Here is a 141899-nt window from a genome sequence, read left to right as displayed (position 1 = left end):
TACATTTCGTTGCAAAGCAGCTTAACAGAAAATAAATGTTTCAGATTTGTCAAAGTAATCTCCATATTGCAAAAATAGCTGATTATGTAGTTAGTCAGTGACATGTATTCAAAGAGAAATGATGAACTTGAATAACAGCAATGATTATATGTTATGAATAAAAATTCGTAATGAATTTGTAAAGTTGTAAGATCATAGTTAGACATTATAGATTAAGATATGTTTTTTTTTAAGATATGTATGTTTTAAGTTTCTCAGATGAATTGTAAATGCACACATTTTTATAATTGCATTATGAAATATCTGTCAGTATGTCAATGTCAGTATGATTTCTCAATGTTTTCTCATATGCTCACCAAGCATGCATTTATTTGATCACAAATTACATGTAAATTACTTTTTTCTATTTAAATTTTTTTTGTAGTCAATACTCCAGTGTGTTAAATATTAATTTCCATCACTATAATATACTGTAGGCTATAATTTGTAGATTGAGAAAACAAATACTCAATAATGATCGTTTAAAGGTGATTCATGGACTGTGACAGGTGTGTTGAGTTTCGTCTGGCTCTGGAAACATGATTCGTTTCGGTCCTCATGTCATCAATCTCTTTTAACTCTTCCCATATCAAAGTGTCTAAATAGCCAGTCTCTAAAAGTTTACAAAACAAAGACATGAGTTCACTTCAAGAAAGACAGCGCAGCTCAAATGCACCAAAAACACTAAAGATAACACAAACACCCATCAAAAATAACTGTCGTATAACGTTTCTCTTGTAAAAATGTCATTAAAAAGCGTCGCGTTGGGTTTGAGCGAGGAGATCCAGCTGGCGGAGCTGAGTGTCCGGGTAATGGTGATTTATGAGCGCTGTGGAAGGAATGTTTGAGGAACACATGTCTACGGCTCTGCTTCGGACCGCTGCTGTGTGACAGGTGCTGCATGCGAGAGGCAACACTTTCTGCTCATATCAACATTTCTCATTTGTGCTGATGAGTCAATAAAAAGAAGAAGCAAATGCTGTGGCTATTTATGTACATAAAAGATGACAGAAAGGTGATTGTATTCCATTGTTGTATATTTGTAGTATCTAAAAACATGTTATTGTTTCCGTTATTGTAACATGCTACCATTTATTCCTTTGCTAATAGTCCTTCTGTCTACAAGAGACAGTGAGAGAGCAAACAAAGCACAACACAACACTAGGCCCTGTCACTCTTATCAGGCGCTCAGGCCAAACACAATCAAAGAGATTCCTCTTTAGTCAAGGGCAAATAAATGTCATCACTCACGGCCACAAAGTATGAAAACCCTGTAAACGGTCTGTGGGATTTTCTGCACTTGAGCACACATCATTCCTATTACATACACATGCGTTCTGCTTCCATTCCCCGTGAGTTCCTCCACGCTGTGGGGAATTGTGAACCTGCGAGAGATTCGCTGTAAAACATTAAAAACAACCACAGCCCTAAATTCCAGGAGATGTTTGCTAACCCCATGCCTGTGTCTAAGAGGACTGTGGGGGCTCAGGGGGATGTGATGAATAGGCTGAAAGAGCATGATGAATGTGGCTGCTGGTGTGTGTCTGTGTGTGTGCATGTGTGTGTGGTGGGGGGGGGGGTGCGTGAGGACGGCCATCAGGGTTTGGGTACACATGAGGGTTAAGATGAAGCAGAGAGGAGAATCTCACACTGAACTGTGAGTGGAAAAAAGATAGAATGTAGCTGAGCGATGGAAAAACAGGAAGATAGAGGAGAGACAAGTGTGTGAGAAAAAAAAAAAACTGGAGAAACAGTCCTCAGGGAAAAGCGTATAATTTAGGATGGTAATCATTTTCAAACTTTGAATGAATTAGGATGATGAAAAGTTCATTTATTTAAAATACAAAAAACATAAATACTGGTTATTGCTCTGTGCAAACTTGATAGAATGGCTTCTCAAACATCAGTTTTTCACAATCCAGTCAGTTCCCAAATTGTAAAATCAAGCCTCATCTTTTTTTCTTACAGTATCCTGTTTCACTCTACAATTTTTGTCAGATCATGGTAGTAGAGTTATGTGGAGGTTTTACTGTAGTTTGATCTATAACATATGATATTTTATTCATTATGAAGAATAGAGTAACGGCTGCTAAAAATCAGCTTTGCCATCACAGAAATAAATTACTAGTAATAATAATATTTAATAATTGTGATGTTTATTTGTGTATTTTAGATCAAATAAATGCAGCCTTGGTGAATATTGGAAAATGCTTTCAAAAACATTAACAAATCTTAACCGCCCCAAACTTTTAATCTGTAATGCGTAGTACATATAATATGATAGAAAATCCTGAACAGTTTAGGCAGGGGATTTGGGTTACACAGCTGCTCTTTTTGTGAAATTCCTGCTAGTTACTCTTGGTCACAGCCTTTATTTTCTGTTACTGTCCAGATAAGGTAAAAACACTGCTGGGTTTTGTCTGCTTTATAGCCCCAGTTAACCTCTAACATTACTGTGCTCTCCATTTATGAACTTTTATATGCAATACACATTCTGTAGTTGTCTGTTCATGTTCATGTTGTATAAACCTTCCAGTGTCTGTCTTTTCTTATTCTGCAACCTCAACTTTGTTTTATTAGGCCTTTATATTTTATTTAATATTTTACTATGTATACTCCATTCCAGAATATTCTGTAATCTTGGATCTACGATTGTAGTTTAACTTCCAACTGTTCACTCACACATATCACAGGAGGCTTCAAATGATGTTCCTGTGGGGTTGGCTGCTGCTGCTGCTCGTTTGGCAGGAAGTCCCACTTCTTTATGTAGCGTGGCAGGAGGGTGCTTTTTAAGCTTGTTATAAGTTGGCAGCATGCAATAATAAATTCAGCAGCACTGCAGAACATCTTTGAAGGGTCGCCCTTAGATGCATGCTTTTAAGTTATATAGACAGCAGGTCGACAGGGGTGGGTTTGTCTTACGCAAACCCAGCAGATTTGGCACGTCACACTGGTTAGCACATGGAAAGTAAAGCTGGAAAATCTTTCTTTCTTTCTGTAAATGCAAACTATCAGTCAAACCTTTGGACACACCTTCTGATTTTTTATTATGACTATTTTCCACATTATAGAATAATAGTTAAGTCATCAAAACTATGAACAAACACAAATGGAAACATGGGAATGTTGTGACCAGATAAATAGATGAGTGGACAGACGAATAGATGGTAACCCATTTTCAGAGTTCGTGCTCTGCATTTAACCCATCCAAAGTACACACTCAGAGCAGTGAACACACACACACACACACACACACACCATGAGCACACCCTGAGCAGCGGACAGCCCTTTATGCCCGTGGCACCCGGCGAGCGGTTGGGGGTTCGGTGCCTTGCTCAGGGGCACCTCAGTCAAGATATTGCCGGCCCAAGACTCAAACCCACAACCTTAGGGTTAGAAGTCAAACTCTCTAACCATTAGGCCACAAATTATTGAGTGGACCAACGAATGGATTGATAGATAGACAGACAGACAGACAGACAGACAGACAGACAGACAGACAGACAGACAGACAGACAGACCGACAGACAGACAGACAGATAGATAGGAGACTAGCCGTGTTTACAGTTTTCACAGATGGGGTTTAGACAGTGTGAGGTTAAGTGAGATAAATGACTCAGTTCCTCTGTTGCTCCACCTGGGAAAAGCAACAGCAATGTAAAAATGCTCAAACAAAGTCTGTCACTTCCCACCCAGCCACTGGAGAAAGCTATTTTATCATTGTTATCCCTTCAACATCCAAACGTTTTCTACATCTGGAGTAAACCGTTTTCTGAAAGCGTTCACACAGCCGTTTTCCCTCTCAACGTCAACACTTGAGCGCGTGATCTTTCCGGTAGGAAACACTGCCGCCGTGTGGTGAAACTTCAAATGATAATATTCCTTGTGCCAATACCAAAAGTCAATCTGAGTAGCTGTCACCATACAGAAGCTAGAAGAAGTTATTTAAAAATGGGTGTGCTAATAGTTTATAATTGCACTTTTTCCACAGACAGACCCAACAGGATGACCCAAGTCAGAATATCACAGCAAACAACCCCATATCCCCATACAACGCCACACTTAAAACTGATTTTAAACAAAATTATTTATATACTCCAGTTTTGAAGAATAAAGTTGTTTACAATTTACGAACATAGCTTACATTTATTTACAAGTCTTTCGGCTGAATATAAATGTATAGGCTTTGTGTTTACATACTACAGTCTTCCTATTTTTCATTCACATTAATTATTGATGAAGAACAACATACAAACAAAAACCTTTCATAGTACAAAAATCAATAATTTAAGGTATTTTTCATTATTTTCATGATTATATTCACGAAATAAAAGATACAATGAAACGGCAGCTCCTACTCTCAGTTAAATTCAACTTTTTATCCAATAAAATATTATATTTTTTATAATTAATTTCAAAGTCTAAATAATCAAAGCAAAATAAATGTAAAAATGCTTTTATATATTATTTAATAAATACAAGGTTTAAATAAAAAATATTTAGGTCTAGGCTAAAAATCTGTGATTTTGCTTTTTTATTATTGATCAGTAACAAAATACAAACTAGACAATGATAGTACATAAATTTTATATTTTAAAATATAGAGAATAATTATATTATATTTTTCTATACAATATAAAAATAAGAGAAACAAATCATTTTCGTATTATTTATATATTGGAATCAATAAACCAGACCAAATCAGATAACAAATTGTTAAAATATTACATTTATTATATGATATGCAATTTAATAAAAAAAAAACGATCGTGTTCAAAATAAAATAAAATAAAAGTAATAACGTCACTGATTTTTGCATATTCATTGCCCAAAGCGGAAGTTTCATTGTGATGTCACGTCTACGTATTCCACGTCACGGAAGTCACAGCGATGATGAACCATTTGTCGGTACACGATCCAAAGCCGAGCTGAGAACTTGGGGTTATTGGTGTCGTAATGTTGCAGTACTCTACAGGGGACAGACTCAGGACTGTCTTGGTCTAAAAGAGAGCCGAAACCTCTCGAAAGCGGAGGCGCTGAGTCGCTGGGCGAGCCTGCTGTTTTGCAGGCTATAGCTCGCTAGTTTAGCATCCAGCTGCCTTGACGACCAGCTGAGTAACTGATCTCGAGACAGCCATCGAGGCAGCTCGCGGTTATTTCATTTTACTGTCGCCTTGTATTGCGTAGCCATGGCAACTCGGCGACTGACCGATGCCTTCTTATTAATGCGGAACAATGCAATCCAAAACCGGCAGATTTTGGCTGAGCAAGTGAGTACATACGACCCCCGTCGTACTCTGAATACACGTAGCAATGCTGCGGTGAGTCTAATGTTCATTGTCTGAATTGATTGTTTTCGCGTGTGTGTGATTCTACACTAGCTAGACGACAGCTAGCTAGTGGTGTTTGTTGATGTCAGTCGGCCCAGTCGGTTGTCCAACAAACCTCTGACGTTACTGTTTTGTTTGCCGTGTGAGGAGTTGGCAGGTCTGTGCGAACCGGCTAGCTGTTCATCAAACTCTTCTCATACAGTCGCATTTTAATGTACTTCACATGGAATGGCAATGAAATTACTACGATACAAGTTTGATGTTCGTGCTAGTTTGGCCAACGTTTAGATCATTGATTTAGCAGTGCTGGACGTTTTGACCCTAAAATATGACGGGCCCCTTTCTGAAATATGAAGGCAGCTGTATATTTTCGTTCATGAAGATCCATTTGTACTGTAAAATTAAGGAGGCATATTATACTATAACAAAAGTTCATTGGCTTTTTTGTCAATGTGGCCAAAATAAGTAATGAAAATATAAGCTATAATGATTTTAGTTATGGAAATAATAGCTGTTCGATGTATGAACTTGAAGAGAAACATTTACATATTTTTGTATTTGTGATTTATTTCAAATATGAATATCAGAATAATATAACACAGACGATAAGTAGTGATTCATCCAGGATAAATAATAACTTTAGGTCTTTAGAAAACAAAATGAAACCATAATGTCAAAATCAGTATACACTACTGTTCAAGGTTTTTTTTTTATTTTTTTTTATTATTATTATTATTTTTTTATTATTATGTTAACCAAGGCGGCATTTATTTGAATTGGAAAAAATACAGTAAAAAATGAATATTGTGGAATACTACTTGGATTTAAAATAACTGCTTTTTTTTACTTCAATGTCATCAGATCCTCCAGATACTATATTTTTTTCTTTTAAAAAATTTTCATATGCTAATTTGCTGCTCCAACAACATGTCTTAATATTACCTGAATGTCTGATTTTGCAGGATTCTTTGATGAATGCAGAGTTCAAAAGAACAACATTTATTTGAAATAGAAATATTTTGTAAAACTTTACTATCGCTTTTCATCTGTTAAATGTATCCTTGCTTAATAAAATTATTCATTTATTTTTCAGAAATTGTATTTTACCCTAGACCTTGAACAGTAGTGTAGGTTAGCTTTTTTCCTGAATTATGATCATGCAAAAATAGTTTAAATTAAATATTTATATATTAAGGATATTTTGGCTTAGTTAACAAGGTTTATGGAAGTTCCAAATTATAATGGAATTTTTAAATCATAATTTATGCCTTTTATGTATCACTTTTCATTAAATGCCTCTAAGCTGTTGTAATACCTTATTTTTATGCATTTAGAAACATAATAATGTAGTGTGGTGCTTTATCGCAAAATTTTCCTAAAATATTTGTGTGAGACTCTTTGATTCTCTACATACTTTTGCTCTAGTTATGTTTTTACGTTTTAAAACGAGACTCCAGACGAAGACAGTGTGTTTTGTCTCCCAATCTTCCATAGATCTTTCCTACAGATAAGCTATGCATCACATTTTTTGTTCTCTTTGATGCTGGTGGTTACTAGCACGGATGTCATTCTGATCCTATATCAATCATATATCATGCCTGCTTGTGTTTTGTCTGGTGTAGTGACTCCATTCTTTACCATCTGCTTGCATGTTTTATGTTTTTCCCTGCATGTACTTGTGGTCTAGCTAAGCACTTCTTGCTCTGCCTTGCAAAATCCTGACAGGATCTTCTGCTGTGCATTGCTCAGATCTGAAGTAATCATGCCAGTGTGCTGCTTTGGGTTAAAAATAGGGTTCTTCATCTAGCTTAATCTTTTATTGCATTTTATAAATTCAGTGACATCGCAAAGTGCTTTGTTTTTCCAAACCAAAAATCTTATTTAGTGAATGTATGAATCAGTAGCACAGTCATGCATTAGGATTAAGATGTTGGAGTTACTGGGCTGGAATGGACAAATCTTAGGTACCTTGCAACATAATGCCAAAAAACATATACACATGTATATTTTGCATATATATGAATTAATCTTCAGTTGAGAACACTTTGCATTTATTGGTTTTTGTTCCTGATTTGTCCAGTTCTGTCCATGTCCTGCTGTCAGTCTTTTTGATGCTGATCTCTGCTTTTTGTCTTGGGCTCTTCTGCTCTCACTCCTCGTGTTCCTCCCCTTCTCTTCTATCTCTCCTCTAATTGGATGGGACATCGCTGGGCTCTTCTTATCACATTAGGAGTTTGATGAGGTAACCTTGATGTTTTAGCATCCCTTTACTAAGCCCCGCCCCTTTGGTTGCTGTTGCTAGCTCACATGTGCTTTAAAGAATGTCTCTCTGGAATTGATTAATGTTAATTTACAACCAACTAAAACAGTTATGTCTCTTTATTTAGGAATGAGTGCAAAACGTATTTTTAGTCACAGCATGGACTTTTTCCTGATTTGACAGTGTGTATCCTTTCTTCCTGATTTACAGTTTTAAGTGACCCAACAGCATTCTATAGATTTTTTTTTTCTGTACAATTGCTTTCAAAAACATAAAAAACACACCTTCCATAGACTTGCATTAAAATAGAGCTTGTCTGATAAAATGATGGAACAATAGAAGGATAATGTAGGGTTGGTCACTGCCATTTTTAAGGTGGGGCTTAGTAAAAGATAAGTTTCTGCAAAATTTGAACACTGTTGTTTTTTACACTGATTGCTAATTTTTCATTAAATATTTTTCTCCAATAATTCTTTCAGCTACCAATAATAATCTCTCATAAAGATACATTTGCTATATTTGAATTAGTTTCACATATTTATCAATAAAAATTATATTTCCCCTCAATTCTTTCTCTGTCTGCTAGTTGGCTGATGACCGTATGGCCCTGGTTTCGGGGATCAGTTTGGATCCAGAGGCTGCTATCGGTGTCACGAAGAGACTCCCGCCTAAATGGGTGGAGGGCGTGGATGAGGTAATTATTAGATCTTTGTTTTAAGTGATCTGTGACATTTAAAGGCATGTTCCAGTGGCAAAACAGGTTAAGCTCTACTGGCAGCATCTGTGGCATGCTATGAATAACCAGAGGAACCATTTAGACTCGCCCCTTAGTGTGTTAAAACATTTAACATTTAACATTTAATTGAAGTGAACAAGACATTTATTATATTACAGATGATTTCTGCTTCAAACTAATGTTTGTTTGTTTTTGTTTTTTATCAAAGAATCCTGAAAAAATGTGTAGGAACATGCTTCTTGAGAGGCAAATCAGCATATTAGTATAATTTCTTATTAGTATAAATATTAGTATAAATTATTATCAGTTATTTAAAATTGTCATTTATTTTTCAATATTTTTTTTCACAATATATATTTTTTATTTACTGTAAGTGCAGACTTACTAAACATAAAATACTTTTTTCCCAAAATATAAAAAATTCGTACCAACTTTAAATGTTGGTGAATATTAATTATTGCTTGCATAAAAAAGTGGTCATAAACTATTTTATGTTTAATGTTTATCCACAGTATTTGTTTTGAACCTAAATATAGATATTTGACATTGGCTATATAGTCTTTGCTCAAATAAGACTTCTATCCATAGTCAACAGAGTGAACAGTGATGTCCTTGTTCCCACAGATTCAGTATGAAATCACACGTATTCGTCAGAAGATGAAGGAACTGGCCAGTCTGCATGACAAACACATGAACCGGCCCACGCTGGATGACAGCAGTGAAGAGGAGCACGCCATCGAGATCACTACACAGGAAATTACACAGGTATAATAACACACGCAGAAATCCTGTTTTATTACAGTCCCATCTGTTTTAACTAAAGAGGTTGAAGTGGACAGACAGAAAAACTACAGCAATTAATCCAGAGCACACATCATAAAACGGAACAATTTGTTGTGAGCCTGCATATGTGTGTGTAGATGTTTCACAGGTGCCAGCGGGCCGTGACGGGGCTCCAGACTCAGAGCCGTCATTGTACAGAGCAAGAAAACAGGCTGCTGACCAATGTGGTCTCCTCACTGGCCCAGAGCCTTCAAGAACTGTCCCTCAACTTCAGACACACACAGTCAAGCTACCTGAAACGTAAGTGTATGCAAACACAAGATTTATGTTAATCAACATAAGAACAGTAGCTTGTACCTCATGCGGTGTATTTTTGACACTTTTTTGATACATCTTACTTTTGTTTATAGGTATGAAAAACCGAGAAGAAAGATCCAAGCACTTTTTTGACTCTGGTCCTCTTGTGGAAGAAGATGAAGATATTGCGCTATATGACAGAGTGAGACTGTTTTACAAACACTCGTGTTTTTTAGTATATATACTACATACATGTCTCCATATTGGTAACTGTATGTGACCCTGGACCACAAAACCAGCCTTAAGTGTACATTTTTCGAAATTGAGATTTAAAATCTGAAAATCTGGAATCTGAGAAAATCTAAATACTGAGGAAATCGCCTTTAAAGTTTTCTTAATTAATTCTTAACTATGCATATTACTAAACAGAAATTAAGTTTTGATATATTTTTACAGTAGGAAATTTACAGAATATCTTAATAGAACATGATCTTTACTTAATATCCTAATGATTTTTGGTATTAAAAAAATCGATCATTTTGACCCATATACAATGTTTTTTTGGCTATTGTAAAAAATATACCCGAGTGAAATAGGACTGGTTTCAACCAATCGCTGTTGCTTTAAATTACTGACATTGTTGGAAGCACATTAGAGATAAACCGTTGAGTTTTACCGTTTTTGAATTCATTCAGCCGATTTCCAGGTATGGCGGTAGCACTTTTAGCTGTATCTTAGCATAGATCCTTTAATCTGATTAGACCATTAGCATCCAGCTCAAAAATGACCAAAGAGTTTGCCGTACCATGGGTGCAGTGATATTCCCTAATATCACTGTGCCTGCTGCATCCATGGTACGGCAGCTGTAGGATGTATTTACTGGATATATGTATTTACAGATGTATTTAGGATAAAATACATGTTAAAGTATAGACCCTAAATATAAAACGACCGCTTATTTTCAGATTAATTTCCAGGAAGGGCATTGTCTTATATTCGGGTCAATACGGTAATAGCATTTTATTTTCAGTACATGGTTGACAACTGACTCTCTGACTCTTTCAGGGGTTTACAGAGGATCAACTAGTGCTGGTTCAGGAAAACACTGTGCTGGTCGAAGAGCGAGAGAGAGAAATTCGACAAATTGTTCAGTCCATCTCTGACCTTAATGAGATATTTCGCGATCTTGCTGGAATGGTTGTTGAGCAGGTCAGTGTGCTTCTTAATGGGAAATATACAGTTGCAATCAAAATTATTCAACCTCTCAGAGACTGCAGTTCTTTACAAGTACAAGCTTTTCTGAAGATGCAGGATAAAATAAAAATTCTGTGTATAACAGTTCACTGGCATATTAAAAGCGATATTGTCAATATATAATGAAATATTTTTGAGTTATAAGATTTTTTTATAATACTGCTATGTCATAGTTATTCAAGATCTATTCAACATTGCTGTTTTTAAATCACTTATTTGCAGTCAGCCTCAAAACACAATTAAGCCTTTAGAAACTCTATTAAAAACAGAATTAGCTTGAGCTGTTACACATACAGTTAGCCTGTGCATGTGTTGAAGTTGAGTAGCAAAAATGTCATCAGAGATCTCACAAAAGCTAAAGAGAATAAATATTGTGTTACTTTAGAAAGGCTAAGGCTATATGTTGAAAGTTCCTAGAGACACAGCTCTCAGCCTTATTTCTTTGCTTAAAGTGTGTTTTACCAGAAAAGCTTTGAGGGTGTTGAAGAAAAAGCACAATATTATAAAATGTTTAATCGGAGCAACTGAGAAAAACCTGCAGTGTACAGCCAAAGATTTGCAAGATGACCCGATGAAAGTAGGAAAACCATTTCAATGCAGTGTGTAAGAAGAACACTAGACAAGTATGGCCTTCACGTTGAGACATCGTGCAGAATACCACTCTTGATCAAGAAGAACAAAAGGCCAATTTGTACTTGATGAAATTCATATGTGTAGACCTGTGAAGCTCTGGAGGAATGTTTTATGGAGTGATGTGACCAAACTGGACCCATTGATCAGCGGTATGTGTGCTGCAAAATAGGCAAAGCTCATAAGCAGAAGAACACCATCTCCATCATCAAACTTGGAGGTGGATCAGTCCTGTTATGGGGTTTCTTTACTGTAGAAGGAAGTGGAAATCATGACTGTATGAAGGACATAATGGATTAATTGAAGTATCAGGCCATGTTGACAAGAATTGCGATGACTTTGGTGCAAAGACTGAAGCTGATGATCAATGGACTTTCCTGCAGGACAGTCATCCCAAAGTACAGTACACATCCAAATCTACTACTGCTTGGTTCAGAGATCAATCATAGAATGTTCTTGAGTGACCTGTTGAGTCTCCAGGCTTAATTCTCATTGTGAATATCTGGTTGAATTTGAAGAAAGCAGTGGCAATGTGAAAACCAAAGATTATCAGTGATCTGGAAGCCTTTTCATGCGAGGAATGGGCCAAGACTGAAGTAGAGAGGTGACAGAAGCTTCTAAACACTTACAGACAGCGTTTATTGGTGATTTTAAAGAATAAAAGATTCTGCACAAAGGGGGTTGAATAATTTTGAACATGAATGTTTAGAGCCAATTAGAATTTTATCATGATTCATCAATGTTCCCTTCTCAGAATCACTCAAAAGTCTATTAACAAACTTTCTCCAATACTTTACTGATGCCTTTGTTGAACTGAATTCATAAAATGTTGTTCTCCGCAGCAGTATGTCTTGCAGGTCAAGGGGGTTGAATAATTTTGATTGCAAATGAAAAAATTGATAGCTTGAATGCACTGTAAGTCGCTTTGGATAAAAGCGTCTGCTAAAAAAAGGCATAATATGTGTATACACACACACACACACACACACACACACACACACAGCAGGTCCTGTCCTAAAAACTGTACTATTTCAGATTCTTCATGTGTAATTTTATTTAAACTGATTTATTTTAAATTATATAGGAATTAAAAATTCAAAATGAATAATAAAACAAGGATTATAAATAAATTAGGTTCCTACACAAAATGAATATTATGCTTTGAGGCAGTTGCATAAATATGCAAAATATGCATTGTTAATGTCAATGTAAATTGAATGCAGGGCACAGTCCTCGACAGAATTGACTTCAATGTGGAGCAAGCTTGTGTCAAAACAGATGAGGGGCTGCAGCAGCTGCAGAAGGTGAGGCTCTTATCAAGCCTGATGATGTGTTCAGCAACATGTCAAGGGTTGTAACTGATTACATTTACTTTGTCAGTCATTTATGGTGTAATATAAATGTACGTACAATATCCACATGATACTTTAAAAATAATATCACATAATAGAGATGGAATGCACACTCAACTTTTCTCTTTACTTTCTTAGGCTGAACAGTACCAGAAGAAAAACCGCAAGATGCTGGTCATTTTAATTCTCTTTGTCATAGTTGTTGTTCTAATACTTGTTCTGTTCGGGACAAAGTTTAGGTGAATCATTCCATGTCCTCTAGGAGGGATCTACCTGTATGTATGAGAGAAATTGATGTGTGCTTGAGTGGGTATGCATGCTAACTTTCAACACCATTGTTCGAGTGTGGAAAATTTGGAAGGTGCTTGCTTTTTAAAATGCTACACAACAAAGTAAAACAAATAAGGACGCCCCTTCTGGTCCCCGAGCGCAGTGTCTGGAGATGTTCATGTTTAATTCTGTAGTGAAGAGGCAGTTTTAGTACTTGGGTTTCTTTAAGAGGCCCATTTGTCTAAATTTTTCCCGCACAGTAATCAGGAGCGTGGATGCAGTATGCATACCATGCTCATCTCAACTGCGCTTGTCATCTCATTTGAAGAGTAAAAAGGAGGATAAAAGATGTTATCCTTGAAAGATGATCATATCAGCTTGGGTGAACTAAAAAAAGAAAAGAATGTAAAAAGAATTTCCAGAACATATTTCATCCCAAAATTTGAAGTTGACCTAAAAGCCTTGTTAATATTTTTCTTCTTTTTTTTTTTTTTTCAAATCTCATTACAGTTATGCAGAATTAAATTATTTTAAATCAAAAAGCACAGTTGCAGTATTACAGTATTTGTTTACTGTATAACAGTGGGACATATCTAATGGGAATCACCATCACAGACTTGGGTGGGGGGGGGCTTAATGGTTGTAAAAAATAATAATAATTTCATGATGCATATATTTTGAATATTGGGTTCAATATCACCTGAATGTTTTCAAAGATTCACCCACGTTCTTGGGTTTAATCAACATCAGTTGTGAGCATCTTCAGTGCTTTTGAATCAGACCTTGCTTGCAGGTTAGGATGTGTTTGCTCAATGCAAACCCAAGATGACATCATAAACTCGTGTTTTCCTGTAATTTAATCTGAAAATGTTCGTGTGTGTGTGTGTGTGTGTGTGTGTGTGTGTGTGTGAGAGAGAGAGTGTATATCATTGGGATTATGACATTAGTTCCTCTGCCCACGCCAGCAGAGGTGTTTTATGCACCATCATGTGTTTGTCTTCGTTTTAATGGCAGTGTTGTCATTACATCAGTATCATTTCAGTCAGTGATTTATTCAGTGTAAAGCAGGAGTGAGTCATCAAGATTTTTGCTTTACTCTGTTCTTTGCCTTAAATTGTGAACATTTGTGTGCTGAACTTGGATGTTTTTAAAGCTTTTTCTGTCCATGTTTCATTGGCTGGTGTTGTCACTACCGTATCGTTCAGTCTGACCTTTGAACTTAAACTGAACTTTGACCTTCAGTCTCAGACTGAAGTTCAGTTGGGTCTGCTGACTGTAAAACTACTGTTCCCTGCACAAGATGAAATTATTTATTTAAGATGCAAATATGTGTACAGAGTTAATGAAGTTCTATTGGTAGTCAAGAGTCTTTTTTTTCCCGTTGTATATTGTAACGATTTACTTTTTTCTGTCCTTTCAAAAATCAATTCCTGTTGGCTTTTGTGAAGGTTAATTGTATCACTACTGTATAATGGGGTTAAATCATGAAGTCGATTGTGTTATTTTATAAATACAGAGACCTTTTATTCTTATGTAATTTTAGAAGGTTTGAAAAAAGTATAACTGCACATTCAAGACTTAAATCCATTTCAAGTGATTTACTCCCTGGTTTTGGCTTGAAACCCAGTGAATATAATATTTTTCAGCCTTTATGGTACTATTGTATGCTATCTAAACCTTCTGTAAACGCTGAACATGTTTTTAAAGAAATTAAAACATATATATATATATAAGTTATGAAAAATGTATGTAGTACTGTGTCAGGACTTTAAGCTCAACTGAAACAATAACTCTAACTAAATCTCACTATTTTCTGCTTAACCCTATAAAGCTGACTGTATATATGTATTTCTAAAGCCTCTAAATTACCAGCATGGTCAAAACTTTACTAAAAATCCTGTTGTACACCATCTAAAACATGCCTGTGTAATCAACTCTCACTGATTTACATTACAAGCTATTGTAATTTCATTTTACATTTTGGCCATGTAAATAACATCAGCTGAACACAGTTGCATATTTTTGCTTAGTTCAGGGCTCTCACATCATACTGAGCCATAAATGTCTGGTATATATCAAACATGACACAGAGAGGAAAAAAAACATATTTCGTCTAAACGTTCAATAATTTTTTTTTTGATTTTTTTCGGACTATGGTTTCAAGGGTTAAACTGTATTTGGTCATAATTAAATAGGTGTTAATGCTACTATGTGATAAAACGTGATGTGATGCTTTGATACTGAATTATTACCATATTCAGATACCACTGCAACTCCAAGATACTTCAAGTAATGTTATTATTAAAGAAATACTCTCTGCCGTTTTATAAGCCATTCCTCGTTCGAAAACCTGAAGTAAACTATCTAGATTTAAATAAATAAATAGCGCGGTCAGCACAAGGGCTCGCGAGACGGGCAGGAGAAGCGGAAGGTCAAAGTGCATCTTCCCTCATTCTGAAGAGACTCGTTCTCGGGGAAGATGGCGAACGTTCTGCTGGAGTTCAAGGCGTCTGCCGCGGACTCAGAGCCGCAGAACCGACCGGTCCTCATCGTCGGCCAGCTCGCTTACCTGCAACAGATCAACTGGACCCAGGTGAAAGGAAAACTGCAGCCGGTGGTCACCAAAGAGGTAAGTAATGTTAAATGAAAAGTAACTGAGCTTGTAAACACATATTGAGGTTAGCTTACCGGCTAAAGTTAAAGAGCAATCTGCCGCTTCGGACTGGTGTGTAACAGACCGCTAAATCTGCACTTAAGGAAACCTCAAGATAACAAAAAACTAGTTAACGATATATATTATTGTAATTCTAATCTAGACGAACCGTTACAAATTTCAATAAAACGACACTTTTCACAGTCATCATTTCTTTTCTCTAACAAAAAGTAAAATGTTATTCTTTTAGATATCATAACATTATGGCATTTTGCACGTAGGTTACCTTTTGTAAGATTTTTTAAGTCGGCCACATCATGTTTTTTGGTTAAAGAAAACACTTAGTCAAGTAAAAATGTATCATCAGATTTCCTTTATAGACTTAGCTGTTATTGCATTTATGATCAGCATGTTATTTTACCTAATAATGTATATTAGGTTTCAGGTACACTGGCAAACAATAGAGCATGGTAGTATAATTTTATTAGCATTTTCGTTTATGTGTGCTGTGTCTTTTTTTGCTTTCAGATATGGCAGGCAGCATTGGCCTCTCTGAATCCCAACCCTACAGATAGCTGTCCGCTGTATTTGAGTTTTGCAGCCGTGGGGGCTCTTCCTTCACGAGTCAGTCGTCACAACAGCCCATCATCTGCACACTTCCTCACCCGCCTCGTCCGAACCTGCCTGCCCGCCGGCAACAACCGATGCATTGTGGTCAGTCTCATTTCACACTTCATTATTAATATGCTTAAAACTCTTATTTTATGCAAATTGACCACAAAACTATATCAGCAGTTTCAGACTGCATTGGTCTCAGTAGTTTATCTTCATTTCCCTTTTCTGTTTCTCATAATTTCCATATGACAGATACAATCTCTGGATCTCTGTCACTCTCATATAAATATCAGTTTTTTTTTTAAATCGTATCTGGCTATTTTCTTTATCTTCTTGTTACACTTTTTTTTTTTTTTTTTGGTAAAAGACAGATTTTTGATTGTAACTGTAATTCATATGTTATTATGTATTTAAATGATTTCTAAAGGAACAGGACAGGCTGCTGAAAATTCAGCATTCCCATCAAATTAATAAATGGCTTTTTAAAAGTTATTTGAATAGAAATAATTTATTTAAAATTGTAATAATATGACTTGTTTTTAAAATAATATTATTTATCCAAATATATATATATATATATATATACATATACATTTATCATTTAAGAAAAATGTAAAGTGAATATATATATATATATATATATATATATATATATATATATATATATATATATATAAATTGTGTAATTTCATGACTTACAGGTCTGTCTTCTAAGTCTGATACCACGGTCTGATTACAGAAATTAATTTCATGGCTCAGTAAAAAAAAAAAAAAAGTTTCTAGGACTGCTATTTACGATGGAATGAAATGGTGAACATTAAAATACAGCCACAACACTTTAAATGTAAAAATTATATAAATGTGTAGTTTTTTTGTATTCTATTTCTATTTATTTGATTAAGCTCAACTTGAACCATTCCTTCACATTTGACATCAGCTAAAATTGTGGGTTTGTTTGGTTTTCCAGATGGTGTGTGAGCGCTCTGATGTGTTTGCATCAGCATGTGCCATTGCCCGAGCTTTCCCGCTATTCACCCGCCGTTCAGCTTCTTCTCGCAGGACAGAGAAGAAGCACGTCACTGTGGAATTTGTGACTGTGGGTCAGGACAACGGCCCACTTGAGGTCTCCACACTAGAGGTAAAGCATTCAAGTGTTCAGAGTTACCTTCCTGTTGCTCAGATCAAATTACTAAATAATTTGTGATTATGCATTTATATTACATCCATTTGAATGTGCAAGTGGTTGTTTCCAGTGTCTTGCCAGCGCAGCGGATGGAGTTCGTCTGGCTGCTCGAATTGTGGACACTCCATGCAGTGAAATGAATACTGATGACTTCCTGGAGGCAAGCATTTCTACACAGAGTTTCTGTGAAACAGTATTATTATATATGTATTTATTAATATTTTGATTTCAGTTTTCATTTTATTGTAAGTTTTATTCTGCATTTTTTCTGTGTTTTTGTCACTTTTATTATATTTTTTGAACACATTTAAGCTTAACAGAAATCTTTATTTCAGTTTTAGTAATTTTTGTACTTGAATTTATTTTATTTTAGTTTGCACTGCAGGTTTTAAGATTCAGATAGAGATTCCTTTTATGTCATTTTTATGCTCCACATTTAATGAAATTGTGTTACACAAATTCCCCAGTCAATAATCCAGTGCAAAATTATAAAAGAAATACCTAATAGGAATACTAATGAAGTTAAAGTAGAATAAAAAGGGCAGTGTCTTGAGTGCAAATTATATTTTTAGAAAAGAAGACACCAATGAAATGATGGAGCTGGGCAGTGTGACGTAATTGAAAAAAAATGTTAATATGAGCCTGAAAGGAGAGAGATAAATTGAAAATAACACCTAGATTTTTAACAGTAGATTATGATATAATAAGAGTACCATCTATTTCACAAGAAAAAACATTCCTAATGACTAGTTTAAAAAAACAAAAAACAGCCAATCTTTTATTTTATGTACACAAACAGAGATTTTGTCAACTTGATTCGATAGAGCGGTCCTGTTTTCAGAGTCATTAGCATATAAATGGTAATTAAAGACGTGTTGGTACAGGTTTTGATGCAGGGGTAGTGTGTAAATAATTAATAGTAGTGGGCCAAGAATGGATCCCTGGGGGACACCTTGCTTCAGATGGGCAGTAGGAAATCGCAAATCCTTTAGTTTTTGTTAACTCCAACAACACTGCTGTGCGAATTGCATGCTGAAATTGGTTTTCCGCTCGTAATACATTGTAATCTTCTGCAGGAAATAAAGGCAGTGGGGAATGAATTAAGTATCACTCCAACTATAATTCGAGGAGAGGAACTGAAACAAAAGGGTTTTGGAGGTAATCCGAAGTTTTTTCTTTTAAAACGTCAGCAGATTGCAACATTCTCTGATCCGTTATGAAAAAGATGGGCTTGCATTTTCATCACAAGATGATTTCAGAACTGCTTGGTGCTTCTTCTTTCAGATGAAGTTTTTCTGGCATGTAAAGACAAATCATGCATGCTGTTTTAAGCTTGAAATGAATGCGTTTTGTTTTGCATGACACCAGATGACTGTTATCTCTGTGCATATGTTCATGTGTGCAAAATCACTTACTCTCTAGGTATCTATGGAGTTGGTAAAGCTGCCCAGCATCCTCCTGCATTGGCTGTGCTCAGCCACACTCCCTCAGGAGCTACACAGACCATCGCCTGGGTGGGCAAAGGCATTGTGTATGACACCGGTGGTCTCAGCATCAAGGGCAAAGTAAATACTGTGCCTTACTGTCTGCCTAGTGCATTAAAAGATGGACAGAGTGTTCAGTAATAGTGTTTTTGTTTTTGTACGTTTGCATGTTTTTTTTCCCTGGTCTTAATATTAAATTAAATATTATGCAATGTTGTTGGCTGCTGCTAGAGGCACATAAATGACACCCTTCACCTTAAAACACCACATTTGACAGCTTATTTGTTATTTGTACAATTTATTTTTCTCCCCTTTATAGACCACAATGCCAGGAATGAAGAGAGACTGTGGAGGAGCCGCAGCCATTTTAGGAGCTTTTAAAGCTGCTGTTAAACAGGTACTGATTCTTTTGATATAACAGATCACTGACTGCTAAACTTATCTACATTAAAGGTCCTAACCCCGGTCTCAGGTGGTCTGATCACAAGTAGGCAGCCAAGACGGCTTGCACTTTACACTTGGTATTAATGTGTCTGCAGTCACCATTTATTATTTTGTTTATGAGAGGGTGTCTCATTTCACATCTAAGTGTGTGTGTGTGATGTTAGTATACCAAATGTGTTCAGTGAAGACTTGTATACACTAGTGCTCAAAAGTTTGGGGTCGGATTTTGCTTTTTAATGAAATATCTTTTAGTGCTATCCAATGCTGCATTTATTTGATAAAAAACAATTTTGAGTAGTTTGCAATTTAAAATATGTATTTTCTATTATATATATTTTTAAATAACTTATTCCTTTGATCAAAACTTATTCCATTCTCAACATCATTTTTCTTGTTCATATTATCCTTCAGAAATCATATTTGTATTTTTTTATTTTAATGCATGTAGGAAGTTTGACATTGCCTTCTGTTGCATGTCTCAGGGCTTTAAGGACAATCTTCATGCAGTTTTCTGCCTGGCTGAGAACTCCGTGGGACCTACAGCCACTCGACCAGATGATATACACACTCTCTACTCTGGAAAGTAAGTTTTGGCATCCCAGTGAAAACATCTTCCATGTGTCCTAACCAGCGATGCAGTTGCATGTAACTGATTTCTGTGGTTCTTCAGAACTGTGGAGATAAACAACACGGATGCTGAAGGGAGGCTGGTGCTCTCTGATGGTGTTGTATATGCGAACAAAGATCTCTCTGCAGACATCATACTGGACATGGCCACGCTGACCGGTGCTCAGGTGCGTTGATGTTGACACATTCTTGTGTGAGGATCTTCTGAATGCACTTGATTGCTCCTCTTATTAGTAAAAAGGTGATAATTCTAGATTCAGTTTCAGTGCAGTCATTCCATCTTTTTTTGTGTACAAGTCTTTACAGATTTTGAGTGAGAACAAGATATTGTATACTGATATATTCAAGGAAGGATTTCTGGGCCAGATTTCATTTCAAGCGAAGCATAAAAAGAGAATCCAGTGTCAGATGATATCACGAGGAATTGGCGAAATTCCAGAACCAAACCAGTTCCCTGTTAATCGGCAAACCTGAATCGCTGTTTTTTTACTGCTTTATGGCTGTTGCACTTTGAATTTTGGCAAAACCCAGTTATATTTATATCCTGAATGGCCACTCAATTCCTTGGGGGGGGGGGGATGATGCTGAAAATTCAACTTTGTCATCACAAGAATAAATGATGTTTTAAAATATATATACTTTTTAAATCTTAATAAGATAATTGTTTTTAAATCCAGTTCCCAGTCAATAAAATGATGTCCCATACTACTCAAACATCCCATCTCTTGTGTTTTCTGTTTGCCGCTGCAGGGAATCTCCACGGGGAAGTATCACGCTGCGGTGATGACCAACAGTGAGCAGTGGGAAGCCGCTTGTGTGAGAGCGGGCCGCAGCAGTGGAGACCTGGCACATCCTCTGGTCTACTGCCCTGAGCTTCACTTCAGTGAATTCACCTCCGCTGTGGCTGACATGAAGAACTCTGTGGCGGTGAGGAAACGGGGAAGAGATGGGTGTGAAGTGAAAGGGGAGCCTTTTTTTTCCCCACAAATGTTCACTATAGTGATGGAAGTTACCGGAATGGTGCACCATATAGTTCATAATAATTGTTTACCGTTAGGACATAAGGGACTTTTTAGCTTTTATCTTGTTTTTTTGTTTCATTTTGTTTTGCTTTTTACTTTTTTGTCTTTTACATTCGTTTTTATTTATTTTTTTACTTTTTAGTTTTTACTTTTGTATTTTTTTTTTTTTTTTGTTACCATTTTATTAAAAAAATACATTAACTTTTTATTTTATTTTACCCTTTATTTTAATTAAGTATTACTTCGTTTTATTTGATCCTTCCTTTTACTTGTTGGTTTTATCTTACTTTTTATAAATGTTTTACTCTATACTTTTTATGTTGAATATTTTATTTATTTTACTTGTTTTATTGTAACTTTTATCTATTTTATTGCTGTGTGAATTGGAATTTTCAGACACACTTTGAAAATCAACTTAAGACACATTTCAATTATTTTGAATACTAATTTGATTTGAGTCAACATTGGTGCATATTTTGTTTGACTGCAGGACCGTGAGAATGCACAGAGCTCCTGTGCTGGCCTCTTCATTGGCTCTCATCTGGGTTTTGATTGGCCAGGCATTTGGGTACATGTGGACATCGCTTCACCAGTCCACGCTGTGAGTATAGGCTATAGTAAAATGAACTGAAATTATGCATGTTAACCCAAGAACCTTTTATAATTCAGTGTGGATTGTGCACAGGGGGAGCGAGCCACTGGTTTCGGTGTGGCTATGCTCTTGGCTCTGTTCGGCCAGGCATCTGAGGATGCTTTGCTCAACTCTGTGTCCCCTTTGGGTGCCGCCACAGCCAAAACTGCCTCTGAAGACCAGATGGAGAGAGACTGCAAGAGGAGAAGGCTTGTCTAAGATGATTTCCAACTGTTCTTGATCTTCAAAACTATTAAATATCAGTCACGCCTTGTACATGTTCTTTCACAAAGGTTGTATCCATTAGACACACACACCCCTTGCTTTACCCTGTCCTGTACTGACCACCTCAGATAACCTCCCTCAGTAAAGCTTTTACACATAGTAATGAATTTAATGAAAAGTGCAACAATGTCTCGATGTTTCGTAATGTACATGTGAATATCTTTCAGTTTGGCATAGGGAATGTTGCAGGAACAGCAAGGGGCTTGAATTATCTGTCAGCAAATACTGCACTGGGGTCTTCAACATCTTTTCAATCAGAAAGTGATTAAAATGCAATCATTTGATTTTCATTTTGAACGTAAATGATGACACGATACCGATGTTAGTGATGATTTTGACTCTAAATGTGTGCTGGCGATATTAAATTTGATGCCAATTTTGTAAGTGTGGCAAATGAAGAAAATGGAAATGTGAATGACAAAAAACAAGTAAATAGTCAAAAAAAAAAGCATTTGTTCAAATTTATTTTCTCTGCTATATGTCTGCAAATACTCAAAATCTACAGATTGTGACATCATCAACATTTCAATGCAAAGGGCAATAACATCACAATCAATTTCTCACCACCAATTAAACTTTAAAATTAACATTAAAACAGTTTCTCTGTAATCATTAGAGATTATTTGGAAATAGGTAATGCATTCATTTTCCCCAGTAAACATTAATCTTAAGGTTTAATCTAAAAACAAAATAGAAAATGAACATTAAATTATATATTTACATTTAGTCATTTAGCAGAATTTAATAAAGGTATGTGTATATAAATATAAATTTGAATTGACATTTTAATGACAATTATAGATAGGTGTGTGTGTACATAAGTATTAACTGTTTTATTTTATTTTTAAGTATTTAGACATCCTGGTAATCTTTGTTTAGACTTTAGTCTTTATACTGATTTTATCTGAAGTCATGAATAATACAGTAATGGGAAGTTATGATTTTCTATGATTGGAGTCAGTCATTAAATTTTCTTTTTCTGACTTGTGAACTGAATAGAAAGCCATAATCCGGGGGTGAATAAAACTCGGATTCTTCCACAGGTTCCACTTTAACAGGAAGCTCATCTTCAGACTTGATCTCAGTCTTCTGAGGAACATCTTCCATCTTTACAATGACGTTCTTGTGAATTGTAATCTGCATGGGTGGCAGTGCAATTAAGCTCTTAATAATGTCCTTTGGTGATGCAGTGGGATTGACTGTGAGTGCCGACCTTATGACCTCGTCTTCAATCTTTGCCTTCATAACATTTCCTGTTTCTGGTTTAATATCCAGGTGACCACTAAAGTTCATCACGATGGCAGTGCTTTTGTAATGTGTGTTGCATGAGATACAATATAGAGTTGGGCTTGACAGTGTCACACTCTTCATTTGGTGTTTACGAGGACAAATTAAGACATTTTTAATGTTTGCACCAAGGATATCACATCTGATAGTTTCTGTCGGCACTTGAACAGCAGCAGCTGTACCTTGAGATGGGATGCTGACGATCTGTGTGTCTTTGATAGTTGATGGGGATGTCACTTGAACAGCAGCCGCTGTACCTTGAGATGGGATGCTGACGATCTGTGTGTCTTTGGTAGTTGATGGGGATGTCACTTGAACAGCAGCAGCTGTACCTTGAGATGGGATGCTGACGATCTGTGTATCTATGGTAGTTGATAGGGATGTCTTTCCCCTGATCTCTCTCACAGAGACGTCTGTGATGCTGTACCATTCACCCACAGTCATGCTGTGCTCACGCCAGACTGTTAGCCTCATGCAGTCTGTGGTATCTGCTACAGTATATTCAGTTTTTGGAAGACTCTGTCCATCCCATACAACACCGATTCCCCTGCGCAGCTCCTGGATAATCTTTGCATTGATGTTCACCTGTGCAATATACAGAAAACAAACAGATGTAGGGGGCTCAGTGACCTGACACTTGGCTTGGTTATTAAAAGAAAAAAAAACATTAAAATGACAAAAATTACTTGAATACACCCCTCCATTTTTTTTCTTAATTTAATTTCTTATTTTACTCAAGTTTTTTTTTTGGGGGGGGGGGGGGGGTTGTTAAAAATATCCGGATATTGTAAAAATAATAATTAAATTAAAGAAAATTAAATGATGGTAAATACAAAAACATTTTTTACAATCTTTTATAATTGTGTCTTTAAATAATCAGTAAAGTGGTTCGGAATTGGTTATATTTATAAATGGAAAACACGAGTAACAAAAGTAATATAACATGCAGGAATCTATTAATTTATTGTTTATTTGTTTGTGATTAAAATAAAATAGGAAATGATATCCTATAGATAGTTTTATTTTATACTAACTTAGTGAAATATGAATTTATTTTAATTATTTTAATACAGGTGGTTTGACAACATCATGTGAGATGTACTGTAGGTTTCATCGTCCTGGAATTTGTTTCTTTTATAAAACTGCCAGATAGCATTTTGTGAAAGTATTTATTATAAACGACCTACCCTCTTTGGTTTTGTATGCAGTTTAAGGAGTTCAGACAATTGCACAGCTTGTGGTCCAGCAGAAAAGCTGCTGTTAAATGCTCCTCCGAGGTCACGGACGCAGGACATTTTCGAGCTGTGGGTGTAGAAGATGTCCATGCTTCTGCTGGACTCCACTGACGACGGTAAAACCACGTCATCTAGTGTAACTAAACTCCTGCGCAAAAGATTTGAGAGTTTAGACACAGAGGTTAACAGGATAACTGTTCGAATAATTCTGCTGTGTTGTGTAGTATAGAATATCTCTTAATAAACCATTTAAAAACTTTAGAAAAATAAGATGCCTTTATATTTGTGAGAGAAGCAAAACTCACCGTGTTTTTTCAGCGTTGTGGAAGTGCATGTGATCTTCAGGTCTGAAGACCACAACTTTACTATTTCCACCTTCATGTTGAAGAACGGCATCAAAATGATTGTCTTTTACGGGGCTCACGTCGCACAGAAAGCCCTTGACCTGTTTCCTTAGTTTTTTGGCTGGACTTTGTTCTGCCATGTCTGATCACATGTATATAGCAGCTGTTAACGTCCTTTTTTCAAGTTAAAGGTGCCATAGAATGCATAGATATAATATTTAAAATTGTTCTCTGATGTCGCCAGAGTGTGTATACGAAGTATTACCTCAAAACACCCCACAGATCATTTTTTGTAGCTTGTTGAAATTGCCACTTTTATGGTATGAGCCAAAACGCTCTGTTTAAGTGTATGTCCCCTTTAAATGAGAATGAGCTGCTGCTCCCCAACAATCCCCAGCTGCAGAACCGCAGCACTCTTTACGTCACAGCAGTCTCGACAGCAGCGGGCATGGAGATGGGTCTGACCTCTTGGGTCAAGCAGGATGTGTGGTGAGCAAAAGTTATCTTACTAAGCATAGCGCCACGTAGTGTTTTGGATCATTTCAAAGTTTTAATCTACGTTGACATCAAGTCAGCATTTTTTATTATAATTTTATAATTGTATAACGATTAAATCAGATGATGGATAAATAAAGTAGCTGATCAAAAACATGATGAGATATATAAGGCTTTCATAAAACAAAGCTACTATTACAAATGATGTGTTGTCATATTCTTATTGCACTATATATATATATATATATATATATATATATATATATATATATATATATATATATATATATATATAGTGTGTGAGTGTATATAAATAAATAAAAATATAATAATATATTTTATTATATTTTATATTAAAGGAAATATTAAGCAAAATGTCCTGGGCTGGCTATTTTTTCCAGGGGGCAAGGAACTCGACCGGAAGTTGAAGTCGGCTGCGTGCTGCCATCTTGTAGCAGAACTTCACTTGCGTTAGCATTCCCATTGACTCCCATTCATTTTGGCGTCACTTTGACAGCGAATAACTTTACATCTAAAGCGTTTAAAGACTCCGTTTGTCCATTATTTATTTCTAAAGATACACGACAATGTATAAAGGGCTCCATTACCTTATATGTTACATTATGGCCCCGTATAAACAGTTTTTGTAAAAAATAGGCTAACGATTGCGTTATAACCACTCGTCTCTCTGTCGCATTACCGTACAGACAGGAGGAGAAGCTCGAGGGCAATTAATTAATATGGCGTACTGGCGTTACGTTTTAAAATACTATACAAAATAATTAATCAGAATACTTACTCCTGCTCACTCACGACAAAGAACTCCCCGCTCAAGCTCGCCGTCTCCGCAAGATTAACGATGGCAGTTTCCACGCACAGCCACTTAGAAGATTTACATCTGTCAGACAGGTTGCTGACGTCGTCAAGCTTCGTTTGAGTCTGTGCGTCAGAAACGGAAGTGCTAAAAAACGCTAAAAATGGGCTTCACTTGTCTCAATTGAGTTCCAATGGGGTCGCTGTGTCCATTTCTTTTACTGTCTATGATTTTTTTCCCATTAATTTCTGGTAAATATCTCCATGTTCTGTGGGAAAAAGTAATCAAGGGATTCACATGAGGATGAGTAACTAAAGACACATTTTTGTGAAGCTTGCGTTTTCATGAGGAACCAAAGAACATCACCAGCTCTAGCTTATCATGAATTACAGGGTTTTTTAACTAGAAAAATACAAAAATGTGCATATGTATGTCATATGACGTTTGCCTATCACCTGACTGTCATGTGCAGTTATGACTAAAAGATGTTTTCCTGATCTCTACGAGTTTGTACGTGTTTGAGATCAGCCACCTTAACATATTAGTGAACTTGCCACTTCCTCTTACTGTAACTTTACCAACATTTTCCACAAATAGTGTTAGATGATCTATAACAGTATTATTACATATGATATTAATCTACAGTAGCATAAGTAGTAGGTAGTTTTAGAGGCATCTAATTCCTTGACTAATACACACTTTTAATGGCTCTTTGGCGCTGACATTGTTCCTCCAGCAACTACAGCAAGAAAACAGTAATGGTGGACCGCAGCTTCTCACCCAGGCCTGTGTATATGCTAATAGGACAAAGAGCGTCACAAATAGATGGGACTTTCACCAATTCTGATGTCATAGTAGTGAGGCCAAACAACTGTGTTCAAACACCTTATAAAAATGATTTTTTCATTCTATGGCACCTTTAAATTGGAGAAGCTGACACATGAACATACAGCAAACAATATCTCATCTGACCAGATCATCATACAATGTTCAAATTGTTAGATCAAGCACAATTGGAAAATAAATCTCTTTCTACATTCTAGTCCTTACCAAAGATTATAAACTGTTCCCTTTAAATGGTGCTTATTCAAAGGGTACGTCAAGCTGTTTATCACTGTCACTGGACCCACGAACCCGCCTGCAAACACACTGATAACAACTGACTCAAAACAACTCTGCATTTAGAAACATATATTTCATATATTTTCAACATATATTTAATAGTGATTCTATATTGTACTTACTTCAATATTTTTGAACCAGTATTGTTACTGTTAACTAAAACGATATGTTTGTTTTTTCCGTTAATTAAGCTGAAATTTATATATATATATATATATATATATATATATATATATATATATATATATATATATATATATATATATATTCTTGTTTTTCATATTCCTTGCCTCATTATCCGATTTTGCATTATTCATTAAGGCTAATCATTTTGACTCACAAACACACTCAGAGACATGGACACACACACACACACACACACACGTCACACTCTAGTGTATATTTTAGATATTTAAGTTTTGGTTACAAAAAAAATAATAAAAATAATAATAAATAAAAAATTATTTTATTAAACACTGACTTTTTGTGACAAAACGCCCTATACTGTCGCACTCTATAGAGTAATTTGTCACAATGGGAAATTACTGTTTACTCAGAACTGTTTACGAGAAGTTATGAAGTTGGGCTTTTCTTTTTGTTTGAAACAACTTCCGTGTGTGACAACTAGCCCCCGTATCGCGTAGTACTGTCAATTATTGGGCATTTTGTGGGCAGAAAGCGTCCGACAAACACAACATATTTTTAATACCCAATAATAGAGTTAGTTTCGATTTCTTCTCCACGCCTTCGTGCAGACACGAGGAATAAAACCGCAGTGCAGAGTCAGACTGGTGTAATGATCATATGACCGAGACCGAGCTCCTGAGATTCAACATGGCTCGCGTGCTGCTCTTTTATCTGTTTACTCTGTCGGGTGTTTTCGCCGGACGGTATTTTAATGAGAATGAGCCCTGCTACAGACCCCAGCCAAGGAGAAACCTACAAGGAGTTAAGTATGTCAAACTATCATTTTTCTAACCTTCATAAAACTCAAATTATACATAAAGATTTGTATGTCTAAGTTACCTGAGTAGCGCATGGAATGCGTCTCTAGGGCCGTGTCTCAAATCTCAACGACAACAGTTTTGAGAATCAGACGTTTTTCCCAAGTCAGGCGAGTTATACACTTTATTGAGCCTAAAAACTGACTAGGTAGCTACATCTGGGTTTTACTAGTGAGTTTTAATATGTTAACTTTTAACTTTCTTCTTACTCTTTTAAAAAAACGTAACAGATAAAATAAATCAGGTAGTGGTTCTTTTTTCCTTCTGGGTTTGTAAATTTGTTAGCAAAAATACGTGTTAATGTCATGCTGAGAAATATGAAAAAAAATATATTTTGAAGTTATTTCCTGTTCTTTTCTGTATGCTAATATATTTCCTTTTATTTTCTTGTAAACCTTATTTACAGTTAGTTCATTTAAGAGCTTAATAACGTTCTAATGATATTTTAATTATTATTCTTATTCTTATTATAATTATTCTGGCTCATATGGGATATGTGTGGAATAACACTGTTAACTATTTTTGTTGCATAAAATATGTGAATTTTCTGCTTTGAACTGATCTGCCAAAATGTGCAGTATTGACCACAGCATACTGTATCCCACAATCCAATGCACTCAAATTGACTTTCAATTTCCAGTGTAATGCATGACTCATTTTCCCCATTATTTGGTCATCTCATCTTAATTTTTTGGCTCCGTTGTCGCCCAGTCTATTGCAGGCGACTCACGTCATGGCAATTCGGCACATGAAATTATTAAGAGAAAGACACAGCAGAGTGGTGAAAAGGTAGCCATCATGAGACCGTTTGACACCTGCTTTATTTATGATTATAAATGTCATGCCCTCAAGGTTCATTTCCCATTTTTGGTTGTTAACTGAAGAACAGATGGCCTGTGCATGGGTTATTTGCTGGAGTTTCCTTCATGGCCTCTTGCTGCTTGCTGTGAATGCCTTTTCAGTGTTATTGTGATTAGCGAAGAGAGAGCTGGATTTGTGGCTTGATGGAACAACTTTTTCTTGTGTTCTTCAGGACTGGACCACGTCCTTATGAATATATGAATTTAAAAGTGCTCCCCAAAGCATGGGACTGGAGAAACATTGACGGCGTCAACTTCGTCAGCACCACACGCAACCAACACATACCACAATACTGCGGCTCCTGCTGGGCACATGGAAGTACTAGCGCTATGGCAGGTGAAGGAAAATATTGTTAAAAATGTAAAGCAGGTCAACCAATCCTTTTTTTTTATTTTCGGTGTGTGTGTGTGTGTATCACAAAAGGAAATATTAAGCAAAATTTCCTGGGCTGGCTGGTTTTTCCCATTAATTTCTGGAAAATATCTCCATGTTCTGTGGGGAAAAGTAATCAAGGGATTCACATGAGGATGAGTAACTTAAGACACATTTTTGTGAAGCTTGCATTTTCATGAGGAACCAAAGAACATCACCAGCCCTAGCTTCTCATGACTTACAGGGTTGTTAAGTTACAAAAAAGCAACAGTGTGCATGTGTATGCCATATAACGTTTGCCTACCACCTGACTGTCATCTGATGTGCAGTTATGACTTAAAGGTGTTTTCCTGATCTCTACGAGTTTGTACGTGTTTGAGATCAACCCCCTTAACATATTAGTGAACTTGCCACTTCCTCTTACTTTAACACAAATAGTGTGAAAAAAATGTCTATGTTAGATGATCTATAACAGTATTATTACATATGATATTAATCTACAGTACCATAAGTAGTTTTAAATGCATCTAATTCATTTGGACCTTGTTGTATCTAACAATAAAAATAATTTAATTTTCATAATTGAGAAACTCATTTTTTATTTTTATTTAAATTGGAATAAAATAAAAAACACTCTCATTTTTTTTATTTGACTTCTTGGCCTCATTATTCAATATTTTCTCATAGCGAAGCACATCTTTTTTACTGACCCTTTGTTGTAAAAGAAAAATAAAAATGTTCCTCTTTTCTTGTCAGCGTATGTCAATTTTTTTTTTTACTTGTAGATCGTATAAACATCAAGCGGAAAGCAGCATGGCCATCTAGCTATCTCTCTGTCCAGAACGTGATTGACTGTGGCGACGCAGGCTCCTGTCATGGCGGAGATCATTCTGGTGTGTGGGAATATGCACACAGTAAAGGCATTCCTGATGAAACCTGCAACAATTATCAAGCCAAAGATCAGGGTAAAAAGTTGTTTGCTATGACTTCTGGTAGTTTCCTCATTGGACATTTGTATATCATTAGTTTGTATTTCTGTTTTTTCAGAATGTAACACCTTTAATCAGTGTGGAACCTGCACAACCTTTGGTGTGTGTAATGTAGTAAAGAACTTCACTCTCTGGAAAGTCGGAGACTATGGCTCAGTCAGTGGGCTGGACAAGATGAAAGCTGAGATCTATTCTGGAGGACCCATCAGGTATGCAAGATTTTGTGGTATGCAAATGGTTGTGCATAACCAGTATTTCTCGATTTTTGACCCTTTTGCCTTTGCCTTTGCAGTTGTGGGATCATGGCAACAGACAAGCTGGATGCGTACACTGGTGGTGTGTACACTGAATTTGTACAGGATCCCTATATAAACCACATTGTATCTGTAGCCGGTTGGGGCGTTGATGAGAATGGAGTGGAGTACTGGGTCGTCCGTAATTCTTGGGGAGAGCCATGGGTAAGCAGAGCCTGACAGCTGGGCTAGAGTGTTCCTATGAACAAATGAGGATGAATGTTTTTTTTGCTCTTTCGTTATACAGGGAGAGAAAGGCTGGCTCAGAATAGTCACCAGCGCATACAAGGGCGGCAGTGGGAGCCAGTATAACCTGGCCATCGAAGAGGACTGCATGTATGGAGACCCCATTCTACCCAAAAACTACCTGTAGATAGCTGTGATGTTCTTCACAGACAAAAGAGCCTTAGATTTGCCAAACATGATTATTTTGATGATGCCTAAGATCAGTTACAGAGGTTTTGTTTGAATCGTTTTTAATCTCAGGAATGTTTTAGAGAAATTGTACAGATTTGTTTCTACAATTCTGCATTTGTAGGCCTCCTTTTTATTGGTTTTCTACACTACCTAATGAGCAGAAAGGGATAATTTTTTATGCACATTTTTAGGATGTTTTAAATGGACCGAACTCAGGCCAAATGGTCATCTATTGACCTTGTGTGCTGAAAAGGTTTTAGGTTTTAGGGTTTGCCATGTTGTATTAAAAGCAAAATTACATAGTTTGCCATTTCTTATTTTTTGCTTTTAATGCACCAGTTAAACCCTGTCAACATGAAGCCATGGATCAGTTTAATCGATGCGTTCAAACATGTTTTCAAACACACTCTTTAATAAAAGTCTTATCAAGTTCTACTTCTTGTCATTTTATTGTGGTAAATTGTTATAATTTAGTTTAAACTGGAGTTTAACAGTCTAAACTGTGTCTTTGTGATCAGTTGTATTCAGTTCTATCAGCCAATCAATGTTAACAAATTCTTTGAATCTTTGATTTAAAGACTACATCAAATGATAAACTCATGTTGCAATTGCCCGTGGTCACTTTTTTAGTTGTTAGTTTGGAAATATTTTGAAGAATTATATACAGCAGTAAATATGCCTCTTAATGCAACAGCATTGTATTAAATTGGCATCTACTTTTATTGAAGACTAAAACTTCCAAAGAAACATGTCTCCAGTATACCTCGACAAATATATTGTGACCTTAGAAAGGATGACACTATAGACTTAGTACAACCTTGTTTAATAAAAATGATAACAATATACAAAAGAGCAAAACCAACGTCTTACATACATAATTTCAAGGCAAAATAGAGGCTCTGAAATCTTATGACCTCAAAAACACACTTTGAAAGTTCAACACTCATGTCAGTATTTTCGTTGGAAAGGTCAACAGAACAGTATTTACACTAAAATTGGCTGTCCGTTCACGAAGAGTGCTGCAGTCCTATGGTCGTTCCACTTCTCAAACGTCCGACTAATTTCGATGGTTAGTTCATCATAATGAAGTTGGATTTGCAGTGAGCTATAATGTAAAATTGGAGATTAATGACCAAGTGTTACATAATTCTGAGTTGCATTTGCATGCCCCACAAGTCATGGTTCCTCTAGATAAAATGATGCCCCTTTTAGAGATACTATGAGAAACGAACATCATAAATGATCAATCTCGTCAAGCATATTTTCATTAAAAAAACAACAACTCACCAATGAACTCAGCTACAGGGTCATGTTCTCCCTCAGTGCGGATTGTTCCCGCTATGCTGTCATTTTCTAGGATGGGTAAAAACAGCTGGACAAAGTCTGAGGTATATGGAGGCGTTATCACGTCTAGAACCTGTCCGAAATGAAACAAACTTCAGACTAGATACTGATGTCAGTCATCTATGAAGAAACTGTGCCACTCAAATCAATCAAAGCTCAAAACTAAGACATAAGCCTCACCTCTGTAACAAAGTATCTGATGAGTGAAATATCTGTGTTGAGCTTCTCAAGACATCTGCGGATGTAGCCGACCACTGGAAGAACATAACCTCGACTCAATAGGTGAACCATACGATCCAGTAATGTCTTCTTAAGCTCCATCTGAAAAAAATAGAATAGTAACTTGAATACTGGAGGAGCAAATAAAAATGCACTGTTTCTACCATTTTTGCAGTCTTACAAACCTGCTCCATGACATCAAGCTGCGAGTGCTCTGTCTCAAACAGTTTGATGAGCAACTGTAACACCTGCGGATGGAGAAGCTGATGGCATGTGCTGATCTGAGACATAAAGACAAATGTTAATGCTTAAAAGATGGTGAATTACGATTTTCATAATAATGGTTTGGGTAGTGACCCGTTCGTACTCTGTTGGTATTGTTGGAGTATATTTAATTTACCTCATCCAGTAGTGCTAGATGGACAGGAGTGTGGTCCGTCTGTAGCTGGAAGTAACGAGGCTCAGACACGGTCCAGTCGACCCACTTCAGCACTCCCATCGCTACCACTGGAAACCTGCAATACAAATCCAGAAACACCAAATGTACAATCTTACAAGACACCACCATTAAAAAACTCAGTAAGGTTTTTAAAAACAATTTAACTTGTATTCAGCAAGGATGCATTAAATTGATCAAAAGCCATTTATAATTGAAAAGATTTCAAAATAAATGCTGTTCTTTTGAACTTTCTACTAAATAAAAAGAATCCATAAAAAAATACAGAAATCTGTTTGTTCATACCTTATGCACTGGTATAATGTGCTGAGTTCTGCTACTAGCTCAGTAGCTCCCTTGTTCTCATTGCAGCAGAGATTATGAACTGTCTCGATGGCCTTTGAGGTCGACTTCAGCTCATCTTTATTTATATTCACACGCTTGTTCTGGAAATAATTAATATTTTATATAATTCTTTAAAACATTTCTCGTTAGAATAACATACTAAGAAATATGAATTTTTTTTATTACATGATGTGTTAAGTGTGTATTCAATCCGCACCTTTTTCCATGTTTCCACAACACTAGCAGCATACGCTAAAATGTGGATATATTTGTGCTTGTGGTCCTGGTTGATTTTAGCTCCAGGTTTAAATAGTGACTGCATGAACAGATCCAAAAAGGCAGGAACTCGGATCTACATGGAGAAAGAAACAGTTGAATATTTCACCCAAAAATGAAACTTTACACACTCTCAGGTCATCCAAGATGTAGATGGGTTTGATTCTTCATCAGAACAGATTTGGTGAAATGTCGCATTACATCACTTGCTCACCAAGTGAATGGGTGCCATCAGAATGAGAGTCCAAACAGCTGATCAAAACCCTCACAATAATCCACACAACTACATCATTTAACATCTGAAGCAAAAAGCTGCGTCCGCAATATTGCTTTCTCCAGTAAAAAGTAATCTTGTCTGAATCAGGGGAGAAATATGCCCAGATTTCTTACAAACATCTTACAGATGTTCATTGGTGGTCTGGAGACTTGTGGATTTTTTTATCAGTACTTTGTACTCTCACTCTGGCGGCACCCATTTACTGCAGAGGACCAATTGATGAGCAAGTGATGTAATACTACATTACTCCAAATCTGTTCCCATGAAGAAATAAACTCTGTATCTCTTGGACAGCCTGAAGGTGATTTTTGGGTGAACTATTTATTTTTAAGCTAAAAACAAAACATAAAAAAATGCAGTTGATTTATGTGCATTTTCATAACTTAAACATAAATACACAATGGGTTAGGAGTATTAATCATTTATTCTATGCATTTCACTTTTAAATTAGCTTGTTTCCTGATCTAGCTCTCTAAAAAACCTGCAGTTGTATACTACAAATATTATTATTTTGTGATAAAATTACTTATGCTTCTTTATTATAAATTGCTTTGGATTAAATTGCTGGCTAAATGCATACATGTAAAGAAGATTCTGACCAGTTCTACAGGAGGTGGATCCATGCTGCTGAACATCTTGAACAGGACTGTGATGTCTGCTGGGTTCAGAGCCCCTTTGGACAGCATGGCACCAAGAGCCTGGCATGCGCGTGGATATGCAGCAGCTGTGCCCAGCGCTAATGTGATCTGACTGGCATCATGCCCCCTTAACACATCAAACAAATAAATAACATAGTTATTATTAATCATCAGATCAATAAGGTGGATGAAACAACCTGGGGTTACACAAAAGCACCTCTCATGGGCATATTTCTGTACTTCCTGTCCAATTCGCCGCATTGCTGAGCCGCCCTGCTCCTCTTGAGCGAGGATGGACATCATGGCTTGAGCAAACAAGTATGTGTGCTCTCCGTGACACACCATCTTCTACTCAAAACACACACAAGAATGAGATCTGATTATAAAAACACAATCATAAACAAATACAGCGACCTCAAAAAGATGCTCACAGCAAACTCGGGCAGATTTTTCTCCAGGTTCTGTTCCCCTCCATCCAGCAGTGTGGCGAGAGATGTTCGTAGGACTCTGGAGAAAACCTCCAACTGTTGACAGGCCGTGGACACGCTTGTGATCTCTCCTTGATATCCTGCATCTGAAATCAACTACAGACAACATACACGATCAAGGAACATTTTTACCACAACATTTACTCATTTCAGCAATATGACCATCTTTGAATCACTTCAGCCCAATTTTTGTTACCTTGACAGTGAAGTTGAGCATCAGGCAGTCTGGATGAGCCTCAGCTAGTTTGTAGAACAGATCTCTCCATGTTGTGTGTGCTATCATCTGCTCCAGCCATGCTGGTGTCTGAATAGAGAAGAACATTCAGCTCATTAGCCTGAATAAGAAAGTCAAGCTGTAAGCAGCAAAACAATTCTTCTTCTGTATTATGGCGGTTATTATGAAGATTATTATGAAGTGTAATGGATTATCGAAAAACAGAAAAAATACGAAACAGGATTTTACACATAGACGTGTCAAGACCTAAAACATGCATTTACACAATAGATTAGGTGACTTTAATTTCAGAATCAGAATTGGCTTTATTTGCCAGGTGTGCGCAAACACACAAGGACTTTTTTTTAGGTGCTCCTGGTACATACAAAAATACATGCATACATACACACCTGACATGAGAACAAGAACTTAAAATAAAGTTAAGAAGAATTGGCAATAAATAATGTGAATGAATCTGGAACAGTATACAGGTACAGTATACAGGCTGGTCATATAATTAGAATATCATCAAAAAGTTGATTTATTTCACTAATTCCATTCAAAAAGTGAAACTTGTAAATTATATTCACTCATTACATACATGCTGTTATATTTCAAATGTTTATTTCTTTTCATTTTGATGATTATAAATGACAACTAAGGAAAATCCCAAATTCAGTATCTCAGAAAATTTGAATATTGTGAAAAGGTTCAATACTGAAGACATCTGGTGCCACACTCTAAACAGCTAATTAACTTAAAACACCTGCAAAGGCCTTTAAATGGTCTCTCAGTCTAGTTCTGTAGGCTACACAATCATGGGAAAGACTGCTGACTTAACAGTTGTCCAAAAGACGACCATTGACACCTTTCACAAGCAGGCCAAGAGATAAAAGAGTATTTGTTCCCAAAATACTCCTTCCGGTTTGTCACAAGTTTCGGAAAGTTTTTTTTGAGTATGGCTCTGTGTGACGTTAGATGGAGCGGAATTTCCTTTTATGGGTCCTTAGGGCACTTCTGCCGGAAGAGCGCGCGCTCCCTTATAGCGAGGCTGAGCACAGACATTTCACTGATCAGAGCGAGAGCGTCGCGAAAAGTCACAAAAGAAGTGTGTTTTTGGTTGCCAGGGCAAGACAACCCTGCACAGATTACCAAAAAAAAAAACAGCATTAAGGGACCAGTGGATGGAGTTTATTTTTACAGAGCATCAACGGAGTTGTGCAAGTGTTTTTGATTGTTCCCTGCATTTCGAAGATGCTTGTTTTACAAACAAGGCCCAGTTTGACGACGGATTTGCGTATCATTTATTTCTTAACGATGATGCAATCCCAACGAAAAAGGGTCACGATTGTGTGTTGGAACCGCAGGCCGTGAGTAAAACTGCTTAAAATATCTCTGCCTCCTTGTTAGTGGGTCCCCTCCCATGCCAGACCCGGGCTCGAGCCCCGCTCGGAGCGAATCGCTGCTGCTATAGCTCTCATTCAGTTTCAGCCTCGGGATCTGATTCTGGATCATAAATAAACGGCTGAATCTGACTGTAAGCCATGGTTTGTTTTGGATGATGGTTTTTCCCTCACGGTAATGTCACAGCTTCCACATGCTCTCAACGCAAAAGCCTACTGGCGCTCGTGATTCTTTAGCTCCGCCCACACGTCACGCCTCCAGCAGGTCGTGTTTTTATGGGAAAAATCGGTACAGACTATCTTTCTCTTATGAATATAATAAAACTAAAGACTTTTTGGAGTTATGAAGGATGCAGTACTACTCTATAGGTACTCAAGATTAACAGGATATTGAGTGAAAACGAGCATTTCACCCCCCCTTTAAGTAATATTAAAATTTTCCTTCATTGTCAGTTATAATCCTAAAAAATTAAAGAAATAAACATTTGAAATATATCAGTATGTGTGTTACGAATTAATATAATATACAAGTTTCACTTTCTGAATGGAATTAGTGAAATAAATCAACTTTTTGATGATATTCTAATTATATGACCAGCACCTGTATTGATTTATGTACAGATTTGGGCATTTTTACTAATTTTTACACTAATTTCATTTTGAAATTGTACTTAACTTCATAGAAACTTTATTATATATACTGTATATTTGTGCTGTATGTATATATATATATATATATATATATATATATATATATATATATATATATATATATATATATATATATATATATATATATATATATATAATATAACATAATAAAGTCTCACCTCTCCCTCAACAGTGAAAATAGAATCTGCTTTCTGAGGGTCAAAGTGTTTGATTAAGAGACTCTTTAAATGATTCTCCACTCGCTCCTGCACCTGCGCGGGCTCCACACCTGCAAAAAAAATACACGAAATTCAGTTTTTTTTTTTTTTTTTATCACAGGTGTGACTCTCAAACTGTCCCGTTCACGTTTTTATATAAAGTTTTACAAACGCCTGTAACTTTTTTTTCACTCGTCTTAGCAGTAAATGTAACCATGGTGACCCGCGTCCAACGAGAGCGCGACTTCGTCCGTTAATTGATCCACAGCAGCTTTTATTTCTGTGAGTTCTTGAGTCGTGTGAAGACTACAAAACTGACCAGAGCAGCTCCGGTGGACAATAATGACTGGTTCCCTTTCGATACTTCACTCATACTGCGTATGGGGAAAAGCTCCTTTTTTCCTCGATACTGAAGCCTTTTTTCAATAACGCAGTGCAACTGCACTGCCATTGGTTTAATCTGTAAACTTTTTTAAACCAATGACAGCGCTGCGTAGCTGCGCGAGCCTGTGGCGATGCAGCGCGCCAAAGCCCGCCAGAATGGGCGGGGCGAATGGCTATATAAGCAGGCAATCGCCAGAGGAAATCAGATCTTACTCCTTCAGCGACGACTTCACTTCGTTGGATCTCTGCTGAACGCCTTCGCCTGGAACGAGCTCTCGCCGTCGAAGAGGCACCGCAGCGGACCAGCTGAGACCGCCGACCGCCTGCAGCGCCGGCGTACTCGCAGACAGCCGCTCTCAGCGCCGATCTCGGGCCGCCCGCTTCCCGCTTCCGGCCGCTTCTCAGCGATCTCCTGCCGCCATCCGGCGATCCTAAAAGAGCTTTTTCCAGCGGTTTTCACCGCTCTAAAAGAGCGTTTCTAACGCCGTTTTAACGGCGACGGCCATGCCGCGCCACAGCTGTGGCACATGCAGAGCCCCTCTGCATGAGGACGACGGCCATGGTGAGTGTGTTTTCTGCCTGGGTAAGCCCCATGCTGAGGCTGCACTCACTGAGACTTCATGCTGCTTTTGTGAAAGCATGAGTCTCGCCTCTCTGCGCTCGCGGATTGCTTTCTTTAATGAAAGTAATCCCGCCCCTCGCGCCCTCCCGTCTTTTTCCTCCCGCGAGCCGGCCAGGAAAAGACAGCGGGGAAGAGGGGCCCAGCGCCCGGATTTGGGTGAGCTCACGCCGGCTCAGCGCCCGCATGCCTCACCCTCTCCAATGAGAGAGCCGTCCCCTGTCCTCTTCTCACGCCCAGAGCAGCGTCCCTCGGCTGAAGCGAGCGACCTCGTCTCTTTTGGCGGATCGGAGGACGAGCCGCTTGACGACTCCATGTCACTCGCGGCTTCTGAAACGGAGGACTGGGCCGGCGATTCTGACCCCACCCACCTGCCGTCACTGGAGCCCATCGACGCCAGAGCTGGGATGGATGCCGAGCTTCTCCGCATCCTCTCCAAGGCTGTTGAGGAACTCCATTTGGAGTGGGCCCCCCCTGAAGAGCCGACACGCAGCAGGCTGGACGAGTGGTACCTGCCAGGACGCCGCCAGGCCCCCCGCCAGCGACCTGCCCCATTCTTCCCTGAGGTTCATGACGAGCTGACAAAGTCGTGGCGCGCCCCCTACTCGGCCCGCCTACGCACTTCCTCTGCAGCTCTCAGCTCAGTAGATGGCTCTCAGGAGAAGGGCTATGAGCAATTGCCGCCCCTGGATGAGGCCGTGGCTGCTCACCTCTGTCCCCCCGCGGCTGTGGGGTGGAAAAATAAGAGAGCCCTTCCTTCCAAGCCCTGCAGGACGACCTCTGCCATGGCTGGCAGGGCCTACACTTCTGCGGGCCAAGCCGCTTCATCTCTGCACACCATGGCCATATTGCAGGTGTTCCAGGCAAAGCTTCTCCGTTCCCTGGATGAGTCTAGCTGTAGTGAACCTGCTTTCCGTGACCTCCGCAGCGCCACTGATTTGGCTCTGCGCGCCACGAAAGCCACGGCCCAGGCCATCGGACGATCCATGGCCAACCTGGTTGTGCTGGAGCGCCACCTCTGGCTCAACCTCCATGCGGCCTCTTCGGACCAGCGGTAGAAGGGTTTACAGAACGCTTCACTGCAGCACAGAAGTCGTCCCAAGCCATGCGACACTTCCTGCCCAAGCGCTCCACCTCTGCCCCGAGTCGCCCCAGGACTGCGCCGACTCAGCACCAGAGCAAACCTGCCCCTTCTACCCCCCAGGCGGCACCCCCTAAGGAGCAGCACCCAGCTCGCCCCACTAGGCGCGCTAAACCGCCTAGACGTCAGGGCCCCCGGCACAGGATTGTGCTGGACCCGACGCCCTCTAAATCCTCCTGATCGTTGGGGAAGAAAGAGGAAGGGGCAAAGTCCCGCTGCGGCCGGACCACCCCAGAAGCTCTCTCGCCTGTCTGCTGTGCGACCTGGGCCCACTGTTGTTGCGTCCACGCAAAGCGCCGTTGTTATGGCGAACACAATAAATATTTCACATTTTCAAAAAGAGAGCACTTTTCCTCTTCCACACTCGTCGGTGTTCAGGCCCCTGATCAGCGGTCTGCCATCCGACACTATCCAGCCCCTTGTCACGCGGGCCGAGGCCTGGCAGGCCATCCCCGGAGTGTCCAAGTGGGTGTTGGGGATAATAAAACACGGATACTCACTGCAGTTCGCCCGAAGACCCCCGCGTTTTCGCGGAGTGATTCCCACCTCGGTAGAGCCGGACGATGCTCAGGTCCTCCGCACCGAAGTGATGACGCTGTTAAGGAAGGGAGCCATAGAGATAGTTCCTCCCTCAGACAGCGGGTCGGGGTTCTACAGCCGTTATTTCCTTGTCCCCAAGAAAGATGGCGGTCTCAGACCCATCTTAGACCTCAGACATCTGAACCTTTCCCTCATGAAACGGAAGTTCAAGATGTTGACACTGAAGCAGATCCTCACGCAGATTTGCCCCGAGGACTGGTTCTTCTCGCTGGACCTGAAAGATGCTTACTTTCACATCCAGATAGCCCCCCATCACAGACGAGTAGATGGCTCTCAGGAGAAGGGCTATGAGCAATTGCCGCCCCTGGATGAGGCCGTGGCTGCTCACCTCTGTCCCCCCGCGGCTGTGGGGTGGAAAAATAAGAGAGCCCTTCCTTCCAAGCCCTGCAGGACGACCTCTGCCATGGCTGGCAGGGCCTACACTTCTGCGGGCCAAGCCGCTTCATCTCTGCACACCATGGCCATATTGCAGGTGTTCCAGGCAAAGCTTCTCCGTTCCCTGGATGAGTCTAGCTGTAGTGAACCTGCTTTCCGTGACCTCCGCAGCGCCACTGATTTGGCTCTGCGCGCCACGAAAGCCACGGCCCAGGCCATCGGACGATCCATGGCCAACCTGGTTGTGCTGGAGCGCCACCTCTGGCTCAACCTCCATGCGGCCTCTTCGGACCAGCGGTAGAAGGGTTTACAGAACGCTTCACTGCAGCACAGAAGTCGTCCCAAGCCATGCGACACTTCCTGCCCAAGCGCTCCACCTCTGCCCCGAGTCGCCCCAGGACTGCGCCGACTCAGCACCAGAGCAAACCTGCCCCTTCTACCCCCCAGGCGGCACCCCCTAAGGAGCAGCACCCAGCTCGCCCCACTAGGCGCGCTAAACCGCCTAGACGTCAGGGCCCCCGGCAAAGGATTGTGCTGGACCCGACGCCCTCTAAATCCTCCTGATCGTTGGGGAAGAAAGAGGAAGGGGCAAAGTCCCGCTGCGGCCGGACCACCCCAGAAGCTCTCTCGCCTGTCTGCTGTGCGACCTGGGCCCACTGTTGTTGCGTCCACGCAAAGCGCCGTTGTTATGGCGAACACAATAAATATTTCACATTTTCAAAAAGAGAGCACTTTTCCTCTTCCACACTCGTCGGTGTTCAGGCCCCTGATCAGCGGTCTGCCATCCGACACTATCCAGCCCCTTGTCACGCGGGCCGAGGCCTGGCAGGCCATCCCCGGAGTGTCCAAGTGGGTGTTGGGGATAATAAAACACGGATACTCACTGCAGTTCGCCCGAAGACCCCCGCGTTTTCGCGGAGTGATTCCCACCTCGGTAGAGCCGGACGATGCTCAGGTCCTCCGCACCGAAGTGATGACGCTGTTAAGGAAGGGAGCCATAGAGATAGTTCCTCCCTCAGACAGCGGGTCGGGGTTCTACAGCCGTTATTTCCTTGTCCCCAAGAAAGATGGCGGTCTCAGACCCATCTTAGACCTCAGACATCTGAACCTTTCCCTCATGAAACGGAAGTTCAAGATGTTGACACTGAAGCAGATCCTCACGCAGATTTGCCCCGAGGACTGGTTCTTCTCGCTGGACCTGAAAGATGCTTACTTTCACATCCAGATAGCCCCCCATCACAGACGATTCTTGAGGTTCGCGTTCGAGGGTGTGGCTTACCAATATACAGTCCTTCCCTTTGGGCTGTCTCTAGCTCCCCGCACTTTCACGAAGTGCATGAACGAGGCGCTCTCCCCTCTGAGACAGATGGGAATTCGCATTCTGAACTATCTCGACGACTGGCTCATTCTAGCCCAGTCACGAACCGAGCTAGACCACAACAGATCCATGCTCCTGAGCCACTTACAGTGCCTAGGACTCAGGGTCAATTTCGCCAAGAGCTCACTGCTCCCCAGCCAACGTATTACGTTCCTGGGAGCAGTTTTCGACTCCGTCAATATGAGGGCGGTCATATCACCAGAGCGCGCTCTTGTACTTCAGCAGCTCGCGGCCTCTGTCAAGAACAAAGCCTGTTTCCCTCTGAAGTTCTTTCAGAGGATGCTAGGGCTGATGGCTTCCGCCTCCCCAGTTTTACAGCTCGGCCTCCTACGAATGCGGCCCTTGCAGTACTGGCTGAAACTCCGGGTCCCACCTCATGCTTGGCGGCACGGCCGCTTTCGCATCAGGGTCAACCAGGCCTGTCTAGCAGCCCTGGAGCCTTGGATGAACCCTGTTTGGTTCAGTCGTGGAGTACCCCTACAGGCGGTTTCCAGAAGGACGGTACTCTCAACAGATGCGTCCAACCTGGGTTGGGGTGCTCTGTGCGAGGGCAGACCAGCCTTCGGCTCGTGGTCGCACGAAGAAAGCCATCTTCATATCAACTGCCTCGAGATGCTGGCAGTGGAACGAGCCCTTCAATCCTTTCAGGCAATCTTGGAAGGGCGCCACATCCTAGTCCAGTCGGACAGCATGACAGTGGTGTCCTACATAAATCACCAAGGCGGCCTTTCGTCCAGCCGCCTCTGCGCACTGGCAAAGCGCCTCTTGGAATGGGCATTACCCAGGTTGCGATCGCTCAAGGCGACACACATACCTGGCAAGACGAATCTGGGAGCAGACATGCTTTCACGGAGCAATGTCCCCTCGGACGAGTGGATGCTCCATCCCCAGACAGTTCTCAAAATCTGGGAGATTTTCGGGAAGGCAGAGGTCGACCTCTTCGCCTCAGAAAGCAACTCTCATTGCCCAACTTATTTTTCAAAGGAAACAGATGCACTGGCCCACAACTGGCCCAGCCTCCTTCTTTATGCTTTCCCCCCGATTGCTCTGATCCCTCAGGTCATCAGACGAGTCAGGGAAGACAGACACAGAGTCCTCCTAGTGGCCCCACTCTGGAGGACCCAAGTTTGGTCCTCGGAGCTTTTCAGGCTTTCCATGAAAGCCCCATGGCCGATCCCCCTGAGGCGGGACCTCCTCTCTCAGGCGAACAGGACAATCTGGCATCCACAGCCAGAACTCTGGGCTCTGCATGTATGGTCCCTCGATGGGAGCCTCTGAGCCTCCCCGGGGACGTACTACACACCATTGCTCAGGCAAGAGCCCCGTCTACAAGACGCCTCTATGCCCAAAAATGGTCAGTCTTTGTTGACTGGTGCTTAGCACAAAACAAAGACCCTGTTGAGTGTGATGTATCTCCGATACTGTCATTTCTCCAGGAGCGTCTAGAAAAGGGTCTCACCCCTTCCACACTCAAAGTGTACGTAGCAGCCATTGCAGCATTTCATGCTCCTATTGCTGGCCAATCAGTGGGTCGACACAGCCTCATTGTGCATTTCCTGAGAGGTGCTAGGCGGTTGAAGCCCCCACGCCCTCTTACCGTTCCCACTTGGGACCTTCACACGGTCCTTGGAGCACTCAAAGGACCTCCCTTTGAACCGCTGCGGTCAGCTGACCTTCGGCCCCTAACGCTCAAAACCGCTCTGCTACTTGCTCTAGCACCCTCTCGGTGAGCCCTGCATGCCTTGAGTTTGGGCCCAATGACTCTAAGGTCATTTTAAAACCCAGGCATGGCTACGTACCTAAAGTGCTCTCGACGCCATTCAGAGCACAGGTAATTTCCCTCTCAGCTCTGCCTCCGTTGTCAGGTGAGCGGGAGCTGGATTTACTCTGCCCAGTGAGGGCTTTGAGAATTTACATTGAGCGGTCTCAGCCGTTCAGGCAATCTGACCAGCTTTTTGTCTGCTTTGGTGACCGCACCAAAGGGTCTTCGGTCTCAAAGCAACGCCTCTCGCGTTGGATAGTTGAAGCTATCGCTCTATGTTACTCCTCTATGGGCCTTGAGTGCCCCATAGGAGTTAGAGCCCACTCTACTAGAGGGATGGCCTCTTCATGGGCCTGGTCTAGTGGTGTCTCTATCAAGGACATCTGTGAGGCGGCCGGCTGGTCCTCGCCGTCCACTTTTGTCAGGTTCTATAACTTGGATATCCCGACCTTGCATGCTCGGGTTCTTTCGGTTTGATACGACAGCCTCTAGCAGACTCTGTCATCATACCACCTCCAGGGAGCTAGCTCCCTCTCAGCAGTGTAGCGTCAAGGGTTCGATGGCTCCGGCCCTCTCACTTATCCTCTGGACCCCAGGGTGTTCAAGTTAAGTCTTGTCGTTCCCTACCGTGGCACGGCGCGGTTGAATTCGTTCCCCATACGCAGTATGAGTGAAGTATCGAAAGGGAACGTACTCGGTTACGAACGTAACCTCGGTTCCCTGAGATACGGAACGAGTACTGCGTTATATGCCGTGCCACGAGGCTGCGGGTTCAGTGTCGTCGCTTCAGTCGTATGACCTGATTTCCTCTGGCGATTGCCTGCTTATATAGCCATTCGCCCCGCCCATTCTGGCGGGCTTTGGCGCGCTGCATCGCCACAGGCTCGCGCAGCTACGCAGCGCTGTCATTGGTTTAAAAAAGTTTACAGATTAAACCAATGGCAGTGCAGTTGCACTGCGTTATTGAAAAAAGGCTTCAGTATCGAGGAAAAAAGGAGCTTTTCCCCATACGCAGTACTCGTTCCGTATCTCAGGGAACCGAGGTTACGTTCGTAACCGAGTACGATTTAAAACCTTCAGACGACACCAACCTGAAATCTACGTGTCTGTAAGTTAATGGAACCACACACACACGAAACACAGGAGAAAAGAGAGCGACTCTTTCGCACTGAAACGTTAAGAATTAATAAAAAACAATTAAGTTCAACTCGCTCCGATTTAACTAAGTTACTAACTTACACTAGCTGTAAAGTAAGTTACGTTCCTATTAAAGAAAATTAGTCTGTGAGCCCTTAAAATTTAGGGTTATCAGTCTCGTCAATAACTGAAATGTGTGTGATCGTAACCGCTACAATAAATTCAAATAACGTTAGTGGACGGACAACCGTTTTTTGCCAATGTAAAAATAAGGAGTCGTGACGTATGCAGAGATTCAAACATAAACACGTTTATTCAGGATATGTGTATCATTGACTGACCCATTTGGATGAGCCACTCCGCCAGAAGATTGACGGTCTGTGCTACAGCAGAGTAGTTCTCTGACAGTAGCTGGATGACATGCTCAGGTGAACCACCTGCCTGGAAATACCTGCGGAGACACGAATCCACCTGCACTCACCAAGGAGATCAATGACTCAACTCAAAGTTGCTTTGAATCATCTTCCTCTTTATATACAAATCACCCTCTCTCAATTTGAGTGACTTACGTTTTCAGGGTGTTAAACACGGTGGGCTCCATGATATAGTCTCTGCTGGAGAATTTCTGCAGACAATCCTCCTGAACTTTTCCATCAGCCTCAGCATCCGCGTATCCATCCTCCTGGAGCGACAGAAAGATTGGAAACGGTCAATTTATCTTTTAGTGGCGAATTAGAGGCTATTTAACTGTATTACAGTAGTTCTTAGATCAAGTTATAATTTGTGCATATTACAATCTAACATAATAACTTAGGATATTAAATTATAATCATTAATAACCTTGAAAATGACGTGTATGGACATATACGACAGAACTAGTTAAGTTATTATTATGATTATTATTGAACATGGCACAATGCTAATTCCATGTTTTTATCTATGTAACGTTACCATGTTTCATCATGATGCAGTCATGGATTTTGCATTAGTCATGTTCCACCCTGGATAGTTTCATATAAATACGAATATGGTGCCACGACAGTAACGTGCTCTTTGTAAGGTTGAATAAAAATCTAAGCAACTCCTCATTTCAAAATTAAGCTAGTAACGTTAAATCAGATTATAATTTCATGGTCTTGGTGTCTGTGGTGTGTTTTCAGGAAACTAAAGTTACCATGTTGCCGTCGTGTCCCTCCCATTCTGCAACATTGTTGTAGTATTCTTCGTCCATTGAGAGAAATAAACGGATTTCTTTAATCTAGAAAAGCGACTGTTTACAAAATACGCACGATAACACCGAGCGGCGCGTGTGTAATACGTCACTTGAGCGCTTCCTTCTGGACTGGATATGCTGGATACACGATCTGTACCAAATACACTTGGTCTGTACTATGGACTGTAAAAAAAAGGTTCTGTATAAGTCAATGTCGGTTTTTATTACTGGTTAAAACATTTATAAAAATATATATATAGCGAGAGAAATGGCTGGAGAAGATTTCAAATGGGATAAATTGATTAAACTTACCTATTTAAATGGATTCTGGCTGTCGGGCCGTCAAGCGCCCTCTGGAGGAAAACAGGTTTGTCCCATAAGAAGTTGTTTGCTAGAAAAATGTGCCGCCCAATGTCAGAAGAGCCATTTTGATGTCAGTTTGAAATCATCCCGGTCAAACCAATGGCAACTTTACCCAAAAGTCAAGTTTAGATACAGATGTTGTGCACACTGTATATCTGATACTGAAAAAAACTGGATAAATTATCTATATACCATTTTTAAGAATACTAAAAACATTCTATGAAATAGTCATAGCTGAGACTAATGTATTAATTAAATGAGATTTTAAAGGTTTATATAATATTTATTATTTAATGTTTCTGACATTTTAAAGAAAAAGGTAAAGAATATTAGGAAACAATTACTTTTTAAAAGGCCGTATCTGTCCAGCAGATGGCGCTGAATGTGAATGTATTGTGAAACACATCCAGTCCAGTAGGTGTCCCTGCAGTTCATGGGAAGTTGAGAGTGACCAACACTGAATAAAAGCTTCCAACAAAAAATATTAGAATTGTGGCTAAGACTTGTAGAAACAATACCTTATCATCAATCGAGATTATGTTCCTATTCCAGACCTTGTGGTTAGATAGCCCCATTTAATTTTTTGTATATAAAAACAAATATGCTCAGCTGAATGAAGCTAATTTAAGATCTAAATACTGTGAAATGTAAATCCATATTTACTCATAAGACAAGATGAAAATCTAAATAACATGAAAGGGTTGTATCTGTCAGTACACTCAATAATATGTTTGGCTTGATGTTAAGACTCCCTGGATCATCAGTAGATTTCCTTAGGAAGTGGAAAACTAAAATATACTCTGCCTCTTACGTTATACAAGATAATGGTTTAAATTGTAACTCCAAATTATTTATGTGTACTGTAAACATTTTTCTGATGTCTGTTTCCTGAACTGCTGTTGCTGCCACCAGCTAATACATAAAAAATAGCTTCTTTTGTTTTTTAAGATCATAAATGTTGTGTAGTGACTTCAGTTATCAAGAATATAGCAAAATATATACAATGAGCAAAATCTGGAAACAGAGTTTGATGATGCAAACCATCAGGGTGATGGATTCAAATAAGTTAATCAAGTTGGTTTTAAATACTATAATTGTTACTTTCCCAGTATAATGGCCATTTTAAAAGTGAACCTCTTTTTATGGGAACTATGGGAACGTACACTAATGTAGGCTCATTTCATTTTAAAGGTGATATTGTAAGATGTAGCAAATTTGCTTGAAAAATGCATAGAAGTTTATCATGATTATCCATGAGCCTGCCTGCAAAACAGAGTGTAATTTAAGGACAACCAGATGATTTCCAATGTCATATTTGGATGTGCAATGCATAGTGCCATTGAAACCATCAGTGTAAGCAGCAAATGATAACATTTAGCGTCTTTAGAAACATGTCCCAAATGGTATATTAGACCTTTAAGAACCACCATCACTATAAGAGCAACTACATTATCCTTTATAGTTTGATTTGGGCCATAAAACAGAGTTAGCCTTGTGAAAAGAGTGTGTGCATGTGTGTGTCACTCAGACAGTGTTACACTCTTCTTTTACTGCTGTAATTTGAATCTTTGTACAAAATGTACAGTAAGTGTGAGAGACATGGAAAAAAAGCAACATTTACACTGAAAACACTTCTTATAGAGACAGTCAGGCAAGGGGGCGTTTGGTACTCAAATCTCACTCACTTATTGCTGCAGCGAGTCTGAACTAGAAAATAAAATTAAAAAAGTAAACATACTAAAATGTCAAAGCTTAACATCTCCTCCCCAGCCCATCCTACACCCTTAACCAAAAAAAAAAAAAAGAAATTAATTTTATTTAGAACACCTGTACCACATTTAGCAGAAAACACAACCGAATCAGACCGGTTATACGTTAGAGTTTTTGATTCAAATTATGGCATTTTGGGGTAAAAAAACAAACAAACAAAAAAGTATAAAATGACAAATAAATAAAACAAAAATAAATACTTTGTTTGTATAACAAAGCGGACCATTAGAGCACCAAAAGCTGGCCCCTGCTTTCATGTGATTGGGTAGCAGGACAAGAAGTGTGGTACAGAGAGGGTTATGATTGGTCATTGTCCGGTGATAGGTGGCCTCTTTTTGTTGGTATGTCAGTTTGTAGAGCAGCCTTTTCTTTTGTTTTTTTCTTTCTTTTTCTTTTTTTTTTTTATATAAAAGAAATAAACATGAATACCATGGGAGGGGGGATATGAACCCAATATCTGAGTGTGCAGCTATGAAAACAATTTGTACACTTAATACATTGACAGATTTGCTGTCTTTTTCACTCATTTTAGCAAAGGAATTTGGTTTTTTTTTTGAAGAGACAAGCAATATTTTTGCATTTGGATTATTTTCTCCTTCAACAGAGTTAAAGCTAAAAAAAAAAAAGAAAGAAAAAAACTAAACAAAAAAGCCCCACAACCCTGCCTCTAAAAATGTTGACTTGTTACGGACCAAAAAAGGCAATTAAAACCTGTAAAAAGCAAACACATATATATAAATATTATATTTACACATATAAATATATATTTATATATACTGTATATAATGTTTCTTGCTTTGTACTACACAGCATCAGGCTTTTCATCTTGATCCTAAAACAAACCAGAGGCAGGTTAACTGAATAAAAATAAAAACAGGAGGGGGGGAGGGTGTGTGTGACAGACAGCAGCTCCCCCCAAACTCCACTGATAAGAAGTGTCAGTAAAAGTTGCGCTCTGTCACCGATCTGGTGTCACATGTTCTTCGTTCTCAAGTTGTACAGGGAGACCGATTCACGGTCAGCACAAGGGGGTGGGGGGGGTCAACTTCCACCTAGAGTCTGATGAGCAAACAGGCAATCAGGGAGGGGGTCAGAGTTCAAGCGAATCGACAGAGGCAGGGCAGAGCCAAACAGCGCAATGAAATATATCTTACTTACATCTTAGCTCATTTTACACGTACAGTCGTGATCAAGGCACAGGGAGCTTCTACAAGTTACTTTTTTCTTCAATAAAGTTGTACAAAATAATACATTTTACAGTCTGTACAAGAATAATGATCCAGCAGAGAAATCAAAAGACAGACCAAAAGCCAGAGTAAAGGGGAGGAGAGGAAGTCGGATTGGGAGGAAGGGGGTGGCATTGAGCGACTAGGCCATCCATTAGACGTCTGTCTCATGTCTGCCGTCATTACTCTGTCTTACCCTCGGTCTGATGAAGTCCCCACGTGTCAGTGTACAAGATTTTTGCAGCAGGGAGGAGACAGACAGAGAGAAAGATGAGGGCAGAAGAACGAACGAGAGAGAGAGAGAGAGAGAGAGAGAGAGAGGAATGACACTCGGAAAACAGTTTTAAAATGGTGCATATTTGCACACGCCAACACACAAACTGGGGAAACTAACAAATAGAAAGAGACTGCATTATTACAGGAATATCTCATATATATATGTGTGTGTGTGTAGTTTGGATTTTTTGCACTGCGTTTAGTTCACTGTTCTGCATGAATCTAGCATTGCATGCGCTCGTCTCTTCTGCGATGCATCTCGAGAAGGGAGTCGTGTGATGGGTCTTGTGTTCAAGTCATTCTCTGCTCCACACGCAGAGCAACCCGGGGCAGTAAATGCTCCAAACCCTCAATTTTTCTTTGACATTTTGCTCTACATTCTGGTTTTTTGTTTTGTTTTAACATACGGTCCATCGTTTTGCTCTCCTCAGGTGGGGTCTGTCCACCTTTGGGGGTGGGGGGTGGTTTTGGGAAAGGGGAAATGGGGAAAAAGGTGAGGGGGACGCGCCAGGCTTCAACAGGACCAAAACAGTGTAGGATAAGAACAGCGTGTGTATGTCTTGTGCGTGCGCATCAATACAAGTAACGTGTGTTTAGGCATTTTTTTGAAAAAAAGACAGGTTTGACGTGTAACATACATAGGACTGCGGGTCAGGAGTTTAGCTGGACGCATTATGTGTCTGTATGTGTACGAAATGGCTTCCTTGTCCTGAGCAGTTCTGGACACCTTTCTTCCCTCTTTTCTCCCCCCTCCCTCTCCCTCTCACATGTTTTGTTTTCCTCTCTCTCTTTATTAACATCGGTAGTCCTTGGCTGTTAACATGTCTTTTTGCCAGATATCACAGCCATGCTTTCATCAGTAACACAGTGTGTCCCCTTGCCCCAGCCCCTAGTCACTCAGGATGGAGAAAGGCCGTGTGTGTGTATGTCTATATATGTGTGTGTGTGTGTGTGTGTGTAAGTGTAAGAGGTGGGGACTCATCAGTTTGAAGGTTCGTGGTTTGATATTGGGGCGTGATGTAGGGCAGGGGGGCTAAAGAAAGTTCAGGTGGTGAGTTTGCGTCCTGTCATCCCTGCTGCGATCACAAGAGTTCGTACTGTCGTAGGTGCATGCGTTGGATGATGTCTCTGCAGTCGTTAAACACTCGGCTGATGTTTTCTGTATCCACGGCACAGGTGAAGTGGGGGTAGCAGTAGTGCCGGCCATCTCCACTCGCTGTACTGATCCTCTAAATAGACAAAACAAAAAAGATGTCTTTTTTGTAGCATGACGTGGTTTAAATTGCAATGCAGGTCATTAAAAAAACATGTACTTAAATATTCCCTTATATATATGGTTTAGGACACAAGGTGATGGGTTGCTATTATGATTTTGATAACACAGATTACCCAGACTCACCAAGAACTCATCTCGGATGAAATATTTTGCTCTCGTTACTCGTGGATCTTCCCCTTGCTCTGGTGTTGCTGACAAAGAAAGTAACTTGTTAATAACACTGATGGTGTGATATTCAAAGTTACTACTGTGCTTAAGATTAATATATGAATTAGGGCCGGGACTTTAACGCGTTAATTGAAATTAATTAATTACACAAAAAATAACGCGTTAACTAAGATTAATTAATTACAGAAAAAAAAATCCCGCATTTTTAATAACTTATTTTTGCACTGCGGAACGTTTCTCACTGGATGAGTTTCGGCGGACCGATTATACTGAAGCACCAACTAGCGTTCGCATATCACCGCAGCACATCTACGAGCCTCAAGTATCACCTCAACGCAAAACATATAGCAGCTAGCGTGGACTTTACACTTTATGTTGAACTATGTATTATTTTGTTGGTGCAAAAGTTTATGTTGAACTCTTTATTGTTTTGGCCAAGGTTATTGAGAGTTGGACTTAGTATGTTATGGCCTCTGAAGCATCAGATAGATGTTTTCTAATAGTCAGGGTTTCCAATGTTCAGAATGTAATTGACAGTATTGTGTATTACTTAAAAAACACTTTACAGAAGGTTCCAGCACCTATAAGCTACCTGAATTTCTGAAATGTACTATTTCTAAATTGTTTCTAAATATGCTATTGCTACACTTCATGGCAAAAATTGCACTGGTCTGCTAGACTTGGTTGAACAAAAATAAACAATATTTTGTTGCTTAAGCTTATGTATTCAGTCATTATTCAATGGTATACTATAAATCCATGTGAAAAAAAATTACTCCTCACTGTTCTCAGGTCAAATATTTATATGCGATTAAAATGTGATTAATTTCGATTAATTAATTACAAAGCCTCTGATTAATTAGATTAATTTTTTTAATCGAGTCCCGGCCCTAATATGAATATGCATTCAATTCAACTATAAGAACTAAAAATCACTATTCTATTTCACTGACCATCATCTGGTGTAGTGTAGCGTGCAAACTCTGGAAAGTAATCCTCAATTTTTGATTTTCCCGCCAAAACCTTCTCAGCCAGCAAGTCCTGCTTGTTTAGGAACAGAATGACAGAAATAGTTCGAAGCCACCTGGAAAGAAAGGAGAAAAAAATATATATTTTTTAATTTTTCTGACGAAAATGTGAGTGGTGCGGAAGTATATTCTCATTAAGCCCTCTTTTTACATGTGTAAGCATGTTTTAGTCGTCTTAAGGATACCTGTTATTCCAGATGTTCTTGAACAGGTTAAGTGCCTCCTGGAGTCTGTTGGTCTGATTGTCCTCTCTGAGCACCATGTTATAACTACTGCTGGCTACCACGAAAATGATGGCTGTCACATCTGTAACGAGAGAACATGTTTAAGCGTACACTGAACAAGCAGTACAAACCATCCATCATAAAACTTTCTAAATTACAAAAAATTTGTAATAATTAATAAACCAATATATTGGCCAGACTAACATCCTTTGCGTCAGTGAATAGATCAAATTATGGCCAAAAGGACAGACATTTCATTATTATTATTATTATTAATATTTAAGTAAAAAAAAGCATAGCATTTACCATTAAAACATTGGATCCATTTCCTGCGTTCATCTCTCTGTCCGCCAACATCAAACATACTGCAGACAAAAAGAAAAAGAAAGCAAACATCAGTCAGGCAACAACAGATAGTTTCACATCGAGCACTTAATACTACTGTTCATTTAACTGCAGTTATGGTAAGGCCTCATATTCAAACTCACTGAAAATTAACTTTGTCCACTTGGAATCTTGTCTCAAAGATCCCGGAAGTCAGAACTCTGCATCTGAGCAAGTCCTGAGAGACGAGGCGACAAAGTTACATTTACAATAAAAGACATCTTTAAATCAGACACAATAAGAGAATGATGCCTCTTTAAACAAGAAAGAGGATATAAGCCAAAGATATACACTACAGTATCAATGAATCCCATCATGTGGATATTTACACACCTGATCAGTGGGAGTATAGTCACTCTGTTTCACAGTGTCAATCCTGTCCAGGAAACTAAAAAAAAGAAAGAAAAATAACATTAACAACTGCACAGTGGGTCTTAACACTTCCTTTAAATTAACAGAGCAAGACTGATTTAAGAGATGCTAATAAAGATTGAGAAATGCGATGACAGACAGCTGGATTTATTCCAAACAAGTCAAGACGAGGAATTAAAAAATGTTGTTCTGCACAGCGTAAAGTTTAGTCATTGCTAAGCAATCACCTTACATCTGGAAAGCACCCCTAAAAAGGCATTAACACATGACTATTTATAAACTGCATTGTGCTATAAAGTGATCTAAATTATTTGCACTGTGAGATATCATATCATCAATCCCTAATAATCATTAGAAAAATGTTCACAAGTGAATTCAAATAAAATATTCCTGCATTCACTAACCCTAGTAAGCATCAGCAAAACTTTCACATGCACATTTTTCAAATCACCGCATGACAAGTCAGCCATGGCAAAAAAAAAAACAGGCAGCTGAAACAATCTGCAGCTGTGAAATCAGCCAGCAGGAGGCGCATGTTTGTGCTGTAGATCAAAGCCGGCAAGGTTCTGAGTCATAGTGATCAGAGAGCTCTCAGTCAGACACTGCTCTAGTCAATGGATCGGCTCTAGTGGGAGGAAACAGAGAGGGCAAAACAGAGGGACGAAGGGGGATCAAAAAATGCTGTCTTAGTCAAGCTGCTATCTGGTGTAAAACGGCTGCAAGATTGTGGGACGGCTCGAACTCGCCTCCTGGTCCATGAAGCCGAAATCTAAAAGACGCTCATCAAAATCAAACGCATGTAAAAAGAATGGCCGATAACAATCAATGTGTCCAACAAAATGTTTCTATTTTCAGAATTGGCTCTATTTTTAATATTTCATCATAGGAATATGATTTACAACAATGTCCATGCTGACATTACAAATCAGAGGACAATCTAATACAATGTAATATAATATTTTTTCTATAATACAATACTTTCAACTAGTTGACCCTTGTATTTTATTTTTAAGTTTGTTTAAAAAGTGGTCATATGATGTTGCTAAAAACAACATTGTGTATTTGGTGTAATGCAATGTGTTCATGCGGTTTAAGGTAAAAAAAAATTAAAAAAAACTCCACAATGTTGTTTCTCTTCTATGCCCCACCTTTCTGAAACACATCGTTTTTTTTGCATCGCTCTCATAAGCGAGGTGTGCTTTGATTGGCCAGACTTTTTACTAGGGATGGGCGTTTTCCGCAAATATCCCATTCGAATATTTGATCTCAGAAAAAACGAATATTCGAATATTCGTTTATTTAAATTAAGTTTAATGAGAAAGACGTTATTTTTCAGCAACATTAATCGTTTCAGTCTTTTTTGAACAAGCTTACACACAATAAGCTTGAACATTACACATCGTGTTTTGTAGCTGAAAACCTTAATGCGTGCAGATTAAAAAAAAAAAAAAAGTGAACAAAGAAAAAACAGCAGCCTGCAGCAATTAGGCTATTGTACAGAATGTAACTTACACTTAACTTTGAAACTGTCAGCAAATCTTTTTTGCTTTTTTTTTCTATTGTTTTACATGTTCTTGTTAAGAAACACGGGCATGTAAACATGATCGGGGTAAAGTCTGCGCCTTAGTCTGTTAAAAAGGCTGGACGCAGAGAAAACACGCTCTGACGGCACAGACGTTGGCGGGATTCACAAATAACGGTGTGCTAAGCGAATACGTTTTGTGAAGCGCTTCGTGTTTTCGTTTCACCACTGAATGTGATCCTCATCTGGTGGAATACATGGCTCCAGCAAGAGGTGTTCCCACTCGTCTCGGCTGGACTCTCTGTAATCATCGCTGAAGAACTGGCTCAGCCTTTTCCGATGAGTGGGCATTGTATCCATTTTTTATGGCAAGCAAAAATATATCGAAATTCGAATATCATTTTTATTTATCGAATATTTAGAGCAGAACGTATATTAGAATGTTTGACTATCCATGCACAACCCTACTTTTAACACGTTGCATATCATGCGTCATAAACAAAACCATGTCTGCATTTCTGATAGTTGAACTTTGTTTAAAATGCAGCTGCTGCCATTTTGCTATGGTTGTTTTGTATGCTGTAATGTATTATAAGAGAACTAAGAAAATTGTTTGTCTTAATTCTTTTATTGCCTTTATTTTGTGTTTGATCTCCTCCGTAGGGCTGTCACGATAACAAATTTTGCTGGACGATAAATTATCCAAGAAATTATTGCGAGAAACGATAATATTGTCATTCTAAGACCAGTTAATATAATAATATAATTAATATAAAACCAACTAATATAATGATAATGGCATAATAACGCAGATACATCTTTTCAAATATCAATAAACTTATTTTATTTTATGGCAGATTCAGAGCAAGAACATGTTGACTTTGTGTTATTCAGAACAAATGACTTTTATTAACAAGTTTATTTAGAAAGACCAATGAATCTCCAAAAGTACTAAAAAATAATCATTAAGGAGTTATAACTAGAATCATTAAAATTCCTCACAAATGCCAGCAAAAGAGTAACCCCTAAATCAAAGCATGAGGGAATCGGAGAGAAAGCGAGAGAAATCCACAGGCCGGACGCGCATTTGCATCCCCCCGTCTAAGTTCACCAGGAATGTGACACAGATGTTTGAAATGTGACAGCAACGCTGTCGGTCCCACATACAGCGGCATGCACTGCACTAGTGTGTGTATGTGCATGCATGCAACACACCCAGCAGGCCACACAAATGAAAGTGTGGCACATCACGTGGAAGGGGGGGCATAAACAGAAATAAAATGAAGCTAACAGAGAAAGACAGACAGGATAAAATGCAGACAGACAGATGGGGGAGGCTCGCACAGACAGTTGTGTTGTGACCACAATCGTTGTCTAACACCGTATCTCAATTATTGCCTTTCTTCCTATTAATAGAACGATTCCAACAATAGCCCAGCCCGCTGGTCAGACATAATACAACTCATGCCCCTCTGGGTACAATAGTTGAGAACGCATACAGCCTCCACTGTCGTAATGCCAAGCAGAAGAGACAGATATAGCTGCGACCGAGTACATTTAGGCCTGCATTCCACATCCAGTCTCTACTCAAGTGGAATTCTAGAAATCAAATGGCCGCCCGGCAGGAAGTTCGTGAAATTCTAGTTGCATGTCGACATCTGCCAACAGTTGCGGAGGTTCAAATTTTGGAACAGCGTGTAGCAGACTTTGAAAATGCACTTGAAAATATGTGTGATAGATGTCTTAAAAACACATCAAGATGGATATTAGCGCATATGCATATGCATTTTAATCTGAGTTGTTCTAAGCATGCAATTCGGATATGATTAGGCAGCAACTTCAATAAAAAAATAAAAAATAAAAAAAGTGTAAAAACACTTGAAGCAGTAAATGGATGGTCTGGTCACACACACACACACAACGTATCACATGAGTCATATGACTTGGCCCACACAGAATTTCTGTTCAGCTCCCTTTATTTATTATATAAAAAAGTATGCAGCTCACTCGTGCTTAAAGCAAATCACTGCAGTAAAAATGCAAGTAAAAGCGCAGAAACACTATAAAAAAATACAAAGTATAATAAAATTTAATCTGACCCTTCAACTAACTTGATATTAAATATGCAATACAAAATATAGCCCTGAAAACTGCCCATTAAGAATTAGTATAAAAAGCACAATATAAAAATCTTAAAGGTTTTGGATGAATCTAAATTGCTTTATTATTACCTACAATACTACACCTTCCTAAACACCACCCAAAGCCACTGTATTCATACTTTGACTACTAACAATATAGTAAGTGCACAGTAAAAAACCCAATCACCAAAAATGTATCCTGAATCAAAACCAATTACTAAATATTAAATTATTTAGCTTCTTACTAAACTACAGTATTAATATTTTTCTTACTTAAAAGGAACAGTTAACTGAAAATGCAGTTTCTGAATTTTTTGTCATTCCAAAATCGCCAAAACAAATTCATATAGTCTCTGCCGCACTCTTTACAAAAATAAAATAGTTATAAAAATGAAGTAAAATAAGTTACAAAAAGTGACTCCCTACAACTGTGGAGATATTTGTTTGATCCTTAGCACCTTTTCAGTTTCAAATGCACTCTTGACTGAAATTAAGTTCAAGAGTTTGAGCCAAACAACTGTTCCGGGAGAAAAGACGGTGGCACCACCTACTCATTTATCTGGAGGAAAGGTCCAAAATATGATATTTTTGGTGTGTTGTTGTGTTAAGCAGTCACAATGATAAAAATTATCCAGAACTTTTACAACTGATAAAAGATGGCAAAAAGTATCTGAAACAAAAAGCTTTTTCATAATTTTAGACTTAATTATTAAATATGTATTAATCTTTTTAGCAAGTACATATTAGGTTGAAGTGATTTGCAAGTCAATAAATGCAATTTAAACAAATGTATTTATAGTATGTTTTATATAAAAAAAAAAAATATTAATTATAAATACACAATTGACTGTCCAAAAAAGAAAATCATTCAAACGTTTCGGCAACTGTGCAATTAAATATTATTATTATTATTAAATTAATAATTAAAAATATTTACATTCACAACAGGCCACAGCATGGAAAATTTAAAACGGAGTAGAAATAAACAAATTCAGATACTAAAAAAAAATAAAGAAAGAAATTTCTCTTTATATAGAAAGAAGAAAAGCCAAGAAATAACATTTAAAGAGAATAAACAAATCACAGAAAGAAGAGTGAGCTGTAGTGCTGATGGTGTATTAGCATGGAAAAGCGGATAATATCCTCATCGCTTACTAATCTGGTTAATGTTACAGCTCATCTAGTTAACAGTAGAGTATTAAGAGTGTGGATTAGGCAGCTTCCCGGGCCAATACGGCAAACACGGTTTAGGCTCCGAGTGAACCGCGTGTGTGTGCGTGGCACGATACGGTACAGAGGATATCTAACGGCAAGCCTTTCAGAATCAAGTGCTGTTCAATAACAAAGGTTTCTTTAAAAATAAATAAATAAAAATAGTAAGCATTGGTTGTGCCCATAAAAAAAGTGACACCATGAAGTTCAGCATTTTATGAGATGCAACTTACAAAAAAAGCTAGCTATATTTATCACTCCGAATATGTTAAATCATGAATTAAATCGATAGCCTCCACCGCATTTTCCCTCTCTTAGATGCGAACGCACACACACACTTCTGTAAGCTTGCAACGCTAAAGTAAGGAAGCAGCAGAAACCGGGAGAGAGGGAGCGGTGGAAGAGAAAGAAAAGAGAGAAGGCTGTGTCTGACATTACAGCGGCGCTCCAAAAATAGCTCCCTGGCGCCCTGGCCTCCAGCTCGGTTGTCATAGCGACAGAACCACAGGCGCTATAAATAGACTATCAGCTCCAAATCTTGTGTGACTGGAGAGAGGCCAGAGAGAGGGAGAGACAGACAGAAAGAGAAAGAGTGAAGAGAAATAGAAAGACAGAGCAGGAGAGAGAGGGAGGGAGGAGGGAAAGGTGGAGAAGGGCCAGTCAGAAGAAGAGAGGGGAAAGCAAACGAGAGAAAAAACAGGTCTGGTTTCGCAAAAGAGGGATGGGTGAGGAAAAGAGGGAGAGAGAGCGAGAGAGAGACGCTCAGAAAGAAACATGGCGGATGGTTTAGGAATTTTCTCTCTCCATGCGCTGGCCTTAGGTTTAACAAGCAAGAATGCTACGTTTTTCTGCTTTACAAAAAACAACGCTTGTAGAAAATAATTTTTGTGTTTCTTTGAAACAGACAACATTATCAAAACAATATACCTTCTATCTCATGCAAGAAGGAATACAACATTTATTTGGTTTTGGAAAAAATAGAAATGCAAGTAATAGAAACACTACACACACACAAATGGATAATTATTATAATTTTTTTTTCAACTGTCCCATCAACTAGGTAGCATTGAGATGTTGCCCATTAAGAACTTGTATAAAAATGATCGGATGGATCTAACTGCTTTATTATTACCTACAATATTGCACCTTCCTAAACACCACCCAAAGCGACTGTATTCTGACGCCTAACAATATAAGAAGTGGATAGTAAAAATATAAATCACCAAAATTCATCATTAAAACTAAAATTACTTTATTGTAAAAATATTGAAAATGTAAGATGATATCAATAAATATCGCAGCAAAGAGAATGATGTGATATAACTGCTTAATTATGATTAATACTATACATTTAATATAACTTCTTACTAAATTGCAGTATTTATACTTTCCCTACTTAAAAGGCACAGAAATCTTATAGAAAGTAAATCTTTTACTCTCCCAAGAGTTTTTCACACTGCACTTAACCCAGAGTTATTTTTATTCTAAACATTGCTTTTAAGCCTGGGTAAAAGTAAGTTTCTTTCACACATGTAAACTAGAAGCGGAGTTAGCACGGCTATTTCCTCAGGGTTATGAAACCCTGCTCTGAGGCAGGGTTAGCACCTCTCTTACGGTGTTAACACCCGCATTGCGGTGCCAACCTTGTACAGTGTGAAACGGAGCAGTGTTAGCATGTTACTGGTGGATGCTTAGCAACAGACAACCAATCAGAAATTGAACAGCGTGGCTCATGTCATGTCAATAAGAGGAAGTGCGCGTTGTGTAAACAGAACATCATTTGAGGGAAAAATGAGAATTGACCCTTTGCAGGGAGCTTGATTAACAGCCAATCTGACCAATCGTAACGCTGGATCGGTGGACTTAAACTTGTGTGTACTGACATCTTTCTGTAGTTTAAATAAAATACCTTCTGATGTTCTTTCATGTTTATTTGGCACTTTAAGGAAATATGAAAAGACGATCGGTTCACAAGCTGCTTGAACTGAGGCAACATATTAATAAGCCTCAAAACAGCATTTATTGCTTGAATATCTTTAAAAAAAAGAAACAATTTGAAATCCGACACTTTGATTCATACCAGAAGTAACTGTATTGCCTGTTGTCGTTGTCAGTTTCCTCTTTTCTCCGCAATGTATTTTTCACTATGTGTGTGTGAGAATGTGTTGGACAAGTCCATGACTTGTTGGATGTAGCAACAGTATTTAAGGGGGAAGGGTCAATTCAAGCGAGGATGAGACTGTTATTCTTACAGTTAGTTGTTTGTTGTTGATGCCACAATGCAATTGTACTTCTGCAATAAAAGCATCTCAGTGATTTTTGTAATGTGGTCTTTCAAAGCATTTACTACAACAACTCAAAACACTATTTGGTATTTAAAAAAGGGGGCAGGGCTGCTTGAGATGTCCTGTCCTGCCTTCCAGTTTCATTTGAAATGATGTCAACACATTGAATAACGTTGCGTATCCAAGCACTTCAGTGGACATTTAAAATATGACGTCTGTTGGACCATTTAAGAAATTTTATTTGCACTCATGCTCCTAAATACATTTTTACATTTGGCACATCTATTTTAGTCAAAATAGCACTGTGGAACACAATACTTCTCTGATTTATAAAAACACACAATATACACAAATATAGAAAGCTCCAAGAAATTACGCTCCACATTAAACACTTGCTTTCTGTAATAACAGCACTCTAAAGAAAAAAATCAACAACAAAAAAAAAACCTTAACCTGCATAATGCTGTAGCCTGCAAGAAATCCAATATTTCCTGAGGTGGCAACAATTCGGTTATAAGACCTTTGTCAGGAATAAAAAAAAAAAAAAAGATTTACAAAATATATATATTTTATGTTTTATGGAAATACATGGATTTGGAAAAGTTATGGTTATGGAAATATAGGAAGCATGTAAAGACACACTGAATTTATGCAAATAGAATGCAAAATAAGGAATACAGATATTTCAGTCATGAGACCTTATTAAAAAAAGAGTCAGGAATTAAAAAAATTAAAATAATGCACTTGATTTGCATTTACTAAATGTTAACAGACAGGAACAGATAATTTCTCAATTTCATGAAAATATAATTGGAAAATTTATGAAAATATAAAAAACATGTAAATAACATTAAAGAAACATGTATTTTCTAAATACACACTGAATTTATGCAAACAAAATGCCACCAAGAAGAAATTCTCTCATTATTTTTTATCTCAGCCATTTTCTGTCACTGCAGTTACGGTACTAGCAGATGCAGAAAGAACTAGTCAGGAGAAGGGGGAAAAAAAAAAGTTGTGGGATGAACAAAAAACTGCAATACTTCAGTATTCTTTACATGCTTTGTATAGCCATTCTTGTGTTTGCCTCAATGATAACATTATTGAACTTACGCTACTGCTGTGGCTCGACCGTACAAAGAAACGGAGGTGAATGAAAACACAAACGCATGCACGCACGCACACATTCAATATGGACACCTGGCCATGTGACAGGAAGAGCCTTGAAAACGCTCCGACAAAAATGAGCTCATAACAGGACTAACGCTTGACGACGCTGTTCTTTTCTGAACGCGTGTACGTGTGTGAGCGCGTTCGAAACAGCACTGTCATTCTCCTCCGTCCCTCTTTGCAGTCTGGGAGGTTGGGAGTTGCCCTCCAAACAGTCGCAAGTAGCCACCATTATCACTTCAAGCTCATTTTTCTCCTTCAAAAGAGGAGATGCATTATTCGCGATACTTGCAGATTGCCTCTCTCAAACCGTCTCCTTCTGTGAGTGAACCAGAGAGGAGTTAAAAATAGCTCTCTCTCTCTTTCTCCACTCTACGTTTACATAAGTGTGCAGAGGGGAGCGATGGGGGGGGGGCCACTTCCGGTCTAAACGGCTCAGGCCAGCATCTGATCCACAACAACCACCAGTGGCTGTGGGAGAGGACAGGACACACACTCGCGCACACATATGCGCCACAATGCAGGAAAGCTTTCAATGTATACCCAACATTCATACCTCCGTGTCTTCTGAAAGCGCCTTTCTGTCTAGCACTCATCAGTGTCTCTTTTTCAAGTTCTGTCACTTCTGCACTCATCGCATTTCTATGTCCCTCCCTCTTGAATGCATAAATCAGTCCAATACATGCAACGTGCTACGAAAGTCCCACAAACAAGTCAAGCGAGTTGAGTGCAATCAGCCTGAATAACAATTCCAAGAATATTCCAAAGCTTTTATACTAATAATTATACACAAATAAAAAGCATATCAAACCCAGCATTTAAAAGAAACCATATACTCACTACTGTGCGCAGTCGATCAGTTGATATTCATTGGATCTTTCGAAGCAAGCTCTCACCCCTTCATCCTGCCACAAGGTCTTTGTGTGTTCATAAAATTCCTGTTGGAAAGACAAGTGGGAGAGAGGATAAATCCATAAACTAGCTGTCGGAATCCAGGCAAATCTTGTACACCTCCGTCATTTGGCTGCTTATCATTTTAAACATGTTTGTGTTAGTTTTTCACAGACTCTTTAGTGTATGCTAACCCATATAAAAATTTTTAAAAACACCACTTATTGGTCTGTTACAGATTCTGGACAGCCAATATGGATTTGGGATTTTTGCATGCAAAGGTATCGGATTTAAATTCAGTACCAACTAATACAATAATTTTAATTATTTAAATGGTTCTATTAACAGCTATCAAATTGTTTAAAATTTCAGATTTCAACAGGACAATAATTACGAAAGCAAAATTAAATTTGTTTTTTCAAATGAGCAATTTCGTGCCTGTAAATACAATCGCAATAAGGTATTTACTCCTGAAAAAAAAAATAGATTTACAACCGGAAGGAAGAATTCCATTTCTAATTTAGGATTTAATCGACTCTTGATGAACCAGGAAAAAAGATATAATACCAAAATAGCTTCTTTTTTTTTTTCAGAGTTATGTTGTAGATATGAACATTATACGCATAGATTCGGCTCTTCCGCGGTCTCCTTTTGGATTTTTGGATGACATACAATTTACATCAAACAACGTGCGCAATTCATGTAAAACAAAAGCCACATTTATGGAGTTCAAGACAGAACTAAACAATTCTTACCGCCCACTGCAATCCAGACATGGTGGTAAAGCATGAATGAGCGCTTGAAATGAAAAACTTCCAATCTGAACGAATACGTCATGAATCAGGACACACCTTGCAAAGCTGTTTATATGTAGTGGCATGAACCTGAACAGCAAACAGGTCGGTGCACACTGCACTGGACAAAGGAGGACCATTACCATGGTCCCGACAGGGAACGGGGCTTCGTCTCACTTGATCCTTTTTGATGGTAGCGTTCACTCTGGCACAGCTCCTTTAAAAAGGAGCGCCACTTTGCTTTTAAATGTGTAGGACAAGAGCCACACAATTGAGAATCACGCCACCCACCAGCTCTCACTGCTCTCACCTTAAATATTTATTTAGTGGGTATCTGAGTTTTTGTATCATAACCGTATATTGTGATATAGGACAGTGTCTTGCATATGCTATTATAAATATTTTCTTGTTACAAATAAATTCATTCTTTACACGAACCATGAAATGCCTTAGTTATAGTTTACACAAAACATTGATATTTCAAAATTGATTATCAATTACAAGCAAAAACATCAAGCTAAAATAAAATATTAAAACGTACTAATTTAAACATATTAAGCAATATACATATATTCTAAATTACAGAATTTGAAATGTAAAGCTGAAGTTGTAAAATAATGATTGGTATTTAAGGAATGTTTACTGTACAGAATCTTTACCACATGCGTCAGTGACAAACAACATACGTGCAATTCATAAGACAATAGTTTTCAGTGGATGAATGTGATTATCAGGGCTTGGAACTATAGAAACAATTAAGTTTTGTTTTTTTCCTACAACATGCTAAAGGTAGGGCTGGGCAATATAATGATTATTTAAGAGATTTCAGTTAAGCAATGTGTGAACAGTATGCATTTAAAAAGTATGAGAACGTTAAGACTGACATTATGATTATGTGCTTAAAATTAAAACAGTTGACCATTCAAATTCACTTCCGAGTCAGTTAAATCATTTTATCTTAAAGACTGATTTGATGAACATGCTTCCAAATCACATACATTTGGCATTAAATGAGAGTGAAATATACATGTAGGTTAAAACTGCAATGCATCATTTTTTAAATAAAAATGACAAATATGAATAGTATGGAAAACAATGGCTTGCTTTTAATTTTGTCTTACATGCACACTGAGAATTTCAGAACAAATTATAAATGTTTATATATTTCATATTTATTAAATAAATAAATACATTTGAGATGCATGATGAAAAAGTTAAAAAAAAATATTTTCAGGTACTTTGCCCAACCCTGGAGTACACCATTTCATGTGAAGGGTAATGTGTTTAAACGTGTTTAAAATGTGTTTCTTTGCTTATTTTTCAGCCTGTCTATATCTGTCTCTCTCTTCATTTAAAAATTATGCTAATACACTTCACCAGTTTCCTCCTAGCAAGATCGCTTCACAGCTACAGAAGTTGTTTTTTTAGTTTTTTTGTTAAATGGAAATATTACAACTCAGCCATGTAACAGCGCTGAAATAGCAGTCGTCAATAAACTTCAATGGGTCTTTATATCCTAAAGTGGCATGACTGAGTTATAAATGTCAATAATTGCTTTTGATTTTTATTTTTGTCTCTCACTTGCAACACAATCAACCAGTCAGACTGGTTCCCAGCAGGCCCTTGGGCCACCGAGAGAGAGAGAGAGCGAGAGCGAGCGAGTGAGTGAGTGAGTGAGAGAGAGAGAGAGAGAGAGAGAGAGAGAGAGGGTGGGGCAGTATCTTCTTTGTAGTAATGCTAAAACTACAACCACTTCCTGCACTCGATTCTAGCGTTTACAGTTAATGATCAACTCCGAATCACGCAGCCATCATGGCAATCCTGTTTCTTACAGAAAATCCAGCATCCCGCAAAAGTCATTTTAAATCTATCCAATTTGCAGGTGGCAAAAATTCCAACTCATTGTATCCATAATCTAATAATTCTACAAATGTTTATGTAATGATGCTGGTTTCTATTTAAAACCTTGTCTAAACCAGCAGGTAAGCTTCTCATGTTCCCTATTTTTAAGTCCATAGGGCCACCAAGTTTGAATCACCTGTGATTTAATTTTAAGTGGCCCATTGGCGCAGGTCAGGGTGGCTCCACACCTCTTTCCCTAGACACAGAGCACCTGTCTAGGTGATGAGGGAGCAGGGACGTCCTGGGTGTCAAGGTGTGTGGCTCAGGTGAGGCCCTCTTGAGGGAGAGTTTAGAGGTTATTACAAGTAATCAGTCATAATGAATGCCTCACCATTACACCAGAGTCACACGTTCAAACACCCACATTTCCCTGAGGTGGGGCTCCTTTTCAATTCACCTATGTGTTGTCCCCAAGCAAAGAATAGCTGCTAATTATAATTTCATAAACCTACAACCCTACAACTGAGGAGAACCATCAAAACACACATGGGCCCGACAAAAATCCATGACCAGTGTTCATACACATTTTTACCAATATAAATTTCCATGACTTTTGAGACCATGTTCATGACCTAATGTTCCATTATTTTACAATAAAAACACAAATCTGTTCAAAATATCATGTGTTAACTTGTTTGCTTTCTTGTTTTAGTAATAAGTACAAGCTGCAACTGCACCAGACGTTATACTCCACACAGAGAACATATCATATCACTGAATATTATCATTTATTTAACTCAGTTAAACGCAGGATCTGAATTTCGTTTTGGAAACTTTTCTTTCACAACAGTTTACATTCACTTAAGAATAAACGACAGTGCTTATGAGGATACTTGCCAGGATGGCCATTTTTACGTCATTTTGTGTGTATTTTTGCTGCTTAAACACAACAAGCGGCGCTAATTAGAGCCCTGTATTTCAGCACAAGCCTGAATGGCCCCAACTTATTTAGGGCTCCGGAACAATTTTCATGTCATAGCTCAGACGCGGGCTGTGTGCGGGCCATTTTTATATTTTAGATATCCATCAATTATTATGGTGATGAAAAGGATTTGCCACGCTGGTGGAAACAACGCTGGTGGTGACTGTCGAGAGCAGCTCGGACGGTGCTTAGTGTCCCGCCAGCAGCAGCGAGTGCTGGAAGGGTTTTGTGTTAAAGCGCACGCAATAAAGCTTGCCGCAAAACCCCAGCAAATAATTAACATGATGAATGGGTCAGGGCCAGGGGAAATAGAATATTCGCTGAGTTTTGATTCATTTTTGTGAAGCCCTTCTGCTCAATACCGAGACAGCAGAAAGCACATCATGTTTGTTTTTTAAAAACAACAACAACAAAAAAAATGTATACTCATATTGTGAGTGCACACAAATTAAAATAGACCATTAACAGTCCCAAATTATGCATTACTCTTATGAGCAAAAAATGACGGTTGTTTCCACTAAGAAATGCAAGTGATCATGCTGCGACTTCATGTCCTGCAAAGCGCGCTTTAACTTCTGCTCTCTGCACAAACCTAATATCACACATTTATCTACGTTAACCATTTAAACTAGCATTGTGATATGCTTTAAGCATTTTAAAAATAGATTTTATTTTAGTCAAGTGGTGATGATTTGAGAAGGCTAAATAAAATTATCCAAACATGTTTCTAAATCAACTTAAAAAACGGAAAAAAAAAACAACAAAAAAAACGTTTACATTAAAAACGAAACTGAACTATTTTAATGGCTGCAAAAGTTGTGTGATTAGGAAGAGAGAAAGAGGAAAAAAGACACCGGCTCCAGTCAGACTCGGGCCGGTAATTCTGATAATCTATCGGACTCGGGCCGGACCAGGGCATGTGTTTGAGGTCCTTGCAGGGTTCTACTGAGCTTGTTTGGAACCAAACTCAATTTGGTACTCGACAGGAGGCATTATATATGCACGAGCATGCTTTGGATGTGACTGCGCCTCTGCAGCACGCAAGTACCAAATTGCTAAAATGTCATGCAAATAAATAATACATTTTTGTGAAGATGCAACAATGTCCCGATCAGGCAAGTGACAATTCTGTCAAATGTACTGAAACGTGAGCGAAGTCTTGCAGCGGCTCGTGAAGTGCAGACGCGATGCGCCAATGCGAAGCAGTTTTAAGTCAAAGAGTCAAAGAGAGAAGACGCGGTACAGCTGAATCATTCACGGTGTTTTCAAATGACTGATTTGATCTGATAGTCAGTGTGAATTTATTTACTTATCAAACCTACATGTTTAAGGCTATTAAATAAACGTGTGAATATCCATCATTTTAAAGTCAAAAACTGCAGGAATGAGTAAATCTATGCGATATAGCCTATGCGCAATCCCGCACCAAAATTCAGGACCTGATCAAACTATTTTATTATACAGAGTTTTGTGTAATAGATTTCCATGACTTTTCAAAAACCCTCTGAGTTTATTCATTTTTCCAGGCCCGGACATTGCTGTTTTAATATTCCATGACTTTTCCAGGTCTTTCGTGACTGTACGAACCCTGCATGACAATCAACCCAAAACTGGGTGCACAAATGTTTTTTTTTTTTTTTAAATGTACATACTATACTCAAACTACTTAACTGCCATTTTTACCTTTAAACTTAGTCTTTTTAAAATATCTTGGTTTTTTGTGCATATCCAGTTTAAAATATTGAGATGGTACACAGACTCTCATGGAAACAAAAACAGGGGTGATGGGTTGACAAAATAACTTTATACTCACCGGTGTGAATTCAAAGTCCTTCTGATTAGCTAAATTGAGGATGTAATCAATTCGAAACTTATTTGCAGGACAGGCTAACTGGACTGGAGGTACCAACACGGACATTGCCGTCACAATAGTCTGTAAAGGAAAAAAGACAATCAGAGTTATAGTGCCTTCACATTTTTGCACCTTTGATTACTAGTTCAACTCAAGAAGCTTCAACACTTACCTCTATAGCTTCTTTTATATTATTCTTGATGTCTTGAATTTTCTGTTTTTTCTCTCTGTAAAACATTGACGCTTGGTTAGTTCAGATTACTTCATTTTCAGGCAACATGAATAAAATAACTGTAATTTTGTGAACAGTTGGAGTTCAGCAACTTAATGCTACTTAGAGGTAGACGGTAAACCCAATTTTTATATCACATTATATCATGATATTATAGTAGCTCAAGTGGTAGAGCATTGCATTAGCAAGGGCAAGGTTGGGGGTTCGAATCCCAGGCATAAATGCAAATGCAAATAAGGTTACTTATAATATATAAATAACTGTGTTTCCATAATCCTGCGAGGTAAATACCCTACAAATTAAAAGTGTATTATCACAATTAACTACTTTGTCATTTATTTTCTTCTCTATAATGGATGCAAAATGATTGCAAAATTATTTAAGTTTCATATTACGTAAGACTGGAGTTAAACAAAATAATTATAACTAATATTATAAAACTGAAATTTTAAATTCCAATTCTGATTGGATGAGCTGCATTTGCTTCAGATTGTTGTAAAATAGCTAAATACAAACATGTGACCCTACATTAACTGAATACTATATTAAATGTATGTATAGAACATTTCAGATCAAGTAAATATACTATCTACCACAGTATAAATGTGGAACATTACAGAGCATAAACCACCGTAGCATTACTAATCCTTTTTTCTTGACTTCTCCTGCTTTCTAATCATCAAATTACAACTTGTTTTCCAGATGCTGCAATCACAGTGATTCTATTGATTGAATTCATGCAACAATTATTTGCCTTTGTCTTATTTCAGCATTGAAATTTTTACCTGTGTTGAAATACTGATGGACTATACTTCTGTAACCTCTGCAGTATTTTGGACACCCTTTCTACACTGATCGAGGACTAGATTATAGTAAATTATGCTAACTTAAAATCACAAAACTGGTTTCAGAACTTCAGAATGGTAAATAGGCCTACTACTTATTGAATAAACTTATTGAAAGCCAGCTCTTTTATTATAATGGGACTTTAAGTGAGCATAATGCTACATTAATAAAATGTCCTGTTGCAATACAAAATAAATCCCTTACAATAAATACATATACTCTAAAGTTATAAATATAGCATATGTCCCACTAAATCAAGAGAACAACACAATGACATAAAGCTCGCCATTACCGCATGGATTACAGACTTGGATATCAACATCCTCCCAAACCCAACTTTCACTGAAAAACATTACAATCAAACGACGTTGATAACAAAATGGCATGATGACCAAAAACAGGGTTTGTTTATATGCTGTATCATACTTGACAGTAGGCTATGCTTATGGACAGAATAAAAATCTAGTTTGCATTTGGATCAAAAAAGTACATAGATGGGAAAGCAATACTTACTCAGCATTGAAGCCATTAACGTGTAAAATGCGCATCTGTTTGACTATGGTGCTTTTCCCCGATTCTCCAGCCCCTGAGAGACGAGCAAAAGAAAGATATAAATCACAAGGGATGTGGGAGGAGGAGGGGGGTCAGATATCACCTGATTCATCAGGAATAATTACATTTCACAGTAGCATTTCTTTTTAAATGGCAAACTAAACAAGCACCCAAAGCAGAAATTTCATGCTAAAAAGAACTGTCTATAAATTAATATATTATTGTTGCAAACGTGTAACAGCTGCGAAAAAGTCATAATGTTACAACACTTAACACATAGAATGTTAAATGGAATCATTTTGTCCTTTAGTACACAAATCAAATGTTGCCAGTTTAATATTTTTTAAGTTATGAATTTAGAGTTTTCATAATTTTACAAATATTAAACTGTCAACATTTTCTCCCACATATTTTATACCTTATGAGATTTCAATAAGATGCTTCTTTGATTCTGATTTTTCATTAAATTATAGACTATATAACTCCAATCAATACTCTTGTAAGTAAATCAATAAAAAGGAACTGGTTAGCTATGCATCAAATAATATAGTGAAATGCAAAATAAAACATAAGGAACTTTTCAGAAACACCACCTAGCATCTCTTAAAGCCATGGTCGTGAAACATTGACAAAGCTGAATGATTCTACAATTTATGGTCAACAATGCACAGTTTTCTGAATTTCCAAGTGCAAAATATGAGAAGAGAGTTAACTTTCCCCTGCAGATGTGAAGCACAATCTACAGAAGCACCAAAACAACTCAGATTTAGGCGCTCAGTTCAGATGTATGATGGGAACCTCTTTATCACAACACATATTTTGTTACATTGTTCCAGTTGTGTCAAATAGGCCTGTTTGCATACAAGAATTCCACTTTTGTGCTCCAATTACATTGGTACACATCCCTAAATCATATATCATTACAACACACTTGAATCATGGGTATCTAGAAATATCCCTTAAACACCAGACATTATGATTTAGAGTGATTTGCTATGTTGAATTAATGGGATTTTGATTTAGAATAGGGTACTTTTAAGCCATGTGTATACCTGAAAAAAATAGGCTGTTAGAGAACTGGGTTTTATCAGAATTAGCGAGACAAGTCTCTTAAACAGAGACTAAATCAAACTGAAGTTAAAACAACTTCATGTCGTGCTAGGAAATATCCATGAAATTAAAACGCTTGCTGATTTTTTTCTGGTTCAAGGTAGTAAGGTGGTTGACCAATGTTTTTTTTTTTTTTTTTCTAAATGGCAAAGAACTCCAGTGCTGATGAACTGACAATAGACAAAATATCTTGGTTAATACATCAGTCTATTGCTCAACTAAACGATGAATAAAGCATGAAAAATATGTTAACTGATCTAAGAGTAAAAATATGTATATGTAATCTCTCTTATTATCATCATTTTGGGGATGCCCATAATGCTTAACCATAAAAATAGCACTATGCAAGCAACCCTTACCAGAACTAAACCTAAAAATGATGCACTAATCTCTCAAACATCTTAATAAACAACAACAGGTATTTCCATCTAGAATTACAGTAATAAGCATGCTGCTAATTTAGCAGGATGCAGAAACCACCCTAATCTCATGAACACCGGCCTAAAGAAACAGCATATGTAAGTGTATTTTTATGAGTGTGGGATCTCCATGAGATAGTTGTTAATGAATTATAAAAATCACAGGAGCCCAAATATTTCCATAATGCAAAATCTATTCAACATAAATCAGATGGGAATGAATGGAGTGATTGAGCGGTGTTGGATGAAGCACAACAGGCCCTGAGGTGTCCACTACAACGGCCCAGGAATGCCAATCGAAACGCGTGTACCCCCATCATGCACTCGGACAAATTAATCAAATTCACACAAAACGCTGCGAAATGTGACAGGCCCCGATGACGTCACACGCATCAGGAAGGTGTTCGCAGCAGTGACAGAACCTCAGCTTTCAGACCAACCTACCTAACAGTAGTAGTCGATGAGTTGCTCTGTAGATTTGTTTGTCTTTCTGGAGCTGTTTCTCTATCTTTTTGTTAGCTTCTCGCTGGGCCTTCTCCTCATTTCGCTGGTCCTCAGTCTTACTGTTGCCCAAACAACCCATTTTCCCAAAAACCCAAGAAAAGTTTTGGGGTGGGTGGGGGGTATATCTACCGTATGAATAAATGATCCAAATTCCTTGATTGTCCTCCGATCAGAACACTTTGATGGAAAACCGGGACATTTATACTTGTATGCACATCGCTTCCCCGGATTTCGTTGTTAAGGGCAGGAGGGGAGCACGGGGAAATGTGAAAGCTATGGGTGACTGGTATTGGCGAGAATGGGTGGTGGTGAAAACACTAGGCCGGCCTACAGATGGCCGAGTCCTGTCGAGCGCTTTGCTGCTATAAAATACTTGATTTCTGTGTATGGATGTGCATCCAGCGAAGCCTTCGACGTTACATGAATGATTTCGGCTTCCCCACGACGGCGATTTAGCAAATTTCCCGTCGCGAATCCATGGTCGGTTTCCCGAAATAACGAGCAACTCCAATTAAAATCATGAATAGCTCCACAAAACGCGATTCTTTCGGTTTGTTGCTGTCGAATCCGCTGGCCGATGCAACTAGACGGGCAGAACGAGATAGAAAGGGTGGCTACAAATTAAAAAAATAAATATTTCCACCAAAATGACGGCATGTGGATCATTCCGCCCTGCGCCGTGGCCGACATGAACCTTTTAACTCCGTTACGAAACGACGCTGTCTACGAGAAAAATACGGCGGTGCTGCTGAAAAACGTTGCTTCGGATTGAAGCTATTTCCCTCCTGTTCTGCTCACGGTGAACGATGGCTTTTTTTCGGCTTGTCCAAATCAAACGAGGCCCTTCTCCGTCTTCTCCGTTACCGTAATTTGAATTTCTCCTCACATCCGTAGGCTTTGCTTTGACGCGAGCGGCGATCCTTACGGTTCTTTCAACCGCAGATGCAAATGCGAACGATTCCGTCGATATTTTAACGTACCGGTTATCGGCAGTCAGAGTCCGCTGTCAGGCTACGCTTTGTATCCTTCTTCTTGAATCCTTCTTAGATCATGTGCATTTGGAAACGTGAAGATAAATCCCACACCAAAACGACAGGGATGGATTCCCTACGGACGGAGCGCACTGAATCCCCAATTGTGGCGAATGGATCCTTTTCGAGGGTGTATTTTTAGCGATTATTTCCTTTTCTCAGTGAATTGTACATTGAGATAGACAGCGTTGAAGAGATGGGTGGGGCAAACAGCTCTCATTGAACCCTGCTAATCACATGACAGCCCAAAAACGTCAGCAAGCGGCGATTCTGCGGAGCGAGGCGCCCTCTTTGAAGACATGATTCATACGTGATAAAGTTCGCGATTCCCACCCGATCCATCTTTGACCATGGAGACCGAAAACTGCTTCCTTGAACACATACCATAGCCGAGTAATATTAACATAATTTTAAAGAGTTAATGGTTTTCGAGCGTACGTTTTGCATCCGAGGCACATGGAGCACAGTAGACTACTAAAATACTCTGACCACTGTGATTTGAATCCAGAAAAGATGGCTCTTTTGAGTTGATTCTTTGCAATGAACCACCAACATATAGCGCGACTAGTGCAGTCCGATTCCCGAACGACTGATTCAAATGAGTCGGCTCTTTATAGTGAATTAAAACATTTATGAATCACATAGAGCGCGTACTGTAACTGAACGTGTACTAAAACGTACACATAAAAAAAAAGTTTTAGACAGATATGTTTTTATAAATGTTCGTTTGGTATTTTTAATAGAATCAGTCATCTGATTTAATAGAATCAATCAATTTATTGTACTGCAGTCTGAAAAGTCGTCAAAAAGTTTTGTCAAGCACATCTTTTGTAATAACTGTATTTGTTAAATCTGTATGTGAAATGTTATGTAAATATGAAATTCTCATGTAGCACTAGATGTGTGAGGACAGTGAATGAAATACCATTTTTTACGAGTATTTAAAAATAACTAATATTCATTAGTAGATATTTAAAAATGACTAAAGAATGTTTGAATTTAAGTGTTTGTTCTCTGCTGATACAGTATGTACTTAATCCTAATGGCCTAAGTAAACTGATAATTTGATGTAACAATTGTTGTATTAATAAACTGACACATTTGTGAGAGAGCCCTTAATTATTAATCACTGCAGTGTACAAAAACATAATTGCAAATAAGAGAACAAGTTAATATTGAAAGTGCAAATATTTTGAAGGTATATTTTATGGGGCCACTGATTTAAGCCATGATTCTTCCAATATGGTAACAACATGCAACAGTAGCAAACCAGAAGTAAAACATACGCTGCAAATCCATGTCACCAGCCAAAGGTGTATAGAGTCCAGGCTCATGTTCATTTGAATGGTTAAAACTAAAGTGCTTTTTATTATTACAATAATTATAATCTTCCATACAACAGTATTTATTTTCTATTTTTTAAACTGGTAAAGTAAGTTTAGCTTGAAAAAGTGCTATACATTCTAATCGACCTGCTGAGAATCTCCACAGACATGCAATATGTCATGTACATGTGCAATATAAATCAGAAAATATATCAGAAACACTAAATAATCTAGCATTGTTAGATTAAACAATATGTTAACGACTTCTTAGAGGTTTGTTACAGTCAATCTAAATTAAAGTAAAACAGGTTTTCTACTAAATTATTTTAGTAACACTTTCTTAGCATACACTTAAAATATTAGTTGTTCATTGTTCACATACAATATATCACACATTAAATACATCAGACACGCTAGAAAGAAAATGTATACTGGCATACATCAGGACGTAAACTTTACTTGTACTCTATACTTGTTTTTTTTTTTTAATGCATTGCATTGGTTTAAATTAGTACATGCATTGGTCGGTGAGAATTATAGTCTAGAAGTTGTTTTTATTATTATTATTTTTTTTTTTCGGCTAAAAAAATGGCAGTGATATTATTTCATTCAAGCTATAGTAACAATCTAAAGCCAAACATGAATGAAGTCTATATTTGGTGCCTTGATGCATTAACTTGAGTCTTTGATTTTTCTCGTACATTTATCTGTATTCCTCCAAACAAAGGCTTAAAATAGTGACATGCTGATAGTCAGAGAGTAAACCCAAGAGTCCAGACACATAGTTCTAGTATAAGAGATCATGCAAGAGTCAATGTGATGTCAACACATGAGAGATAAACTACTGTATGACAGTGACCAAAAAGGAAAATGACGTTTCATTGAGCTATTTTTTGACACCCTGTGGTCTATTTTTGATCCCATAATCTTTGTGTGGCATTCGGGGGCAGAGACTAAACAGACTGATTTGGAAACAAGGATCAGTATGCTTATACAGTGAGGGTTTGTTAAAAGTTTAAGCCTGAACCAATCAACACAAAGTTAACAAGTCATTATGCTCAAAGTTCTTCAGTGGTCACATCCGTATACATTCAAATTCCTTTCTGAGACAAAACCAGTTATCAACTTTAAATGTAAGGATGCATGAATAATGAATAGCAGTTGAGATGACTTATGTTTGAGTTCACTACACTATGGTCTGTCACCAGAAGGTGGCAGCATTTCTCTAATATTTGATCTCAGAAACATTTACATTCATGCATTTAGCAGACGCTTTTATCCAAAGTGACTTACAGTGCATTCGGGATATACAATTTTTTACCAGTATGTTTGTGTTCCCTGGGAAATGACCCAACAGCCTTTTGCGTTGCTAACTCAAGGCTCTACCTCTGAGCCACAGGAGCATTCAAACCAATCAGATCAGACTTTTTTTGTGAAACTATTTGTGAACTCTATATCCAACAGTTAAATGAGGATAATCAGAATGATCGGTCTCATCTTCTGTGCTGAAGACATGTGACAGAGTGTAAAACACGAAATATCCATTACATATGACATTCTCTTAATGATAATAATAATTCAGTCTCACGGTTGTTGTTAACCCTTCTATTTGAGAAATTAATATCCAAAGAAAAAATATATGATTTAGAAGTTGTGAAAAACATCATTTGTTACCCTTACAAGTCTTAAGTCTCTTCCCTATTTTTTTCCTTTGATTTGAATTAAAGCTGATCGACAGTGGATGAATATTGTTGGATACTGTTTCCTTGTTTTTTAAGTTTATTATCCATAACAATGATCTTTCGCTACATATTAAGGAGTCATAGATCAATATATTAACCAATATTTCTGTGGCCAAAAAGCTTTGACATATTTTTACCCTGGACCACAAAAATGTCCTACCGTAAACATTAATTTTGATTAGTAATATGTATTGCTAAGGACTTCATTTGGACAACTTTAAATGGCAATTTTTTCGCACCCTCAGATTCCAGATTTTCGAATAGTCTTATCCTCGCTCAAGTATTGTCCTATCCTAACAAACCACACATCAATGGAAAGCTTATTTATTCAGACTGAATATGTTGTATAAATCTCCATTTAAAAAAATGGACCCTTATGACTGGTTTTGTGAACATATTTAAGAACATATAAAGTCTTAAATGGTACAAGAAAGTCTTAATTTTGATTTGAGGACGGAGAATTGCGAAATAGCTTAACAAAGGCTATGATTTAATTGATTAAAAATTAGCGTTGCATGTTTTAAAGTCATGTGCTGTGCTGCTTTGTGTACTGTGATAACCGGGGAACAGGGCTGTTGCCAGTGGGGTGAAAGGTGATGACGATTATAGGGGACTACAGCTGAGGGGGGCCCTCAGCCATTTCAGTCTCACAGAGAGCCACGTCTCTCAGACAGCGTGCAAACAAAGAACCAAGCTTTCTTTCATGTCCTCCTGCACCTGAACGAACAAATAAATCTCGCCAGTTTAAAAATACAAACATAAAAAGATGCAAAAAGCTTAATTCAGCACCCGTGCAGAGTTTTGCCTCTCTTTGCTCTTGAACCGACAGACACAGGTTATGTGAGCATTAACTGCTTGGAAAGAAATCGGATGTGTATCATTATATTGGATGCATTGTCTCTTAAAGTGGCCGCGCATTATTTACTAGCTGCTGCCCGTGTCCTTAATGTTAATCCAAATTAAATGAGAGAAAAATCAATCACAGCTCTTTACTGAATTACTTAAAGGTTTTAACAAGGGTTAATTTATATTTTATTTATACAGTGAAGACTGTGCAATGATATTTTACATTTGATGATTTAATTTTTGTACCTGGACAGCTTTGTTTTATTTATTTATTTGTGCTATTTACACAATTTCAAACATTGTCCATGGGTTCAACCTGTAGGCCCCACAAACCCCAGCTACAGTCCTGCCAGAGAAACCACTATATTTCTGCCCTTTCAAAAGCACCACCTGTTTTTTTTTTTTTTTTTGGTGGAAACCTGTACCTGAACTGTAAATCGTGTCTTTAGAGTAATTTTACAGTTCAATATGTCACCATAGACATTGCCCTACCCCACTCATATGGCATTAATTTTATTAGTGCAGGTCTTAAAAAGGGGTTTAAGGTTCTCTGTTTTGAGTTATAATGATGAATAATCACAAAATAAAATGGGACAGAAAGATGTGTGTACAAAAATAGAGAGGAGTTCTGCAGTTGGCTGAATAAGTAGAAATAAAAATGTTTAACTTATTTAACACAATTTTATATCCCTTTGAGGAAAACAAGAGTAGTGTTTGTGGTGTTTCCTATAAGCCTCTGTGATATTCTTGTCCTTATTGTAGATTATTTTTAATGTTCTATGGTATTGTTTTTCACCCGACAATAATAGGTATAAAGCTGTTACACAATGAGGTTTAATACAGTCCAACCTTTAACTCAGGACCCATTTGTGTTATGTCACATTACATAAGACAGTTCCTTTCAAGGAAAGATGTAATTCGGGGAATTAGTCGCCTTCTCCTCGTCTAATGTTATATTAAGAACTGCATGCCTTCCTCAAATTTGAACCTGAACAAAAATATGATTGTTCTTGGTGACAATTAACTTGCTTAAATTTTCGGCATGCATTATAGGCCAATTGGCTTAATTTGGTTGTGTGTAACCAGAGGTTAACAGCCCCTGATTCTATTAAAATGGGATGCAGTATGTGTTGAATGTCTTTTGTCATGCCCTGCATGAAATAGCATGATCAACAGTGGACTCCTTATAAGTCCATTCATCTGATTTCATGCAATATTTCATCCTTCATGAGAGGATGTGATTCTGTTTAAGTGAGCAATAACAGCATGCAATCACTTAAAATAAGACATTACACTTGTGGGCTTGCAGCTGTGAGCAGTGAGATCCAGCCTCAACAACAGAGGCAGCAGTCAAAAGCAGCCACATCAAAAGAGACCAAGTTAAGCTACAAACATTTTCATTGAGGTTGACTCTGCCTTAAAATGACAAATTGTTATTAAAAGCCCAAAAGCAGAAAGAAGGACACACTACATAACCAGACTTCCTTTTTAGATGAGCGCACACAAACACTACCGGCCAAGCCCCATAAAACACACAACACACAGAGATCGTTTTCCTACATTCTAAGGTTGCAACAATCAGCTTTGTATGTGTGTGTGTCATCTGTTTTTGAACCGAGCACCCGCATGACTAGAGTATTTTGGTCACAGAGCTTAACAGTTTCTTCGTTTGTGTCGTCAGCCTGCCCTCCTTTTCTTGTGTAACTTGTTAATAAAAAGAAGAACAGCTCTCATAAAGGTAGTGGCATATGAGGCCTTGTGTAATGCTACTTTATCAAACCACGTCTGCTCTAACGCTGTTTGCGCCTCGGAGGAAGGCCAAAGGGGAAGTCCACGAGTTTGAAAGAAAAAAATAAGGCACCTAGAAATTTCTTGAGATTCGTGACACCTTTAAATCTACATGTATTCCAGCCCGATGGGCACAGACACATTACATCTCATCTTAGATTACAGAAAAAATTCAGCAACACTTAGTTTTTTATGCAAAGAGTAGGTTGACCACGCAACTAGTGCAGAAGTAGGCGGAAGAAGAAAAAAAGAATAATAAAATGAATGCCATAAAAATAGCACTGAAGTTTTAGAAAATAAAATGGTCGTCCGAAAACAGTTTCACTTCACTTTTATACAATTTTAGACCAGAATCAGCAGAATGTCTAGATTTATGTTCTGCAAAAAATGTCTGAGTTAAAATTTCATTCTTTGCTAGACAAAAAAAAAACAAGTAGGGCCAGTTTTCCTGTTACAGATTAGATCTTGACCAGATGCTTTCATTGTTATGACAATTCATGACGATCACAGAAACCAGGTTTAATCTGAGTTAAAATGCTCAGGCCATATGAAACTCAAAATTAGTTTAAATGCTCTTTTTGTACTCCAGACATTTTAGAGGGCATATTCAGAATAGCGGTCAATCAATATGTTTTTCAGTGACCGACCGAAAAAAGTGCAATCACTTCATTTTCTTTCTTAACAAAAGGTCTGTTTTTTTATTTTATATAGGTTTATAGTGTCTACAGTTTATTAACATTTAAGTGGCTTTTTGTTTGCCAGTAAACATTAAATGAACAAAATGTTTCCATTTTAATTAAAATAAACCTGAGCGAGAACATGGGTAAGACCCTTTTTTTTAACTTACTAAATGAGACCTTATTCTATTCTCTGCTAACCAACAGCAGGCCACAGATGCTGATGCTTGCATTTAACCCAAAATAGTAATGATGACCTGCAAAAAATGTAATTTAAAAAATCGAGATTCCATCTTGTACTTGTACTTGTGTAAAGATGAATACCTAAGTATGCTAAGTTTTTTTTACCATTTTTTATATCTAAAGTTTATATGCATTCAACAGATGCATGATTTTAATTGTTCGTGGAGAAGGTCAAAACCTATTATTAAGTGGTACAGACCAAACATACTTAATGCATTTAAAACTAGTTTATGCAAATTATGCTTATAACTAATTTTAAAACCAAAAAAAAAAAAAAAACTACCACAGTATTTAGGTGGAAACGACGGTTACCATGGTAACGTGTTTTAAAGGGCCAGTCGCACACTTTCCGTCAGACGCTCGTGGCTGCTCTTATTTACCTTGACAGCAGATAAAGTAGTCGTAACATCCTCTTACCTAACAACAGCAGCCTGTGCGTTTGCTTGTACTCTCTCTTCTCCGCCTTCAGGCTCTTGTCAATGTTTCGACTCCGTTTGTTCTCCGCTTTGACCCGCGCGCGCTCCTCCACCCGCCGCCGTTCTCTGAGCTGTGGGTCACAGCTGTCCGAATGACCGGACTCGACATCGATCCCGGGACTCGCACCGGTCCGTCCGCCGGTGTATGAGATCGCCGACTGTGATAACCTCGATCTGAAGCTGTGACACATCCCCATGACCAGAGCTGGGATCGATCCTCAACATTCGAATGGAAAAGTCTTGCAGGATAAGAACACCATGATGATGATGATGATGATGGTTATCCAGGTCAGGTGGAGAGAAGGCTCGCTATCCCTTACAGCGTTATCGCTCGGGCTCTCCAAAGGTGTCGGTTAGCCTCATCGGGTTTTCCCTCAGTTTCTGACGTTCACGAGTGGACAGGAGTGAACTTTGACCTGACACGCATAGCGTACTTTTCACTGTTTGTTATTCTTGCTTTGCTATTTCGGGACGCCGCTCCAAGTCCCTCCTCGTCCGCTGGAGCTCTCGCCGCTCCGCTCGCGCTCTCTGGGGCTGACCTGAGATCAGCTCTGCTCCGTAACTTTTGCACAGCGTTAAATTTTCACGAGCGGCAGGGGGAGGTCACTCACTCCGTGACGTCGTTCAAATATTTGTGGCTTCACACATTATTTTAAGGAAGATGAAAAACTGTTTAATTTCATTAATCTTGTCATAATTTTAATGACATCCCATACATAGAGAGACAAATATTGGTGTAAACAAAAAAATATGTAAAGAAAACAAACTTATTGAGTGAAATGTAGTGTTTATTTTGATTATCCCCCGTGGCTGTAATTTTATCTCGGTTGTTATTTATAGTGTTGTATAATGTTGTTGTTCACTTAATAAAAAAAAGGTCATCCAATGACGTCACACGGAAAAAATAGCACAGTTTTGGTTTTGCAAACCAACTATTCCTTTTATCTATTTATAGTATTATTATAGGAATATTTATTTATTTGTTTCATTCTGTTTTATGTTAAAATTAAGTTAATATTATTTTACAGTGTACAGTTTTTATTATTGTAGACATCTTTTCTCGCTTTTTTCTTTCTTTTTTTGTACCTTTTTTTCTTTTTTGCTGCCATTCCAGCTTTTGGGGTACAGGGTGCATATAACAGTTGCAATAATAATATCCTGTAGGTGGCGTTATTATACATCAACATGCAAGTTCAAGACAGACTTGACAGCTCATTTAGATATATTGCAGTGTACCAGTAGCATCATATGCATTCAAACTGAATGCACATTTGTTTGTTTTACTTTTTAAATCCTTATAATCAATGTTAGGTCAGGATTTTAACCCGCATCTACTTGCTTTAGAAAAAAAATTGTACCATTTATGTAAGAAGAAAAACCTACAAAGCTTTTATTTATTTATTTGTCATATATCACATATGTGACCATTGACCACAAAACCAGTCTTAAGTGTCAATTTTTCTAAATTGAGGTTAATACATCAACCAACTAAGAGCTTAATAAACAACATTTCCATTGATGTATGGGTTGTTAGGATAGGACAGGACATCAATAATTTTGACTCATACAATGTATTTCTGCCTATTGCTACAAATATTATGTTGCTACAAATATTATAGGATACATTTGGGAATGACAGGGTAGAAAGTCAACATTTTCTGAATATTTTCTAGGGTATGACATGATATGAGTTAAAAGGTTTGTAAAGATGTCACGCAGGCTATTAAATAAATTAAAAGTGAAGATGACTCTCTTGCCCTTTATCTTCTTTTGCTTTCCCCATCTTGTCACTATTTCTGTTTAATTTCCCCTAATAAAATGACCTGAAATCATGAAAGCCCTCTTTGTAACTGCAGATCAGACACAGTATGTACAAAAAGCACAGCACTTGGCTAAATATACGAACTCTCTCCTGTTTCTTGGAAGGTTGAATAACTTGCACAATAGAATGCCTTCTGTTCTTAATCTGTCCTACAGCATGCCTCATGCATTGACATTATCAACAAGAGTGCCGCCACTTCACACATTCCCTTATTACTCAATACTTGTGTTTTATCTTATCTTATATTATTCATGGTTGATAATCAAGAATCACCGTAATAAATGACATGAAGAAGACTGATTGAGTCCATTTTTAAATGTAGTAGTAAAATAAACAGATCTTGTGAAAAGTTGGAGTACAACAGTGGCATCTGTTGGTAAAATATGAATCTGCATATACCCAGCTATTAGAACTTTCTGGCAAGATTCTCTCAGAAGTTACAAACAAATATTCTTAATAAAATGTTCAGTGAAAGTTATGTGATCTTAGATAACATTCTAAAGAAATATAGCACAGAAACATTATTTATACATCGTTCATTCATGGAATGTTTTTTCCTGAAACATGTTTAATGTTTACTACTTGTTCAGAGAACATTCAACAGAAATGTCTAATAATGTTTGCAAATTGGAACATCCCCTTAAAATTGTCTAAATATTTAGAAAAAAACTGAGGCATTCAGAAATAGTTTTTAACTTAATGGGAAAGCTGGGTATGCCAGCTTCAACATATAGTGTATAAACAAACTCTCCTTGCAGGAAACACTTAGACAATGAGTATGTGGTCTGTCCGTCTTTCTGACTGTCTGTCACTGCATTGCAGCAGATAGGGCCCGCAAGAGTCTTATCATGCACACCAGAGAGACGGCCACTGATCCAAGCTCATGATGATATAGGACTTTTTCCATTTGAAATATTCAAATATTAAACTACCTTTAAATTCTTAACAAACATCATAAATTCTGCCATTCACAGTGTGCCAAACTGAGACCCTGCAACACAATTGTTGTTATTGACTGAAAGGCAGTAGTCTGTTATTATAGCTTGCTTATTAAGTGTCACACTGTCTAGTAAGTTATGTGACATATGGGTGACTCCCTCTCGATGATGTCATCAGTTGTAACACACACACAGTGGGCACATCAGACTCAGGTCAAGGCTATTCCTGCTCTTTCAACGTGCCAGATCTATCATTATGCGTGAGATTGTTCATCTACAGATCGGACAGTGTGGGAATCAGATCGGCTCAAAGGTGCGTTGGCTCCAAATATCATTTTTTCAAGTGTATTTTTATGATTAGCAGCTGCATTATCATATTAACTTCAACTTTATTCAAGCTAGGTAATCTGATGCAGGCTTAACAGACAAATGAGCATGCATTTTAGTTCATGAGTGTGTATTAGTTGTTAAATTCTCAGTTGTTTATGTCATGCATTCTTTTTTTATAATAGTAATTTTATTATAGTCTGCTGTCATTTTGAACAGCATTCTAGCTAAATATTGCAGTAATGTGCTTTTTCAGTTAAATGTGAAAGCAAAAACTTCTTTATTATATTTGAAGTATGAAATGCATTTTAAAGTGAAAAATATATAAAGTTATGATACATGCAGTCAAGGGTGTTCACCCTAGAGTGGTCTAAGATATCTAAGAGGTGTAAGATAAGAGACACAGAGCCTCTTGTGACGGGGTGGACCTTCTTTATCATGGAAATGAACTCAGCGGCCTGAAAAACTGAATGGCATCCGGAAAAACAATTGCCAGTCACTTAAACTCAACAGATAATCAGTTATTGGAGGCTTCCACTGACTCTGTGTGTAGAGAATGACAATTTTTGTCATTTGAAATAACAAAACATTTCATTCAGTGCTGAAGAGATCAGTTGAAGCAGGTCACAGTGCAGTTCATTGGGGAAATTATGGTGACTAATTTCCATGTGTTTGCAGTTCTGGGAGGTGATCAGTGATGAACATGGTATTAACAGAGAAGGAGTGTATGAGGGTGACATGGACCTTCAGCTGGAGAGGGTCAATGTTTACTTCAATGAAGCACATGGTATACAGACCTGCACGTTACATTCATTTATTTTATGCTTGTGGCTATTAAAATATAGGGATTCCCAAACTTTTTGTTAGCCAGACCCCATTTTTAATAATAAAATAAAATAATATATTTTTGTTTTGAAAATAAATTGTAATTATATATATATATATATATATATATATATATATATTTTTTTTTATCATTATAGTAATAAAATGCATATGAGACTCTACGGGTATTTAATTAATTTACAGCCTTAGACTCATAAACGCACTATACTATATCATAATTATCATGTAGCCCAATTTGTTTTTTGTTTTTTTATCAGCTTTTCATGAACTCACAAACCCAAATGACATTCATACATTTTTAGCACATGAATAAATATCTAGATTATATAATATGCTATGTTTTGGACTCTAGGAACCGAGTAACTTCCTGTAAAAAAAAAAAAAGTCTCATTGACATTTAACTTTCATTGCCTGTCAGGAGGTAAGTATGTTCCAAGAGCCTTGTTAGTGGACCTGGAGCCGGGCACTATGGACAGCGTGAGGGGCAGTCACATAGGACAGCTCTTCAGACCGGATAATTTTATACATGGTAAGCCAGAAATCATCTACATTGAAGACATTTTATTTATATACCACATGAGTTGACTTCTTTAAACTATAAATAGGGTTGGTTTCATAACTTCTGAAACATACACTCTTAAAAATAAAGCTTCCAAAAGGGGGATTTCACAGTGTTGCCACAGAAGAGCCATTTCAGGCTACACAAAGAACTTTCCAGTAAACAATTCTTAAAATATTTTTTTTCTTAGTGTGAACAACATTTAAAAAAAAAAAAAAATCAAGAAAGTTTTTTTTTTCCCTAAAAGGTGTCAGCCAAATGTGTGCATGTAATGGATGGAATACATTTTTTAATTATTTGATCCTAAGCATGAATCATATGAACAACCATGTATACTGTAAGTGTAAGTCAATATCCACACCAATGCACAATAATGAGCTCTGTAGTTCTGATCTCTGCTTCTTTAAATGCATGTGCTCTTAAAAGTCTAATGAATTCTTATTAACTGCCAATGCTTTTATCATTCATCAGTTGGAAATGATGCAACAATATCATTCCTCTGTTTCATTATTGTGGTGTAGACTTCACTATTTCTACAGAATTTTAATGACTATTAAAACTTATCCTCTCTGGCTATGAACGAACCTGAACTCAAACTCTGAAATCTGATTGGCTGATACAATGACACAATGCCACTCATATGTAATAACATCATTCTTGATGCGGTTTTCTCTTTATAAATGTAAAGGCAATTCCGGAGCAGGCAATAACTGGGCCAAAGGTCACTATACTGAGGGCGCAGAACTCGTGGAGCAGGTTGTGGATCGTGCTCGTAATGAAGCCGAGGGCTGTGACTGCATGCAGGGCTTCCAGTTCGTCCACTCTCTGGGCGGTGGCACTGGTTCGGGAATGGGCACCCTGATTATCAATAAGATCCGAGAAGAGTATCCTGACCGCATTATGAATAGTTTCAGTGTAATGCCCTCACCGAAGGTCTCCGATACAGTAGTCGAACCGTATAACGCGACCCTATCAATCCACCAACTGATTGAGAATACAGATGAGACGTTTTGTATTGATAATGAAGCGCTGTATGATATCTGCTTTCGCACTCTTAAGCTCACAACGCCAACTTATGGAGATCTCAACCACTTGGTATCCCTCACAATGAGCGGGGTCACGACCTCCCTTCGCTTCCCAGGTCAACTGAACGCTGACCTTCGGAAGCTGGCCGTCAATATGGTGCCCTTCCCACGCCTCCATTTCTTCATGCCAGGTTTTGCACCTCTCACTCCACGCGGTAGCCAACAATACCGGGCCGTAACAGTGCCCGAGCTCACCCAGCAGATGTTCGACGCCCGAAACATGATGACAGCGTGCGACCCACGTCGAGGACGCTATCTGACAGTGGCGGGCGTTTTCCGCGGTCGCATGTCCACTAAAGAGGTTGACGAGCAAATGCTAGCCATTCAGCAGAAGAACAGCAATTACTTCGTAGACTGGATCCCTCACAACGTCAAAGTGGCTGTTTGCGACATCCCACCACGAGGCCTCAAAATGGCCTCCACCTTCATCGGAAACAACACTGCCATCCAGGAGATATTCAAGCGTATCGGAGAGCAGTTCATGCTCATGTTTCGACGCAAGGCCTTCCTGCACTGGTACACAGGGGAGGGCATGGATGAGCTGGAGTTCACTGAGGCCGAGAGCAACCTGAATGATTTGGTGTCCGAATACCAGCAATATCAGGATACCACCGCCGATATGGATTATGATGCAGAAGATGAAGAGGCAGAAGAGGAGGCTCTGTCATCAACAGCACGCAGCACTCGAGTGGAGATTGAGACTGAGGTGTTCACTGAAGTTTCTGTCACCGAATGACTTGTGGGCTTTAGTGAATATGGCAAGAGTGGATCTGATTGTGTGAAGAGTGAGAATATTCAGTGGCCCCAAAATATTTAACACTTAAAATACAGTTAAAACTTATATATTTGAGTTATACTGCATTAGAAAAAAATGTTTGGCTTGAAAGGTGTGCTTTTTTTATGTAATTTAATGACAATGTGCCTTAAGAGTTTAAATACTATTTGGAGCCACTATTCATAGCAAACTGTGAAATATTTCTGACCTCCAGGAGAAAATGATGAATTACATAAATACATAATAATAGGATATATTCAAAATTCAAACATAATTTTCTAATCTGTCCTATTATATATATTTTCAAATGTTTGGGGTCGATATGTTTTTAAAAAGAGTCTCACCAAGGCTGCATTTATTTAATTAAAATACAGTAAAACAGTGATATTGTGAATATTATTTATAATATACATTATGAAATGATTTTATTGCTATAAAGAAAATTGTTTCTTATTATCAATGCTGAAAACAGCTTTCAGGATTTGATGAATAGAAAGTTCCAAAGAACAGCATTTATTTGAATGTATAAATATTTTATAAATTGAATGTATCCTTAGAAAGTAAAAGTATTCATTCCTTTAAAGAAACAATCTCACTGACCCCAAACGTTTGAACGGTAGTGTATAGTTTATTGTAAAGCTTAATTTATATAAAGACAGGAAAAATCTATATTGATGTGTAACATCACTGGAGCAAAACAATTTCTATATGCTATGTAATAATGGATATCTATAGATGTCTTGAGAAAAAAACAGCGGGAAACAGATATTCCAAAGAAAAAAAAAAAAATTCTGTGTGGTGTACTAGTCCTATATAGAGGCTTAAATTCTTCTGTCATTACTTGTTGTAAATAATGAATTTTGTTAATTTTGCTTATCCTTTAAAAGCATAAGATGCTTAATTATTTTACCAATATAAACTGCAACTATTTCATTATAATGTGATGTATCTGCATTGTGCTTGAACATTTACTGTGCAGAAAACCTTCAAGTATTTACAATGTATGTAATGCAACCATCAGTTTTCTTGCAAAATGTATTAAAATTAAAATCGATTCATCTTAAATCATCATCATTTACTTCATTTTTAAGTAACTACTGGAATACAAACTGGTAACAGTTTTAGTGTCTCTTCTGCTGATGCTCTTAAACCTCACATAACCAGCACTACTTAGAAGTAAAACTGATCTGAACATGACAATACACCAAGTTTGCTCAGCGAACACCTGCTAAACAGAAAACTGTTTAGAATGAAAACGCACCAAGTGAAGACTTTTAGTTTGAGACTCTTCATAATTTATTATCAAATTAACACAGCTATTTTCATTGAATCATCATAACTGCAGGTCTTATTGTAAATCCGACGGAGAACATTTGTGGAGAAGTGGGAATGGAAGAACTGTAATGACAGATCCTACAAAAAAGCAGAGAAGACAATCAATTTTAACAACATAAGTTTAAAAAAAAAGTCTAATGGGTCAGTTAATGCATCGTTTTTTACAAGTGCAATAGAGTTTAGGTAAACAACTGAAATATTAACTCACATTATACGGTCTTCATTTTAGTGACCTTCACACTGGATTCTGCGTTTTTAATCGCCTCGGTTTTCAGCTGTGGCTTCAGTGCTGCCCGCACGACCCTGGCGCAGATAGCCGAGTACCTGATGTAACTGAAAGAACAAGACACATATTAAGTCACTGAATAACTCAAAATTGCTCGTATGAATATGTCCAAGGTGATTCAAACTAAACATGACGATAACGTTAGTATTACTACAGCAAAATTCACACAGAGCAAGGCCAAACCAAATCCATAGTACAAATTACAGAGCGTACAGCAATTAAAATACACATTTCACAGTTTTTGACGTTATTAACTGTCATACATTTACCTCAGTCCTGCTTGTCTCCAGTAAGCAACCATTTTTCCGCGCAAATGTCCGTCTTACGTCCGTCAAAAGCTGCGATTCGCGCTGATCAAGGACGAGAGCAAGGCCTGTGCGTCTGCCAGGATATACGTCATAAACCAGCGTACAGTCTCATTGGCTGGCAAACACGTCACTCATCATCGTTGATACTGTAACCTGGAATCGAACCAATAAACGCAGTTTTATGACAAAATGTACATTAACCACGAACTAGCTGAGAAAATTTCAAAATAAAAATGCTGAATTTCTGTGTATGAATATTTCGATTATAGGTAAGTTACACATTCAGATTTATCAAAGTTTTTGGCATTTAAAAAGTGTATTACATATAAATATTAATTCAGTAATCTCTCTCTCTCTCCTAATCACAATATATATATATATATATATATATATATATATATATATATATATATATATATATATATATATATATATATATATATATATATATATATATATATATATATATTGTTTTGAACAATAAGGTTAATGAAAGGTTAACAAATTAAGTACATTTTTATTTGTTGCTTTAAAACAACGCTATTCATTATCTGAGGATTATACATGAAGAAGGTTATTATTATTATTATTATTATTATTTTAGCAATGCCCGGATTGACGGATGGTTTGTTGCAGTTTGTTTGTATGAAATTTTATATGACCCGATGCTGTTTGTTCATATATACTTAAGACTTACAATAATAATAATAATACTTTATACAATAGCAATTTTTGCGTTTACATCCATAAAACCCTACATTATAGTTCAAATATAACATTTCATAAAATTGTAAAAAATTACTTTTATGTATATGGGACCCACTGGTAATATTAATAGTTGTATAATATAATATTTTCTTATTTGAGTGGAGACGCTCGATTACGCCATGACGTGAGTCACGCTCCTCTGACGTGATGATGTAATGCGGCCTGGGTTAGAGAGGAGGAAGAAGAAAAATCAACAACAAGCCTGTTGGGTCAGTGATCGACAGCGTCTAGACCAGTAGTCAAAAACCAGTCTAATATCACTCCCGAAGGCAAGATGTCTTTGTTTGGGAAGTTGTTTGGTAGCAGTGGAAAAGGGGGCAAATCTCCAAGCCCCCAAGAGGCGATCCAGCGACTGCGAGAAACAGAAGAAATGTTGACGAAGAAACAAGAATTCCTTGAGAAGAAGATCGAGCAGGAGCTTGTGACGGCCAAGAGAAACGGAACGAAGAACAAAAGAGGTGAGTCACCTGGCATAGATCAGCTGGTGAACTCAGCTTAGGATGGCACTGTGGCTGTTACTGCTTCGTTAGTTTAGCGTTGTTTCATGCTGGTTTATTATACAAAGGAATATGTATATCTTGTAACTGAAATAATAATAATAATAGACTAATTAACAGGGCTAGACTTTTATAAAACACATGTGAACTGTCATGCAAAATGAGAAATGGAATGATCTAGAGGTATATTTTAGGACGATAATTTGCTTTGTAATTGTAATAACTTTTTTCAGGTCGCTTGGGCTAGACAGATAAAATGTTGTAGCCCTCCATCAGTTAACCTTTGACCTATCCTAGTATCCATGGTGATGATAAAACATTTCTGGAACAAAATAATGGAAATAATATACACAATTATCCACAGATGTTAAATTGCAAATGTATCCATACTGATAAATGTATTATCTGCAACACATCAATTAAAGATATTTAACTTTTTTTTGGATTGTCCTTTCTTTCTTTTTTTTTATTTTGGAGAGAAAATGTGTTAAAACCTTAAATTTAGAACACTTTATATACAAAGGAAAAAAAAATGAAATAAGAAAATTACTCCAATAATCTTTTAGTAATTTTAGCAAAATTGTACATTACAAGTAAAGAATAATTCTCATTTATTACCTTCTGTAACCGTGATATGATATACTTTAAAACCCGTTTAACATAAAAAAATAAATAAAATTAATGCAGCTGTCCAAATATTAACTTTATTATTTGTAAGTTTTTTTTTTTATTACTATTGTTGTTGTTTTTCCTCTTCATTTGACCTTCTCTGAACTGTTAAATAATGCTCTCTACTTAAATACATTCTGTATTTGACTGTTATTACTGAGCTACTTACATAAAAAAGGACTAAAAACTGCCCATCTGTTCAAAACCTGGAGAATAAAAAAGAAAAAAAAACTTGTTTTAAACTCCTACTTTGGTTTCCATTAGTGTCACATTTTGGGTGTGGAAATATAATGATGTAAATGCAGTTACAATACGTATATTTATAAGTCTGTATTTTTTCTGTCCCATCGATGCTATTAGAGATGTCCAAATCCAGAGATAGCTCCATAAATAATTTCAGTGCAATATAAGGACCATTTTAAAGAGCCATCTAGGTTGTACGGCCTGTAATACAACTCCACATTTAAAGTCCCCAGAACATAGGTAATCAATAATTGATCTGATTAGCCTGTGAGGGCCGCTGGAACACGGTGGATGACGCCGATGGTTTGACTGCAACGAGTGTGGGACTGATGTTTTGTCATAGTTTACAATTCCAATGTCTTCATGGAAAAAGTGTTTAATTTGCATGACCTTTGTGTCAGGTGACACTTTTGGAATGCCCCTTTTGAACGTGCACATGACAGAAGAGTCTGTTGAGGGTTTTATTGTATTGCAAACCTGCTAAATTAAGGTCCCATTCCATACATTGAACAAACACAGCTGCTGTTTCATCTTCTACAAATAAACTGACAACTCAAATCATTGTTTTGACAGTGTGTGAAATTCTAATCTGTAAAAAGCAAAAATGGAACGTTGTGTTTAGTATAATGACAGTTTATGGGTGATTCACACAAAGAGCATAGTCTGAATATTTATTTTTTCATTATGACATCTGTTTCAAATGTAATTTTCCAGCGTCATCCTGATTATAAAAAAAAAAAAAAAAAAAGGATAAATAAAAGGCAACTTCTACGGTGACAATTTTATGTTTTTTGATGTTTTTTTAAAATAGATCTGAAATAAAATAAGTTACACTTTTTAAGTTAAGTTATTATTTATATCATTTCAAGTAATCAAAATGTTTTAAATGGGTTTTATTTGTATCTAACGATAATAACCCTGGTTATAAACACCTTTACAACTTAAATAATATTTTTTTTTATTTTGAGAATGAGTATGGGCAGTTCTTTTTGGAAAAAAAGAAATGTTACATTAGAAACACATTGTAATGGTCCTAAAATAGGTTTACTGACTTAAAATATCATCTCTTTCACGTTTTTTTCTTGACTGGCTCTGCAGGATTCAGACTAGAAGAAAAGCATGTCTGTAGGATTTGGAATGTGAGTTATCAAAAGACTGTGGAAGGGATCACTTGCACTGGTAGGCCGGTCAGAGCCCAGGAACTCAACAACAGTTCTTTCTTTGAGGACTTTACTTTCCCATTTAGCATATAACAGGTGTGGTCTGTATAAAAATAACAAATACAAAAAGGTGAATAATACAGATTTTAAACCCAACAAATTAACATTACTAGCAATATTACTGAATATAAGTGAAATGCTACAGCTCAATGGATTGGCATATTAGCATCTGAATAGGTAATTTTACCACATAATCCTCATTAACACACTTATACTTGCAATTTACAGCAGACAGATTAACTAAAGACAATCTATCTCAATGTAGAACATGAGAACAGTAGAGATAAAGCAATTGTAAAATATCACGGCAGATATACATAACGTGCTTGTAAACAAACGCTGGTTATGCACGCACAATCTATCAAAAATAATTATCATATCTGCAAATGCCTGCAAGATTATAACTTAATCTCAATACTAAACATAATTTACCAAGAACAACTCACTTTTAGGATGCACGCACACATATTATGCTTGTATTGGATCGGCTAAATGTCTCTTCTCTTCAACTGCTGCGCAATGGTAAAATGGCGATAAGACTTAAAAGGGCAACACATCTTAAAGGGGCAACACGTCTTAAAAGGGTCATGCATGCAAGCCGTTTGTACAGCCGCCCCCAAATTGTGTTCAATTTGACACTTGAGAAGGTTGCATGTGTGTCACTGCTGCTGCGTTGGGGTATTGGTCTCCTCTGTATCATCTTCAGGAATGGGGGGTAGAGCCACAAGTCGAGCTACAGGTCTAGTATAAACCTTCCCTTGAACTTGGACATCCACTGATCTCACTTGCGAATCTTGACTGGGGTGCACCTGGACTACCTTTCCAATTGGCCAATGGGCTCTGGGCTGATGAGGATCCATTATCATGACTATTGTGCCTGTGGTCATATTAGGGAATGTATGTTGCCATTTCTGTCTGACTTGCAAGTTCGGAAGGTAATGGCGGATAAAAGAGGACCAGAAGTGGTCAGCTAACACTTGAGAGTGTCTCCAACGGCGACGACTCAATCCCTCTTCTTTAGGGTATATGACTGTAGGTAGGGAGTTGTCTAGCCGCCCTGTGAGAAGAAGGTTGGGTGTTACTGGATCAGGATCAGCCACATTACAAGACACATACCCGAGGGGTTTGGAGTTAAGGATGTTCTCTACTTCGATCAGAACAGTCCTGAGTACTTCCTCTGGTACTGTTTGGTCCCCAATAGTTGTAGATAGTGCCATTTTAATGGATCTTATCTCCCTTTCCCACACTCCCCCAAAGTGTGGTGCTGCAGGGGGATTGAAATGGAATGCTATCTTTTGTGGTGCGAGTTTTCGCTGGAGATCAGGTGACATGGCCTGGAATGCCTCGCACAGTTCCCGTTCACCACCTCGGAAATTTGTTCCTTGGTCTGACAGTAATTCTACTGGGGAACCTCTTCGAGCAATAAACCTACGTAGCGACATCAGAAATGAATCTGTGTCCAAGCTGTTAAGCAGGTCCACGTGCACGGCTCGTGTGGTAAGACACTTGTAGAGGATTCCCCACCTCTTTTCTACTCGTCGACCAATCTTTACAAGGAAAGGGCCGAAGCAATCCATACCGGTGGAATGGAAGGCTGGTTTGTAGAGGCGTAAGCGTGCCACAGGAAGGTCTGCCATTTTGGGAAAGGTAGGTTTGGCTCTGAGTCTTTGACATTCTGTACAGGCATGCTGTAAGATGCGGATGGCTGCTCTTCCTCTTAACACCCAGTATTTTCTCCTTATTTCTGCAAACACCCGATCAGGGCCTGGATGGCAGAGTCTTTCATCAAAATCTTGAAGCAGTAATTTTACGGCTGGATGTCTAGAATCTAGTACGATTGGATGTTTCAGGGCAGGATCTAAGGTTTCTGCATGTCGTAACCTACCACCAACCCGGATTAGATTGGTCGATGTGTCATATTCTGGAGTTAAGGTAAGTAAGCGGCTATTGTGTTGAAGAGGTTTGCCTGATCTCAACCGTTGTAATTCTTCATGAAAACTCTCACTTTGCACCTTCTGGAGTATGACTGTCTCTGCTGTTTGGTAAGTGTTTGCTGTAGGTTCTCCTGACTCTCCAGCCGCCCCATGTAGCTCCTGTGCAATGGCCTTCACCAGCTCTGTCCAGGTCTTGTACTCACTGCCAAATTGTCCGTTTACAGCTACAACTCCACAGAATGCGGATTTCTTGAACTCAGACTTGTCAATCTCGGGGCACTCTGTAGGGTTTGCTGGCCAGTTCTCTGAGGAAAGGAGCAGGAATGGGGGCCCATGGCTCCATCTGTTTGGCTTAGCAAGGTCTTTTAGAGTCTTTCCTCTTGTAAGGTCATCCGCTGGATTTTGAGCTGAATCCACGTATCGCCAAGCGGTGGTGTTGGTAAGCTCATGGATTTCAGCCACTCTGGTACCGACGAAAACCTTGAAATGGCAAGACTCTGACTGAATCCAAGACAGCACTGTAGTAGAGTCTGTCCAGAGAACTGTGTGGCGAAGTGGCAATGTTAATTCCTTCTGCAACTGGGTTTTTAGCTGTGCACCAATTACCGCAGCACAGAGCTCCAAGCGGGGTATTGACAGGACTCTTTTAGGTGCTACTCTAGAACGTGCCAATACGAATGACAGATGGATCTTACCCTGCTGATCTTCAGTGCGCAGGTAGGCGACTGCTCCATATGCGCTCTCTGAAGCATCACTGAACACGTGAAGGTCTATAATAGATCTTGTTTGATCTACTGAAGCTGGTACATATGATCTTGGGAAACTGATTTTGTGAAGAAACTGCAGCTGACTTTCCCATTCATTCCAGCTCTGAACCAAGGCTTGGGGAAGTTGAGTATCATCCCAGCTGTGCTGCTTGTTCCAAAGTTGTTGGACCAGCACCTTAGCCCTTGTAGTATACGGGAGGATATATCCTAAGGGGTCATACTGACTGGCTAAAACTTTGTAAATAATCCTCATGGTTGGAGCCCCATGATCGATGGGCCGGTGACGGTAAGTCAGAACATCTGCTGGGCAATTCCAGCTAAGGCCCAATGTGGACTCTTGGACATCAGTCTTTTCATGGGCTAGCCAGAGTTCAAACCCATCCGATCTTGCTTCAGGTGGAAGATGGTTAATGACAGCTGGAATATTGCTGGCCCATTGCCTCAATTCAAAGCCTCCTTCTCTTTCTTCTGGACTGAGCTTTCTGATTGCTCCTGACTGAACCAATTTCTGGATTTCGGAGGAATAGGCATCAGCTTGTTGCGGGTCTCTGGCAAGTTTCCTCTCAGTACTTCGTAGGCGTGGCATGACTGCTTCCATAGTGGCGTGAAGATGGGGCATGTCACCTTTACGTAACAAGGGTGTTGCATACCGGCGTATTCCATCCACCTTTATGCGAATTGTTTTGGCTTCCAGCAGTTCGATGGCCCTTTGGTCCTGCTTTGACCTTGTGCACTCCGTTTCATTCCGAAAGGGCAAAACATCCACTTGCCACAGCCTATTAACATTCTTGCACAATTCTGTGGTGCTAAGAGGAAGGGATATGTGGAGACACTCCTTTGGCTTGAGTCGCTGCTCTAACAGACTGGTAGGGCCCTGCAGTGTCCAGCCTAGTCTGGTTCTTATTGCAGCGGGGCCACCAGGTGGACCAAGTCTTACCGGCTCAATTGGTGTGATCATGTGAGTTTGATCTGCGCCAACAAGGATGAGAGGTTTGGCCTTTTCAAAGCTCTGCAATGGTAGTCCAGCCAAGTGTTTGTACTGCCTTTGCAGCTTAGCTATTGGGTACGAGTGGTCAATGAGATCAAGCTGTGGTGCAGTAAAGGCTCTGGATATCAGATATCGCTTCTTTGGATTGTAGTATGGAGAAATGTGGAATGAGACTGAAGCCCCTTCAAGGGTTTGCACATCATGACGGATTGTTCTCAGAGCTAAGCTTTCTTCAGTACCTCTCAAGCCAAGTTTTCGTACTGCATCTGGCAGAAGCATGGTACGCTCAGAACCGTCGTCAAGGATTGCAAATGTGTCTAATGTGCAACTGCCATGATGTAGGAGTACTCTGACAATCTTGAGTAAAACTTTATTACTGCTGACTGGTTTGTTCAGGTAAAGTGTCTGTGTCGCTGAACTAACTAGGCAAGCCTCGGTTTTGGATGACACTGTGACAGGCCTCTCATTTACTTCATGGAGGATTCGTAGATGCTTCCTTTGACAAAGTGGACATGGTTTCTTTAGACCACAATGGGCAGCCTGATGGGCAAGACCACAACGCCAGCATCTCCTATTGGATCGTATCCACTCTGAGAGTTGATCTTTGGTGAGGGTCGGAATTTGAGGGCACTGACTGAAAGCATGTTCAGAGTTCTGACAGTAAGAGCAATATACCATGGGCCTACCTTTAGCTTTCTCATCAACCTTGGCAGGAGAATTTGCAGTGGCTCTCACATCAACACTATTTCCAGACCCAGTCAGTACTGTGGCAGTGGTTTGGCGTGCTCGTGGAGCTACTCGGAACTCTCGTTTGGCTCTGCTTTCTCCCTTGGCAGTTTGATCATCATAGCTTTGGCACCAAGACTCATATTTCAGCCATTCTGCCAGATCTACCAATGAGTATGTCACCCCAGGCCGATGTAACATGTGGCGGCGGAAATCAGCCCGTCTTTCAGGTGGCAACTTATTGAGAAGGCGTGCAACATGCGACCCACAATACAACTCAACGCTCCCTGCCTGGCCTAAAGTCTTAAGCAGCCCAACTAGAGACTGCACTTGAAGAGAGAACTTCTCAAAGGCTGAAGGGTCATTGCGGCTTATATCAGGTGAATCAAGAATAGTGGCAATCCGTCTTAATGCTACTTGGTGAGGCTGACCGAACCGCTCATTCAGGGCCAACATGGTGTCTCGATAAGGTGTAGGGGAGTGCAAGAAGGAGTCTGCTATTAGACAAGCATCTTCTAATTTCAAGTGGTCAACCAGTACTTGATATTTGAACATCTCAGTACTATCAGGTGGCAGAAGATTTTCCAAGGCTATTTTTAATCGAGCAAACTCACTTGGGTCTTTGGTGCGGAAGTAAGGAATGGTGGGCGAGGGACCTTTGTAATATTTCTCTGTCAGATCCACAGATGCCATGGGAGGTGACACATTATAGGAAACTGTCCTGTGTTGTTCAGGATAAAGACTTCCTGGTTGTTCATGTGCATTTGGAGGACCTATCTGTCGGGCAGGATACTGGCCATACCTAAACTGGTCATCATATGAACTTGGATAGCCGAAATCCCTAGTCTTTTCAACAGAAGTGAGTCTAGGAGTGATTGTTGGTGTGGCTCTTGTAGTGCTCTTAATCCTTTGCCTGCCGCACTGATTGATATTTTCTGGTTCATCGTATGAAATGGGTGGAGGAGGCTCTGGCCAGTCTTCATCATCTGCATATGCTTCATCGTGGAATTTAACTGATGGATAATCAGAACGGGTGTTGGACATAGATAAAGGCTTTTGCAGACTACAGGCTCTGTCTAAAAGCTGGATCAGTTCATCTTTGGCGGTCTCAATTCGTTTAAGATCAGCTTGGATGGCCTGCTGTGTTTCACGAAGCTTTAAATTCTCCTCTGAGATCCTTTGTAACTTTAGGGAACTAGCATCTGATCTGTCACTCTGGTATCCATCACCTTCATCACCAAGGGGAACGAACTCTGCACCGTATTCAGACTGTAGCTGTCGGTTTGGATATTGTGGTGATGACTGGTAGGCAGGACTGGAAATGTGCTGCTGCAGAAGACGTGGATGGTCACAATGCTTATCCCTGACCGTCAGCCTCGACGGGGAAGAAATGGTGGGTAAACCATGTGCTCTCTTAAGCTTTGCAGCAGATGCTCCAACCTGTGGCGAAGAGTAATCGTCATCAGATGACTCCACTGGTTGTTCTCTTGTAATAACTGGTAACACTGTTTTATGGAAGCTCTGCAAGTCCACCTCATAATCTTGTAAATAGGCTGGATGGCGCTTTGTGCGAACCGAGGGGTTTACTGTTTCAGAACTGGCTGACATCTTAATCCAGAGAAGTGATCATCCGGCTCGAAGGACCATTTTGTAGGATTTGGAATGTGAGTTATCAAAAGACTGTGGAAGGGATCACTTGCACTGGTAGGCCGGTCAGAGCCCAGGAACTCAACAACAGTTCTTTCTTTGAGGACTTTACTTTCCCATTTAGCATATAACAGGTGTGGTCTGTATAAAAATAACAAATACAAAAAGGTGAATAATACAGATTTTAAACCCAACAAATTAACATTACTAGCAATATTACTGAATATAAGTGAAATGCTACAGCTCAATGGATTGGCATATTAGCATCTGAATAGGTAATTTTACCACATAATCCTCATTAACACACTTATACTTGCAATTTACAGCAGACAGATTAACTAAAGACAATCTATCTCAATGTAGAACATGAGAACAGTAGAGATAAAGCAATTGTAAAATATCACGGCAGATATACATAACGTGCTTGTAAACAAACGCTGGTTATGCACGCACAATCTATCAAAAATAATTATCATATCTGCAAATGCCTGCAAGATTATAACTTAATCTCAATACTAAACATAATTTACCAAGAACAACTCACTTTTAGGATGCACGCACACATATTATGCTTGTATTGGATCGGCTAAATGTCTCTTCTCTTCAACTGCTGCGCAATGGTAAAATGGCGATAAGACTTAAAAGGGCAACACATCTTAAAGGGGCAACACGTCTTAAAAGGGTCATGCATGCAAGCCGTTTGTACAATGTCTGTACAGATGTGCTTGTCATTAATTCATTATTATGCTGCCAACCACTTTCTCCCTACAACGCAACACTTTTTTTTCTCTTTTTTTGCAGCTCACTTGCCTGATTAAGTTTGGTGAGTGTGCCTCATTTAGGAGTCCCTAACTCCGCACCACTGCTTCCCTGAGAAATATTAACAGTAGCAGACTTTACTTTCCATGGTAAAACCCTAACCAGATCTGTTGGGGATCGGAGACCTCACAATTTTAATTTAGCATTGAGAATCTACCAATGTGGGCTTTCCATCTTACCTTTACTGTATATTTATTTTCCATGCAAATACTTTCTTACCGAAGCGACTTGACAATAAAGTGCACAGACCACATGAACTGGGTAATAGTTGGTTTTGTAATGCATGATGCTTACTGAGCTAAATCATAATTGAAATAAAAGGGGCTTCAAATTAAATAAATTGACCCATAATTACATAGTGTTTTCTTTAACTCTTTTAAATAAATCACACTTAATGCTATGCAATAGTTTTCTAGAGGGTTCCAAAATTCTCTTATTTTGCACTTTAATCGCTTTACCTTTCTTTCTGTTTGAAACAGCTGCATTGCAGGCACTGAAGCGTAAGAAGCGCTATGAGAAGCAGTTAGCTCAGATTGATGGCACTCTTTCTACTATCGAGTTCCAGCGGGAGGCGCTAGAGAACGCTCACACCAACACCGAGGTCATCAAGAATATGGGCTTCGCTGCCAAGGCCATGAAAGCTGCTCATGACAACATGTGAGGAGCTTCTCTTCTATTATCAGTTTATCTTTTATTCCCTTTTTGTATCGGCCTTAAATGAGATTTAAGATTACACTAAATAAGTTTAGTTTACCAGTGCAAGCTATAAAGATTTTGTATGGCACTCATGGCACTAAATTTGTACTTTCAGGGACATCGACAAAGTGGACGACCTCATGCAGGACATCACAGAACAGCAGGAGCTGGCGCAAGAAATTTCAGATGCAATTTCAAAGCCTGTCGGGTTTGGGGAGGAATTTGATGAGGTAAGATTAAAACAAGCAAACCCCACAGCCACGATCTGAGTTTTTGGGAGATTTGCATGTGCTTTAGAAAGGTGCCGTTTGCTCCCACTATTAACATCTAATTTGGGTGAACTGATCACAAGTGGACCGTACCGAATACTGGTCTAAATGGGTCTAGTTCATTTCTAAGGATGTTATCACATCGCATGTGTGTAAGAAAATGCTAATGCAACAAAATCAAAGATCCTCTTTCACATTAAGGACACAATATTTGTGCAAAAATCCCATTTTAAATCTGTCAGGTGCAAGCTTAATTAAAGGTCGGATTTAAAAAAAAAAAAAAAAAAAAGGTTTAGGCTGCATTTATTTGATCATAAATATAGTAAAAACAGTGATATTGTGAAATATTGTTACAATTAAAAATAACTTTTTGTATTTTTTTTATACGCTTGTGATGCAAAGCTGCATCATTACTTTTCAGTATCATCCTTCAGAAATCAGTCTAATATGCTGATGTGCTGCTCAAGAAACATAGCAGCTTAATATTTTTGTGAAAAACATTGCAACATGCAACCTTTTTTTTCAGGATGCTTTAACATTTATTTGAAATAGAAATATTTTGCAACATTATACATGTCTTTGCTGGCTCTTCTGATCAATTTAATGCAGATTTGAAGATTAAAATTGTTTTGTTTTGTTTTTTTCTTACAGAAAAATGAAAAAAATACTGAGATGCATGTTAATACAAGTCATAAAGAGATGTTGTGATGATGTTGTTTCAGGATGAGCTGTTAGCTGAACTAGAGGAGCTGGAGCAGGAAGAGTTAGATAAGAACCTCCTGGAGATCGGAGACAACGTACCATTGCCAAATGTGCCCTCTACATCCTTACCTGCCAGACCAGGTACTAAACACACACACACACACACACACACATTCACATACATGGTGTTTGGAAGTCTCCTGATATCTGTTTTTTAGTTTTAGTTCTAGTTTTTGGACATTTGGTATAGAAAAAAATGTCACTTTAAAATTGGTGGTAAATATCATGCATTGACTGAAACATAACATTGTAAATTAATAAATAATATTTTAGCCTATATGTATAATGCATTATAATATAAGGTATTTATAACATAGTAATGCATTATTTATTTTTATAAATAACTGTAACCAAAGTTAAAATGCATTATAATATGTAATTGTTTGTCATGTGTTTTAGTGCATTATACTTTCTAAAGATGTAACAATGAATAGATAAATGTATTATAAATGTGGCTATAATTATTCATGATTTTTTCATTATAAAATAATGCATAATAAGTGCATTAAAACTACTTAAAGTGAAGTCTTATCATATTTCCTTATTAAACCTACTATAATAGATACAATATAACACATTGGAAAAATACATTTGACAGTTTATGTGATTTATTTGTTTTTGTTGTTGTTGAAATAGTTCATAAAGAACTAACTTACTTAAGATTGAAAAACGTAACCTTTGTATTAGTAACAGGTACTTCACATGACACATGAAGTCATTTCTGGTCATTTTGGTGCTGCAACTCTCTTGTATTAAATGCAGCTCTTGAATGTCTTTCATAAATGCAGCGAAGAAGAAAGAAGAAGAGGATGAGGATGACATGAAAGACCTGGAGGCGTGGGCTGCCAATTAATGCTCCCCGAAACCCATACACACTATACAAGGCATAAACCTCACTCCAATACCTGTTACTAAAGGACCTGGAATGTTACAGTATGACGTCTTCATATTTAAACACACACACAAGAGGAAAACAAAAACATAAATAAAAAGACAAATCTCCGTCAGGTCAACACACTCATCTAAGCGAGTCTGAGATCTTGCCTCATTTCTCCTCATCTCTGGACTGTTCAAACACGACAAAAGGCTTGTTGTAGATCAGTGTTTGTGTGTTCATTACCTCTAAAAGTAGTCTTATATTTTCAAGCTTCCATCACAAGGATTCCTCTGCTTGATCTAAGAAACCAATACTCACAGAAACCCTCTGCACGAAGGGGAAAGTGTCATGTTTTTGGAGAGAACATGTGGTATATTACGAGTTCATTTGTTCGCAAGTTCTGTTAAAAGCACTGAAAGCCCCGTTTGATTCTGTGCATCGAGCGTTTCAGTGCAGGTGCTTCCCACGTCTAATATCCGTAGCGCCCACGGGACGTCCTAGATCAGCACTTAGACTTTATGAGTACAAGTCTTGCTTTCCGTTTCGGGACTGAGGTGGGCATGAAGTTTTGAGGATCCATGTGAAGTTTGAGTGCTGCTGCAACTATAAGGCTTTTACTGTACACAGCGTCTCTCTCTAATGGCATCATGGTTTACAGTCTCCTGGCAGCATGGGATTCCTATATGGAATAGGTCTCTTTACTTGAGAAACGTATACTGTACTGTATTTGAGATATTTCAGAAATACCAGCGATTGATTCTAAGATATCTTTACACTAGAATTGGTTTCTTGAACCTGAGTGTTTATTAGGGAGAAAAGGGACAAGGTTTGTTGTAGATTTCAGATTGTTGTCTAATATTTGAGATGTGAATGCATTCAAACAGATTTGTTCAGACAGGACAGACTGCACAGATTATTGTAATATCATGCTTTATTTTACAGAGGGCACTGTTATGATGTTCTAGCACAGTGGATTTATTCATTTTCCTCTCATGAGTCTATAAATAATTTTATTATTGAATATTGAGAGGTGAGAGAAGCACTAAACTTTAACTGTTTATTTATCGGAAAGTTTCATTCACATTGTTTATTGTTTGACACTCTTCATTTATGTCCTTCTCTGCCTTTCAACTTTACACCTGCATTAAAGTTTTGCCAAATTAACACCTCTCTGGAATTTTATTTGCGCAGTAGATATTCCTTCCATTGTTTGCCTAATTTTTCTTTCTTTATGCACATCACATCATCAGTGCTCACCTTGAAAATGAGTTTTTGTCTATTGAATATGAATTTGTAGAAACAGTGTCCAGGTAGGAGAATATTGCAGTCTTTCAGAGACATCAATAGAATTTGTTATGGTGCTTTTCTGTTTCTTTATTGCAGGGCAAAGGAAAATTAAGGCTTTGAAGCAACATGCGGTGTGTAATAATGCAAACTGATTTGTACAGGATGTGAAAGACAAAGCTTTAATACATTTGTATGTTTTCATTATCTTGTAGGTGCTGGATTTATCATTGTTATATCATTATCGTTATAATCTCACTTATTACTGTTATTAAAATATTTTGACTGAGTTTCTATTGGTCCTGGTGCATGAATTCAACTAAAATGAGGCTTCAGTACAGTAGATACATAAACACTTCCATGCAAAAGTTTGGGATCAGTACGATTTGTTAAAATATATTAATAAAACATTTATAAATGAATTCAAAGTGACAATAAAGAAATGTTGAACAGATTTCTATTTTAAATAAATTCTGAACTTTCTGTTCATAAAAGAAACCTGAAAAATGTATCCGTTTCTACATTAAGTAGCACTGTAACAAAATATTTTTTTTAAAATAGCTGTTTTAATTTATAATAATATTTCACAATATTATTGTTTTTACTGCATTTTAGGTCAAATAAATGCCCAAGCATAAACTACTCTCACATTTTTTTTCTTAATTGTATGATTCCAAACTTTTGAAATATGAAAACATTTAAACATTATTTCACAATACTACTGTATTTTTGAACAAATACATGTACTGCTGGAGAGCATGAGACTTCCAAAAGCATTAACAAATGACCCCAAACTAATAATCTACCTCAACATTTAAATTCAGATCAGACAGTTGCACAATTTTGACCTTATACCATCCTTTAACCATTTAATAATTCTATGATTGACAGAGTGTTTGGTAAATATTTAAAAGATATGTAAATCTTCAGTCTTTCAGGTTTAATTTTCATCACACAAACCAGACAATTTCAGTTATGGGGATAAACATGGGGCATATTTTCAGGACATTGAATGGACTTTACACAGGGGGCCCTAGTGTTATCCAAATAACCCAAAATAACCCGTTCAACTGAAACTGTTGTTAGTGGCTATGAATTATAGGGATAAAAAAAAAAAAAAAAAAAAAAAAAAAATATATATATATATATATATATATATATATATATATATATATATATATATATATATATATATATGTAATTTTAGTTAAGTAATTGTAAAACACAAAAACCTGTTGAAACTTGTATAAATCAAGATCTCTACATTCCAAATAATATTACACGCCTTAAACCACCGTGGATTCTCATTGGCTATCGTAAGAGCAAATTAACACGCCCACTATGGATTATTTAGAGCGATAAGGCGGGGCATATTTCGGCCAATGAGAAATGAAAGCCTGCGTTATCTCATGAATATTACAACAACCGGTTTGTACAACGCTTATATTCAAGTTCACATAACAAGTTTCCTCCTTCTTCTGCACTCACTCAGCTCCACAGCCGGGCTCAAGACCAACCCATATCAGGCTTACCTAACGACAACACAGCAAAATGTCAGAGAAACTTCCATTCAAAGTTGGTTAGTATACGTTTATTTGATTATTGACTTCGGGTAATGTTCGATGCTGTTCTGCACAAAATCACACAATCATGTTTTTGCCGCCAGTGCTAATGAACTAATTCCACTCTAGTGGTTTCCAATAAGCTCTCTTATTGACTCTAGATAAAGCGTACGATTGTCTGCAAAAGGGTCCTGGGGTGTATTTTTGGTCGAGCATGGATTGTTGCAGATCTCGCTAGTGCTTATGTATCACATGGCAGTAGAGGCGTCATTGTCAGCGCTGCCTTGCACAAGGCGCAATATTTCAATCCCACCCCCATAAAATCACTCTTCGCGCACTTAATATCTTTAGTTTTTCATTATAGCCATTTTGTGCTTGCTCAGAAAGTATTTTATACGATTTTATCTCTAACACCTGTCAAACAAGCTAGCGTGGTCCCATTCGGAAGACATGAAAGAGAATGTTTGGAAGTTGTAGTTTTTGCGTGCTTTGTAGAATATCCATGTTATGAGATTTCCTGCACTGCTGGACAACATTTCCCATAATGCAGTAGTCAAACGCGCCGCCACTTTTCGTTGATCGTAGTCATTCATTTTTGCGAATCGGTTCTTTTGAACAGTATATTGAACAGTTCATAAAAATATAATCTTTACGTAATCACGTGGACCCTGACACTTCAACTTTAAAGTAAGGAAACGTTTGAATGGGTTTTTAAATCGTGTTTTATTAATAGCTGTTATAGTATGCATCATCTCACTTAGAACATATTCATTTAGAGCCTAAATGTGATTTGCATATACATTAAACAATATTAAACTAAATTATTGACACTTAAAAAAAAACAACAACAAAAAAAAAAACACAGCTTTTCGTTTGCATGATAATAAACGCCATAACAGTCTTAAACGTTTCCAATTTATATCAGTTAAACCCTCTGGTTCACTCGAAGTGGGTTCGTGAATCATTTCAATCGATTCATTGAAAAGGTCCAGTTCAAATGAACGGTCCCTTCTGCTCGCGTTTGAACAAAAATGCATGTTAGGAGCTAAAACGGTGTACTTTGAGTTGCGACAGATTAAACACACTTAAGTTCATATCTTCACTGTTTTTACGTCGCATTTAGTCACACGTCAGCATGGTCGGGACTTGGCACCTGTCTCTCAGGCACTCTCAGCGTCTGTTGTTGTTTTTTTTTAGCAAACTTCTCCGATGTTCTCCGTGCAGATAAGGCAAAAGTAATTCAATAGTAAATCCATCTGGACTTAGCTCCCTAGTCTTAAGAGATCGGAGTTCAGTTTTTCAAAATCAGTTAATGAAATGTCAAAGTGCACCAGTATTGCACTCTTATGAGCACTCTTATGAGAGAAGGGATTTCTTTTGGGTTGCCTACTGGTTGTTAAGTGTGCATCTGAAACCGAGCACCATCTCCTCAACCAGTTTAAAACATGTTAGGTATGTGGTTTTGGGTGTCAACTGTTGAATTCCTATTCTAGATGTCCATATATGAGACTGACACTTTAAAGACCACTTAAACTTTCATGTTATAATGGGATTTGTTGTTACTATGTAACTGCTTTCAAATGCATTAGTGAAAGTTTACATAAGCTGTAGAAGTTTGACTATTTAATTCAATCATTCTTTTTAGTTTCCTGAATTTAGCATTTGTTTTTATGCTTAATCTGTTGTCATTTTCTCTGTCCAGCTGATATCAGCCTGGCTGAGTGGGGACGTAAAGCCATCGACATAGCTGAGAATGAGATGCCGGGTCTGATGAAGATGAGGGAGCTCTACGGTCAGACCAAACCGCTGAAGGGCGCTCGCATCGCAGGCTGCTTGCACATGACTCTGCAGACCGCTGTGCTCATTGAAACCCTGACCGCTCTCGGAGCAGAGGTGAGGATGCAAAGGCAAATCCATTAAAGTTATTTCTCCAAAAGAAATAAAAAAATGAATATGAAGTGTCGGTATGGAAAATAACTGCATTAGCATTCTTTGAAATGTCATCTTATAGCTGCTTTAAAATTCTTCTTTCAAGTAAACAGTGACACCATTTTTCAGTTTGGAGCAAAATGTTTCTTTAAAACCATTAAAAGTAAGGTTTTAAAATGTTAAATTCAACAATTACTGAATGTGTAGTATTTCTTTGCTGCTTGTGATGTCGCTATATGGTTTTCTTTTTATTGTTGCAATAAATTGAAACTTTCCTTCAGTAAGGATGCATTAAATTGATCGAAAGTGATCGTAAAGTCATTTGTAATGTTGCAAAATATATCTGTTTTTTACTTTCTATTCATCAAGGACCCTGAGAAAAAGAAATGGTTTTTCGGGGGGAGTAAATATGAAGGGGCACAACTGTTTTCAACATTGATAATCATAAGAAGTGTTTCTGGTTCAACAGATCAGCAAATTAGAATGATTTCTGAACGATAATGTAAGACTGGAGTAATGATGCTGGAAATTCAGCTTTTCTATCACAAGAATAAATTGTATCTTAATTAGTGCTGTAAAATGATTAATCACATCAAAATAAGTTTTTGTTTACATAATGTATGTGTGTATATTATGTATATCTAAATACACTCATGCATGTATATTTAAGAAAACTGTTACATTTATATATTAAATATAAAAGCCACAGTGCTTTGTTTGCAAAGAGACCGTATAGTTTCTTCACCTTTTTCTTGCTCTTAGATGCCTGAACCTGATATCTGACTGAAATGCATTGCTCTTCTTATCCCCTATTTCCTCTGGAACTTCCCAGCCCAAGGCCATATTTTATCTGAGAAGTTATGAAGCTGATGTATGAAGTCTGTGCACATGTGTCACATGCTCTCATTCCTTCTCCTTGATCTGTGTGTGCTCCAGGTCCAGTGGTCCAGCTGTAACATCTTCTCCACCCAGGATCATGCAGCAGCAGCCATTGCTAAAACTGGCATTCCAGGTAACAGGTGTTGGTGTGCTGGACTGAATGCCCACTGTTTGCTCTAAAGCTGTGTAATCAAATCTAGATAAGGAGAACATCCAGCTTAAAGCATCTGCTCCATGCAGGGTAAACCTAGATTCAGCACAAATGGGTTTAATCTTTAGATTTGACTCAACATGTTTGAAGGACTAACATGCAAGAGCACGCAGGTAAAGAGAACTCTATCAACGTCATCATTACAGCTTTCCCATGCCATTTTTAAGCACTAAAACCTTTATTTAATGGATACAAGCTAAATGATTTTTAGTCCAGTTTTACATGTAAAATGCCTATTTTAAGTCTCTTCTCAGGCAACTTGCAGTGCTCCCGAAAGCATAAAAATACACCGGTATTATATTACAGTAATACACACAAAGGGTGAAATAGTCTGGTTTTTTAAATTAAATTGTTTAATAGTACTTTTGAGTATAGAATGAACAATACATATGTTCTTGGATCTTGTTTTTGTTTATCTCTGATCCCAGTGCATTATGAGATTGCCTCTCCACAAAGGATAAGCCTAAATACAGAGCTGGCTAAGAACTTGGCCTTAAGAAGGTGTTTAAGTTAGCAGCATAATTATGCTGAAAGCGTTTGTTATTGGGAGCATGACTATGATTCATTAAAATGCTGCTTACTTGCTCACTAGGTTGTGGAATAGTCATATATTAGTTATTAGTTCAATTTGAATGTTAGATTAATAGTTTAGACATTTTATACATTGGGTTATTGAGACTAAATTGCAGAAACAGCTTATATGTTTGAATTTAGTTTTATTGCAGACTTGTATTGATTAACCAAAATATTCAAATATTTATTAACGGCATGGTATTATCTGATATCTCAGTGACCGTAGCATGAATAACATTCACAAACATTTGATGTCAGTATTATATATATATATATATATATATATATATATATATATATATATATTTTTTTTTTAAAAGTCTAATGCTTACCAAGGCTGTAAATATTTGATTTAAAAAAAAATCTGTAATATTTAGAAAAATATTATTTCAATATAAAATAGATTTTAAACAATTTATTCCTGTGATGGTAAAGCTGAATTTTCAGCATCATTACTCCAGTCTTGGAGTAAGGAACATTTCTTATGTAATTCTTATCATATTATTAGTGTTGGAAACAGTTGAACATAAAAAAAATAAAAAAATAATCAGTTTGATTGAAGGTTTGAATAGACGTTTCAAAAGAACCGAATTTATTTGATCAAATAATAAATCTTTCACGGTCACTTGTTTAATTTAATGTATCCTTGCAGAATAAAAGTATAAATATCATTGAAAAACAATTATTGACCCCAGACTTTTGGACTTGAATGGGTGACTTTGCATTAATCCATACTTTTCTATTGTTGGAAGTAATATAGTTTTATAGAATTTCATGTTTACCTATTAGTCTCATTTAGTTTTCTCTATTTCGGTTTAGTTTAATTTCTATTAGTTCTCATGCATTAGTCTTTTGTTGATTTTGATTGCTTTCATGGTCCTCATTTGTAAGTAGCTTAGGATGAAAGTGTCTGCTAAATGACTAAATGTAATTTAGATTGATGACAGTAGGTGGTTGTTACTTGCATCCAATGCTTATGTTACAGCGTTTCTCAACTAACTCTTACACCAGCTAGAAAATAATGCCTCATGAAATCTATCAAACATATTTAGAGCTTGCTGTGGTTTGGAAAAGAGCAGATTTTCAGCTTTTGAAAACATTGTCCACTTTGCACCTTATTTTGGCAAAAAAGCATTTACTTGTAACTTCCTGCATTTACATTTATTAATGTAAAATAACGTTATGTTTATTTTTATGTGAGGCAGGTAAATATAAGATAAACGTGACTTTGAAAATAACCACTTAAACTTCGTAAGCCCAGTGACCAGTTCATCCTTTTCAGTAATATTTGCAGCAGCTAGCTACACCGTTATATCCATGTCTAAGGTGCTGTGTGTGCTGTTTTCTAGTGTATGCCTGGAAGGGAGAGACCGATGAAGAGTATGTGTGGTGCATAGAGCAGACCATCTACTTCAAGGACGGTCAACCTCTCAACATGATCCTGGACGACGGTGGAGACCTGACCAATCTGGTGCACCAGAAATACCCCAAACTGCTTGCAGGTATGATGTTTGTTCTGTCACCTCCTCACCCTCTTCCTCGACAGCCAGAGGTCATGGAGAGTCATACAGACTAGAGGTCTTCACAGTGCACCCGAGACCCGTCGACCCCGGACCCGACCCGGGACCCGTACGGGTTCGGGTCTATATTTTAAATCATCAGCCGGGTCCGGGTCGGGTCCGAATCTATTACCTCGGGTCCCGGGTCTGTTTAACATTGTGTGTAATACCCGTGCGATCGCCGATCGGAGTCATCGGACTCGAAGAACATCCGGCCGTGATCAAAGACTGCTTGTGTTTTTTGTAACTTGCAACTTGTAAAATTAGGAAAAGAAAAGAGTGAGCCAAAAAAAGTAATCTCTCTCTCTCTCTTGCTCGCACACTCAGAGTTAATATACAAGTGCACGCACGGTATTAATGCTTGCAGACTTGACACACTCATATTTAATATATTTCAAATCAGCAACACAATCTGAGGTGAACTGTCACATGAATGTTTTCTATTACGCTCAAATTGCGTTAAAGCATTTTAGGTTGATACAGCTAGCACGCATGTGCAGTCTCAAGCGAATTTCATGTTTCTATGGCAACCAGTGAGGGACACTTGGACTGCCAAACCGCGTTTTACATTTTCTCCCATTTTTATGATATTATAAATGAACCGTTAAATCTTAAAGTTTTAGTGGTTCAGATTCAAACTCGATGCAGAGCAGAGAGCACAGAGATCAGATGATAGTAAATAAATAATGTCAGCGGCCATGGCATTGCACGAGCGATCATTATTATAGTTCAAAAGGCAAACAGTGTAATTAAGTTATTATGCGAATTAACTCGAGTCAGAATGTACATGTGCACAGTAGTATTTGTCATCCGTCACCGTGACATCAAGTGGACTTTTGAAGCTGAAATGAGTGGATTCAGCTTGGACTTGGAATAACGAGAGGAATAACATGAATAACTTTCTTGACGGAGGATTGTAATGCATCACAGGCAGTCAGGTACAAGGAAGAGAGACTACGGCTCTTTAAATTAGGTAAGACAAAAAGCTGTATTCTTCGCAACAGGTTTATTGACTTGTAATAGCAATTTAAGGTGGAATATGTGAACGTCGGGTCCAGTCGGGTCTGTGTCTTCCTGGCGGGTTCGGGTCCAGATTTCAAATGATATACGGGTCCGGGTCGGGTCCGGGTAGACATTTCTCGGATCTACACGGGTCCGGGTCCAGCTTTTGAAATATTAGACGGGTCCGGGTCGGTTCGGTGTAGTACATTACGGGTCTCTGTCGGGTTCGGGCACGAATTTTTGGACCTGTGAAGACCTCTAATACAGACTACTCGTATAAGTACAGTTTCATTTCATTGCCCCAAAGACTATCATTGTATGGATTTTAATGGCTAGTAATAACCGTAAAGGTGATTAAAACTGTGCATGTACATAAAAACATTGCTCAAATGCATGCACTAAAATATATTGTGTAATTCGAGATCACATAAAGCACAAGCTGATATGTTCCCCTTTTTTTTCTTTTTTTTTTTTAATGCACAAATAAATGTGAGCACAGTGCACTTATACACCCTGGCTCCATCACTGCTTCTGGCCTGCTTATGCTTATAGTTTAGTTTTACTGTACTGTTGTTTAATGGCCACTAGATGGCAGACCTATGCGCGATCTAGCTGTTCCCTTTTTGATTAAGCAAGGAAAGTATGCATTATAGCATAATATTAGCAGTCTTCTAAAACTGAAAATCATAGATTGTGATAGTTACCCTAGAGGGGAAAAGGGCAAGTATTTGCTGTTGTATTTGACAGGGAGTAGAAATCATGTGGTGTTAGTTTTCGCCTATAAATGTTGTCAAATTTTAATAGGTCAAATTTATGAGGCTGTTCTTTTTGACCTCTGACCTTTTGGGAGGGTTAAGAATCTGGTCTGGTAACACAAAGGCCAGCTCTCTGATTCTACGCTGTGGCCTGTGAACTGAAGAACTGTTAACATAATGCTTTTAAACAACGTTTCTAACCGAGTGGATTCCTCCTCATGTGACTCTGAAGACTGGAGAAATGATGCTGAAAATTCAGCTGTGCATTACATTAATAAATTACATTTTAAAATACAAAAAAAATAGAAAATGCTCATTTGAAAGTGTAATGATATTTCATTAAAATAAACAGTATTAGTGTTTTTACTGTATAAGGTGCGAGTAAATCTTAACAAAATGTTGATTTCATGATTTCAGACTTTTGAATGTAGAGGTAAACTTTTAAATATGAAAACTGCATGATGGCAGTGTAATGAAGAGGAAAAATAAACCCTACAAGACCCCCTACTATTGTGGGCGAACGTAGACCAATTACAGTCCATAATTTATATACTTATTTATAACGGACCATGAAGAGATGCAAAATTAAGCAATGGGAAAATGTTTTTCTATGATTTTATAGTTTGTTGTTATTATATATATATATATATATATATATATATATATATATATATATATATATATATTATTTTTTTTTTTTTTTTTTTTTTTTTTTTTTTTTTTTTTAAGCATATGTTTTATTAAATGTAAAATGTTTTTTAATTGCGTTTAGTATTCTTTAGCATTGGGAGTGTGATATAACAGAATTAAAAAGGTATTCAGTCATCATAAATGACTAGAGAAGTCATATAACATTTAGTAAAATGTACCGGTCAGGAATAAAATAGATTAGACAATTTATTGATTTTTGTTTCATTTTAATGTTTACTAACATTATTACTTAAAGTACTGCCTCTGACATGTAAGCTAAACAATAAAAGTTAAACTTTCATTCACATCTTTGCTTTTACTGTGTCCAGTTTTAGCATTGACCAGAATGTGTTTTCTATTTAACATAATGGCTTGTATTTTAATATATATATATTTTTTTTTCATTTCATATGCACGGGAGATGGCACACATCACACAGCATCAAACGTAATAACTTAATAGCCAGTTTCTCTGTGAAACCGCACAAAAATGAAGACCTGCAGTGACTTTCTCCTCGTATTTTCATTTCGTGTGGTTTAACACCAGAAGTGTTTCCACATGGAGTTATGATCATACTTTTGGCTTCCAAGATATAGTGTATTTTCCACTAAAGCTAAAGTTGTTACAAGATGTTTGACAGTCACTGATCTTTCCCTGAGTAGATGCTTGTAATGTCTTGATTTGATTCGGTCATCAGTCACACCAGTGAGGGTCAAGCTAATCTATGCAAAAATCAAATTTGTCTGCCTACTAGTAAGACCTATGCATTGAGCAGGATTCTCTGGGCCTTTAACATTTGCAGAATTGTGATTTCTCTCTCAGGAATCAAGGGCATCTCTGAGGAGACCACCACAGGAGTCCACAACCTCTACAAGATGTTGAAGAAAGGGGAACTGAAAGTTCCTGCCATCAATGTCAATGACTCTGTTACCAAGGTAAACTTCTTATTTCCAGCATATAATACCATTACATGTTGTTCGCTGTCATCATTAGATGGTCTGTTTCGTTCACCCTTGTTAACAAATGCATGATTCTAATATTATAAGGCTGTTGTAAATAAAAGTATTGATTTGAGAACAACTTATTCTCCCCTTCAGAGTAAATTTGATAACCTGTACGGCTGCCGCGAGTCTTTGATTGACGGCATCAAGCGCGCCACAGATGTGATGATTGCTGGGAAGGTGGCAGTGGTGGCCGGGTACGGTGACGTCGGGAAGGGCTGCGTCCAGGCCCTGCGAGGGTTCGGTGCTAGAGTCATCGTCACAGAGATCGATCCCATCAACGCTCTGCAGGCGGCTATGGAGGGTATGTTAGTGTGTGTTCCTTTCCTTCTCGGCAAAGATCAGACGCCCATATTAAATGCAAATAAAGTGTCTATTTTTGTTTCAGATAGCTTTTGTGAAAATAAAATGTAAAAATATGAGAATCATCATAATTCATCATTCAGTTTAACTCCTATATTGATGTAAAAACAAAACATACTTATTCTGACCCATGCTTATTAAAATATATAAAGGTTTCTATTGATTTGTGTGTGTCTGATTGCCTTGCCTTTGGCTCTTGTTACTCAGGCTATGAGGTGACCACCATGGACGAGGCCTGCAAAGAAGGAAACATCTTTGTGACAACCACTGGCTGTGAGGACATTATCCTTGGCAGGTTAGTAATGCATTAATCAAACATGAACCAACTAACAGATGTCAAGCTAGAATGTGTGGTACTGCATTTTGTGTCCCCCTTGAGAACTGGGAATATTCTATTTCCGATTTCAATTCCGGTTTTGTAATGATACTTTTAGTTGTTTTAAGATGGACCAGATGGAAAATATTTCAAGAACAAATCTTGTAGCAATTTCAGCAGCTTTTTGCCCAATGACGAGGTCACATTTGCTCTCAACAGGGAAGTAATAAATCCAATATTATTTACGGTATAAAAGGTTATTACTCAATCAAATTTACTGCATCTAGCGACATTTATGTCTTTATCTGGCCTTAGTCTCTCAGGCTTAGTTTGTCTCCTGCTATGAAATGCCTACTTTTCATGATCCGATCAAATCTACATGTATGAAATCAAGTTTATCTATCTATCTTATCAATCTATTTGCATATATTTGTGTTGTCAAACAATTAATCTCATCCAAAATAAATTTTTCATAATGTGTGTGTGCTGTGTATGTGTATATATAAATACACACACACACACACACATATTTTAAAATTATTTATGTATATATTAATTTATATTATAAATATATAAAAAACATTTTTCTGTAATATATACATGCATGTCTGTATTTATATATACATAATAAATATAAACTGTACACACACTATGTAAGCAAAATCTTTTTTGATGAGATGAATCGCTTGGAAGCATTAAATTATATATATAATAATATTTTAGTGCTTCCAAGCGATTCATCTCATCCATAAATGTGTATGTATGTATTTGATGCATAATAATTGAAATGATAATGATGCTTGTTTTACTAATTACTTCTGTTCAGATGTTTTTTCTTTCTTGTTTTATTTAAAATATAATTTATTCTTCTAGTTGCAAGTGTCATGATTCTACAGAAATAGTTCTAATATGCTGATTGGCGACATTAATAATTTCTTATTGTCATATACATATTTATAACTCGAACATGCACATTATAAGTTGAAAACGTTGCTTTTTATCATTGTAATGCACCCTTATTAATTTCCGTTAAAAAACAAACAAGTAGTGTATTCATATTTTATATTACACCTTCAGGGTGTTCGCACTCCAGCATTCAAACAGCTTAACTCATCTGACAGCTTTGCTAAAAAAAAAAAAACGTAAAAAAACCTGAATTGAATTCTCACACTGTACGCCAACTGCATATGAGCATGTCATCCGGCACAGCGTGAAAGTTAGTCAACAATGAATCCTTTCAACATGAAGTGAAGTGGGGTTTCTGTTCGGAACAGGCAGGGAGATTCATGTGTGGTGGAAGGACCCCTAGGCCTGCGATCAAACACACACAGCCTGAGATCTGGCTTGAGCCCGCTACATGCAGTGCTCGCTGGAGTTTCGTGTGTGTATGTGCGCAGGGTTAGAGGCGGAGGTGAGCGGGCTGATGGGGTGTGGGCCTCTGTGATAAATGGCCGGGATGAGGACACGCAGGGGCCAGTGGAGCACAGCTGCTGTTTGGGATTATCTACAGATGTGAGAACTGTCTTAGATTCTCTGGAAGATTTCAGAGCTGATGGAACATGTTTAAAGGCTGGCAATCTGCATGTGTCTGTCTGGCACCAGTTAAGCAAATGCAGTCCAGAAATGGTTGAGGTGAAATATTTTGAACCTACATTTTTGCTTCAGCCTTGATTGCTTAGAAACATAATTGCCCACCTCTCCTCAAAAAGCCGCATGATTTGAGGCATCATTCGTTGGCTGAAGAATAAAAGATGCAGGACGAGTTACTTGTCAAATGTAATATTACGGTTGGTGGTTTGTATAAAATGGAAAGGAAAACATCACAAATGTATTTAATGTTGGTACCACATGGTTGAGCGTTGTTTTAGATTATTGTTCTTGTAGTGGATTTGTTTCGGCTTTTACTTGTGAAAAGGCCTTTTGTAATCAAAAATGCTTTGACTAGAAATGTTGCTCGTCTTTGTCATTTGCTCTATCAGGTAGTATAAACATCATGTGGTTTTTTTTTTTTTTGTTTTTTTTCTCTCTCACAGACACTTTGAGCAGATGAAGGACGACTCCATAGTCTGCAACATTGGCCACTTTGACTGTGAGATTGACATGAAGTGGCTCAATGAACATGCAGCGGAGAAAATTAACATCAAACCTCAGGTATGAGATTAATGACTTCAGTGTTGTTAATGCATGTTTGATGTTGTTTTTTTCATTTTTTTTTTTTTTTTACACTACACTTTATTTTAAGGTGTTCCTATTACAGTGTATGTATACATTTAAGTACTGATTAATATTAATTAACTACATTTACTTACTACTTTATGATTATGGTTTGATTTAGGGTTACTTGCATGTAATTATTGTTAACATAATAGGTGTTACCAAATTATAAATACTGAAATTATATTTTAATAATTTAGTAATTATTTTAAAAGAAAGATCAAAGATTAAAGTTTTTACTTTTCAATAAATGGTTTTGTATTTTATTTGTGACCCTGGAGCACATTACCAGTCATAAGGGTACTGTTTTTTTGTTTGTTTTTTTTATAGAATTGTACATAGAAAACATTATCTGAAAGCTAAATAAATACATTTTCAATTGAAGTATGGTTTGTTAGGATCTGACAATATTTGGCTGAGATACAGCTATTTGAAAATCTGAGGGTGAAGGAAAAAACTAACGGCCTGCTTTCTTCTGACCCATGATGTTTAACTGTGATCTGACTTTGACTAACTCTGCACTCTTTTATTCAGGTTGACCGTTACCGCATGAAAAGCGGCCGTCACATCATTGTTTTGGCTGAGGGGCGTCTGGTGAACCTGGGCTGTGCCATGGGCCATCCGAGCTTTGTGATGAGCAACTCATTCACCAACCAGGTCCTTGCCCAGATTGAGCTGTGGACCAACACCAGCAAATACCCACTGGGTGTTTACTTCCTGCCAAAGAAGGTACAGTAGCTTCATGTAAACTTTTATTGCAGATACAGGTGCTATCATTAATATGCACATTATCTATGAATCTTTTCTGATGTAAAAGGTCTCCAAGCTTCTTTCAAAACAAGATGCAGCTGTTTTGCATGCAAATCGAAGAAGCGAAGCTTAACAGATGGTTATCAGAATATATGGGATGTATATGTTTCACTCATTTTGTGTTTTTTGCACGTGTAGCTGGATGAGGAAGTGGCTGCCGCACACTTGGACAAGCTGGGCGTCAAACTGACTAAACTGACAGAGAAGCAAGCCAAATATTTGGGTCTACCGCGCGAAGGTCCTTTCAAAGCGGATCACTACCGCTACTAAGTAGCTTTGACCAATTGCAGCTTCAGCTGTGGATGAGGACAGACTTCAGGGTCATTGGCAGTTGTGCCAGTTACCTTCACGGCTATAATAGTGTTTAATCATTTCACACTCATAACGAGTGCCTGCAAGCTCTCACCAACGCCTTTTTGCATTGATATCAAGTTGTCTTGTTTGCATTCCCTGTTATATCATACGGTTATGTTAAAAAACAACACACAAAATTCTTCCATTTGGACAGTTATTTGATGCCCCCTCAATAAATGAACATGCTGGGACAGTTTGGTTTTCTCCATGTCTTTCTTTGAAGTCTTTCCAGTCCGTCAGGTAACTAGAATTGAGTGAGGCTTGCCTGTTTTGGCCATGCATACTTTTGGGAAAAAAAAAAACAGTGTAATTTCTCTGTAAAAAGGATGTGAGTTTGAGCGGTCTGGGTAGCTTGTCCTGTTTTATTACACCCATTCAAGAAGACCTGATGAAATAAATGTTCATTTCAGCACATCATTAAGAGACTGGTTCTCAACTGGTCAGATCCTGAAAAATGAGTAGTGATTTATCAATATTGCTATTGCTCATACCTGAGCTTTAGGATTTGAAGCCCACGTATTATGCTTGAGTTGTTTTGTCACAGACTTGAATGATTGATCGAAGGAATATAATTGATGAAACTTGAGATCTTGCAGAGATTTGAGGGAGGGTGTTTTTCATTCATTGAAATAAAGCTACCATAAAATGTTACATGGAAAAACCTTGAAACTTGCTTAAGTTGAACTAAAAAAAATTATAATAGACTGAACTAGACTAATTAAAATTAAATCGAAAAAACATGCACACAAAACAACTAAAAACTCTAAATGTATATAATTAAAGCTACTAAAACTACTAAAATTCCTAATAATATTAATAAATACTGTAATTGTTTATAAATTCTAAAATAATACTGGTAGTCAAAAGACAACATCCTAAAGACAATTTATGTGGGTTATGCAAAGACAAACTACTCATTCACTTTAGTAAATGTGAACTCATCTTATGGACAAAAGGATTCCTGTAGTTTCTCAGACGACACGCCCACAGACCGTTGGCTAAACGTCTGACGCATATGGGACACAAAAGTGGAAACACTTCAGAAGTGTCGAAGTCGTCATCGGATTAGTTAAATTATACAGGATTTCTGAGAGACGTGTGTGTCGGGTTCTGTAACGTTCCACCTGAAAACAAAATACTGTGGCACCAAACCCCTTCACAAAAGAAAGCCATCGTGTTTTACAACTGTGACGACGAGCACTTTTCAGGATTAACTAAATGCCGGATATTCAAAAGTATGTCAAAAATGTAAAGTTCGCAGCACAGAATCTTTAAAATAAGTCCTAGAGTTTTACTCACCACTCTGTGACATTTCTGTGCCCCCTGAAATGTGCACTGAACGAAAAAAACTGTGATTGGTTGTTTGACATCTCAGTCAATTGGGCGTGGCCAATGAAAGCTGCCATGAATTCCAGACCCTCAAGCCTTCAGTCTGAAGGTCTTGTATGGAATTACATTTGGTTCAATAAAAATGAACGAAACCTTACAAAACTGAACGTAACTGAGTGGGGTCTGAACTTCCCAGTCAGAGAGCACCTGTCCATCAAAAGCTCACTATCCAATCAGAGTAGATCACTGTTAATGCTGCCCCCATGAGAAGTTTGTGTCACCAAGCCAAAAACCATAGACAGTAAAAGAAATGGACACAGCGACCCAATTGGATTCAACGGAGAAAAATTAAGTCAATTAGAAGCTCGCACTTCCTGGGGGTCGGGTGTACTGTGCAGACTCAAACTGAGCTTGATGACGTAGATGTCACGTGAGCAACCTGTAAATCCTCTAATCGCTGTGCCAAAAGAAATCTGAATCACCCACCGAATCTTGCAGAGAAGGCGAGAGTGAACAGGAGCAAATTTTGGTACTTGATTAATTATCTCCCTTGACTTCATACCTCCACATTCCCCCGATAGCCTCATAGACAGTAAAAGATTGCCTGCGAGCTTCTCCTCCTGTCCATACGATCATTTCTCTAATGTGCGACAGAGAGTCGCTGGTTATGACGCAATCATTAGCCTATTTTTTTTTTTAACTGTTTCTATGGGACCATAACGTAAGATACAAGGTAATGGAGCCTTTTATACATTTTTGTGTTTCTTTAGAAATAATTAATGGACAAATGGAGTCTTTAAATGCCTCCAGATTGAAAGTTATTCCCTGGCAAAGTGACGCCAAAATGAATGGGAGTCAATGGAATGCTAACAGCAGGCGGGGGTCCGCTAGATAGTTAATTTTTTTTCATTGTGTTTTTCTTATTTTGTAATGGCATATTTTTGATAGTTTCTGACAAAAGTTACGTTTAGTTTTATAAAGTTTCGTTCATTTTTATTGAAGCAAATGTAATTCCATAGTCTTGCTACATGAGACAAGGATTCATATAGTCAGCCATTTATTTAGAAAAAAGGGGGGCGAGATTGAATATGCACTTTTTTCCTGTTTCTCTTAATTTTGAAAAGTAATAGTTTCTTAAAATGTTATTTCAGGTCATCTTGGCAACCTGAAGTCATTCTTGTGGCTGTTTAAAAATAATAATAATAAATATAGCTGCAAGCAGCAATTACGGGGCCAAGCACTCCAGCTGCAAATTTAGGAGCTAAGCATGGCATGGAGGACCACACCAAATGCAACAATGAGCAATTAAACCAATTTTAGGAATATTGTAATTGAAATAGCTGAAAAGCCACTAGTAATAAGATTAAATGGCCTATCACGTTTGACCAACAGGTGGTGCTGTAATCAAATCATTTTGGTGTGTTCTGTGTGAGATGACAATAACACACAAAAAGTTTAGTGTCACTATGCTAAAGCATTGCAGAGATACAGCCTGAAGTGTCATTTTGGCATGATGCCTCAATTTCGTCGCAGTGGTATGGGAAAAAGATTTTGTATCGATACAAAATCCATAAAATTTTGTTAACACAGTCTAAAGATCATATGAATCAATTTTGGTGAAAATTAGACCAACAGTTGATGAGGAGTTCGAAAAAGTAAGTTTGCAACATATGTCAAAATGGCGGTCAGGAATTTCGGCTTACTCTGGCATATTTGGTATCTATGTTGTCAGCATAAACCAGGGAATATTTTGAGACCAGTTTCTTTGCAATAAGTTATTAGCATTTTTATAAGTATATTTAATAATGGTTTAAGAATGGTTTATTACTCTTGACCAATAGGTGGCGCTGTTTCCAAATTTATGTGGCATGGTCAGTGTGAGGTAACGATGACATACAACGTTTGGTGCAAATATGTCAAAGCTTTGCAGAGATACAGCCTCAAATGCATTTTGGCACCATTTCAGCAAATTCGTTGATCCGCTAAATGAGAACTGTTTTGTATATCAACACGAAATCCATAACTTTTGGCTAATGGCGTCTGAAGATGATCTGTGTCAAATTTAGTGAAAATCAGACTAAAGGTCAAGGAGGAGTTCGAAAAAGTAGATTTTCAACATTAATCGAGATGGCGGACAGGGAGTTCAGATTTCCTACTAAAAAATTGGCATGTCTATTGTCTGCACAACCCAAGGAATATTTTGAGATCAGTTTCATTACAATAGCCTAATGCAATCAAAAGTTATTAGCATTTTTGTAAATCTCATAATTGAAGGTTAATGAATGGTTTATTACTCTTGGACAATAGGTGGCGCTGTTACCAAATTTATGTGACATGGTCAGTGTGAGGTGACGATGACACATACAAAGTTTGGTGCAAATATGTCAAAGCTTTGCAGAGATACAGCCTCAAATGCATTTTGGCACCCTTCCAGCAAATTCGTTGATACGCTAAAGAGAACCGTTCCGTATATCAACACGAAATCCATAACTTTTTTCCAGCATGGTCTGAAGATGATCCATGTCAAATTTGGTGAAAATCAGACTAACGGTCTAGGAGGAGTTCGAAAAAGTAGGTTTTCAACATTACTCAAAATGGTGGGCAGGAAGTATGGCCAATTTTGGCATAATTGGTATCAATGTTCTTGGCATAACCCAAAGAATATAGTGAGACCATTTTCATTTAAATGCTGTGTTCAAAAAATACAGCATTTTACAACATAATTCAAAATGGCCGACGCCTAAAATGGCTGTGACGGGAAAATTAGATATCATTCGACTCGACATGACTCACTGAATCTAAAGAGACCAGTTGTGTAATTTTTGGCCAAAACATTCAGAAGTTATAAGCCAAAATATGCATTTTTCATATCTCCTGGCAACACGGGGTGGCGCTGCATCGAAACACTGCAGGTAGTCTCAGCTCATGCTTGTTATAACACACACCAAGTTTGGTTTCAATATGCAAAACTGTTGCCGAGATATAGCCTCACATGCATTCTTGCGTGCTTTTCGTCAAATTTGTTCACGTGTCACTCAAGAACGGTTGGACGAATCAACTTGAATTCCATAACTTTTTGCTAGCATTGTTGGAAGATGATCTGAGACAATTTTCCTGAAAATCAGACTAACCGTCTAGGACGAGTTCGAAAAAGTTGATTTTTCGAAAAATTTAAAATAGCGAATAAACTAAGTCTTGCGATTTTTGCATTTTGTGACTCATTCTACTTGGCATGAGCCAAGGATTCAGAGGAAAAAAGAATTTCCATTTTCAGGCTTACGGTTCAAAAATTATTAGCATAATAAAATTGAAACTTTGGACAAGTGGTGGCGCTAGAGAGTTGGAGTTAGAGACTTCAAATTAGCTTTAGTTAATGTTGGGACGGTCCTCTATCAGAATGTCAAACCATTACAACTTTCTTGCAATCAGTTCTATGGGCTGCCGTAGACTTGCGGCATGTTAATGTTGTTTGGACCCCACTGACGTTCCAAATATCTCATAGAGAAATAAAATGACACTGAACAAGAAAATGATGGCAGAACTTGAATTTTAGGGTGAACCGACCATCTTGCATACTCCTGTGAAGACTTTCTGCAGTTCTTTGATGATTGCAATATCTCCATTGTGATGTTAAACAGAATGATGCAAAGCGATTTCAAGAATCTTCACAGTATTTGAGTTATGACATTTCCCATAAATATTCGTAATATCGCAAGCCAAAACATATTAAATTAAAACCATTCCACTTGTTTCCCTGATAAAAACATCATGCACAGGGATTTACTGACAGACTTGTGACAATGATAACTCCCCGATGAAAAACGAGGCCACGATGTGCAGTCGGCAACACAAAGTGTATAAGAGGAGCCATGAAAAATAGCAGAACCTCTGTCAGAAGCGGGCCTGCATCCATAAAATGAGTACTGGGTCTCATTGAGTAACTAATTAACCCAAACGGGTTTATTCTATAGATAAGCAATGCTTTAGTAATTCTAGCTGCCATAGAGAGACACATGGCTTCAATCTAATTTGGCCCTTATTAGGTGGAAACTGTAAAATGGTGTAGTTAGTGTTTGTGGGGTAAAGGAATAGTCTGTAGGCCATTAGATCCACCAGACCCCTAAAACGCCTGCAAAGTGTCCCCTGAGAGACATAACAAGGGCCTATCTTTTTTGAGTTTTTCTTTTTTCTTTCCTCCTTTCTCAACCATTGCTTCCTTTCAATGTGAACCAGCTGTGACGTCTGGAGCCTTTAGTGTCACCCTGTGCGTGTGTTTTATTACCTGTGTTGGACCGATAATTATTTGAGGTGTCCATACGCTTTGGTCTTGCTTTGCATAATCAGTTGTCTCTAAAAAAAGACCTTTAAAGTAGTTGCATTCTAGTTTGTATTAAATAATTTTGGGAAGCTAGTATACTCAGTGGTGTGCCATGCTTTACTTACTATTTAAACACCATTTTGTTTGTTATTTTTTTCTTTATGCCTGCAGATTTTATGAGAGACTACATGGGATATATGTAAATTGAATGGTTTGTAGTAACGTCTTTATTTAAAAAACAGTTCACTTGGCAGTCACAGACTGCGCCTGAAGTGGAAAAAAAAATGGTACTCATACTCAAAATACACATTCTTCTTGATGTTGATTTTAAAAATTATAATAATAGAAAACTCATGGATATATTATGTCAGTTTAGAAAAGATGCGTGTTTACAGCATGGGTAAGTGATAACAATAAGTATAATAACAAAGTTGTTTTTTTTTCTCATGGGCCCACTGTTTAACAATTTCCATACAAAGACTTTACAATGGTTTGCCTTAATCTGACTACTACATACCATGTGCAGAGAAGTCACTAGCTGGCTGGCTTTTGAGAAAGTGAATCATTGAAAGTGATCACAAGTAAGCATTAAAAGAATATATATTGAAAATACAAAATATAGTATATATAAAACAAAATATAATCTATAATATAGAATTATAGATTATAGAATCCCATAAAATGTTATATTTTTGTACATACAGTATATATACAGAATTCCCCCAAATGATATACAGTAGCCTATATTTATAATTTTGGGGAATTATGTCCTCAATCTCGAAAAAAAAGCTAGTAAGAACATTTTTCTAAATCAGAATGCAGTAGACAAAACACACGTTTAATTATTTATTATATTAATTTACAGTGCTATTTATGTTTTATTTTTACAATGAAAAGCGCTAGATCGTAGCTATTAGATATTGGTCTTGAGTCATCCATTGCTCTTGAATCAATAATAATTATAAACATTGCATCTACAATTTCCAGACGAAATATATACACGTATGCACAGAAACGTACATTTATAAAATCGACCCAAGAACTATATTTACTCATCAACTTTGTCTTTCAACAAAAATATTCCCCATTAGTTGAAAACAATTACCATGTCAACCAAAGTCTTCATACACACATAGGTTCGCCAAAACGTTTTTTTCTCTCTCTCTCTGTAAAATACTCCTATTAAATAATACTCCTATCTGGACCTGTCGTTTTATTTAATTCTATGTTTATTTTCCTTGTCTTTTATGTATTTTCGAGAGTTTTGGCGGTAAACAACAACAACTATTTAACGGCCACTGTTGCTGTCATGGTGATTTTAGGTGGAGCCCCTTTTTGGTTACAGCAGCTCAAACAGGTTGCGGGTCAGAACAGGGTGATTTAACATTCTTCCATAAAGTGCTTACTCTTTTCATTTACGCGAACATTTAAAAAAAAATTTTTTTTTATATACATTGAATTAAAATGTGATATAAAGTACTTCGGTAATCACCCAGGTAACGTTAGCTCTTCTCCATTCATCCCGAGCGTTTGTAGGTATAACGTTATCTGGCCAGGAGATCTCCGATTATATGATGGAGTGCACTGAGGTTCGGTTGTCATAATCCCATAATGTTTTATAAACAACCCTTTGGGATCGGGACAATCCCATCCTCTTCCTTTCAGGGCAGGGGGTGTTCAGCATTTCGGGTAACCCATGCGGCAGTAGCAGACGGTCTTGAACAGGCGGCAGTGGCAGAAGGCGCACTGGTCGCAGCACGCCGCGCTCGGCGTCTTGCAGCTGCCCCAGAGCGGGACGCAGTTCGGCGGCGGCGGAGGTCTCTTCACATGGGTGCTGAATTTCTGAAACACATACCAAATGAAGGTTTAAGTTCCTATGTGGAGCATTTTGCATTTGTTATTGAAATTAACAAAGCAAACATGAGTCAACAATTAACATGAAGCGAAAATGTAGACTAGTTAAGACATAATTTTCACCACGACCAACTAATGTGTCTGTAAATAATATTTTGTTATTAAACGTTTCCAAGGAGACGAAAGTGCCAGAGAAGCGCCTGACGCGCGACGTGGGAAGAAAACCAGATCCAGGTAAATGACACGTAATTTCCCCGCAATTTTGTCGTGTTTTAAAAGTGGGGAAATGTTGTTTAATTGTAAAAAATATTAGCTCTGAAATTAGCCTCAGCAAAACAAATTAGTAGTCTACATTACATCCAAAAATATTTAAAATGTAATTTCCTCCACAGAATGGTATACTAAATCCTATACAGCTATTTACATTTTAATAAACATATATTATATTTCCCTAAGGTGACGTACAGATCAATAAATAAATACAGAATTTTATCATCCTGAAATTAAAATATTTTAAGACTGATACAAGGCGGTAAACAGAATAAATATGTTAACAGTTTGTACTCTGAATTAGTTTTTCGTATATATATATATATATATATATATATATTAGCAGCATATTAGTTTTACAAATATTTTAAATCACCATAAACTAAATGAAACAGATTTGTGTGTGTGTATGTGTGTGTGTGTGTGTGTGTGTGTGTGTGTGTGTGTGTGTGTGTGTGTGTGTGTGTGAGTGTGTGTGATTTTGCAGCTTCTCCTGATTATATTTGTGTGGAACAAATGTATTAAAGTGGTAACCATGAATGAATAACTAACTTTACAAACCTTTTTTTGTTTCTTTTCCATTTTATTGTTCTTCTTAGGTGTTTTTGAAAGCCCTTCGATAGCGGAAAACAAATACATTAGAACATACATCATTTAAGTTTAATGTTTCTAAATTAGTAACACAAAGAAATTAAAATAGAGAATGATACATACATATTGATTTGATTTTTTTTTTTTTTAAGTTTCTGTTGAGAATTTTTGAGGTTCATGGTTAATAATGATGATGATTTGTTTCGAATAGTTTTCTGTAAGAGAAAGAAGCCTTACCGACTATGAGCACAGAAGGTGCATCTGTTTGGTTATTTGCTTGTAAGCTGATGGTTGTTTGGTTGGAGCTGTTTTGTTCCTCTATAATCATGTGTGTGTGTACCGTAACACAGCAGGCTAAACAGAGCAGCACACAGCACAGCAACAATGACGGATGCATATTAAGACTTCACCCTGCACGAGACAATAGTTTCAAACACAAAGATCAAAAAAATAAAGCTGCAGATTTAGTAATAATCACATACGTACACAAACAGAATTAACCATACACAAAACTGGATGTTCAATCTTTAAAGGCTTGTGCTATTTTGAACCCCTAAACAAAGAGAGAGAGAGAGAGAGAGAGAGAGAGAGAGAGAGAGAGAAACAATAGACAAAACTAGCCTTTGTGAATTAAAAAAATGTATCCAAACTGAAGCTCAAATCGTTGTGTAAATACGCAGAAATTAGATGTGAAACAGATGCAAGCGTAAAATATTCCTTTATGCCACTGGACACAAAATACACATCCAAAAAACATCTATCAGAGCACTCTCAATGGTGGTTAAAATTATAACCTATAGATTTTGCACAAAACCACTTCTCCAGCCGGCATCGGAGTGTTTTTTTTTGTAGTAGGCCAAACAACATGTATCAAGAAAACAAGTAGGACTGTTATATTCCATTGCAGTAAGTTCTATATTAATACCCACAAAACACTTAAAAGTTTACATGCAGAGCTACAATTCCGGTTTACAGTATTTTCTAGTTTACAGTATTTCTAGTGGCATTAGATCATAATTCATCATGTCTCACCATGTTCAACCTCCTGTTTCTGACAATCTCGTGTTTTCTTTATATCCTCTTTCAGGGTGCATTCAAAAGCGAAACTACCCATGGTAATCTTCAGGAGTCGGTGTCGGGAATTTACAAACTGACCTGTCCTGGTGAGTAACGGGGCCCCCTGTTTTCCCTTTGTGTAGCTGGCTTGAGATATTCCCCGCTCCCCTGCTGAGACTTAGAGAGAAATGTCAGACAGACTTTTGTAGTCAGGAAATTCAGAAAGGGGCGAAATTATAAAATTAAAAAAGCAGGGGCGGATCCACATGGCCAGATGGGACAAAGGGAGAGAGACCGACGTAAAAAAAAAAAAAAAAAAGGAAAAAGTGTGATATGCGGTTGAAGAGAGAGCAAGTGTGTGTGTAGTGGCCTGAAAACACATTTGGGCACTTTCTTCACACTTTTTTTCTGAACAAAAGCAAATAAACAGTAGATATAAAGTTCAGATTAAAGTGTTGTGTTGTGACTGTCTAGCTGTCAAACATTAATGGAACATGCTCATATTTAATGTGAAGAGCTACTTTAATATAAATCACCAAAACACCAGTTGCACTCAGAAAAGCGCAGATGCCACTTGTTTTGATATTTTGTGACATTCAGAAATGAAGTGTCCAGATATTTTTAGGGATATTGTGCGTTTGTGAGGGAAAACTCAGTTATTTTTATTTTTTGAGAGCCTGTTTTTAATTTGTGACTCAAATGTCATCAGACCCAATGCAGGCTTATTACATAATCAGTAATTACACACAGAAAACAAGAATTTGCTTTGTTTCTCTCAGAGGGCAGGTATGATTGTTACAAGATCATCTGAACAAATGACCAAAAGCACATGCATTTTGATGGTTATTTGATATGAGTTGTTGCATGCATGCTTTTTGATCGGTCTTCTAGTTTTCAGTACAATGTTAAGCTTAAGGCGTTTCATTACACCTTCAACAAAAATTTCAGTACAATTGCACAATATCAAGAGTCTAAATGAATATAGAGGCATTTTTTAAAAGTGGGGAGCAACATTTTGACCAGCAGATGACGCTATATTTACTTTTCTGAGCCCTGAAGTTTGTCCACTGAATCACATTTGCCCATTAGGAAACCTGTTTTCTTTTTAGATGATTTCTCACTTCTGACTTAAACTTCCGACCTTCTGATCTTTGAAGCAAATGCTCATAACAAAATCATGTACTGGTAAACATTGTTTTCCAAAGATTCTTCCAAAGGAAAGGCCCAGATGTTACAAATAGATTCAATGTGAACTGATGGTGTGCGATAAACACAGAAATGAGCTGATTCCATGTGCTTTAGGCGACAAGTGAAAAGCCCACCCACAGATACAATACTGCTTTCTACATCTCAATAAATGGGACTGAATGTAAAATATACATTTTACAAGGTTCTCTATAAAATAGACAGCACTGCAAAGGTACCAAACATTTACAAGGGTGGTACTATTTCAAAAGGTAATATAATATGTGACCCTGGACCACAAAAACAGTCATATGGGCAAATTTCTCAAAATTGAAATGTATACATCATCTGAAAGCTGAATAAATACCCTTCCAATTGATGTATGGTTAGTTTGGATAGGACAATAGTTTGCAGAAATGCAAGTATTTGAAAATCTGGAATCTGAGGGTGCAAAAAAAGAAAGAAAAAAATCTCAATACTAAGAAATCACCTTTAAAGATGTCCAAATTATTTTTTTAACAATGCATAATACGTTTGGTTTTGATATATTTACATTTGTTTTTACAAATTATCTTCATGGAACATGATCTTTACTTACTGATCCTACTGATTTTTGTCATAAAATAAAAATCTAATTTTAACCCATACTGTGTTTTTTTTGGGGCTATTGCTACAAATATACCCCAGCGACTGGTTTTTTGGTGCAGGGTCACAAGAATAACGTAATCACATTACTTCTTTTTAATTCATAAGAAAATATCTGAGTTACCTAATACTACACACCGATTACTTTGTTTTCCCAATTATTGACAGCTCTGCTGAGAAATCAGGAGAAAAATAATTATATAATGGGATAAATAATAATAATTCAGTATTCTTCAAAGTTAATAAAAACAGTGAAATGCAAATTTAGAATATGATAAAAAACTGCAATAATTAAATGTTAGACATAATGCATGACCTTCTATAAAAGGTAATACTATAAGTTACTTTTTAAAAGAGTTACACTATATTTGAACACATTAGTTTAAAAGAAACTTTCCACAGACCTGCTAAGGTACTAATATGTAACAATTGAAGGTTAAATAAGGTAAAAACGTGTTATTTTGGAACATCGTGTTTTCCTGAACAACGTCACATTTCGGACACAAAAGGGTTGCGCTCACTATTTTGTGTTTACTTTAAAGTGACAAAACTAATTTATAAAAATGCTTTAAACAAACAATCATGTCGGTCTTGATTGTTTCTTGTTTTTTGGCTGGCTAAACGTGGTTACATTACATTCACTTATTCAGCACCAAAGTATGCAAGTATATTAGGTAATTACATCCATCGTTTGCTCATCTGGATGCTGCCAGAGACTTGGACAACAATTGTGAAACCAAAGTGGAAAAGCCAACCGACTGATTGCTGAACATTGCTCTCCAGAGATTTGGGAAATCTTTGAATTGTCCAGGGTGAAGAGATGCTATAAAGGCTGTCTGGAAAGGTTAGGAAACAATGTTTTTCTCAGCCACTTATATTCTGTAATTGACACCAGCTTAATCCACCTTTAACATTCCCGCTTGAGCATTCATATGGGATGGAGAAAAAAAGCCTGAAGGTTGAATGTTTTCATCATCTCATACTAATTACCATGATCATGTTTTGGCTTGTTTAAATTGTAAGACAGTTTTTTGGGGTGCAATTTTTGTCTTGTTTTAAAATGTAAGAGAATATATTGTACATTTAGTTTATTATTATAGTTTTCATAATTTCTAAACTGAACAAATTTTGTTACATAAAATATTTGAACTGAAATCAAATTATATATATATATATATATATATATATATATATATATAAACAATATTTTTATTTAGTTTATCTTGATGTATTAAAATAACCAAAACTAAAACGAATGCAAACTAAAATGAATGCAAACTATATAAAATATTAACAAAAATGACAAAGATACAACAAGACTACTAGAACAAACTAAAATATTTTTTAAATGAACAGCCAATAGTTCTGAACCGATTGCAAAGGTGATAAAGTGGTTGCATAGTCTGTTTGATTTAGCTGCTAAAGAAAAGCTGAGTAAATGTATGATATATGGCATTATAAAACTGGTGCTCTCTTCCTCCCAAGAACAAAAGTTTGGATCACATGGTTACAATTCAAGTCTGTAACAAGTTAGTCTGGTTAAGCAGTGATTTAACATGAACAAAATTTTCAGCACAGGATCTTGCATATTTTAAATGATTTGCAGAATTTATGATCTTTTCCTAAATTTTGTTCTCTAGCACTTAAAATAGATATTCAATCTCAATTTATCACAAATGTAACTAATTCATCGCAAATATTATCACAAATATAATTGAGCTGAACATTTAAATGTATAAGAGTCAATAATGTCACCATTATCAGCTCTTTTCCTCATGCAGTATGCATTTTTGACATATGAAATATAAAAGACAACATGCTGTATTGCTGAGAGTTTTTAAATGAACTTTTAAATATTTCTATATTCAAAAAATTTGCTTTGGACATGATTTTGAAATCCTATCTAATATAAAACTAGACATAATATTCTAATGTAAAATGTGTATATTTAATACATACTATATAAAGAGATAAATATTAATTTGTGAAAATGAAAAGTGAATAACAGTCCTACTTGTTTTCTTGATACATGTTGTTTGGCCTAAAAAAACACTCCGATGCCGGCTGGAGAAGTTTTTTTGTGCAAAATCTATAGGTTATAAAAGTGAATGAAACAGAAATGTCCACATCACAGAAAAGACAAAGTATATTTTCAACATATAATGGCAGGAATTGACAATCGTGATGAGTGATTCTATGTGTGTTTGGAGCTATTATGTCGTTTGGTAAAACCATGGGTAGAGAAACCTTTGATTTCAACATCTTGCATTTAGTTTCAAAGCCTTATTGTGATCCAGTTTCAGAAATTACTCACAAATATGTCTTTGAGATCAGTGGAAACTGCCCGGCATGTGAATAAGTGTCCACAGACTCCAAATAGCTGCACTGTTCATTATCTGTTAAATCTGTCCTCCTGATTTAAAGTTTTGCAGACTTCACTCTATCCTCTGAAGACTATGACACCGTGTATATTTTCAGCTTCACTGGTGCTAATGCTACACATATAAACCTGAAATGGGACAAAAATGAAAATGAGATGTCTTGGCACAGCTTCAGTGTTTTGATTGGTAATGTGTATATGTTCTTTTTCCAGTCTGAAAACAAGGCTCAGGCTCTGCAAGAACTAAAGTAAAAAAATAAATATAAAAATATTTATTACATTTAAAATACTTTGATATTTTAACAACCCTTAAAAACAATAATGTCAAATTTGTGAAGTGTTTAGCTGAATGTATAACAGAGATATTCTTTCAAATGAGGTCCTCATGTAACCTTGATGATAAGCTATGAAAATAACTCTAATTAAGACGGAGAGAGCGAGAGAAAGAAAGAAAGAAAGAAAGAGAGGGAATAAGACATTTTTTACCTTCTGCACATATTGGATTTTCCCATGGTCTTCCCTCACATGCTCAAAAAGCATAAACTACTTATTTCCTAAGCAGATTTACACATGAATATATTGTCTGTCACTTCACGGCTTGTGGTAAGACTGCAACAGCTCTTTTACTGAAAACCGAGCTGCTCAGAGCAAATGTAGTATGAAGAATGCATACATTAGCAGTGTTCCACCCCTTAGGTAGATTATACATACCCTGAAAACGCTCCTGATCCACTGCTGGCCTCCAGTAGCACATAAACTGTCTGTGATATATTACATACGGAGACCCCTGATACTCTGGAGACACAAACCTGACAGCCTTAAAACTGCACAGCTGAAACCAAACATTATTTTTTAGCATTTTAATTCAAGAAAATATTTTGAACTAGCTTTTGTTGTTGTTGTTTTTTAATAATACTCTTTATTCTAGCCTATATGCAAGACTTTATACTGCTAGAAATCATTGTTTACTAAGATACACACACACACACACACACACACACACACACACACACGCTTGTTTCTGTGTACTTGTTTATGCTACCATGTGGGGAGCAAATGACCCCACAAGTATAGTAAAACCTGAAAGTTTTGACATTGACATGAGGGGAAAAAAGATTAATAATAGTAAATGATGTTTATCTGAAAGTGTAACAGTGCAAACAGGTTTAGGTTTACGTTTAGGGTTAGGGGATAGAAAATATCATCAGTATAAAAGTAATACAAGTCTATGGAAACTTCCCACAATTCACACACAAAGACTTGCAGTAACAGTAAATCTATACATAAAATGAGTGATTCTAACTAAGAACAAAAATCTGCAGTAATTTAAAAATCATCTTAAATGCTGTAAAGGTAAACCTCTCATTGCACATGATCCCACGGATCAGGAAATGGTTCACTTCAAACAGGTGGATTTCGTTGCCATTTATAGACATATTTTGGCAAGAAAATACGTAAAACTGACCATTTACCCCTGGGGCTGTATTTGATCTTACAAGTAAAAAAAGTTAAAAGTTCCCATTTATTTGAAGAAGTAACATACGGCAAATAACATGAAGAAGCAGACCATAAGAAGGAAGCTGGAAAGGGTTTTAGCTGTCTGGGAGCCAGAAATCCCACTGCAATTTTAAACAGATTACAGGAATAAAATGGTTTGCAAGCCATTATGAACAATAAAGAAAAAAGCACCAGTTCTGGTTTGTCTCTGGAGGAAGGGTTTGAGAATATTATAGCGAACATGAGGGTAAGGAAAATACTCCAGAGGCAGGATGCCTTCAAGCAATGAATTTAGAAAACAATTTGGGCATTATTTCCAAAGATTTATTGCATCACATCTTCTTCGTTCTTTGTTCATGCAAACGCCCTCAAGGTTCTGCCAGCTCAATAGGGTTTCGGTTCATGAGCTCCAATAATCTGATCAAACATCATGATATGGAGAGACCAAAAAGTTCAGTAATCCACATGCCTGCTGAGATGCATTTTTGTGCCACAATTGTATTAGTTAAATGTTCTAATATACTAGTTCGAGAGTCATTGACTAACAAACGTTGAAACAATGTCCCTAGTCTGCCCTACGTAGTTTTGCTGCCAGAACTACAACAACTATCATGCAACGCGCCTTCTAACGCGCACGCGCACGGAGCTCCACCCGGCCTGTCCCAGGCAACGCGCATATCGAGGAAGTGTGTTCGTTAAGAATAGTTTATAATAACGTTTATTTTTGCTTCCCGCTTTTTCACAAGTCGAAACCATGTCAGGAGACGAGGTTAGTAAACAGTGGTTGTTTAGGAAGATTATTTGTTAATATGAACTTATTTAGGCAGTCAAAAGAGAAGGACATTTGGGCCTACCAAAGCTGTAAGGAAACGTGCACATCAAGTCTTTTCTAGATCTTTTTGTCATTTGTCAGTTAGTTAGAACTAATTGTCTTGCCATTTTATTAAAAAAAACATAATTGGCACTTCCATGGAAATTTACACATGATACCATGTTCTCTGAACATTTACCATGGTAATACCAGGATTGTTTGGACGTTAGAAAAAGACATGTTTATTTGGAAGAGTAACGTTACCATGATACTGCTTTCTTTGGACATTTTCTATTACTTTACTATGTTTTTTGATGCATTCCATGGCATTATCATGGTTTTTTAAAGAATCATGTAAATGTACTATGGTATTTGAATATTGGTAATATTTAATAAAGCAGTATCACATACATGATGTTGTGACTAGCCTTATCAGTCCATTATTACTTGCGTGCTTCAGTTTGACCTTTTTGATCTTATTATTAAATTCATGCTATGGTCCTTCCAGATGATATTTGATCCCACTATGACCAAGAAGAAGAAGAAAAAGAAGAAGCCTTTTATGCTGGAGGAAGATGGTGTAGAGGGAGATGAAGGCCAACAGTTGGAAACGAAGGAGCCAGAGGCTGATGGGGTCGATGAAAAAGAGTTTGATCTTGATGAAGATGAGGGGAGGAAGAAAGGTACAACACATCACAGTTGTATTCTGCTTTAACGTCGCCTCTTTTTTTATTGCGTAGTTAAATAGCTGGATGATGCACACTGGTGCTGCTTGAAGAGAGACACTCTCATTTGATTGAAAAGCGCTTTGGGTGTACAGCAATACACAATAAAGTGCTATATAAATGCCTCATTCATTCATACTAGCCATTTTGATTTTTATAATTACTATAAAATATTCAAAATAACGTGTGTGTATATTTGATCTTGAACAAATGCTTTAAAAGTGGCCAGAACATAAGTAAAAAAAAAATTACCCTAAAAGGGAACTTTTTTGCAGTCAATGAAGAGATGTTTTTTTTTTTTTAATTATTAAACCGAACATTTGATCTTTTTGTGTGTGTGTGTGTCAGGATAACAATGCATATTAATAAACAACAATAAATGACACTAATTCTTCAAATCTGTGTTTTTGAAACAATTCACACTGAATTTTGCAAAAAAAAAAAAAAGTAAATTTTCTGAATATTTTCCCATGTACAAATGGCTTAATGTAATTGTCATTAAAAACTAAGACTGCAATTAATGGAAATCATGATGCGAGTATGCACATTTTCTAAACCTCAGAACTTATGATTCCTTACGGTTCGTGTCCAGTGGGGTCGAGTGAGCGGAGGAGCGTGTGTGTGTATCCAGTTCAGTCCTATGGGAGTTGAGCTTTGAGAGCGACTGAAAGCAGCTCAGAGATGCTCAACTTTACACACATATCGAAAAACGCAGAACGTCACCCAATTGCTGATTATGCTAAAGTTCCTGCTGGATTAAGTATTTAAATCATATTGTTTACATGCTAAGCTCATTAAATGATGCATGTTGAAAATTGCAGTTTCGATGTTTTTTAACTTGTGAATTGGCTTTGTTTAAACGCTTATTAAAATGGCACTGTTTTGTTACTTTGGGCATTCGCAAACAAAGAAAAATTCAATATATTGGCCAGCTTTTCATTGCACACTAAATGTTTATTGAAATGTGAAATAAAGTACTAAAGTGTGGCTTGTTTGATTTGATTTTGGTGATTTTCCAGAAACATCAGATGACCTGGACGACTTAAATTTCCTCAACCAGAAGAAAAAGAAAAAGAAGTCGAAAAAAGAGAAGATTTTTGATGCCGAGCTTGAAGAAGGAATGAAAGTCAGTCGATTGTTTGCACATTAATAATTGTTAAACTCTTGATTGCTTTCATGGCCTTAATGGCTTTTCACATTGAAAGATGTTTTGACCATGAAAGCGTTATCCTTCAGTGGCCTTGGATTCCTTTGAAAAATAAACTGATGTCTGGGCCTACACATCAGATTCTCTTTACATTTGAAGTTTGATATGTTGAGCACTGACAGCAGTTGTCATGCATTGTCTTGTACTTAATAAGTCATACATTTCCAAAAGGAGCTGAAGATCGAAACGGAGCCATCAGAGACACAAGAGGAGGATGACTTAATGCTGCCCATTAAGAAGAAGAAATCAAGAAAAGTCAAAGATTTTCAAGAGGACACAGACAGTCCAAGCAAAGATGACGGTAAGTGCATTAGTAGGACGTTTTTCTGTGAATAACTAATGCTGGCCGTCTAATCCTGTGCTGTTTGTGTGAAAGGTGTGGAAGATGAAGACAGTAAAAACACAGATGACATCACATTCAGCACACACACGGGCCCGGCCTGGGCAGGATCGGAGAGGGATTACACATATGATGAGGTAAATGGCACACTCATTATTCAACTTGCGGCGCAGAACATATGCGCTTGTTTCAGGTGATAACTTGATAAAGGGCCAGAAACTGCTGCCATCTGGTGCATTTGTAAAGCAGACCAGCTTTTCTCTGTTAACTCCTCTTTTCTGAGACCCGTTTGGAATTATTACAGCTGGTGTCAAGATGATATTTATTAGATGTGTGAAGTCAGTTCTCGTCAAGTTCACACAGGTGTAGTTTGTCACGTAAACTGTGGATATGTAACGTTTGACAGTCAGAATGTGTCACAATACTTCATTTTAAACAATAGCTCATGTGTGCGTTCCAGGGTTTTTTATGTATGCGAGTATTTTGTTATGTTATGTAAGGTCAGCCATACATCAAGTGGAGGATACGTGTCCAAGTACGTTTTGGTTACACTGCATATTTAAAAGGAGTAGTTCACCCAAAATGTGTTGCTTTAATAAAATTCTGAAAAGGGTATTTTATATTTCTGATTCTGTTATATGGGTTGACTGCAATATGTTTGATCCCCTTGAAACTAAAGAGTCATTGTAATGTCTTAGTTTAAGTTTGTCCCACTATGTCTCTTAGATAATGTCTGCTTGCATCTGCTCTTTTTTTAGCTTTTGAATAGAGTCTTTAACATCATGCGGGAAAAAAATCCAGACATGGTCGCAGGAGAGAAGAGAAAGTTTGTGATGAAGCCTCCTCAGGTTGTCAGAGTCGGCACAAAGAAAACCTCATTTGTAAACTTCACAGACATCTGCAAACTGTGAGTCTACACTTGAAATTGTCAAGCTGTTTTATAAAGCCCTAAAGAAACTCTTTGTTTCGTGGAGTTGACTGAGTTTGATCTGCTGTAAAGAACTGTATAGTTATTGTTTGTGAGCGTTCACTCCTCATTACACTCGTATTGTTTTCAGGTTGCATCGACAACCAAAACATCTTTTGGCTTTTTTGCTGGCTGAGTTGGGTACAAGGTGAGTTTTTTTGATATTTTTCTGAGAACAGTAAGATATGCTTGATATACTTGTTATCTAGCAAACAATTAATACTACATGACCAGTAGCTAGTTTTCAACACCTGAAAGATTTTTTTTTGTTGTTGTTGTTGCTTCATCTACCTCCAGCAATTTTTAAAATGTGATGCGTTGAACTGATATTTAATTCATTGTAGTAAATATTAATAAATAATTATTGCACTAATGTTTGGAAAGACCCATGTTTTTTTTTTAAATTGTATTAATTCAAATGATATAAGAATAGATTAAGCATCACTTAACTTTTTACTGAAGAAGAAATACTTGATACTCTGTGCCCAGTTTGTGGAAAGAGCGTATAATGATCTTCTGTCCATATGTCATTTTTAAGTGAACTTTTATTTTGCTTTATGGGCAGCACCACTTCATCGGTCGATTATGAACCTTGCAAAATCTGGTCTCAGTGCCTGGCAAGCTCTGGGGTTATTTTTCCCGCGTCTGTGCAACTGAAACCCTCCAGCAGAACACGATTTGCAGGTTTTGCTGGAGGGAGAACCCTGAATCAGTTGAGAAAGGCATTGCTGCTCTAGAAGGAGCGACTGATCCTGTGACGCTTTCAGAAGGCATTATTAAAAGATAAGCAGGCAGATTTCAGTGCTGCACACTCATTCCAGCTCCTCCTTGTGTTCACCGCATGTATCTCAGAAGACGCATGAAAGGAAACTGATCGATTTTGCCTCCTGGATATTTACAGTTGATTTGGGTTTTGGAAGGAGATCAGTCTCATACATGAACAGAATTATTCTTTCTGTAGCTAGAAACAGAAACTTTGTGATTTGGAAAGAATATAGAAATTGCTATTTATTTAGATATGCACTAACCACTGTTCTGACTTTTCAGCGGATCCATCGATGGAAACAATCAGCTCGTCATCAAAGGCCGATTCCAGCAGAAACAGATAGAGAATGTCTTAAGAAGATATATAAGTGAGTGTTTATTTGAGTGGTGAATTGTTAAAAATAAGGTTCTTAAACATCGTACGTTGATTCAAATTGAAATGGCATAAGCGGTTCACTGAACAATAAAATAATGATTTTTTTTCTTGTCTACATAAATCTACATACACCTTTTTAACAAGATATATATATTTTAATTAAATGCATATCTAAAGTATTATATATTTATATGTGTGTGTGTGTGTGTGTGTGTGTGTGCGAATCTTAAGTATAAAGTATTGTATATTTAATATACCTGCCATCAAGCACATTTATAAAATATAATTACTACATATTTCTTATAGCATAATTATAGGCTTATTGCCATGATTTCAGTATGCATCCAGTGTTTTGTTAATATTGCATAGTTAATAATATGTATTACATTAATGTTTGTGTGTTGCAGAGGAGTATGTGACGTGCCACACGTGTCGGTCTCCTGACACAATCTTGCAGAAGGACACACGTCTGTACTTCCTGCAGTGTGAGACGTGTCACTCCCGCTGCTCCGTCGCCAGCATCAAGGCCGGATTCCAGGCCGTGACGGGCAAGAGAGCGCAGCTGCGTGCCAAAGCCAACTAACGTTGGTCCCTCCACCATCACACACCTTACACACCTGCGCTCCACCACCAGACTCAACAGATCCACTGACGGAGGTTACTACCCTGTCTGCTCAGAGTTCTCGGCTGTCTCAAACGCATCGTTTCATTTCCTTCATTTTCCTTCAGCTCCTCTGAAATGGCCTATGCACAGGAAGGGAGTATTAATTTGTTCGGTCTGGCTGTGGAGCAGAGAGAGCGCAGAGCCTGGAGGATTTTATGAATGAACTGCTGGTGAAATTTGTTGTTGCTGTATTACTTTCAGAAAAACAATTTAAATAAAATGCATACCAGCTGGGCTAACACATGCAGTGTGTGTTTCTGGGAAGGTATGTTGCTTTACATTTAGAGAGTTTGAATGTGATATAGAAATGAGCTTGATAACTGGCTTGAAATGTACTGTATGATTTAGTATGATTATGTGAACAAACACTATTATTTCCACCTCTTTGGTTTTCTGTGCTTTGAAAAATTATGATTGTATGTTGACTGAATATCTCTTAAAAGAATCTCTCTTTTTTTTAAATAAGAAAAATACAGTATCAGTATTTTGCACTTTTTCATAATTGAAACTTAGTTTTCTCCATCTTAAAATGTATTTTATTCTATCTTAAATATATTAAAATTAAGATTGAAAGGAATTGTTTCAAATATTGTTATAATTCTGTCCTCCATATTATACTAATATAAAAACAAAAAAAAACAAAAACCAAGGCATTTCATTCACTTAAGTCATTTTTAAAAAATGAACTTTGAAGGGAATTGTTGTATATATAGTTATTTTTGTGCTGGTGGGAAAAAGTCATTTTAAGGCATTTGAATCAAATTGTGTGTGTGTGTGTGTGTTTTTTATAAAGTTAAATGTACTTTGAAGGGAATTGTTTCAAATGTAGTTACATTTTTTGTACTCCGTATTAAAAAAATGACTTGAAGGTACTTTAACCACTTTGCCACCTAAAAATATTTTTGAATGTTAATTGCATGCATTTTATTTTTTTTAATGAATTTTCTTGAATTTTTCATTTTCCTCCGTACATTTTTTTTCTGTTTTTTTCCCCCCACACTATTCCTTCAAGAAAGGCTATTTCTCTCTCTCTCTCTCGTTATTCTACATAAAACGTTAACAAATTACAACAACATTAATAAAGGTTATTATGGCTGTTTTATATTTAAAATGAATTTGCCCAGAACTGATGATAACCCTGAAAAATGTGAAAACATTGTAAGAGTCACAGCCCTTACTGTGCATCAGTCCGACTGAGTCCAGTCTTTGCCTGTTTAAACTCCATAGAGCCCCAAAATCCCACTGTCATAAATCAAGGAATGTTATTCAGACACTGAGCATTCCAGTGTATTCCTATACATGTGTTACTCTAACCCAAATACCCTCAGTGCCCTGGGCCTCTTTCTGTAAACCAACTCGCTTGTTTATGCGACTGCTCAAAGTATGACAGCTGAATGAGAGTTTGATGTGTCAATCAGTCACCCTGGAGCAAACCATTGTTACGAAGTAAATACACCCTTATCAGTGAGTGCACACAATGCGAACACGTCCTTTCTTTGCCCCACTTCAAAGGATTGGGTGTTCTGGAGAAATAACTAGCGCTGGTAAAATTGCTTCCTAATGCAAGCTCGGTATTGACTGTTGTCGTACCTGGTTATTTCCAGTGTTTTTGTGTTAAAGTAGTTCCATCTGAATGATGCGTGAGTTAAGACATTGGAACGTGATTAAAGGCATTACCAGCTCCGGGGACTTGAAGGAGTCATAGCAGCAGCTTCTGGTTAACATCCTACTACATCACTCACTTGTAAGGTGACACAGGATGAATAATGAGCAGAGTTTCTCGGCTGGCCCGGACATACTCTTTGATGGCGGTCTCTGCTGCATGGGAGGAAATGTGTTGGGAGTCCTATAAAAGTAACATCCGTCTGGCTGCAATGCACAAAGCTGAATTTAGCGCCATAGCTGAAGCCAAAACATTTTAGCCTTATTTAGTTGTTAATCTGTTGCCAAATGTTTAAGTTTTTTTGACATGCTTAACGCCTGATTCAGAAATTTCTCTGTCGTTATCTTTAATTATAAGGGCTTTATGTCTTACAACCTACCATAAATCACACGCGAAATTGCGTAAGTGCGATTCAGAGAAAACGACCGTGCGCACAAAAACACGTGCAAATGATCTTGAAATTGTGAGCAGATCTCCGCCTTGTAAACGTCCCCTAATTAATATAATTACCATAAAGGAGAACGCGCCAATATCCGAATTTATATCCTTGAGAATGACGAGCACAAAGAAAGAAAAAAAAAATAAGGTCCTGCTGGCTGAGGTAGAGGTTCCAGCGGGGACGCTTTTTATTTAATTATGTTTAATTAATCTGTGGTAAAACAATGTGTGTGTACATGTGCGAGAAAAGAACTCTCAATATTAGGCTACTAAAAAGGTCAATTTAATCTCGCAAAAACTCCCGTTAATAAATAATAAAATCCGACTGAATCTTTGTTATTTGATTAATTCGGTGCTTGGACGTACATCACTTTTACTTTACTTTTATTGCAGCCTAAAGGTTCAAATAGCTGCAGTACTCCGACATCGCCACAAAGAAAAGTGCGTACGTCTGCTCGAGCCTGACGTGACGGTACATAGCCTCATTTTCCAGCACAGAGTTTTTATAAATATAAAAGTTGCCGCGGATTTTAGGGTACGCATAGCCTTCTCTAAGATCTCTAAGAAAATTCAGAGGCAAACAGCATCGACAGCCTACTGTCTTAAAGGTACAGTACACACAAAAAAAGTAATTTACTAGGCCGCGTCATTCCAAACCTTCCTACAGAAGCCCATTTCCATTGTCAGAAAAAAAAAAAAAAAATACATTTAAGACTTGCTTCTTCCAGTTCCAATTTTTTTTGGGGAAATTTAAAACGAAAAAATAAAACTTTCGAGACTCAAAATTATGAAGTTACGTTCATTTGAGTTTATGGGGCTTCATTTATAAAATGTTGCGCAGACTCAATCCTAAATATGATCTAGTCATGATTATGAGTCATAGAATGAACATACGTGCAGAAAACGCACATATAAGACGCTACGCTTATCTTTCAGATATGAAATCTGTGAATCGCAAATGATCTTGAACTTGCTTCGCAAATGAATGGTTTCAGCTCTCTGGCTCATAATTAATGTCATTACCATGTAAATGATCTCACTCCTCATCCAAATTCTTTAATTTAGAACAGCAAGCTGCAATAACAGCTTACATTTCCAAAAACCTGCAGAACTCTGAAAATGAAAAGGTCCATAAACTTCTGCTTAGACCCTAATGTGACCCGAAGCACTTTTCCATGTCAAAGGCAGTTTTAATGAGACTTAGGTCTCTGCAGAGTAAAAGTGGGCGTTTATCACCATGTGGGTGTTTTCAAACTGCTGGCGGTTTCTAAATCATGCAATCTAAATGATCCCCCTTACCCAACCCCACCCCTAAACCTAACCTAACTATGACGTCAACCAATCAGGTATCATGGTGTAAAAACACCCTGATCTAGTAACTCCCATTACTTTACTGCAGAGACCTATACTTGGTTTTAATGAGCATTGGCGCAGATTTAAGCAAGCCCACATTCTAATAAGATCAAATCTTATATGCACGCTTTATAAATGAGGCCCTGTATTCCGCAATTGTCACAATTCTGACTTAAGAACTGCAAGTTAATATCTTGTTAGTCTGAGTTTCTAAATTCTGGCTATTTTCATAGAGTTGCAAGATCATTTCGTTGTGAAATGTGATTATAAAATAAATTCTAAGAAAGATGTCGCCTAAATAGTAATTTTAAATATTAAATGGACTTTAAAGGGTAATCATTTCAACTTTAGTTCTATTTTTGTACCCCATATGCAATTGATATTTTTCATATTTTATTTTGTTTCAGACTTTTCCCTCAATTCTTAAGAATTGCACAAATTATGAGAAAAAAAGTCAGAATTGTGGTTAATAAAATAAATTCTTAAAAGTTCTCAGACTTTTCAGAATTTAGTTCATATCTTGTTCTTTCTCTATAACTTTTTAAGTGAAAGAAAAGTCTGAATTGTGAGAAACTCAAAAGTTTTGAAAAAAATTGAGATAAAGTTGCAATCTTCATTGTTATTCTCATTACCATTTTATTTATTTATTTTTGCTGTGGTGGAAACCAATTCTCACAATTTCTTTTGTGGAACACAAAAGAATTTAAGGTTTTTATAAGCAGACTGAATTGAGGACTGAAGTCATACATTTCTGCAAAAGTTTTAACCAGAAGATCCAATTATTATGGTAAGTTTAAATGAAAAGAGGAAATGTATGCATGGATGAATAAGATTTATAACATGCATTTAGAAAATATTAAGGCCTACTTGAAGTTTAACTTCTTAACTTTATAAACTCTATCGCAGCATCCAGTGGATTTGCTCTTTCAAATGAGGCATCTGTGATAAATGTTCTAAATCTTCTAAATGTTTTGGACCTCAGTGA

General features: G+C 37.6%; 12 protein-coding genes across 20 annotated transcripts; 7 read left to right on the top strand and 5 right to left on the bottom strand.

Moving 5' to 3' along the window:
- Positions 1–4931: 4931 nt before the first annotated feature.
- On the top strand, positions 4932–14443 carry LOC127959475 (syntaxin-16). 3 transcript variants are annotated; one of them, XM_052558690.1, is made up of 8 exons: positions 4932–5360; positions 8216–8323; positions 8990–9130; positions 9286–9448; positions 9559–9647; positions 10511–10654; positions 12553–12633; positions 12820–14443. In XM_052558690.1, exons 1-8 carry the CDS (start codon positions 5229–5231, stop codon positions 12922–12924), a joined length of 963 nt encoding a protein of 320 aa, XP_052414650.1. In that variant the 5' UTR covers positions 4932–5228; the 3' UTR covers positions 12925–14443. The 3 variants fall into 3 exon arrangements, with proteins under 3 accessions (XP_052414650.1, XP_052414651.1, XP_052414652.1); XM_052558691.1 differs by having other exon boundaries at positions 4933–5309; XM_052558692.1 differs by lacking the exon at positions 4932–5360 and adding an exon at positions 6128–7611.
- A 916-nt stretch (positions 14444–15359) lies between these two features.
- On the top strand, positions 15360–21886 carry LOC127959473 (probable aminopeptidase NPEPL1). The gene is made up of 12 exons (XM_052558686.1): positions 15360–15580; positions 16133–16318; positions 17187–17357; positions 17473–17562; positions 18479–18560; positions 18825–18967; positions 19206–19283; positions 19813–19913; positions 20001–20124; positions 20708–20884; positions 21470–21580; positions 21665–21886. Exons 1-12 carry the CDS (start codon positions 15431–15433, stop codon positions 21827–21829), a joined length of 1578 nt encoding a protein of 525 aa, XP_052414646.1. The 5' UTR covers positions 15360–15430; the 3' UTR covers positions 21830–21886.
- A 452-nt stretch (positions 21887–22338) lies between these two features.
- si:dkey-249d8.1 (uncharacterized) lies at positions 22339–25244 on the bottom strand. Of its 3 annotated transcripts, none has more exons than XM_052558689.1 (4): positions 24723–25244; positions 24370–24565; positions 23515–23767; positions 22339–23439 (listed from the first exon to the last, which is right to left on the bottom strand). In XM_052558689.1, exons 1-4 carry the CDS (start codon positions 24899–24901, stop codon positions 22853–22855), a joined length of 1215 nt encoding a protein of 404 aa, XP_052414649.1. In that variant the 5' UTR covers positions 24902–25244; the 3' UTR covers positions 22339–22852. The 3 variants fall into 3 exon arrangements, with proteins under 3 accessions (XP_052414649.1, XP_052414648.1, XP_052414647.1); XM_052558688.1 differs by having other exon boundaries at positions 22339–23364; positions 23440–23767; positions 24723–25243; XM_052558687.1 differs by having other exon boundaries at positions 22339–23767; positions 24723–24903; positions 25027–25242.
- A 2732-nt stretch (positions 25245–27976) lies between these two features.
- LOC127959120 (cathepsin Z) lies at positions 27977–31563 on the top strand. Its single transcript, XM_052558116.1, has 6 exons — positions 27977–28145; positions 29230–29393; positions 30215–30394; positions 30477–30627; positions 30711–30876; positions 30959–31563. The coding sequence occupies exons 1-6, from the start codon at positions 27997–27999 to the stop codon at positions 31082–31084; spliced, it is 936 nt and encodes a 311-aa protein (XP_052414076.1). The 5' UTR covers positions 27977–27996; the 3' UTR covers positions 31085–31563.
- Positions 31564–31934: 371 nt separating this feature from the next.
- Positions 31935–46394, bottom strand: LOC127959118 (negative elongation factor D). 2 transcript variants are annotated; one of them, XM_052558112.1, is made up of 15 exons: positions 46208–46394; positions 45603–45715; positions 45375–45484; positions 37599–37708; positions 35348–35455; positions 35095–35247; positions 34881–35011; positions 34625–34790; positions 33690–33824; positions 33434–33573; positions 33092–33206; positions 32877–32972; positions 32653–32793; positions 32416–32545; positions 31935–32233 (listed from the first exon to the last, which is right to left on the bottom strand). In XM_052558112.1, the coding sequence occupies exons 1-15, from the start codon at positions 46262–46264 to the stop codon at positions 32199–32201; spliced, it is 1740 nt and encodes a 579-aa protein (XP_052414072.1). In that variant the 5' UTR covers positions 46265–46394; the 3' UTR covers positions 31935–32198. The 2 variants fall into 2 exon arrangements, with proteins under 2 accessions (XP_052414072.1, XP_052414073.1); XM_052558113.1 differs by lacking the exon at positions 46208–46394 and having other exon boundaries at positions 45375–45504.
- Positions 46395–48044: 1650 nt separating this feature from the next.
- On the bottom strand, positions 48045–80360 carry LOC127959119 (guanine nucleotide-binding protein G(s) subunit alpha). 2 transcript variants are annotated; one of them, XM_052558114.1, is made up of 12 exons: positions 79757–80360; positions 69616–69688; positions 68197–68251; positions 67986–68105; positions 62504–62601; positions 53295–53349; positions 53066–53139; positions 52884–52942; positions 52539–52659; positions 52279–52409; positions 51281–51348; positions 48045–51110 (listed from the first exon to the last, which is right to left on the bottom strand). In XM_052558114.1, exons 1-12 carry the CDS (start codon positions 80010–80012, stop codon positions 50964–50966), a joined length of 1257 nt encoding a protein of 418 aa, XP_052414074.1. In that variant the 5' UTR covers positions 80013–80360; the 3' UTR covers positions 48045–50963. The 2 variants fall into 2 exon arrangements, with proteins under 2 accessions (XP_052414074.1, XP_052414075.1); XM_052558115.1 differs by lacking the exon at positions 79757–80360 and adding an exon at positions 71628–73027.
- A 2362-nt stretch (positions 80361–82722) lies between these two features.
- On the top strand, positions 82723–87232 carry LOC127960095 (tubulin beta chain). The gene is made up of 4 exons (XM_052559645.1): positions 82723–82888; positions 83581–83689; positions 84167–84277; positions 84996–87232. The coding sequence occupies exons 1-4, from the start codon at positions 82832–82834 to the stop codon at positions 86126–86128; spliced, it is 1410 nt and encodes a 469-aa protein (XP_052415605.1). The 5' UTR covers positions 82723–82831; the 3' UTR covers positions 86129–87232.
- A 207-nt stretch (positions 87233–87439) lies between these two features.
- On the bottom strand, positions 87440–88226 carry LOC127960096 (ATP synthase subunit epsilon-like protein, mitochondrial). Its single transcript, XM_052559646.1, has 3 exons — positions 88058–88226; positions 87711–87835; positions 87440–87580 (listed from the first exon to the last, which is right to left on the bottom strand). Exons 1-2 carry the CDS (start codon positions 88087–88089, stop codon positions 87712–87714), a joined length of 156 nt encoding a protein of 51 aa, XP_052415606.1. The 5' UTR covers positions 88090–88226; the 3' UTR covers positions 87440–87580; position 87711.
- A 765-nt stretch (positions 88227–88991) lies between these two features.
- On the top strand, positions 88992–102552 carry LOC127959986 (charged multivesicular body protein 4b). Its single transcript, XM_052559495.1, has 5 exons — positions 88992–89322; positions 98854–99031; positions 99186–99300; positions 100062–100182; positions 100890–102552. The coding sequence occupies exons 1-5, from the start codon at positions 89139–89141 to the stop codon at positions 100952–100954; spliced, it is 663 nt and encodes a 220-aa protein (XP_052415455.1). The 5' UTR covers positions 88992–89138; the 3' UTR covers positions 100955–102552.
- A 1123-nt stretch (positions 102553–103675) lies between these two features.
- Positions 103676–116673, top strand: LOC127960067 (adenosylhomocysteinase B). The gene is made up of 10 exons (XM_052559615.1): positions 103676–103841; positions 105527–105717; positions 106690–106765; positions 108766–108918; positions 112245–112357; positions 112520–112727; positions 112994–113081; positions 115136–115253; positions 115851–116045; positions 116265–116673. Exons 1-10 carry the CDS (start codon positions 103814–103816, stop codon positions 116394–116396), a joined length of 1302 nt encoding a protein of 433 aa, XP_052415575.1. The 5' UTR covers positions 103676–103813; the 3' UTR covers positions 116397–116673.
- A 5654-nt stretch (positions 116674–122327) lies between these two features.
- On the bottom strand, positions 122328–126123 carry LOC127960015 (agouti-signaling protein-like). Its single transcript, XM_052559537.1, has 4 exons — positions 125998–126123; positions 125080–125253; positions 124813–124865; positions 122328–123969 (listed from the first exon to the last, which is right to left on the bottom strand). The coding sequence occupies exons 2-4, from the start codon at positions 125237–125239 to the stop codon at positions 123805–123807; spliced, it is 378 nt and encodes a 125-aa protein (XP_052415497.1). The 5' UTR covers positions 125240–125253; positions 125998–126123; the 3' UTR covers positions 122328–123804.
- Positions 126124–132208: 6085 nt separating this feature from the next.
- LOC127960145 (eukaryotic translation initiation factor 2 subunit 2-like) lies at positions 132209–137701 on the top strand. Of its 3 annotated transcripts, none has more exons than XM_052559724.1 (9): positions 132209–132374; positions 132925–133099; positions 134161–134267; positions 134520–134649; positions 134725–134825; positions 135447–135595; positions 135747–135803; positions 136703–136788; positions 137204–137701. In XM_052559724.1, the coding sequence occupies exons 1-9, from the start codon at positions 132360–132362 to the stop codon at positions 137377–137379; spliced, it is 996 nt and encodes a 331-aa protein (XP_052415684.1). In that variant the 5' UTR covers positions 132209–132359; the 3' UTR covers positions 137380–137701. The 3 variants fall into 3 exon arrangements, with proteins under 3 accessions (XP_052415684.1, XP_052415685.1, XP_052415686.1); XM_052559726.1 differs by lacking the exon at positions 132209–132374 and adding an exon at positions 133734–133901 and having other exon boundaries at positions 132956–133099; XM_052559725.1 differs by lacking the exons at positions 136703–136788; positions 137204–137701 and adding an exon at positions 136221–136683.
- Positions 137702–141899: the final 4198 nt, after the last annotated feature.

Source organism: Carassius gibelio, chromosome B6, assembly GCF_023724105.1.
Source record: "Carassius gibelio isolate Cgi1373 ecotype wild population from Czech Republic chromosome B6, carGib1.2-hapl.c, whole genome shotgun sequence".
In the NCBI taxonomy this organism is placed as follows: domain Eukaryota; kingdom Metazoa; phylum Chordata; class Actinopteri; order Cypriniformes; family Cyprinidae; genus Carassius; species Carassius gibelio.
This window is presented reverse-complemented; position numbering and strand designations above follow the sequence as displayed.

Coding starts and splice junctions, on each gene's coding strand:
- LOC127959118 (XM_052558112.1), bottom strand. CDS start 46,264: ATGGACGAAGAATACTACAACAATGTTGCAGAATGGGAGGGACACGAC. Junction 35,248..35,347: donor TGCTCAACTTCACTGTCAAG/GTAACAAAAATT, acceptor TGTTGTCTGTAG/TTGATTTCAGATGCAGGATA. Junction 32,234..32,415: donor CCCTGTAGCTGAGTTCATTG/GTGAGTTGTTGT, acceptor TTTACATTATAG/CTCACTGCAAATCCAACTTC.
- LOC127960015 (XM_052559537.1), bottom strand. CDS start 125,239: ATGCATCCGTCATTGTTGCTGTGCTGTGTGCTGCTCTGTTTAGCCTGC. Junction 124,866..125,079: donor ACCTTCTGTGCTCATAGTCG/GTAAGGCTTCTT, acceptor CCGCTATCGAAG/GGCTTTCAAAAACACCTAAG. Junction 123,970..124,812: donor TGGAAAAGAAACAAAAAAAG/GTTTGTAAAGTT, acceptor TATGTGTTTCAG/AAATTCAGCACCCATGTGAA.
- LOC127960067 (XM_052559615.1), top strand. CDS start 103,814: ATGTCAGAGAAACTTCCATTCAAAGTTG. Junction 108,919..112,244: donor ATACCCCAAACTGCTTGCAG/GTATGATGTTTG, acceptor TTTCTCTCTCAG/GAATCAAGGGCATCTCTGAG. Junction 113,082..115,135: donor GAGGACATTATCCTTGGCAG/GTTAGTAATGCA, acceptor TCTCTCTCACAG/ACACTTTGAGCAGATGAAGG.
- LOC127960145 (XM_052559724.1), top strand. Junction 134,268..134,519: donor AGCTTGAAGAAGGAATGAAA/GTCAGTCGATTG, acceptor CATTTCCAAAAG/GAGCTGAAGATCGAAACGGA. Junction 135,804..136,702: donor CTGGCTGAGTTGGGTACAAG/GTGAGTTTTTTT, acceptor CTGACTTTTCAG/CGGATCCATCGATGGAAACA.
- LOC127960095 (XM_052559645.1), top strand. CDS start 82,832: ATGCGTGAGATTGTTCATCTACAGATCGGACAGTGTGGGAATCAGATC. Junction 82,889..83,580: donor GGAATCAGATCGGCTCAAAG/GTGCGTTGGCTC, acceptor ATGTGTTTGCAG/TTCTGGGAGGTGATCAGTGA. Junction 83,690..84,166: donor TTACTTCAATGAAGCACATG/GTATACAGACCT, acceptor ATTGCCTGTCAG/GAGGTAAGTATGTTCCAAGA.
- si:dkey-249d8.1 (XM_052558687.1), bottom strand. CDS start 24,901: ATGGCAGAACAAAGTCCAGCCAAAAAACTAAGGAAACAGGTCAAGGGC. Junction 24,566..24,722: donor CACAACGCTGAAAAAACACG/GTGAGTTTTGCT, acceptor TCTTTTGCGCAG/GAGTTTAGTTACACTAGATG. Junction 23,768..24,369: donor TGCATACAAAACCAAAGAGG/GTAGGTCGTTTA, acceptor TATATTGCACAG/GTGAACATCAATGCAAAGAT.
- LOC127959119 (XM_052558114.1), bottom strand. CDS start 80,012: ATGGGGATGTGTCACAGCTTCAGATCGAGGTTATCACAGTCGGCGATC. Junction 69,689..79,756: donor GCACAGGCTGCTGTTGTTAG/GTAAGAGGATGT, acceptor CTCGTCTCTCAG/GGGCTGGAGAATCGGGGAAA. Junction 68,106..68,196: donor ATATAAAAGAAGCTATAGAG/GTAAGTGTTGAA, acceptor TTTCCTTTACAG/ACTATTGTGACGGCAATGTC.
- LOC127959475 (XM_052558690.1), top strand. CDS start 5,229: ATGGCAACTCGGCGACTGACCGATGCCTTCTTATTAATGCGGAACAAT. Junction 5,361..8,215: donor ATACACGTAGCAATGCTGCG/GTGAGTCTAATG, acceptor TCTGTCTGCTAG/TTGGCTGATGACCGTATGGC. Junction 12,634..12,819: donor GGCTGCAGCAGCTGCAGAAG/GTGAGGCTCTTA, acceptor TTACTTTCTTAG/GCTGAACAGTACCAGAAGAA.
- LOC127960096 (XM_052559646.1), bottom strand. CDS start 88,089: ATGGTTGCTTACTGGAGACAAGCAGGACTGAG. Junction 87,836..88,057: donor TGGAGACAAGCAGGACTGAG/GTAAATGTATGA, acceptor TTGTTCTTTCAG/TTACATCAGGTACTCGGCTA.
- LOC127959473 (XM_052558686.1), top strand. CDS start 15,431: ATGGCGAACGTTCTGCTGGAGTTCAAGGCGTCTGCCGCGGACTCAGAG. Junction 17,358..17,472: donor TTGAGGTCTCCACACTAGAG/GTAAAGCATTCA, acceptor GGTTGTTTCCAG/TGTCTTGCCAGCGCAGCGGA. Junction 19,284..19,812: donor TTAAAGCTGCTGTTAAACAG/GTACTGATTCTT, acceptor TGCATGTCTCAG/GGCTTTAAGGACAATCTTCA.
- LOC127959120 (XM_052558116.1), top strand. CDS start 27,997: ATGACCGAGACCGAGCTCCTGAGATTCAACATGGCTCGCGTGCTGCTC. Junction 29,394..30,214: donor AAGTACTAGCGCTATGGCAG/GTGAAGGAAAAT, acceptor TTTTACTTGTAG/ATCGTATAAACATCAAGCGG. Junction 30,628..30,710: donor TATTCTGGAGGACCCATCAG/GTATGCAAGATT, acceptor TTGCCTTTGCAG/TTGTGGGATCATGGCAACAG.
- LOC127959986 (XM_052559495.1), top strand. CDS start 89,139: ATGTCTTTGTTTGGGAAGTTGTTTGGTAGCAGTGGAAAAGGGGGCAAA. Junction 99,032..99,185: donor AAAGCTGCTCATGACAACAT/GTGAGGAGCTTC, acceptor TTGTACTTTCAG/GGACATCGACAAAGTGGACG. Junction 99,301..100,061: donor TTGGGGAGGAATTTGATGAG/GTAAGATTAAAA, acceptor ATGTTGTTTCAG/GATGAGCTGTTAGCTGAACT.